Source organism: Nuphar pumila, chromosome 6 (genome assembly GCF_984573655.1).
Source record: "Nuphar pumila chromosome 6, dmNupPumi1.hap1.1, whole genome shotgun sequence".
Lineage (NCBI taxonomy): Eukaryota > Viridiplantae > Streptophyta > Magnoliopsida > Nymphaeales > Nymphaeaceae > Nuphar > Nuphar pumila.
The window spans coordinates 23174211-23312795 of NC_143254.1; the positions used below are offsets into that span (position 1 = coordinate 23174211).

Consider the following 138585-nt stretch of genomic DNA (forward strand, 5'->3'; position numbering starts at 1 on the left):
ATTCTTAAAAAAAGTCAAAACCCTAATTACTACCAATATTATAAATTATGCAATTATGCTAATTGATGAAAAATTTCTATTATTCTAACCAAAATCACATGATGAATATTTATGGAGTAATATCTAATGATAATTGAAAAAATATTAAAAACCTTAAAATCATAAACTAAACATTAATGTCATTCTAAACAAATAAAGAAAAATTATAATTCAAACACCATAAATTATGCATTTATGGTTAACTAATAAAACCCTTAGTATTCTAACCAAAATCAAATCACATAATATTTATATGGAGTCATGCCCAATGGTAATTAAAAAAACAAAAAAAAAACTAAACATTTATGTCATCCTAAAAAACCAAATAAAAACCTTAAATCCTAACAGTGATTATTTATATATAAGCCAACTAATTAAATATTTACATCATTTGAAAAATCAAAACAAAACATATAAATCATAGCAAAAATTAAAGATTTAAGGGTTTGATGACCAAAATTAAACATTTAATTGCCTATTTATGTCATTTGAAAAAAGTTCAAATCAATACCCAAAAATGCTAAAATAAATCATAGATTTATGCTAAATAAAAAAGAAAAAATAAATGCCCCAAAATCAAGCATTCATGATTCATACCTAATGCTAATTAAAAAGAAAAAAACTTAAAAACTTAATTAAACATTCATGCTATTTGAAAAAGTAGCTAAATAAAAAAGCAAAACTCGAACAATACATTATGCTACGTAAAGAAAGCTCAACCCACACAAACACACAATTGCACAGGATTTAATCTAATTCGATCCAAGAAGAATCTACGTCCACGATAAATATATTTCTCTCTCTATCTCTCTTTTTTCACACACAAGAGATGAGAGGTTCCATTAAATATTTATAGATTTACAAAGTACACGGTTTTAGGAGAACCCTACTCTTCCCTTGATTTTCCTTGAACCTATCACAACAATCTTCAACAAAAACTTCATTGTTGTAGGACATTTTACATTTTCCAGCTTCTTAATTTACATTCAACTTATCTAGAGATCTTATCAACAACCTTATCCAACAAAAAAAACCACTTGTTGCATCTCTAGGTGGACTCTCTCTCTCTCTCCTTGTTTGGTCCCATGAGTTTACAAAAAAAAAAAAAAAAGGAAGATTATTGTGGCGGGTATGGTTGTTTTCAGTATGGTGAGTGATATGGACTGAAAGAAACAATATCTTTTTCAGGTGCATCAAATTCAATTTCGGAAGGCTACGTCAGCGGGTTATGTTTGATGTGTATCTGACTCTTAAATTATATAGCAGAGACGGGGTTTGGATCTACTTTTGAACTGTGCACAGTCACCAAGTGCACAGTCACCATCTAGATGGTGGCTGTCTTACTCTTATGTTCCTCTCTCATCTAATATTAGGTTTGATGTGTTTGATGTATTTTGGTAATGTTGAATGATAAATGCTCTCTCTCTCTCTCTCTCTCTCTCTCTCTCTCTCTCTCTGCAGTTGGCGTGTTCTCTCTAATTTGTTGGGCTATTCATAAGATGGCTGACATGTCCACTCCAGGTACGAGTTTTTGAGAATGAGCCATCTCATTAGGTTTAGCAGGACTCTCCTTAACATGCTAATTGAAAAAAAATTTTAAAGTAAAACCCTTAAAATCAAGCATTAAAAAAATATATATTAAAAAGAAGTGTAAAGAGACCCAACAAAGTTGAGAGAGAGAGCTCAGGGTTAAGGGGGAGGGGCATGGGTCGGGTTTGAGTGTGTCCACCCTGACCCGACCTAACAAAGGCGAGGGTGGGCACCCTGACCCGGCCTCATATAACCGAACAACCCCTTCCCTCATTGGAAAAATTTTCGGGTTAGGTGGGAATGTGCCCACCCTGGCCTGAACGTGGCTCTGCTGGTGACTGGGGATCTAAAACTTGAAGCTCAATGAGCGTTTTTTTCGCAAATTTGACCTTGCAGATATGCTGGGCATGGTTGATTTGCTATCGGCCCTACCTGTGGACAACGATCATGGTCACTTAATTCACGCCAAACCACCCAATGAAGGCTCCACTCACTTTCGTGATTAAATTGATTAGTCTTGAGCAAGTAGAGACGTAACGCCACAAGCATTATTGAATCCTACGCAACCCGATCCAAGTGTAACTGGATTCGAGTTTGGATTAAAAAAGTTAATCACCAAAATTTGAAGCTAACCAGATATGCTTTTTTACATGTATCCATATCTTGATGTTAGTCGGCTTCAGCTGTAAAACTGTAAGTTCAAATTCGATTCGTTTTAATAATTGGATCTGAAACGCTCTACTAGATCCGACTAAATGGTAATCGTTTGTTTAGGATATTCAAAATAAACCTGATCCATTGATGTGGCCCTGTCCAACTCAGCTTACAGGTTCCGCTTGCCAGCATGGATGACGATGATTGAAAATGACATGTGTCAGCCTAAGATACTCCCAGGTTCACACTGGGGTCAGCCTGACTCGGATACATGGGTCCATTTGGTTTATAGCCATGTGGGGTCATCCCAGATAGCGTGGAAGCTCCTACTTGGTTAGGGAGGTTGCATCTAGTGGCCGCAGATCTGTGATCCTGCTGGGCACTCTTAGGCCCCACCCACCCAAACCAGATATCCGACCCGACCCAACCTAGAGCGTCTTACAGCTTCAATTGTATGGGCTGGGTTTGGATTTTCATTTTCATGACCCAACACAACTCGGACCTGAACTTGACTGCCTGTTATAGTGTTTATACGGACGCCTTCGGGCGTGGTCATGATTAGAGATGCACACGAGTCGGGCTCGAGCCGAGCTTGGCATGTACAAGCTCGGCTCGCCCAACCAATTCTATGTACAGGCTTGGCTCAAGCTTGGCCTAAGCCTGAACAACTGGTGTGAGCACAACCAATTCACCGAGCTGACTCGGGCTTAGTCTGAGCTCAACACACACAGAGGTGAAAAAAAATGCAGATTATTGACATACAATATTTCGAACAGAAACCCAGTTTTTAGAAGATGAGGTGGGTACATTACATATGAGAAGGGGGAAAAGAAAACAACCAAAATCACCCAAAATGCCAAAAAAATTGCAACAACAATTCAGAGTTTTACAAGAAAGATGAGAAAAAAAAATCTTGGGTACCTGCTTCTACTTCTTTTGGCACCTTCCATCGGCCATCTGTATGATGCATTTGATCGAGAATATGTTTGTAAGCTTCTCGCCATACCTGTTTCTACCGTCAGTCATCCTCATTGATTATATCATCGTAGTTGCTAGTAATCAGGAGGAGACCAAATATCATCTTCTTTGATGGATTTTTCGATAAGAACAAGTGGGAAAAGGAATTATCGTACTGCCTTCAAACCGTGACAGAATAAAAGCGAGAGTGGTGATTTGGAAGTTGGAACCACGAATCTCTTCGGCCTACGAAAAAACCCCAAGTTCAAACCCTGCACGTACAATTTCAATAGGAAAGAATGAACTGATGAAGATAGAAAAAGAAGGAAAAAAACTGGAGAACAAGTTTTTTTTTTTTTTCATGAGATAGAAAAAGAACTGTGGTCAATTGCCTGGAGGCATAAGTGGTGGTGGGGACTGCTTGTTCTAAATTTATCTTAATTTGCTCCACTTAGGATCAAGTCGTCGGTGCAACAAGTACTTGTGCAATTATGCTCTTATATATGATACAATCGAGCTTTCGCCTACTTGCAAAAATTTGGTACACATCTAAAACTGGGTGAGACCCATAACCTCGATACAAATCACCTTGAAAAGCCTCTTGACTAGGATAAGAAGATCTATTTTTGAATTGGATATGGATCTTATGTTTGAATATGAGTATGGATCTAAATTGTAAGTGGGTATGAATCCAAACAACAAATAAATGAAGATCTTAGTAATAAATCCAAATATCAATTGGATATGAATAGCAGATAGACCTAGATCTAAATAGCAACGGGATTTAGATCCAAACAGGATTCGGATTTGAACAAGATCTAGATCTGAATTGAATCGAAATCAAAATTGAATCTGGATCTGGATCTGAACATCTGAATCTAGATTCAAACTAAATTTAAATCTAAATTGAATCTAGATCTAAATAGTAACTACATCTGGATCTTAAATAAGGATCAAAACAACCAGTGAATAAGAATCTAAATAAGAACTATAGGTTCAATAATCATATATATAAATATTGACAAGCTTCTGACAAAGAATGACCTCCATGTCATGTTAAAACTGTATACGGATTCTTGAATTGACATAATATTCATCAAAGGAGATATTGTATGAAAATAGTTTTTTTTTATTCACATCTCAAATCAATTAAAAGGTTTTGAATAACAAAAAAATAGCCAAATCAAATATTTACGATAGGCAAGCCTAGAAATGAAAGCATAAAAAAATCTTCAAACACTAAAACTAAAAAGACGGAAACACTATGCCCATCCCAAGCCAAATTTTCAAAAGCACCATATATCTCCTCCGTCACTGCAAGAGATAACACTAATGAAAGGCACCTCATGTTCATTATTTCATATTCAAAGAGAGAATCGCGAAAACAAAATTCATAAACAAAGAACGATGATATGCATAAAAATCTAAAAATTCTCAAAAGCTACTTAAAAAATCCCTAAAATCTAAGCTTATTCAAAACAAAGATAACTAATCTAGCATGTATTCACTCAAAAAATGCAAAAACAAGGTTTAAGATACAAAATCTCTAAAATCTAAGTATGAAAAAGCAAGGTTTAAGATACAAAATTTCTAAAATCTATTGGATTTAACATGTATTCACTAAATAAATTGTAAAAATAGTATTTAAAAAGCAAAAACCCCTCACATTGTAAAAAAAAAAAAAGTTGGATAGAACAAACCTTAACCCAAAAATTGGGTTAGAGTTAATTTTATCTATGAAAAATAAAGAGAGAGGAAAGGAAAGCACCCTAATCCTAAAAAAATAGCGTTTAAAAGGAAAAAAACCTTAATAATACAACAAAAAAATGAATTGAACAAACCCCAACCCTGAAATCAGATAAAGGTTAATTTTATTCATGAGAGAGAGAGAGAGAGGGGAAGGGAAAGCACCTAAAACAATAGAGAGAACATGAGAAATACATATGTTGAATTACTTTGTAACAATGTTGGAGGAATGTCACTCCGTTGGAAGGATGTTCACGAAAGCACGGAAAGAGTGGGGAGGAAAGGGGTCGGGGGATGAGTGAGAGAGAGATAGAGAGAGAAAAGGGGGTCATTCACTTCTTTTTTTAATTGATTCCTTCTATCTTTGTTTTTTTTTTTAAACAAGAGGTGTAACCAAAATAACACCTAAAAACAAATGCAGTGGATGCCATTCCGTGCGTTTGCCGCATCTGTCGACCGCACTGTCCCATTTCGAGCAGGGGGGGATGGTGCATCAAACATACCCCTAAGATGGCCTGGACTAACGAAGATCTAAAAGTGATTCAGACCCAGTTGAATCCAATATCGTTTAAAGCCCAAGGTAACATGGTAGCCGAGCCTAGACTCAGGCCGTCATCAGACATCACCCCTACAGTATGTATATAATATATATATAGAAAGTAATGTGTCCGTGCTAAAACCATGTGCTAAATGGGTTTTTGAGCTTCTTTTATGCTTTTTGTGTATGGTCAATTTATTAAGAATCTACACGTGGATCATGTGTTTTGATGAAAAAAATGACTTTTGGAGCCTTAAAAAATTTACAAAGATTTTTGGAACTTTATAAAATCCCAACAATATGTTGGAATCAAGTGCTTAAGAGCTGATCCTTATAAAATCAACCAATCACACCTGTACGGTCAGAACTTTAAAAATAAATAAAATAAAATAAAATAAAACCTATCCTATTTAACAGTCGGTTTACCACCAAATGGGTTAGGAACCAACCCATCACTCACGCAGCGGTCGCCATTAACGAATAAGCGGAGAAACCCGACTCCCGTGGATACCACAAGCGATTCGGATTGAGATAATTCCGATTCCCGGAGGAGAACTCTTGCTAAGATTGTGCTTCCTTCTGAGAACCGGATATGGTTGGTGGAGCTATTTCTTCCCCATTTCCGTCTCTGCTCTCTCACCCAGAGCTCCCGATCTAGCAATTTATCCTTCTTCTGCTCTCTTTCTCGCTCGGCATCATCATGAATGTGGAGAAGTCTCAAGTGTGGCAGCCCTGCAAGAAGAAGAGATCGTGACGGGATTTTGTGAGGGTGGCAGAGAGATCGAGGGGATTGCGCGTCGATCCTAGGAGGAGGAGGAGGAGAAGATGAGATCGCAAGACAGGGTGCGAGTCGGGAAGTACGAGCTTGGGAGGACACTCGGGGAAGGGACGTTCGCGAAGGTGAAGTTCGCGAGGAACATCGAGACGGGGCAGAACGTCGCGATCAAGATATTCGATAAGCACAAGGTGCACAGGCACAAGATGATCAGCCAGGTGCGTTGAACGACAGGCGGTTCTGGTGTTGATTATCAATTCTTCTTCTTCTTTTTCTTCTTCTACTGGTGTTGCTGCTCTTTCTTTTGGCTTTTTTTAGAGGAAAATATTAAAACTAATAGATGTAACAAGAGGCTGAGTCTTAGTGGATCGTGGCAGCAAGGCCACTCTGCCAATTATCGCATATTTAAGTCATCTGCAAAGATTTCTCTGGGCTTAATGAGTCAAAAGCGTTTTTTATCACTGATAAAATTGTCAGGATAATGTTTTTTCTCAATTTTTTTTTTATTGTTGTTGTTTCGAGTGTACGTCCACGAGAAATATCGTTTATGCGAGTCATTTTTCTTATATATTGCTTGGCTATATTTGAAATTTTAAGATTTTCTATTGCTTATGAGTTAAAAACTAAAAAGAAAACCTTTTCTATTGCTTACAATATTTCAAGTAATTCAAAATCACGGGTCGTCTATTTCTTTGTGATTTTTCTTAGATTTGTACTGTTGATCGGTAAGATGTGCAAAGCTTTTGTTGATTTTAAGGTGATTTATTTTTCCTCATTTCTTCCGTCGGTCTGTTTTAGGACCGGAACTTTTTAATATATTTTTGCGAACATTTTTGTGATGGAACTGACGCAGGGTGATCGATATGAATTGCCTTCTGTTTGTTGCTTTTCATTTTTGTCATTTAATGATAAACGAAGGTCAATTTTGGTTATTTCTTTGTCCGCTTAATTGGTCTCCTTCTCTCTTTTTCTTTCTCCTTCACCTTTTCCCTCCCCTTTTTGTGATTTCCTTTTGTTGGCCAATTACAGCTAACCCTCCCCACAAGCAAATCAAGAAATCACTGTTGAATCTTATTGGGTTGGAAGATAAACGCATTATTTTTGCGCCACGTCCGTCTCTAAATTCTTATCTTTGTTTTAAAAGATGCGATATTGATTGATGATCATCACTTTACCTGTTAATTGTGCGATTTGAATGCCAGACCTGGCTGTATAGCTTTAACTATCTTCAACAAATTGAAGAATACCAACGTGATATCCTATCCTTTGGATGAAAATTGTAAACTTTAGAATCTCAACAAGTTGCTTATAGGGGGGAGTGTTTGTTTCTTGCTAAATATCACGAGAACCTCGATACCACCCTTTTCATTGTTCCTGCAGTCAATGGGACGGCACACTATTCAATTAATAATATAAAGTGAAGCAGGTGATTTTTACTGACAGGTTTCTTCTTCCTGATTGTAGATTAAGCGAGAAATCTCAACCATGAAGTTAATTAGACACCCAAATGTGATACGGATGTATGAGGTAAGATGTGACCTTTATTATCTTTGAAGGTGCTTAGAAAGTTGTCTTTTTTATCCTTGGAGGTGCCTAGAACATTGCATCTTTGATGTAGGTGATGGCTAGCAAGACAAAGATTTACATCGTTTTGCAATTTGTTACTGGTGGGGAACTGTTTGATAAAATTGTAAGATTTAATGATTGATATTTTTAACAGTTTCATTTCGTAATTAAAAGAAAAATCATGGCTGGCTTGGGTGATCTTGGCCAACTCTGTTAAATGGAGCTGGGCCTTCAGAATTGCTGGTTTGGACAATTAAAATCTTTTCTTTCTCTCGTGTCAGGTAAACCATGGGAGGATGAAGGAGGATGAGACAAGGAAGTATTTTCAACAACTCATCAATGCTGTCGATTACTGCCATAGTAGAGGCGTATGCCATCGGGACTTGAAGGTCAGACTGAATTTAATGCAATTCCCGTCTGTTCTGTTCTTGGTTGTGTTTCTTTGTATTTTCTAAACGGATTTAGTAGATTCTCTGTCGCTTAATTGACCTACTTGTTGCAGCCAGAAAACCTGCTATTGGATTCGGACGGTGTGCTTAAAGTTTCAGATTTTGGGTTAAGCGCTCTGCCTCAGCAAGTTCGAGTGAGTGATTCAGTTTCCTCTGAAGTTATTACATATTAAAATAGTAAGATTAAAAATAGTAGCATTTTTCCCCAGGGAAAACAGAACAATGATGTGCAGAAATTCACGTTTTACCTTGTCAGGCATTATCTGCAAGTACTCTGTTTTCCTTTGTTCCTTGAAGTTGGTATTGTTCAGAAGAAAGTATAAAAAGAAAAGGAAAGAAATAGTTAGAACATGACTCCTTTTGTGAAATGAGTTGCAAATTAGGTCAACAGTAAAAAATCAGAGAATGTGTACCAGTGTCAGCGCTGGAAGTGAAACATTTTGCAGAATACATTTGAACAGTTTCTCACATCATCCGATGTAGCCATTTTGTCATCATCACAATTCATGCATTATAGATGGCAATATTTGTCAATTAACAATGAACACAATAAGTATAAAATGACATTAATCAATGCACTTGATTGCTTGTTCTTGCTTGCCTCGATTGTTCTTGCCTTTTGTCTTTTTTTTTTTTTGCAAATATTAAATCGAATAACTGTTCAAATATGGATTGTTTCTTTTCGTTCTGACATCTCAATCTGGGAGATTCTTAATTCAGGAAGATGGATTGCTTCATACTACTTGTGGAACGCCTAATTATATTGCTCCTGAGGTACAATGAACTGAATATGGATTCTATCTGCATGCCAACAAGGGAGGAAAATAACGCTTCTCATGTTTCACTTTCTAATTTTCATTTTGGATTATATGTCAGGTAATAAATGACAAAGGATATGACGGATCAAAGGCAGATCTGTGGTCATGCGGAGTGATTCTTTATGTTCTTATGGCAGGTTACCTACCTTTTGATGACTCTAATTTGCTGCAGCTGTACAAAAAGGCAAGCTAAGTTTTTCAACAGATTTTGCATTAAGCAAGGCCCTACAGCATTCTAGCACATCTAGAATTTAGTTTTAAACTTCCAGTTACATTTTTGCAGATTTTAAAAGCGGATTTTACCTGTCCTCCATGGTTTTCCTCAAGTGCGAAGAAACTCATCAAAAGGATCCTGGATCCCAATCCAAAAACCGTATGTCTTAACCATGTTTCTGTGCTCTGTTTTTCAGCCTTGTTATATTGATCCTTGCCATGATGCTGTCATTGCTTTTGATCTTTTTGTTGGTTGAATACAAATTTGAGTTATGTGGCCGACTGTAGAAGAAACTATTTCTCAATGATTCTTCTGTTTTCCTTTCAACATTTTACGTGGGACAGCGCATTACAATTGCAGAGGTTATACAGAATGAATGGTTTAAGAAAGGTTACAAGCCACCCAACTTTGAAGACGTGGATGTCAGTCTTGATGATGTACATGCTGTTTTTGATGAATCAGGGGTAATGTTTCCTGTTTCTTGAAAGGTGTTTTATTGTATAAAAGAAACACCAAGACTTATAAGGATGCTTTGCTATTCTAAAACTGCAGGACCCTGGAAATCTTGTTGTCGAGAGGAGAGGAGAAAGACCAGTGTTAATGAATGCATTTGAACTTATTTCGACTTCTCAGGGCTTAAACCTCAGCAGCTTATTCGAAAAACATATGGTATGCTATTAAACTTGCCCTTACTGCTATTACGTATATCTTCCACCTATTCATTTGATGAAGGGGATGTGGTGGATTTGCTTGTTTTCTGAAAATATCAGCACTTGGGTATATAGGATCAGGGATGCTTTATTTCCGAGCCATTGGTTTTTTGGTCAGATTAGGAAAATGGGTTTTGTGTCGGTTTCCCTGGACAATGAGATGAATATTATCAATCATGTTAGTTGTGCAAATTTAAGTACATGGATAATGCTTTATTCCGTTTCCCATGTTCAAAAAACGTGGTGATAAAACCAAAAGAATTTAGGCTCTATTTGGGAGTCCCACGTTGAGATGGAAATACCATTTCCATGTGTTGCCAAAAAAATACTTTTGCCAAAATCTGGTGGAGGATGGCGTTGCCAAAAACATCCTCTTGTGAATGGTGTTGGGACTGGCAACTGCATTCTCAATGTAGTGTTTTGACAACACCACTGCTCCCAAATAGCAGAGAGCATTGGGAGAAACAGTTATAGTTGGTTTTCATTCAAATTTGGAAACACAAATGGGTGTGAATTTATTTTTATTCTTCTTCTTTTTTTTGTGGATTGACCACCTTTGAAAATTTTGCTTGGCACAGAATTGGGTTCGTTGAGCACAAAGTTTTTGGTGAATATTCGACTTAGAAATTTATAGTCTATTTCTTTCATGCATTAACTACCGGAAGTACAAAATTCTTAGACACGCAAGGAGCTCTAATTATCAGTAGTTATTCGCTGTCCTATTCAAAACTTCGTAAAAATACCTTTGGTACTCCTATAGGCTGGTTGAGAAATGTGTTGCAGAAAATTCACAATTTTCATGTTTTTTTTTTCCTTAAACCAGGGTGTTGTTAAGAGACAGGCGAGATTTACATCAAAATTCCCTGCTCCAGAGATAATTTCAAAAATTGAAGAAGCTGTGACTCCTATGGGCTTTGATGTAACGAAGAACGACTACAAGGTGGTAGCAAAGATCATTCATTCATTGTGGTAGCAAACACAGATGGTGCACACGTTTATTTTTTTTTTCAAAAGCTGTCCACACTGTCCTGTCCTCCATGTTCTAGAGGGGAGGGCGGAACAGTGTGGGACAGCAAAATGTGTCCCTTTGGGACATGCAGGATGCAGTGTCCCGCTCGTCCCCGCATCCCATGTTTGCGTGGGCATGCAGGTGTGCATGGACCCCACACGGCAGGTGTCCCGCTGATTGGATCCTGTTGATAATTATAATGCTGCATCACATAGTTGATGTGAAACTATGACAGCAGGAGCACTTTTACATTATAGGGCACCAAGTGGATCTGATGATTTGTGACTTAGACTTACAAAATTGAAAATCAACATATTACCATATTAATGCAATTTTTTCTCACTACCGTTTATATTTTGCCAATTCTGACTGTTTGTATTTATAATACAGATGAAGTTGCAAGGCTCAAAAACTGGAAGGAAAGGTCATCTTTCCATTGCTACAGAGGTAGTTCCGTCCTTTGTATTGTTGATAAGAGTCTTTTCTCAATAAAAAAAATTGTCTTGACATATGCATATCAATCATCTGCTTTATGCTAATATGCTTGTCAAAAAATTGAACGTTAGTGAGTAACCTGTATTAGCTGGAAGCAAGCTAAATTTTAACAGGGACTGAGGGGGGAGAATATCAAGATATACTTCATATTGAAACTGAGAAAGAACACTAGGATTGATTAGTCAGCTGAAGAAAAACGGTTGTTAGAATAACATTTGAAAGTAAAAACTTGGACAACTTGCTAGACTGGACCGTCTATTTGATTTGTTGTTCAAGCTTGTTATTTACTTGTGCTACTATGTCAAATGACTTGATACTTGTGTTGGTTTGGTTTCCCTAAGGAATTGACCTGTTTTGTCTAGTCCAATGCTACAGCCTACAGTCGGCTCTTCCCAGCTACTTGGTTTGCAATATTGACTGAATTTTGTTAATTTGCTCATCTGAATCTGGCAGATTTTTGAGGTGGGCCCTTCTATGTACATTGTGGAACTCCGCAAGTCTAAGGGAGACACGCTAGAATTTCACAAGGTATTTAAAGTTTAAACCATATAGTGAGGTGTGTGTGCGCACGCTTCAATCAGTCGTACACACCATCTAGTGGGGATTTATGCTGCAATTCACTTACATAATCTAACCTCATAGATGTGTTCAACATGGTTGACTTAGCGGGGGCAGACCCTTCAATCATCTCTTCTTTTCATTGAAAAAACATGTTTTTTTAAGTAAAAAAAAAATTGGTGCATTTATAGCCCATCTTTGCAGCATCAGAAAAACCTATACACATGTCAACTGGAAATCCAAAAGTTAATTCCTACCAAATTGAGCACTTAGGTCGCATCTATGATGTTAGATTTATCAAAAAAACAAAAAAAATTAAAACACTATATATATATAGGGTAACTAAAATATGCTTACCGGTATGAACCAAGATTTTCATAGGTTTTTTTTATTTTTTCCAAAAATTTCACCGTACGAATGTGATCTAGATGCTTGGTTTTATAAAAATAGACTCTTGGATCATCTAATTCCGACGAATAAGAAGGACCTTTTAAGGGTTGAAAATCAACTGACTTAGAATTTTCATAAATATTTAAGCATAAAAATCACATTTCTTGATCCAATTACGATGATCCAACAATCGATTCTTAGCAAATGGACCACGCCGAATGCATGCAGAGTTAGATTTGCAAAAAAACCTATGAAAATCTCAATTCATACCAGCAAACATATTTGGTTGGTAAACATATTTCAGTTTCCCTATATATATATATATATATATATATATATATATATATATATATATATATATATATATATATATATATATAGAGAGAGAGAGAGAGAGAGAGAGAGAGAGAGAAGGGCATAGCTGCCTATGCCCTTAGGTGCCTACATGAGTCTTCACACGTGCGATGGACATTGCATGCCTTTTTCTGTTGTTAAAATGACATTTAGCGGCAGTTAGCGCCGGCAGCTAAAGCATAGTTTTGCATGCATGCAGCGCACAATGCACTTCGGGCAACCCTGATGGGCGACCCTGGTAAGTTGTAGGGATGGCAGTGGGGTGGGGTGGGGCGGGGCGGGGCGGGGGACAAGGTCTCCACCCCCCGCTCCGCCTCAAGATTAGAACCTCCATCCCCGGTTCAAACGGGGAAAAGTGGCAGGGACGGGGATGAAGCGGGATTGTGGCGAGGACGGGGAAAAGGGTACGTCCATCCCCGCCTCCATCCCCAAACGGGGATGAATTTTAACCTTCGTCCCCGCCTTCATCCCCGTTTCATACCCTTCATCCCCGGTCCAAACGGGACGGGGGCCCGCTTTCTCCCAGTCCACTGCCATCCCTAGTAAGTTGGTTAGTGTATGCACCTAAGGTGGTAGGCAGCTACCCACTTCTATATGTATATATTGAAAATGTTAGCTACCCATGTGGGTTCCAAACCCACGAGTGGAAAACAATGTTGGTAGGATTGTTGTTATTGTTAATTTTTTGGCAGGTACAACTTTGATTTAGTAGAAAGTAACCCTTTAATCATGTTTTTCTGACGTGATTTTTAGGGGTTGAAAAAATCAATGTACCAAATTTTCTTCCCTCGAGAAGTATTTTTTACGTTGAAAAAATATGATCCAGAGGTCGATTTCTACTATTTTTTACCGTGCTAAACCCATGGGTCAGATTTGGTCAACACGACCTGCGAGTTTCAATTAAGGGGTTCGGAGCGACAAGTGTATCCAATATTTTCATATATATAATCGATTGTGTCTTATACACTATGATCATGATCTGCGTACATGCTTCCATTTTCCAGTTTTACAAGAACCTCTCGACCAGCCTCAAAGATGTCGTGTGGAGAACGGACGAAAGCATGGATAAAGCGGAGAATGGGCAGCCACAGGCTGAGTGTTAGAGAGTAACAACAGGAAGCTCCAAAACTTGTACATCAGGGGGACATCTTTCAGTTTGTAAGTCTCTTTAAAAGATATTGCTGGATTGCTGCTTTGAGTGACGTCCCTATAAAGTAACATTAGGCGATGAAATGAGTGACGTTGTAGAACTTGAGCGCAATTAGCACTTTATATCTGTATGTCTTAACAAATTCTATAAGCTGGTGAAGAGAACGGTACTTATATCTCTTGAATCTAGTAAAGTATCTTAGTGATATATTTGTTTTCAAACACTTTATTTGGTCAAGCAGACCTACCAAGGCTCCTTTTTGTAGAGTTAGCAACTAGGGAACATACTTTTGACTGGATGCAGGATGTCCTGTGTCTTTAGTTTTGCAAGATCCAGAAGAAAGTTTCTGGTTGGTTGGTTCAAGCTACAAAACGGAAGCAGATGGATAGGGATGGTGGGGAGGTAGATCCACTCTGCTGGTTCTGCATTAAGTGCAACTTGATTCCGAGCCCTTGGTGCTTAATCTGTACTTGTGTAAATTACGAGGCATGTTCGGGTGCTTGGGCCGATTACTTAAGAAAGTACTCGTTCCGCATAAAACACAGAAAATCGTGTACGCTATACAATGGATGTGCATCATGTGCTGCAATTTTCTCCTCTTTTCTCTGTATTTGTGTGGGCTGAGTGCTGGATCTGCTCCCGGAAATTCTGGGTGCTGGTTTGAGCAAATTGTGGAACAATAATTTAGAAATATCCAAAAAAATGGTATGGTTATAACTTTGGATGCAGTTCCAATGGCTTTTACTGCTTTTTTATTTTGTAGTTGAATGAGGCTTGATGATGATACTTTTAGCATTATTCAGGTCAGAAATCCAAATATGCATGTGGTCATAGAAGATGTCTGGTTCAACTGAATTTTGGTTTTGCCTAATATGGATATGGTTTTGGTGAGTAGGTTGAATTGAAACCCAGTTGAAGAGTTGGTGTTTGGCCAGCTGCTCTTCATCACCGACCGCACATTGGCAACCCCTCGGTTAGTAAAACCCTTGAGGTCTCACTTCCGTCCACCAGGGAGTACACCCAGCTTCAATCTTGAGGTAATGGACATCTTTCATGGATTTTGAACTTATGACATCCTGTGAACTTGGTGCCCCTACCAGATGAGTGGAGCCCTTGTGGGCTTCATCAGTTGTTTGTGAAAACATTGATAAAGAGTTAAAAAGTGGCATCTTACTGAATGGACTTGGGGCACGATTGCTTGGCCCCCTGTGAGAATCATTGTCTAACACCCATTTTAACACATCATTGCAAACGTGAGAAAAATGAGTCCTCTTTCCACTTAGATTTACCCTCCATTCCCCTAGATCTAAGCCTATTTCTCCCTCCCCTCCTACATCTCCACCTAATTCAAAATCCCTAAAAATGAGCCATGAGAGTTGGTGTATCTGTAGTATCTTAGTTTTTCCAAAATGCTGGAGAGGGAAAATATTGCAGTCAGCCCTAACCTTCTGGTTGTTTTGCAAGAGATGGCTCCTCTGAGGATTTAAACAAATGAGATTTTTTGTGTGCCAAAAGACGCCCTTTGGCTGAGCCTTAGCATCAGCAGGACCTGTTTCATATCCAAACAAAATTAGATCCCTCTTGCCCAGTGTTGTGAAAAGTGTTGAGGCGTAGCGAGACACTCCACCAAAAACCGAGGCGAGGCGTAAAGCGTAAGTTTCAATTTTTTTTTGAAAATTTTAAAAATTTATAAAAAAAAAAATCTAAAAATACAAATAAATAAAAAAATGCTTTATTGATGAAGTAACAACCAATAAAAATAGAAAATCTGAAATAATTACTAAAAAATATGAGATTAACATATAAAAGTAACTAAGAAACTGATTACATAACCAGAAAACTAATTATATAATTGAAAATTATAATGTCCTATAAAGCAACAACCAATAAGCAATAGAAAATCTCAAATAAGTACTAAAAAATATGAGATTAACCTATAAAAGTTAAAATATATGAGATTAACATATAAAAAGTAAAGAAAATAATTAAATATAGCATATAAAAGTAACTAAGAAACGAAAAATTCCAACTGAAATGAAACTGATTACGGAGAACTTCTTCATATTCTTCTTCTTCTTCCTTTTTTTTTGGGCCTCAGGCTGGCGCCTTGAGGCACAGAGGGTCGCTCCTTAAGGCGAGACACGTTTTTTATAACACTGCTCCTGCCTTTGTTGGTGCTTAGACCAACTAACCAAGCTCTAGGAAAATGTTTCTTAAAGATAAAGTCTCTCATCACACAGCTTTACTTTGCTCTAAAGGTTTTGAGCTCGTTCCGCTTTGTGAATGCTTTAGGCTTTTTGCCAATGAAAAAAAAATCATCTAATTGAAAAGGAACACTATATGAAGGTTTCTACTCGTTAGATCAAGTACCAGATCCAGTGTGGCCATCGGGTCTCACAAGAAGAGGTTCGACCCCTGGTGCTCACAAGTTGCCTCCGAATACCCAAACGGTTATGTACCACAGTCTAAGGAACATCCAGTTCATAGAAATGATTGATCAGTCAAGATTTCCTCAGTGTCATCTAAAGGAGTCTGTTCTGCGGGTCCATGGTGAGGTTAGGCAACTGGTCCAAGCTCAATCATGGAACCCTTCCAAAGCAAAACAAGCTAGTATGGAACCAGTCAAGCAAATTCTCAACGAAGGCAGTTTGAGAGTCCATCCGGAAGAAGGCACAGCAGAACCTGCTGTTCAACTTGATTTGGGTCAAGGAGGCCTTCCCAAGAGCAGCAGTTCACTCAGATGGGCGGTAGAGGGTAGACTGTTATCACAAGAAAGATTACACAAAATGGGTTTTCAATTCCCAAGTAGATATGAGATGTGTGGTAAAGAAGTAGAGGGTGAGGTCCATCTTTTCTTCATGTGCCCAATTGTGAATTATCTCTGAAGGTGTCCGCTCACCTCTATGGGTGCGTTTGATCGTGCCACAAAAATCAAACATTGGATGTGGCTGATGCACGTCCGTCACCTCCATGGAGTGGTGATTCACCCTCCCCCCTGTTATGCTGAGAACAGGATGGGGAGAACACTAAAAAAAATCGGCCCCCCAACGCTCTCATTCCCCTCTCTACCCTAAACCCCTTCCCTCCCATTTCTCTCTCTTTGTGAGACCCCTGACATTGGAGCCTCCCTCCAGTGTAAATCCGACGATAGGTATATCTTTCTTTCTCTGACTCAGGCCAAAACACAACTTACGTGTGCAGTCGAAACAAATGTTGACGGAGTACAATTGTTACAGAACAGAGAGAGTGTTCTGTTTGTTCTATCCAATCTTGTAAAAGCCATCAAACACACGCTAAGGAAACATATTTTATGACTTGGTCTCCTAGTCTGCAATTGAGTTTAAAGATAAAAAAAAGTCAGATAGAGCTGAGAAGCCACCTTTCAAACAATTATTTGGAAAGTATGGACTATGAGGAACCAACAAGTTTTTGATGGCAGTGGGAAGAGTATAATCCAACTGAGGAAAGGTCTGCATGCAATCAGAGAGCAAGTTCTCTTAAGCGAACGACGCTTCACAGGTAAAGATCGAAACTAACATATTGGCCTTCCGCGAATATGTTATTTACTTCCCAATTCATGCTATTTCTCACTACCTACTTGGTTTTCCGTTTTCCCCTTGTCCTCATCTCTAATAATCACACCTTTCTGGGCAATACAAATTTGACAAAACAACTTCAAAATATGAAACCATCCCTGCAGAGCAAATCGGTGAGCTCGAAGAAAAACCTAAAAGCAAGCAAAGAAATTGAAGTTGTGAAGAAACTGCTCACCAGTCCATGATCCCAAATTGGTCTTCATACAAGCCTAGACACGAATTGCTGGATAAGAGGAAGATGGAGAACGTGGTGAAGAAGAAAACCCAGATTGAGTTTGTCATTCTTTGTTGGTGCTTTTGCTCTCTGCAATAAGTAGACTACAAGTGGTGATGGATCTAAAATTTCTGCAAAAACAGCAACAAAAAAAGATTTGGGGAGGGTCCAAAACCATCTAGTACCCTACCAACAACGTCTCAGAGGGTACAGAGCCAACCCATCGTCCTCCCAACGAATCATAGAACCCTCAACGTCCCTGAGATGGGTGCTCGTAAAGGCAACCCTAGCAAAGGCGCTGGAATCGAATCGGGTGTATTTCGGGAACAAAAAAGAAGGAAAGAAAGAAAAGGGGGAAGAGAGAAAGAGAACCGTAGCAGGTCGCCGGTAGGAGGGAGAGAGGAAAATGACAAAGTCGGTGGACCCCTACTTTTTTTGTTTTTAGTAATACCCTGTTCCCCACGTCCACGTTCTAAACGTAACAGGAGTGTTACGAAAATAACAGATTTTTTGACGCAGCCGACGCGTTCCGCACGTCCGCTGCATCCATTGATTAATCCCCTATTCCCAGCAGGATTTCAGTCTGAAATCCAGCCGAGACGGGATCAAACGTGCCCATAGGGATCACCTTGGACACATTATGAAAGATGGTTGCTTCTCCAAAGATGAAAGCCAGGTAAGAGGGGAATGGAGTGGATGGTCTGATATTATGCTCCTCATTAACCCGAACTCTAATGTCACCATTGAAAGTGGAAGATCCGGCCAAGTGTCTGAGCTCAGGCGCGCATTAGAAGGAAGGGGGAGTGAGCACAACATTCCTCATGACTTGAGGGTGATTTTGTATAGTTTTTACAGTGATACAAAAATCCATTTTTAACTCTGATTTTTTGGACAGTCGTGGGGATGATTAAGTCATGGAAAGACCATCCCATGGTTTGGCACCCTTCAAAAGAGGAGAGATAATTGTACATTCCCTTTTCATCAATGAATCTTGTAGGGCTCCCCCCTAACCTCAGCTTGCCTTAAAAAAAAAAGGGTCTGGCAACAACCCCAAGACCACGAGATGGTGAGCCAATTAAAGTGAAATTTATGTAGCCTATGGAGGATTCAACTCCTATTTAATATTAGAGTTAATATTAAGTGGTTGCATGACATGCATGTATTATGGTCATGGAGGGGATTAATGGAGCATTAATCTCTAAGTTACGAAGAGTTAATCCAATCATCTAATTGGTTGTCTATATAAAGTTCATGGCCATGTCAAGGCATATACATCAAGTGTATGAACACACCAAGAGTTGGGGAGGATTGTGAAACTCCATGCTTGCAGCAAGGGCTGGAATAACTCAACTAGGCAAAGCATGTGGCAGATTGGAGGTTCAACTCCTCCTTTGACCCACATGCCACATGATCCAATGGCCTCCATCAAATCGGATTTAAGAATTTATAGGTTTCAACATTGATCAAAGGAAAAAAAATAGATTGGTCATGCACAGCTTTGTTACGACAAGTTCTTTCGAAGGAGAAAAGTAATTGCCATTATTTCAAAGCAAAATTTTCATTCAAGGGTCAACCTTTGCCCTTAATTCCAAAAACAAACCACACTTTCTTTGAAATTTCATAAAAAAAACATCTTGTTAGCATTAGTCATCCTAAAAAAAACATGATTCTTTTTTTATTTCCTGCATTGTGTTTTGAAATTAAAAAGTACTCATTCATCCTCATAAAAAAGTAAAAGGTAAATATTTTGAACATTTGATTATGAAGGTTATTATTGTAATTTGACTTATGATTTAATACACAATAATAAAGTCAGGCCTTTGTGAAGTATGTAGGAAAATGAAGACCCATAGTGTGAGGCCAATTTTTAGAATTAGGGGCAAAAGGTTGCCCATTGAATGGAATTTTCCCTATTAAAAAAAAAAGAAAAACATCTTGGAAGAGAAATGTGGGCAAAGGCAGGAGAGTAAAGTGACATTATCTAATGAGTGAAAATACAAAAGATGAAATATAATTTGGATTTTAAGGTCTTGCTGTCCACCCATAAATTGGTCCAGCTTGCCCTGGTTTTGCGTTGCAGCAAATTATGGATTTGGACCTTTAGATCCAAACCACTAGGATGTAAAAGTGTCTGACTTGATTAGGATCTAGGACTTACCATATCTGACCTAATAGGCTCCTGCCAACTTGGATCCAGACTCAAACTAGGAGTATGTAGGAAAAGGTAATACCAAACCTGGATCTGATTAGAAAATCGGACGCGTTTTATATGTAACAGACCAGATTAGCCATCAAATTCAAATTCAGTTCGGACTCGGATGCAAAATTGCATACCAAACCCAGTTCTGATTATTAATCGGATGCTATTTCATTTACTGAACCCTATTGATTCAGGTCACATATCAGATCCATACCCGATTCCTTGACATCCCTAATTAATTTGGTTTGGTTGCACAGTAAATATGGCAGATCCAGGTGAATCCAAATCCACATCCAAACATTTATAGAACTTAACGATTCCAGATTGGATCTATGAAGTGAATTGGATCTGTGATTCGTGCAGCTTGCGAATCACCACTTTTTCAAACTAAAAGCAGTGAAAAAACCCATTTTCAAGCAATTTTGGATCTGGGTAGAGGTTTTGTACGCATTACCCTGACCAGGGCCTATATCTGATTTTAGCCGAATATATCCACCACAATTTACACTCAGATACAAAAAGATCTGAAATATTATTTAAAAGAAATTAAGGACCAGATCCAAGCTGGTCACAGTGTCAGGTTGAATGCTGATCATATCCGTTATACTTTAGTGGGTTTAAAACCAGAGTCATAAATATCACCAAATATTTCAAATTTATCATGATTTTATTGCGAGTTCATAAAATGATGAAAAACTTGGCATGCATTTTCAATATATCACAACTTTATCACCATTTTAAGAGGCTTTAATTTAACTGTTTTGCAAGGATATGATTTCAAAATATTGCCCATTTTCAATATATCACAATTTCAGTTTATTTTTATTGCACATTGATTACATACTATTGATTTCTATAAACTTTTAAATTCAGATACACCAAGATTTTCCTATGTTTTCCTTGGAAACAAATTCTTTAATTTATCGCAATATTTTTTTCTTGCCGAGAAAATCTCCAATTCTCAAATTTGCCACCATTATCTAAAACTATGTCCAAGCAACACAAACATCAAAAGATTAGCTGACAAAAGTACCTTATTGCCACTACATTCTCCAAAAAACAAAGCAAATACATCCATTTATGGTGTGTTTGGATTCGTGGAATTAGGCTGAATTAAAAATCCAATTCCATCAACCTTCTCTCCTGTATTTGTTAGAATTTTTTTGAAAGAATTGGATTCCAAATCCATCCAACTCCATAAATCCGAACATGGTTTTAGAGTCAACAAGTGGGTAGCATGAAAGATTTTAGCCCACCTATTGTTTGCCGACTCATAAACCATGCACCACAGAAGGAGAAATGACATGAGAAAGGATGAGTTAAGGGATCCCGGTTAAGGATGCAAATGGATCAGATCCGGATAAACTAAATAAGTCAGATTGGGATCAGGTTGGAAAAAGCCAAAAAACATAAAAAGTGGCATACTGGATCTAATCCATTTGCATCCCTAATCCAGCTGATTCACAAAACCCCAGGTTTTTCTTTTTCATGTAGAACTAAGAAACCACCACCGGAATCAAAGACCATGTCGTGCTGACACTACAAGAAATCAAATCTTTACTACCACTAAATTAGTGTAAGCAAAAGTCTGCCTAATGTGGCGCTAATTTTGCACCAGTAGTTTTGTCGATAAAAGTCTCGCCAGTTCTTATGGATTTAGGATCGAGGTGTGCTCAGGGAAAACTCGAGGAGAAGAGAATTGTGAAGTTGATTAACGCCCTGAGGGGGGATCCTTGAAACTCTTCGGTATTTTCTGTAGAGGCAGGGGCTGAAGAATTCAACCTTCCCTGGGTAGCCGTTATGCGGCCTGACTGTCCCATTAGATCCCCAAACATGCTGGGAATCAAATGTGTAATGGGCTCTACCATTATCCTGGTGGTGCATATCTCAATGACCCACTAATTGGATCATTGAATTTCATGTGAGACCCATTTGGCCACACTCGATCCATACTAGGATCCAACATCTCTCACTTGGCCATATGGGGCGAACACCCATATTTATCATAACCAGTGCATTATGTATTGCAGTCATTACATTATGAGGTTTACATACGCTAGTTAGATTTTTCTTTCATAATATATCCCTATCATAAGGTTATTTACAAACTATATTATTTTTTCATCATGTCATAAATTTTAAGTATTCATCATTCACTGCATATTAAGTCATGCAGTCCATGAATACATCATAATGTAGGTCTCACATAGTCAAGGGGTTCTTTGGCTTTTCCATGACCTTATCATAGGCATGCACACTAGTGGAGTACTATAAAAATTTATTAATTCATAAATATGTGATTTGTCAAACATAGCAAATATTGTCACTTTTTAAATCTTATACTCTCACTTGCCAAACATATTACATGTTGATCACTACCTAATCATTTTAGATCAGTATATCCGGATCCAATAGTCATAAGCGTGACTGACCAACACCATTTAGCATTTTATGCATGAAAATAAAATATATCTTCATTTATACAAACATTGTAAGACCCGAGATTTTTCTGAGAAAATGCAATGTATATGTGATTGCGAGGTGTATACTTTCGTATGTTTACAAGGTTGTTGCACGCATAATTTGATATAATTTGATACATGCTTTGATTTTTGACTTATAATTAGTGAAGTCCGAAATCGCGTAAATGAAATGTACGAAGCGATATGAGTATAATTCTAGACGAGTTAACTTCTAAAAATTTAAGGGTAAATTCATAATATATGTATTTAGTTTATCCCCGAATTTGAGACCCAAACAAAGAAAAAACACCGTCAGTGCATATGAATTACTGAAAAATGCATATAAATGGTATATGGGTCGTAACGAGAGCATTTCTCGACAACGAAGGAAAATTCTTCAAAGGAGCTTTGAAAATTAATGGTAATTAGGAAATTTAAAATGAAAGGATGTCATGCTAATTTTAATTTCTATTTAAAGAATTAAATAAGCATTTTTATTTAATATTTACTCATCATTTTGGAATTGAGTCCGACCAGAGGCGACACAAACCCATGGGGCGACCTTTTGTTGGACGTTTTTGGTCTTGGTGGACTAGCTGGTCAAGGGTTGACCAGCTAGGCGGTGGCATGGGTGTAAAAACCCATCATCCCTTTTAAATGCTTGTCACGGATTGGCCAAGTGGGCGGCAGCCCATGGCAATCTTGTGAGAAACTCAAGTGCAGCTTAAATGGCGCATTTTCATTAGTTAAAAGGGGTGGCAGCCTTGAGGCTCCCCTTGTAATTTTTCAAAAGCTTTAATGGCATTTAGAAACCCTTTTGAGTGGCATTTTTTAAAGAGCTTTTAAAATTTTTGAAATAAGAGAAACGAATGGTGGAGTGGGCGGCTATGGGGGGGCATGAAGCACCCTAGCCCTCCTTCCATTCCGGATTAATCTGAGCCCTATGTTCTAAAACCCTAAGTATTTATGCTTTTTAAAGAAAGGAGGAGAGAGAAGGTTGGGCGAATTTGGCTCCTTCTCTTTCTCCTCTCTTGCTCTCCCCTCTCTCCTCATTCCCCCAAACTGTGGGGCTCTTCCTCCATCCCCATTGTCGAGCTCTTCTACTCCTCCTTGCTAGTGTGTAGGGTTAGGTACTACGTGGACTCCACCCTACACGCCCAAGCAAGAGGAGGCCCTCTTTGACGTTTTGAAGCCTTCAGAGGTGAGGTTTTGACCATCTTCCACTTTTCATGTTTTTGCTTTTTCTTCCAAAAGATGTATATGGTTGTACCTTCTTTTTTTCTTAAAGGCATAAAACTGAATCCTTAATGTGCATTTTACGATATGCATGAAGGTTTCTTGGTGGATTAGACATTGCATGCTTGTTTTTCGATTTGGTAATGCTTTCGCATACCTACTTTCATCGTTTCTTTTTTGGTATGGGAGTGTTAATGGTTTAATAAAGCTTGAGCACTGGAACCACCTCCCTCCATTTTGTGGCGTGCATGGGGGTTCTTGGTTGCTCCATAGTAGGTTCCGGTTCAGCATCTCCATGAAAGAATAGCTTGTTGTTTCCTTCTATATTTGGGTTTTTCTCAATGCTACATTTTTTGGAACTCTTGTTCTTCGTTTTTCTTTGAGGTTTTGGCATCGTGAGTGTGGCCTGCCGTGTTGCAGCTACCACACATGGTGGAAGGGTTGACTGTCATCCTGCCCTTTTCCCTTCTATGAGCTCATATGTCGGTTCGGGCTAGCACCTAGCCCAAACCCGACGTCTCTCTTTCTCTCTCTCGGCCTATCGCAGTCTGAACCGAGTGTGATTCAGACTGGACTGTGGGCAACCCCAGTCTGAGCTTAGAGCTCAAGCAGAGGGGGAGGTGTCTTAGTCGTTCCATGTCCAGCACCGATTGTTGGACATGCTTTCGGGTGGCCAGGTGTGTTGGTGCTCTTGTGGCAGGCGCTGCCCTACAACGCCCAGCCCCTCTTTCGTGTGGTGTGGCATGCACCTTCACTGGTTTGGACATCCCAGTCCAGACCAGTGCTCAGGACCCGAGCAAGGGCTCAGGTCTGTACCAGGCGTTGCAACACATGAATCGAGCCCGGTTCAGGTGGTGCATTGCGGACACCAGTGTGCGGGCAAGTCTGGACCAAATGTCCAGACTTGCAGCCGAATTTTTGGGGACCATTTGGTCCAGCTAAGTGGGTATGGCCTTCTGTCCAGACCAGCAGGTTGCGGGACCCGCGGGTCAGCAGTACCCTACCTGGGACCCTTGGTAGGTGAAAACAATTTATAGTGTTGCTGCAGTAGCTGGAGGCAGCATGCTGCCGGCCTCCATCATTGCTATATTTCGAATTCCTCATGTCGTGGCCCCAATGGTCGTTTGGAGAGTTTTTCGCAAGACAAAGCGTGACCACCTTTGCCGCGTCACATTTTGGCACATGTTTTCCCTTGTTACCATGCAAATGTAAAATAAATATTTCCCATACGTATGATAACTCTCCACTTGCACTTTATGTCACCAACATGCATTATTGTCAGCTTATTACGCTATGGTATGGCTTATAAAATACTTGTACCAAATTAATATGCGATGTTACGATACAAAGAACAGTAAGGAAGCCACTTGCTTAATGTTTTCACACTTCTAGAACATCAAAGATCTTGGGAATTGATGTCTTGTAAAAAGGGAAATATTGTATCATCTTGTAAACTGTGATAATAAGATGTTTCTTGTTGTTGCTTCTCTCTGTGATTCGCCCAGAGTCTTCCACTTGTTTTTCCTTTCTAGTTTTCCGCTTTGCGCAATGTATTTCAAAAAAAAATTAACCCTAAAAATCTAAATAATTTTTTTTCAAGCTGGGATTCTGGGGGTGTTACAAACATACTATAGGGAGCATTATTATTTATCATTATATACACATAAATACTTTCACATGCATGTGTAAAATTATAATTTTGCTCCTATTTTTCCAATGCATTGCATTTAAGTAATATTTGCATTAAGTTATGATATCATGTGGTTTTACATACACTAGTTAGATTTTTTCTTCATGATATATCTCTATCATGAGGTTATTCGCAAACTAGGTTGTTTTTTCATCATGAAGTAAGCATAAATCTCATACTTAAATCCAATTATATATGCACCAGATCCATTATATCATTTAGATATGCCAAATATGATAAGTCAATTCTAAGGCTTTAATCAAACCACAAGTTTAAACATTTAAGTTTAAATTCATTACCGAATACACACACACACACACACACACACACACATATATATATATATGGATCAATTCTAGATCCATACTTATTCAGATCCATCACAAAACTGGATCAAACTAGATTCATATCCCATATCCGTGCATAACACTCATCCGGATCCAATCATAAAAATTAATCAAACTAGATCCATATTCCATATTCGGGCATAACACTTATCCGGATCCAATCATAAAAATGGATCAAACTAGATCCATATTTCATATAGTAATAGATTTATCCGGATCAATCATAAACTTGGATCCCCTATGGTAATTATACATGTCCAAATATAATACTAGATCTGCTCAAATTTAACAAGATCCAATAATATTGTTTGGATCTAAAACTAATATAACTAGCACTATACTCAATTAATTTGCACTATTCAGATTCGTATATGTTCAACCAAATCTAATATAATTTATTGGATCAATTAGGTCTATATACATGTCCAAGTATATGTCACCTTACTAGATCCAAACATCTGATCTAATACCGATCATATTTAATCTTTACCTAAACAACCAATGTAATGGATCATATTCTAATTAAACTTGATCCATATAAAAACTAAATCTATACTAAGTTATACCATATCCAGATTCATATAAATTAGGACCCAAAAAATTGGATCGATGCCAGATCCAAAACATGAATCATAATATTAAGCATAAGAACAATGCAATAACTTTAAAAATTTCAGGATCCAAAAGTTTAACTAGATACAACCAGGTCTTTTACGAAAATACTTGTACCAACTCGATCCAAACCTGTCAGGATGACGCTCTGGGAGGTATTTCACTTACCAAAAGTATTTTTCTGCAAAATCAGAAAAGTTAGAAATAGTTTTGGGTAAAATAAATAAACCAAAACATTAAAACATAATATTCAGAAATCTCTAAGTTAAACAAAAAACTTTGGGTGATTTTCTGTAATTTTACAAAAAATACGGCTATTCTAGAAAAATTGGACATTGTAACCCTGTCTCGAATAATATCCAAAGAACAACCTATTTTTGAAATTACCCAGAAAGCAGAGCCCTTGTTTTAAAAAATAGAGAGATAAAGCCATGATTAAAAAATGAGGGGTAGTATCTGTAAAATTACTCAAAAGATAAGTCTGTGTAAAAGTAAGCCCCTTTAGGGTTTCTCTTTTTACCATAGAAAAGAGGGGTGGTAGTTTTTTTTTTTAAGTCCCCCCTTTTACGTAAAAGGAAAGCTCTTTAGGGTTTCCCTATTTTACGAAAGGGAAAACAGAGTGATAAAAGAGGGACAGGGGCGACGATCGTCGGCCTCACCGAAAGATTTGGCAACTGTCCAGTCGACGCAACCACCCCACGAAATAGGGTTTCTCCACCATCGCTCGACGGAGAATCCGACTCGTACGGACGGTCGTTGGTGGTTCTAGCACCACCGGCGTTGGCTCGACCGACAACAAAGCCTCCTTCCTTTTGATGAAATCCATCCTTCTCCTGGTCGATGATTGTCAGAGGAGGAGGTGCAAAGAACCTTGGCCCTCTGATTGCTCCTATAACTCCTCCATCGGCCTCAACATCACTCGAGAACGTCAAGGTGCTCAATGAGACGATGAGTTGCTCGCTGGTTGAGCAGAGACATTCTCATGAGAGGGAGGATGCACTAAAGATGATAACCAGGAAGGAGATACAAATCGACCTTCAGAGTGCGTACCCAGTGATCTCGTTGTTGTTGCCTCGGTGGCCTCACTCTGGCAAGGGGAGTTTAAATGATCGAGCACGCCGAGAGCAAGAAGTATGACTACAACCAGACCGGATTTGAGAATTGGGGGCACAATGGGTGCATTGGATTTGAGTCGGCCAGATGACTATGACAGATCCTTCAAATCAGATCTAAGGTCGTTCGCCTCCACATACGGCTTTGAATTCACTCTGCCATGATCGTCGCCACCAGCAGGCAAACTACTCAACAATGATGTGATCTAGAGAGTGTCACCCAAGGTCGAGGTTGCTACACACCCTCCTTCTCATCTCTGACCTATGCCTGTGAATCGCTCAGATCACCACGAAGACCCCGATGGTTGCCTCGCTAAAGGGGCCATGACATCCTCCCACGTTGGTCTTTGATGCATCAGTAGAACATACAAAAACTCATCTTGGGACCATCGCGCACATTTGGTGGAGGTGTCATCACCTCCTTCTCAGGCATAGTTGCTCGTCTACGCTCCGTCGATTGGTTGTCCTCTGATTAGAGCACAACCATCGTTGTGATTTTTTTCACAGGTTTCTCTGCAGCTAGCACCGCGGTTGAGGTTTCGGTGAGCGTACCTCTCTTTTGCAGCACCTCAGGTAAAGTTGTCTCGTCAAAGATAGCAACGAAACCCTACAATAAATAACCAGACCACCGGGAATCGATTTGAGGCACTAATTGAAAGCATTGAAGCAGCTGGACCTATAGAGAACTTGAACCACCAGGAAGAACATAGTGATGCTTCCAGCAAATCTCAGCATCTCGTTATCCCATAAAGGATGTTAGAGCCATATGAGGCGCAACGATGAGGCTAAACAAGCTCCAATCAGGGTTGTTCAGGCCAACGAAATCCATGGGCCAGTGGAGGACTCCTTATCAATGGTCTTGGGTGATGCCAGAGGTCTTAGAACATAAACAGACTCTGATACCACTAATGGATTTAGGATCGGGGTGTGCTTAAGGAAAACTTGAGGATTATGAAGTTGATTAACGCCCTACATCAAGGGGGATCATGAACCTCTTCAGTGTTTTCTGCAGAGGTAGGAGCTAGAGAATTTAACCTTCCTTGGGTAGCTGTTATCCAGCCTAACTGTCCCATTGAATTCCCAAATATGTTGGAAATCAAATGTGTAATGAGCCCCACCATTAATATGGCGGTGCATATCTCAATGGCTCACTAATTGGATCATTGGATTCCATGTGAGACCCATTTGGCCATACTCTATCCATACCAAGATCCAACAAATTCATGAATCTTGCTTGTCATACTTATGGTAGCTATCTTTAGGGTGAAAAACTGTGATGCCTCCTTTAACACATAGGGAGCCTTTTGCTTAATTAATTTATGGAGGAGAGTGCTCATACCAAGACTCGAACATGGAGTAGGGGGATATTTCCATGTTCACGAGCCCAAGGGCATGTTGGCAACCCCTGGGGCTCTCACAAACCCTATGTTAGAAACTTCATAATCTTCATATTTTTTTAAAGATGCATAGTTAGGCTAACCACCGTAACCCATCTTATGGTTTATCTAACACCGCCAGTTTTGTAGGATCGAATGTAGGTGTGCAAAAGGGTGAACTCAGGGTTTTGAGTGTGCGCTGTTATGTAGAAAATTGCCACAGACAGTTTACTTTAAATCACAACCTCTTTATCTTTCCCGTTTTTATTTTTCAAGAAATTTGTAACATTGCTTTATCTTGTATATTACAATTTGCTTTAAATCGCAACCTCTTGACCTTTCTGATTTCTGTATTTTAAGAAATTTGTAACACTACTTTCTCTTGTGTATTCTTTTATTGTGTATTCGTGAATCTAGTCCCAAGGGCCATATAAGCACTTTAAAAGTGGGTTTGATCGAGAATATGTCCAATGGAAATGTGTCCCTTCAACCCCAAGGGTCACAACCCTTGAATCATACATGTTTGGGTGCTTTCTATAATTTAATCATCTTGATTCTTAAGGAAGAATTATGTTTGTGTTTAGTTAACCGTATATGTATGTTGGCTCAACAATTGAGAGGGTACAACTGTTGGGGTGAACCTCCCAATGATTGTCTTATGGCCACTATATGTCCTACATCTTCCACTTGACCATAAGGAACAACTTTAGTTACCGAGCTTATTTATAACAAGAACTATGCATTGGCACACACTCTTGAGTAGTATTTTATTTACACAATTTAGGTGGACCTATACACTCACCACTTAGGCATACCTGAGTCTCATCTGACTCACATGTCTAGTGAAAACTTCCTTAGTGACGGTTGTAGTTAATTAATTTACTATCATGTCACTTGAAAGAACATAATTAACTGTTATTTCATTCTTCATAAGCATTTCATTAATATATTGATATTTAACTTTAATATGCTTACTCTTAGAGTTATATGCTCATGTATGAATGAATTATATAGCAACTTTGTTATCACAATAAATTTGAATTGGATCACTTGAAATATCCAATTTCAAGTCATTTAGGAAGTGATTTTTTCAGACATCAAAGGTAACTGCTATATTACAAGCTATATGTTCAGCTTCCTGGATATGTTGTGTTACACACCTTTTCTTATTGCATGACGATGCAATTGCTCTACCTCCTAAGATAAATACATAAACAGATGTCAATTTTGTTTCAACTCTATCACTAGCCTATATGCATGATAACACAGCTTGAGTTCTTTGGTTCCTCTTAGATACTATAATATTCTTTTCTCTGCTTTCCAATAAAGGATCTCATGATTGCTCTGATATCTACTTACTTGACATACAATAAAACTTAAATCAATTCTAATATATAACATAGCATACATCAGGCTTTCAATTGCCTGAGCATAAGGAACATTAAACATTTTTCAACCATCTTTTAGACAATCAATATTGCTTAGTCTTAGGCCTTTAACCATAATACCTGACCTTGCCTTGGTACTTTTCATTCTAATGTTTCTTAGAATGTGTTCAAGATACTTCCCTTGACTTAGGTATAACAATATTGATTTTCTATCGCTATGGATTTTAATTCTAAAGATATATGAGGCTTCACCCATGTTTATTTCAAATCAAGAATTGAGCCAAAACTTAATCTCATTTATTATTTCAAAGTCATTTCCTACAATTAATATGTCATCAACATAGAGGGACAAAATAGTAAACGTACTCTCACTTTTCATAGCATATACACAGTAGTTTAAATTATTTGCTTTATAACCCATCTTGGTTATAGCCTTATAAAATGTCAAGTACTATTATCTAGGTGATTGCTTAAGCTTATATAAAGATTTATTCAACTTCTATATTTTATCCTCTTAAGCTTCAATTTCAAAGTCTTCTGGTTGTTGCACAAATATAGTTTTTTATTCATTATTCAAGAAAGTTGTTTTCACATTCATCTGATACTAGTTAATATCAAAATAAGTTACTAATGTCAAAATAATACAAATAGAAGTCAATTTTGTTATAAGAAAATAATTTTCTTTATAATTTATATCCTCACGTTGAGAATATTTTTTTATAACTAATCTTACCTTGAACTTATTAATAGTTTCATCGGCCTTGAGTTTCTTTTTGAGAACTCACTACCAATTGCCTTGCAACTCTCAGATAATATAGTTAGTTTTCAAACTTCAATTTTTTTGATGGAGTTTAACTCATCTCTCATTGCCTTTATCCAATGCTCAGATTCATTTGAGGCAATTGCATTATTAAAACTTAGGTTATTAATATTTTCATCCAAATCCATGGAATAACATAACTCTTCGCTCAAGAAAAGTTAATAATCATCTAAATAAGAAGGATGAGCTCTCAACCTTTTTTGCCCAATCATAGGTTTTAAGGATTGTTGGTCATTCACAATTAGGTCAAAATACTCAAACTCTTGATTAGATACCTCTGAATCATTTATAATATCAAGAGAGACCATCTTCTTCTCACCCAGCATACTAGAAGGATTCATTTATTTTTGCCTCTCAAGCTATGCAAGTATTTTATATTAAAGAGCCCACAAACAACAAAATGCATATAACACAAAAAATAATACCAAGAATTTTGTATGAGTAACTCATCTATACCTAAAGGTTTGCAATTAGCTTGAACAATTTCCAGATTTCTTTGGTTATTTAAAATCTTTGCAAGTGTTACACGTTGTTGAAGACCCGAATTTTCTCCTGGAGCTATCTTTAAGAGCCTTTGAGGAACTCTGTGTAGATTTTATTGGTGACTTTTTTCAATTAAAAGAACTTACCTTGTGTGGCTTGCCTAGGCTTCAGTCTCTTCTTCTGCTTCCCTCTTTTCTTGTTACCATCGATCGCAAAAATTGTACTGCTTTGTGCAAAATATCAAACATGTCAAACTTGAAGCATTTAAAGGCATTGAGACTCACAGGATGCAAGGATCTCACTAACATTCCAGGCAATGAATAGATTGTCACAAGTAGGTACCTTCTTGCTTCATGGTATGTAGACTACGTTACAACTGTTTCTTTTTTTAGACATATTATTGATTGGGTTAGCATATCTCATCTCAAAGATTTAGTAGAGTGATTGGTATAGCACATTTCGTGATATGCATTTGGATTGATTAACGCCAACAATGTCTTAGACAATCATCATGTCTTATATTGGTATTGTGTGTCTATGTACTATGTGGGCAAAGCTTTTCTAATACCCATAATGGTAACTAGTGTGAGCACATTATATTAATGCTAGACCTCTAGTACGTCTTTCGCTGTTATACTAGTAACTATGTATATATTAAGTCAAAATTATAATTTGCCAAATAAAATTTTTGTAAATATTGTTTTTGAGATATGTTTATAATTATTGTATTTATTACTTTTGTTTTTTGTATCCTTGAAATCTCAAATGAGAGATGGTATTGTCAATTAAGAAAGTGTGGTTGAAGGTTGGCATCCACTGAGACTCTTTGTTTTAATGGGAGATTGAAGTCCCAATACTCTATAAATAATGGATTTTATCCTAGGGAGGAGAAATAAGAAAATCCTTCTGGATAGCCTTATGCTATGTAGCTAAGAGGCAAGCCTAGGCCCTTTTCATTCGGTGTGCTCTTAACCTAGGGTGGATACAAAAGCTTGATCCTTATTCTCTTTTGATGTTAGTTAAAGTTGGTTTATTTAACCTTGTGCCTTATTTTGTTATCTTTTTTTTAATCAACATATATTTTAAAGTTTTGACTAGTGAAAGATGCATTTTTCTCACTTTATTTCTTGATATTGTTATTAATTTATGTATATTATTTATTTCAATTCATGTTTAAATCTTATACATATATTTGGGTCAAATCATACCCAAAATTGGATATCACTTGACTTAGTCAGCTTGTAGAAGCCATAACTTTCCAACCGTATATCATAATTTAGTGTTTTTATGTATTAAAATGTTTCTTTAATTTTCCAAAATTTGTATTTTTTAGCCAAAAGTAAATTCCTCTTCTTTCATGTTTGAAATTGCATGACAATTAAACAATTTCTATTTTGGTAGATTCAGTTGTTTATTTAAGCAAGCTTTATCTTATTTCTAATCTTAACTAAAATTATATTTATGATAGTTGGTCATAATTATAGGTTTGTATCTAATTGCAAGTGTTTATTATTTGAAATTTGATTCATGTAAATCAACTTAAATATTTTAATTGATTATTTATGATCATATATACTAATTTAGAATATTGATTTGATTATAAAGATTTTATTTGCAACATGCTAACTATTTTATTTTATTCATATTCACATGCCCTAACCATAAATGTCATAAATATGCATCCAAAATCATTTCACAATCAGTATAATTAAAAATAGTCATTGCATTAATTTTTGAAGAAGTTACATTAAGGTAAAAGAGACCATGGTCTACAACATAGTGACCCATGAGCTTCACTTTCATATGTTTGACAAATGTGACCTTATCCCCATGGAAATAGACTTCGAAGCTCTTCTTGATAAAGTCTGCTACAGATAAAAGATTTTTACTTATGTAAGATACATACAATACATTAATTAATAACAGACTTGTCTCGTCTAACTAAATCTTATAGGTCGCTATCCTTACCACATCATTGTAGGTGTTATTTTTCATGCATACTATGCGGTCACCTGGCTTCAACTCCTCAATTTTATAGATCCTTCTTTCATCTTTGAAATATGTTGTGTCACTACTCCTGAGTCAATCCACCAACCTGGGAGGTCGCCATCTGTAATTAGTGACTCAGACATCGTGCAAATCACTTTACACTTTTCTGTCTTCGACTTTCTTGGATTTTTCTTTGTTGATCTATTTGGGCAATCCTTGAAATGCCCAGGTTTTTCACAGGAAAAACAAAAACCCTTAATTACAGTTCGCATATTCTTATTTTGCACATGATGCCCCTTAAAAAAAATCTTGAATTTCTTGAAAATGGGCCTTTAGTCTTGAACCCACGCGAAAGTTATGAGAACAAGGCTTGTGTGTTCATGAATTCTCTCCTTTTTATTTTTATTCATGTGCGCTTGTTCAAGAGCAACTGTAGAGGGAGCTCGGTTAGGGTGAGGCTTGTCTAATTTAACCTCATGGCTACTGCCACCATTTTTCATAATGGAGGGAGGATATTTAATATGGTAGAGATCTGCATCTTTTCTGAATTTTTATTTTCAACTACGACCAAATCCTTGGCCATCACCATCATGTGAACTCCTTTATTTTGCATTAATTGTACTATTTCAAGAAAAGTTTGATACAAGAAAAGTTTGATATGAGTCTCTGAAGTCATATCGTATTTCACCTTAATCACCTTTATCATCTTCTTGGCAGTGTTAAAATCTTTAAATACCCATATAAAGTCATCTTGCATGAATGTGAGAAGAGCGGTTAGAATGAGTTAGTCATTCTCAATGAATTTGTGATATACTTTCTTTTCTTCTTCAATAGATTTATTAGTTAGTAAAGGTTTTGTTTTGTTTTAGTACATGAAAGGTTTTATTATGTGTCAACAGATATTTCATTTTTCTCCTTTACATTCCAAAATTTATCCCATTTAATTTCTCAATTTTGGATAGTTCAGTCATGATAATTATGTTTGTCATATGCCTAAACATAGAAAAGTACTATGATTAATAATATTTTCTTCAAATAGTAATTCTCAAAATATATTTTAAAAAATAACTAAACAAATATTTTGTATCTCTATTCTAGTTTAGACATGCAACAAGAATTCCTAATGTGTCAAGATATACATAAAATGCTAAATTTCATGCAATTTTTATCAAAATAATGCACTAGGGAAATTCAACAAATCAAAAACCCTTTTCTATAATTTCAAACAAACAGAAGATCGTTCTTTGTAAAAAATAACAAGATAACCTTTAAACAATAATTTTGTAATTTTTTGAGTTAAACAAAAAAGCCTAGACATTTTTCTATAATAACAAAAAAGTCTAGAGGGATGTTTATGGAAATCCAACAGACAGTAACCTTATTTTCGTAATTTTTTTAGCAAACCGTCCTGTATCTGAAATTAGGCATAATCACAATCCTACTCAGAATAAACAAAGGACCTTTACAGTAATTATCAGATATTATATGGACTAAAAGAAGATATGCAATAAACAATATTAAAGCATGCTTTAAATGGAAAAAACGACCCTTCTTCTCAATCGAAACCTTAAACCCCTTGTGCCCCTTTTTCGATGACTGATTTCTCCTCCAGAAAATCCTGACCAAGTAGCGATTTACTTTCCAATGGTGAGGATGATCCTCACCCGCAATAGGAAAATGGCGATTCAGCCCTTTCTCAGCATTAGGGTTAAGTTCTTTGGATTTTCTGTGAGAGAGATTCTCCGACTGTTTTGTCGGACAACAGGTTCCGTCGAGGGATTTGATCAACCTTGACTTGCCGAAGGTGGCTGTGTGCTCGCCGGAGGCAGCTCTGTGCCTGTCCCTCTTTTCGACCTTTCTCTGTCTATGTGAAGGGTTTTTTCCTCTTCTCTTATCCCTTGAGACAACGGGTTTTCACACCAAATCGTTGGTGTTTGTGTCCCTTGCTTGTTGTTCTTATGGAGTTTGCCTGTCTGAACTTTTCTGATGTTCGACAGCTTTTGACGACCCAAAAGAAACAAATTTTTTTCTTTGTTTTGATCTTATTCCTGTGATCTTTTGTATGTTTTTCTTTTTACAAAAATCTGGACAAGGTGGGTTCTGCGTCGCTGGTCATGACTCCAACAATTTTCGATGACAGACTTGGATGGTCACCCGTCTCTGAAAAACCCGGGTACATAAAATTTTTTTCTACCCTAAGAAAAAACAAATCAGGGTTTTTCCATAAACAGGAATCGTTGGTTCACTGTCCAATTGAAAAGTCTCTCTATTTTATATATCCATTGGTTCAACCGTTGAGAGGGTACAACTGTTGGGGGTTGTCTTATGACCACTGTATTCTCGTTATCAATATTGGTGTGTTGATTCCCGCAACGCGACTCAACAAAGTAGCAATCCACCACCTCCCTCTCCCTCTTCCCCCTGCCTTATTCATGTGCATAAAATGTTTACACCATTCATGAAAACTCCCCATGTTACGCATTTTCTTATTAGGATAGGGTCGTTCCCAATCGCGAAGTCCACTTGCAGCTTCCTCGCTAAAAAATAAATGGGCCACCCTTCCTTCTCTCTCTTAGAGAACTGCACCACTTTCCCCCACCTGCAACAGATCCACGCCCACCTCATCAGAACCCACTTGATCTTTGATACTTTTGCTGCCAGCCGCGTCGTCAAGTCCCTTCTGAACGTCTCTCTCGCTTACGCTCGAACCGTGTTTTGGCAGATCGAGCTCCCTGACGTTTTCACTTGGAACACCATGATCAAGGCGTATGCTCAGTCCCCAACTCCGAAGGAGGCCATCACCCTCTACCACCAAATGCTCCTTACTGGAACACCACCAAACAGTTACACATTTCCACTGGTTTCCAAAGCATGTGCACACGCCCAAAATGCTCCGGAGGGCCGGAAGGCTCACGGCCAGGCTGTCAAGCATGGGCTGGATGAGAATCTCTATGTTCAGAACTCATTGATCCATATGTATGCTACTTGTGATGTATTAGAGTCTGCTCGGAAACTGTTCGACAGAAGTTCGCAACCAAGACTCTCGAGAGACGAGGTGACATGGAGTGTAATGATCACTGGATACGTTCAAGGTAACCGTTTTGTTGAAGGACTAGCGCTGTTTAGGGAGATGATGGTGGCAAAAACGAGGCCGAACGGCGCAACCATGGTGAGTGCGCTGTCGGCGTGCGCGCACTTGGGTGCGTTGGATCAAGGGCGGTGGATTCACGCTTACATGGATAAGAAGAGAGTCGAGGTCGATGTGGTGCTGGGGAGCGCCTTGATCGATATGTACGCGAAATGCGGGTGCGTGGAAGAAGCGAAGAGCGTGTTCCGCGTGATGCCGGAGAGGAACTCGGTCTCGTGGAGTGCAATGATCAATGGGCTTGCTGCGAATGGCTTCGGCAGGGAGGCAATTGAGCTGTTTCAGGAGATGGAGAAGGAAGGAGTGCAGCCCAATGACATCACGTTTGTAGGGGTCTTATCTGCATGTGCCCATGTAGGATTGTTGGATCTAGCATGGCATTACTTTAAGAAGATGGAGGCGGTGTACCAAATTGAGAGAAAGAATGAGCACTACAGTTGCATGGTGCGCCTGTTGGGCCGCTTAGGGAGGCTAAAAGAGGCAAAGGAACTGATCCACAGCCTGCCAATCAAGGCTGAGGCTTCTACTTGGGGTGCACTGCTGGGAGCTTGCCGGATTGCAGGTGACGTTGAGACCAGCAAAAGGATCGGTGAGCGGCTGATAGAGCTAGAACCGGAAGACGGGGGAAGGTACGTGTTGCTCTCAAACATATATGCAGCAGCTGAGCAGTGGGGTGAAGTTTTGGAACTGAGGGAGATGATGAACCGAAGAGGAGTGAAGAGGAAAGCAGGCAGCAGCTCAATAACCTTAGGGGGAGCTGTGCATGAGTTTGTTGTGGGGGACAGATCACATTCCCAAACAAACAAGATTTATGAAATGTTGGATGAGATCATGAAGCGACTGAAGGCAGAAGGCTACATTCCAGATACGAAAGAAGTGCTGCATGACATGGGTGAGGAAGAGAAAGAAACAATGCTTATTGTTCATAGTGAGAAATTGGCAATAGCCTTTGGATTTATCAACACTCGACCCGGGACGACAATCCGCATCGTTAAGAATTTACGGGTTTGCAGTGATTGCCATGCTGCAACAAAGATGATATCCAGGGTCTACAATAGAGATATAGTGGTCAGGGATCGGAACCGCTTCCATCATTTTAGGGGAGGATCCTGTTCTTGCAAGGACTATTGGTGAAACTAACTTAAGTCCTCGTTTCTGCAAGATGTTCTATTACTGTTATCATTATTACTAACATGGATGTTGTATGAAAAAACTGTGAAGAACATAGAATAATACAAATGGTTATATATTTCCTATAATCGATTCTACATAATCTCTTGTCGAAGCCACCATGTGTTGTCATATTTGGAATGTTGTTATAGTTCAAGCTTAACAGTTATTGATTTATGTAGTTTATTTAGGAAAAAATGGTGTTTTAGATCATTTGATCTTAATGTCTAAACAAGTTTTTGAAAAACTTTAAAAAATAAAAATAAACTTCCCATACTGCATGAAAATTTCATGAATCAAAAATTAAAAATTTACATGGAAACAACACAATCCTTAGCATGTTTCCTAACAAACAATGTTGAACACAACTATGGCTGTCACAAAATTATGCGTACAACGATACTGACCTGTGATTTCCTACTAAATAGTATGGTGCAACTGTAATATGACTACCTAAACTCAACATAAATTATGGCATTTATCTAACCAGTGTAACCTCTAAATAATCACTTGACTTACTGAAAGTGCAGTAATAGTTCATCTGAGACATTGATTTGATTAGGATTTCTGTTTCATAGCCTAGTCTGACCAAGCCTTGTAGCAAGTTGACCCAATTCATGCTTCTCTTCAGTCCCTAGTTGAACTATTGCAGTACTTAGTTTTCCTACTGATCTAAAATGATCTAAGAAAGACTGTGAAATCTCAAAAGAGTTTGCCAGGACTGAGTAGACAAGTAGGATAGTCATCGTACTGCAAAATAGCTAGCCAAATGAAGCAAAACCACAAAGATATTAAGAAGAGAAATAGAGAGAGAAGAAGAGTGAAAGAAAAAATGGGATTCATGTGGGTCAGCCATTGGCCTTGATTCACAGACGGAGCAGCAAGAAATCTACTAGAACAATAGAGAATACAACTCTGTAGAAAGAAATCTAAAAGAAACTCTAAAGCCCCAATACACTCCAAACACTCCTTGGCATCTTTAAAAGGAGGCAGCTCTCTTAAAGAAAAGAAAACGCCTTAACTGAATTATGAAAAAAAAATTACAAGTTTGTGATGAGCTCGGGGGCTTGGGCCTATTGGCCAAACCCTCCACCACCACTATTAAGGGCGTGTTTGAAAACGGGGGAGAAGTTCCACTTGGGGAACAGCAGCAAACGCACACTAAATGGCATTGAAAATTCCCTTCAAAAGTTTCTCCATTTTTTTTTCAGATGCACAATAATTTCGACTCGGCCATCTAAACTCACTTGGGGCCCGACAGACAACCGGTTCTTCGGGCTTTTTGTTTATTATGCATTTACATAGGTCATAAGGGCCCAGATTTCAAGTTCCACATAACACATCCTTATGACATCAATGACTTTTCCATTAGGTGATACGATTCTCAAGCATTAGGCTCATAAAAAAATGGAATATGTGAAGGTAAATGTTTTGTGTGGCAACTTATGGATGTGTTAAACACAGTTTGTTTGCTAGGAAACATACTTCGACTCTAATTCTGCAGATGGAAATATTTTTGCAGTAAATTTGTGTCTAAATTTTTCAGAATTTAAATGCAAAGTTTTATCCCTTGTTTTTAATGTTTCAAAAACGCTTCTGCCATCTTTTACACAATTGACAAAATGTTTTATTTTTTTCAAAAGTACCAATATTCAAAACTTATGGAAATACCTTGAAATATTGCTAAATTGAGAAATCGCTCCAGATATCAGTGACTCTGCGCATGACTAAAAGGAATTATGTGCCTTTTCGGCATTTGAATTCGTTAGCTTTTTGTTTCATCATCATATTCTCCCATAAACAGAGAACTGTGAGAGAAGATGACCATGAATAGCTGCACTGAGTTGAACCATCTGCTTAGACAAAGAAACCAGCGAGATTGAAACTCTTTTTTTTTTATTACACAAGAAATCAGCTTTGAATTGGAATTTCTGCATGATATCTAAAGACAGCTAGAGATATGGCGATAATTTATGGTGAGTGCAACTGCTGCAAATACCAATATGCTAGAGCTTGAAACAATTAGGGAAATACCTTGATGGTCTGAAATTTTCTCGAGTGTGCTTGCAATTGAAAACTTAACTGAAAATAATCGTGATTATTTATAAGACAATCTTAGAGCAAAAGTTGTCATCTGGCATCATAAATGGAACTCGTCAACTAATCTTTCTAACAGTTACAATGTGGTAGTCACTGAACTTTACGACATCCAAATAAAATGAAGAAACCATTTTTACAATGCTGATACCCGAGAATTATATACATCAGCATACAACCTGGCACATAGCTCGGAAGCAGAGTGGACTTGAGAGATCAAAATGCAAAACACCTCCAAAACCGGAAAAGAATTTCTGCATGTTCATCAGCCAGTGATGAAGCAGCATGTATGAAATGAATTTAGCTTATAGCGGATAAGTATTCTTTTAGAGCTTAAAAATCTATTCCTGCACCAGCCAATGCAGCCGCAACAGAAGCTGATGCCTCTTCGAGGGTTCGCTGCTTCTGCACTGTGCTGAAAGCCTCAATTACATCATCAACCACCCAATCATCGAAATCTTCTACACCAATACCACATTCTAAGCCAGCATTAACCTGTCCGAATAGAAGAAAATGAGAAATCTCCAACAAACTTACGGCATACGCGAGGAAGCAAGAAACAGACAAAAATTATGATGGTCAAAGCATTTCCAATGCTTGCACTGATCTGACTTTGTATTGGATTACATGCACATATTGAAGAAACAAAGACAAATGTCAACCAAGAAAACCATCTAACATTGTAATGGAATCAGAGGAACCATGGAAATTCCTGGTTAACCATAATTCTGCAAGTAGGAAGGCTGACACAAGCAAATTATAAATGACAGATCAAACATAACATAATTTACATAAACGATGGATGGACATGAAATCATACCTCTTTGACCAGTTCCTTCACTCTCCTCAAAGAATCAAGAACACCAGTATAGACGGTTTTCCCTTTTCGAACAACACGGACACCACAACCCTTCACTACTTTTCCTTCCATGATCATACATCCAGCAACCCGCCCACTACCACTGCTAAATACGGCCCTCACATTGGCAGATCCCATTGGTATTTTATCCTATCAAACCAATACAGATCAGCAATAGCATTTTGAACATAATCTTAGCATTACTAAAGAACAGACTTGCAAACTTTTTACTTGGTTTACCTCAACAGACTCCAGAAGTCCTTCCATTGCATTCCGCATGTCATCAATAAGTTCATAGATGATTTTATACAATCGCACTTCAATACCTTTGCTTTCTGCATATTTCTTCACGGAACCTGAGACTCCAACATTGAATCCTACTATAATTGCTTTGCTAGCAAGGGCAAGATCAACATCACTAGTGTTCACATCCCCAGCTGCCTGCAATAGGAACTTTAAGGTGATGTTATCCTGCGGAAGCACTTGAAGAGCTTGCCTGATGGCCTCGATAGATCCCTGTAACAGTGAAAAACATTAGTTAGAAATTAGAAGGTTTACATTTGTTTACTGTAGAAGAGGACTACAAAGTTTGGTAGGTAATTTCAATTCGATTGTCATAAAAAAGTCAATCTCCCAGCACAATAACTGTCGCAATCATATTGTCAAAAACAGTATGCATTATGCCATTGGAAATTCTAAGTACATACCTGCACATCAACTTTCATGATTATGTTCAATTGGTGCATATCTAGCCCAGCTTGCTTGCCAGCTGATACTGCAGAGGCAAGCGAAGAAAGAGTGACTTTTCCCTCCCCAGCCTTCGAAGATATTCTTTCATTCCGTAGTGACTCAGCACATGCTTCTGCTCTTTCACGTGCAATATCAAGGGAATCAACAACCTCAAATTCATCACCAGCAATTGGAACATTGTTCAATCCAATAACCTGTGGTAGCAAGCAAAACTCATTAGGCGAATTTAACAAACATATTCAGCTTGTATTCACAACTAAATTCTCTCCAAGATTATTCCATTCATTTTAGTGTGGACTCGACCCCAGATTTACCATTAGCAATTGGAGATACTACTGCTATATGTTTTCATGGATACATTTTTAATTGTTTGGTCAGCTGCTAAGCAAAGAGGCCGTATAGCAATTTTCTGCGGAGTGATTGCTGGGTTGAACATGTTTGCATATCCACTATGCACATGAATATGTCTGTGGATATGGGATACTGCCATTTTCATGAAGTTTTCCAACATAACTAATATATAAAGGGGAAACAGTAAGGAGGTCAAAATGGAGTATCCATGTGGCATAGTGTATTCGGGATTCTAATGCTCACTGATGTCAAAACTATGAATATAAACGACAACGATGATGATAACGCTAGCTGTAATACAAATAACCCAAATTAAAACTAGCCAACTGTAGAAAAAACTACATGGCCAGTAATCATGCTTCTGTTGTATACATCTAAAAGCAGTTCAAATTAAGAAGTGTTCTGTTTTCGAAAAATCACTACAGGAACCGTTTCTTGCTTCAGAGAAACAAAGGAACAGTTAAAACATGGTGGACTAAACAGGAGAGCAAAAAGCAGAATACTGTGCCTGAAAGGCAAGACTAATCCAGCCTCACTCCCACAAGATCAAAGGCCACTAGGCCATTCTAAAATTAATGTCAAGGTACTTGCATTTGCCATTAGGCATTAGCAGAAATCCTTAATATAATTCAGAAGTAGCAATTTAGAGCTCCTAACTTGAAAAATCAATAAACATGTTGGCATTCTTCAAAAAAAAAAAAGAGGAAGAAATACACCACATTAACAGGGAAAACAAGAACCTGCACAGCCATAGATGGCCCAGCTTCATCGACACGACTTCCAGTGTCATCAAATAATGCTCTTACCTGCCAATAGTTTATAAGGAGACAACCATTTCCAACAAGCATTTCATTAATGAATCTAATATCCAACCATCAGAATAGAGTGGAAGAAGAACAAGTCTTAGAGCTTCCATGACAAACCTTTCCAAAGGATTCACCACACACTACGACATCTCCCCTTTTAAGGGTACCATTCTGGACAATAAATGTTGCCACAGGTCCTTTTGATTTATGCAAGCCTGCTTCAACGACAGTGCCTTTTGCATTTCTATGAGGGTTGGCCCTCAACTCTTGCAACTTAAAAATTGTAATAGAAAAGTATATAGCATAATAAGGATTACATAAGAATAAATGTCAAGAAAATTTAAAAGAGACAGTACATTGAAAGTCAAATATAGTTAAGAATTCATTTTAAACAATCATAATGCTCATAATCTGCAATGCATCTAAGGAAATTTTGGTAATTCCACATACCTCTGCAATAAGCATGACAGTTTCCAATAATTCATCAATGTTAAGACCTTTGAAGGCACTGATCTGAGTGTGAAAAATGAAATATATATGCATAAGCTTCACATAAAACATTAGTCACGACACTAATATGCAGGAAAGCTATCATGGTGAAGAAAAAACAACCAGTTCCAAAAACCATATTTCCGTTGTTTGTCACAATCCAGTCAAGAAATTTCTGTTTTCTGTCACCATGCACTCAAGAATTAACATACTTACCATCCAACAAAAATGAATTCAATATAGTTTCTTAAGAAATATACCATTAACTATAAAATGATTCCAATTTTTTGCTACTATAATGACTGAAAAACATTTGGCCATGCCAAAAAATTTCCTGTTTTAAATCGCCCAGTGACTGTATTACAAGAGAAATAGTGTTTCACAATTATTAACAAGCTAAAAGAGACAAGTTGGTTCTCTTTCATTTCACTTGGATACAATGTATAACAGCATGTCAGGTAGAGAATGAGACAGATCTTCCTAAAATCAACTCTGGATCATATACCACCTGATTGATATCTATAGATGCAGATGCAGATGCAGATGCAGACACCAATGAACTCTTAACTTTGTCTCTCCTTATACAACTGGGTTAAATCTATGCATGTATAATGGATTGCAGCAGAGGTAAAATTTTCAAGTAGATAAACTCATAGCTGACCTGAACCATTGGGGTATCACCACCCCAGTCCTCTGGCATTAAACCAACTGATGAAAGTTCTTGCATGACTTTGTCTGGATTTGCTCCCTCCTTATCAATCTGAAAGCCGAAAAGAGTTGGATACCACAGATGCAATTAATGGTCACAGGTAGAATAAACACTGAACAAGGATTGTACCTTATTTATTGCTACAACAATAGGAACTCCTGCAGCTTTAGCATGAGCTATAGCCTCATTTGTTTGAGGACGAACTCCATCATCAGCAGCCACCACAATAATAGCAATGTCAGTTACCCTTGCTCCACGTGCCCTCATTGCACTGAATGCCTATGTTTCACAATGAAGATACAACTGATGGAAAAGAATGGATACTTTCAAACAATAACTTGATAGGAAAAACTTCAGCCAAAGGGTGCTTGGGCTTTAAGAGCCAAGAAAAGTAGATTTTTAGATCAGCTTTCTCTTGTTTAAATAATCACCTTTTTTACAGTTGTGTTGGGGGGAGGAGGAGGGATAAGGACAATTTTTTAATGGATACTTTTGCAAAGGGAGATAGAACAATGATAAGTCAAAAAATAAAAAGAACCACATGATGAAATACTGCAAAAGGATAGACTAAAAATTACCTCATGCCCTGGTGTATCAAGAACAACACAAGACTGAGGCTTTCCATCCACTGGAACAAGGACTTTATAGGCTCCAATTCCTTGAGTAATTCCACCTGCTTCAGATGCAGTCACCTGTACAAGTTTTTAGAATTCAGTCTCTACATCATAGATTGCAAATAGGACTTCCCAAAACATATATTGCAGGTATTAGTAAATGAAAAACCAAATAACTGAGTAGCAAAACATGCACTACTCACCCGGCTTTTGCGAATGTAGTCCAATAGAGTTGTCTGTGAGTGGAGGGCACAAAAAGCATAAAATCCATTAGAATGTGAATAAAACCACAGCTAACAATCAACAAACGTATTCATGTATAAAGTTGACATATAAATACTGTCTTTTGATTCATATGTGTTTGTTTGTGCATGTGTACATGTGGGAATATGCACGCATTTGTCAAAAGTGGCACGAAAGAAAATGCAATAATATGATTGCATGTAATAATATAGCTAGCAATATGACCCAAAAGATTAAAAAAAATGAGCAACTTTACCTTTCCATGATCTACATGTCCCATAATAGTCAGCACTGGCGGTCGAACTTCAAGATTCTCCAAATCTTCTTCATCAAGCATTTCCTTCTTCCTAGCCATATCTTCCAGTTTAACAGGATCGGCCTCTATAACTTCTACATCGTACTCCTTGCAGATCATCTTAACCATATCCTTGTCTAGTGTGTGCATCACTGGAATCTTGATCCCTTTTGAGAACAGATACCCAAGAATCTCCGCTTCGCTAACTGCGAACTTGTAAGCTAAATCCTCCGTTACCATCCCTTCTTCTCCAACCTCAAGAATGTCGACCTTGACAGGAGCTGCTGCTTTTGCAGCCTGCAGGCGGGCTGCCTTCCGACTTGCCTTACTCCATTTCCTCCCTTTCCTCGCTGCTGGTGCTCCAGGGATTGAAACATTAATCTCATTTGTTTCATCGTCCACTATATCCTCATTATTGCCATCAAAGACCATTCGCCTCCTCAAACCGCCAGCTTCATTGGACTTCTTCCTTCGCTCATCCTTTGCCTTTGATTGAGCTGGACCTCTGGCCGGCTTTGGAGGTGGTAAAACAACTTGTGAAATGAGAGGATCAGCACCCGGTTTCTTAGCAAACTTGTCAACCAAAATCGGCTTTCGGTCTTTAGCTTTCATAGAACTTCCGGTTTCCTCCCTAGTGGCAGGTCTTCGGATGGCACCAACATCCTTGAGAACTACTGGCCGCTTAATTGCAGGAACTGGATTAATAGATGGTTTAGACAGTAAGTTAGGCTGAACTTTTGGAGCAATATTACTGCTCTTCTTCTCAACAACGTCCACCTTAGAGTTGTCCTCGCTAACATCACCTTTCTTTTGCCCCTGCTCAACCTTGGGCCTCGGAAAATCGGTAACCACATTTTGAACGCTCGCAACCGGATTCCCCTTCCGCCACACGCTCTTCAGCGTCTTTGATTTCCACATAGATGTAGAGTTCGATGCCTTAGCTTCTATAGAATTACTAGAACCCAACGATCTGCTCCCATTCCTCGTATTTTTACTCATATTTGATTTACTCGCACTCTCTAGCCGCTCAGCCTTCTCCAAAACCTCATCAAGCGACTCAATAACCTTGTTCTTATCATCTAATTCTCCAGACTTCCCGTTAGGGAGTTCATCTACATCGATTTTTGTGGGCAATGGTATTGAATTCCTAGGCTTTGGATTCATGACAGGCTCGATCTTGGGCCGAACCTTCAAAACGGGTTTCGGTGAGGGTTTTAGGACAAGATCAGCATCATCCTCCTTGCTACTCCTAAAGTTGGGTTCATGAGTCACGGAATTCCCTTGTTCGGTGATAAAATCGGTAGTAACCGCACATTTACACCAAGGGAGGTAAGACCACCTTTGAGACTTAGGATTTAAGGAAATACTTCTGACAAGGGGAATCCTCAATGGGGGAGAAGACTCGAAATTGGTTGAAGAATTGACTCTTGCACTCCCCAATGAGGCTAGGGATGCAAGAGAAGCCATGATTTGAAGTACCAACAAAAGTTAAGGCATAACCAAAGAATACCAACATGAAAAATCAATACACCATCGCAAAATTACTATCAACAAACCTCGACTCCTGAAAAAAAGACGACCTTTTTTTCTGTTTTTTGCTGCTTTGAGCTATTTAGAGAACACCAACCAAGCGAATGAGAGTATATAAGAACCGTACCTCGAAATCCTATCGTGGGCACTCGTGTTCGTGAGTTTAGTTGCGTAGACGATGGATGACACCCATGAAAAATGAGGGCTTTTCCCGTATATTTTTTGAAGGGGGAGATGTTTTCCAACGTGAAATTTTGAACATGGTGTGTAGAGGTTGATTCTCTCTTGGTTTCGAGTGTTGTTTCTGGGCTTTTATGAGTTATCGACGCATCATCTTAGTACGTGTGTGGCTGCCCCTTCACTCGTCGACATACGTGATAAGGTTTTCGGATCTTCCCTTCTCGCTCTACCGTTTTCATCTCACTTTCTCTCTCTACAAATCTCTCTTCAGGATGTGATTACACCCTTCTCTTTTTTATTTTCATTGTCCTTTTTTTGTGGCAACAAGTTGAGGCCAAGTGGATCCAAAACATGGATCCCACCATTTGTACAGGCAGCCAGACCTGCATGATGGAGCTGGCTGAGTCCTGAAATTCAGATCTGGATACAGGTCTAAACTTCTCAAAGTGGATTGGGACTTGGGAGTCAAGATTGTATCTCGTCCTAATTTTTGTCAATTTTGCTTGCACGTTAGAAACAAGCAAGATCATGGAGAGTTTGGATTTAGATCCAATCTGAATATGTTTGACTCACAAATCCAACCAAAACTGAGGTTGGATCCATTTTGTAGGCCCTTGATCCAACCTTCTTCAGTAATTGGAGTCAGATGCATACTCCAATGATCCAAATTCCGTTAGTCAAGACATTTAAATTCTAATTTTGGATTATCCAAAAAAAGCGACATCTAAATTCTAATACATCAATAACTTTGCAGACATATCTTTAACCTAGATAGCTTCACTTGAAGTTACTAGAATAAGAAGTGGGTGTGAGAAATGATTCACAAAGCGGAGATTGAAAGGTGATTTGCCTTCATGTTTGAAGTATAGGCACTTTGTTCATTTAACTAGATCGCTTTAATATTATAAGATTTTAAGAAAAAAGGCAAAAATGGAAAAAATTGTCACGTTTTCAAGATCATATCAGCTTCCGAAAGTTTAAGGTTGATATTTCTTGCTAGACATCTAGTTAACTCATAACCCACTAAACTTAGGATTATCTGATAGCTCTCACTAAACTTAGGATTATCTGATAGCTCTCTTCATCACAATTAAATAATGGAAAGATACGAAGTTCACCTTGAAACTTGAAATTTTTAGTTACTAAAAGTGTATTGTGTCACATGAATACTCACCTCAACAACTCACATTGTCTCTTGTTAAGTACTATTGGAACGAGACAAGTAATGAAACTTCGAAAAATTCTGTTACTTTTGATAATTGTTTTTTTTTAAGGGTGTTACTTTTGGTAACTGTTATAAAATTAGATTTTCTTTTCAACAAATTTCTTCTTGCTAGTCTTATATGAATTTTTATAGTTAACCATCTTCCTTGACCAAGGTTGTGAATGTATGGAAGACTGATTATGTAGAAAAGCTAGTTGCTGCATGATTATATGTGCTTATGCTCCCTTTGCATGAATGGCATATGCATATTCCAAGAAATCAAACTTAATGCAAAAGTGGTGTTTTATTAATAAAGTGCATCTTATGCATTTTGTTGAACTTTAGAGAGTTATGTTTTCCTTATTCTCATTCTTTAAAGAACACTACAAGAACATTGGCCCGTGATCATCAACATCACAAAGGCACCATAGATAAGACTCTAGAAACTTCCAAATGAGCAAGGCTCCTTGGCCATTCAGGCCATAAAATAAGAGTTAGCTTCAATTGCATAAAAGTATGGGACTTTTCATTCAAATGCACTTTAATCTCCTCACTCCAAAGTATGCATCAAACTTGAATATTTTCAAGCAGTCAATCATTTTTCAAAGACTTTGAAAGAATCAATAGGACATGAGTTATTAAACTTTAGAGAATGAAGTAAATGATAATAACAATGGATGGGATGGTACCATGACATTTAAGGTAGCGGATGGTAAAGCTTCTTTGCCATCCTATAGCAAATGACAAAACCTCTTTGCAAACTCTAAAGAAAATGGAAAATTTGTCATGTTTGGGATAATTTTTGAATTTTTCTAGGATTCTAAGGGTCATGCTTGGGTTTTTTTCTAATCTAAGGTAGGAAATGACTAGGTTTTTAGGGCTTTCGCCTGGATAAATTATTTTTCAAAACATTTAACGCTTGGGGCATCGTAAAAAATTAGGTGTCTATAGTATATTAGATTTAATCTCTCAATTGATGAAGTTTGTAAGTTAGAGTATGCATATATCAGGACAATCACATAATTACTTAATCTTCAAAATGTTGATGTTTGTGTATTAGAGTTAATATCTCAACTGATAAGGTTCACAAGTTAGAGTGTGCAAACAATCACACAATTACTTAACCTCCAAAATGTTGATGTTTACATATTAAACTTAACATCTCAACTAATGAAGTTCACATGTTAGAGTGTGCGGACATCAAGACAATCACATATTTATTTAATCTCTTATAATGATGTTAACATTTTAGAGTTAATTTATAAACTGATGAAGTTTGCATGCTAGAGTGTGCGGATATCATAACAATCACATAGTTATTTAACCTCCCAAATGATGATGTTTACATATTAGAGTTAACCTCCCAACTGATGAAGCTCACATGTTAAAGTGTGCGGGTATCAGGACAATCACACAATTACTTATCTTAAATGATGATGTTCACATATTAGAGTTAACCTCCCAACTGATGAAGTTCGCATGTTAGAGTGTGAAGACATAAAAATAATCACACAATTACTCATCCTCCCAAATAATGATATTCATATAATAGAGTTAATGGTGTTCGTATGTTAGAGTATACCAACATTAGAACATTCACACAGTTACTTAACATCCCAAGTGATGAGATACTAACCTCAAAAGATTGACTATTAATATGTGTGTAAATGTCCTAAAGTCCAGATACTTCAAATATGCAAACCTTCTCAGTTTTTACTCATATATTAAGCCAAAATCACCTTACAAAAATTTCTTGTTGATACAATTATTCAAGATATATTTTATCTACATTTAAACACATATTCATTTACACATTTATTAATCATTTTTGCATATCACATCGTGCTCATGCACACATTGAACCCTATATATAATCACATGCACATTCATTTATCAAAGACATATGGTCTTAAGTTCAAAATTAGTTACTAACATGAAGAAAATTGTTAACACATGAGATTTAACCCATACATTGGGTCAAATATCATCATACACGTGTTAAAGTACATGATAATTCATATCAAGTGTCTTTCCATATTTTTTCAACATTTATCATACACCTTCGACTCTACCTTATTAGTTGTCTATGTTATTGACATGGTTGCCTCAGTACCTTTATTGGCCTTTTCTTCCTTTGCCTTATTTTTCTTCACATCCTTGTAGTATTTGATCATCAACATCTTTATATATGTTACATATGTCTTAAAAATTTATTAACAAACAACTAATTATTTTATATACATTAGCACAAATAAAACTATACATGACAGTGTACCTGCATGAAACTGAGTTGCTTTCCTTTGCCCAAGTACCTCATATATATTAACACAAATATACAACAATCACACCTGTAACAATCGAATTATAAAAAATATATATGTATATATTGAGTTAAAAATCATGTGTGAAAATAATGAATCATTATCTTGTTCAGAAATCCTTTTCATGAGTTAGATTTGTCATATAGTATAAACATCATAGATGAACTGCTCTATAAAATAATATACTTGAAACCCAATATTAATCATACCTAATATGAGCATGTGTTGAGCAAAGTAGATATGTGACGTCCTTATCTGCATTCATCGTAGCTTTAGTGAAATTGTACAGTCTAATCTCTTTTATATGCATGTTCATCTCCCAAGGAACTTAGTGATGATTACTCTAGTTGAAAGAAATTAAAATTTGTAACATAAATCGGGTTGAAAATATAAACACACATCATATTTAACATAAATATAAATGTAAGTATGCACTATGATAAAGACTCAATATATTATGGCAGATACCTTGTAACTTTTCATAAAAAGATACAAGTTATAATTCGCCAAGAAAGTATGATCCCCACTTTCCTCATCGGGTTTACTAATCATTTATTGTGAATAATAATATTAAGTAATTAGTTTCTATGAGATAAGAGAAAAATAGGATTATCACATTTGGGATTCACCGAGAACCATGTGTGAAGGTAAATGGTTTTTAGTAACTCCTTTCTTGTTGATCGTTCTTGCTCATGGATGCATTGAATTTTGGTTTTAAACCTTTATGTATGATATATAAGCAACATTTGTGATACATTCATGTAACATTCAGATCAATTTATAGAAACAAACAAACATGCAAACATAACACTTACATTACTGGTCAACATTGTCTCTGTGCCAAATGCATAGTCATGCTCTAATTATTTTGGTTGTTTTGTTAGCTAGTTTTCACCTAGCACTTTCTTCATATACTCCGATCCATGCCATGCTTCTTTGTAACTAATCCCCACACCTTCCTAAAAGAATATGATGTCATTAATGATTTATCTTGAAGTTATGTTAGGGTTATCATATAAGTGATTGAGAATAACATATGAAATTTATGTTGAAGGCATTTTTCACTCAAAGGTTGCCCCATAAACCACCAAATATATGTTCTTTTTTGTGTGTTTTCACTTTAAAGAATATTGTTCTGCACACTTTTATGCAATAAATTTTTCATGGGAAATCAACCATAGTTTGTGGGTTCTTTTATATGCAACTCTTCAAGAATTTTGTTGTACAATTATGCATGACCACATGATCTTTCAAAAATTCATGATAATGTTTTATATCATTAAACCTTTGACTAACAAAGCATCTCTAACATTTGAGTTTGTTGTTAGCCACTGAAAATATTTTCGATCATTAAGTTTTTCGTTTAGTAACTCGTGACATTTTAGAAGTCATTGCCTCAATGATTTTCAATTGCCCTTTATTGTATGAGTAACAACTAAACGAAAACCTATTCAACTATATCTCATTAGTAGAAAAAAATAATTTTATTTCTCAATAAATGTTCATATAGCTTACACAATATACCAGGGGTTTTGCTCTTCAATTGTCATTTTTGCATCATTTCCATTCGCCATTAATTGTCTCATGTCATTTGTGCATTGGTCATCTCCTATCATTTGATAGTCACCCTCATTTGATACGTTATAGTCATTATCATTTTCATGCTCTCGATTGTTTAGATAATCGCAACTACCACTAATTGGTTGTGTGGATGCACAAACTAAATCTCAAAGCATCATATTTATTTCTTCATTTTCTTTCATGGATGCAACATTCATGTTTTCTAAATTTTATAACTCACAAACAAAAATAATATCTAAATCTCAAATAAAGATTTTACAGTCTAACAAATTATACCTCGTTATTGACTGCCTTCGATGGTTGGATGTTATATGCATAATTGCACTGAATATCAATAACATTGGTTTGTTGATACAACTTTAATTGTTTGTGCAAGTTAAGCATTGTCCACACTTACATCTATATCCCCAATTGTTTGGGAAAACTGTATATCCTCCGCGTGTATGTTATGAATATTCATATTGCCAATTTTTTTTTATAGTTGGACGCTCGTTGCATGATTGCCTTCAAGTGATACATTGCAAATTGCCTGAGATAAATGCACATTCTCCACACAAATCCCATCATCGTTTGAAGTAATGTTTATTCAGTGGCTATTTTTTTCATCAATTGCTTCTTAAAAATCACTTTTAATTGCTTTTTGTCTAACTTTGTTATGTAATATGATAAAAACAATTAAGTAAATATCGCCACTATATAACATAAAATGTACATCATCATTATAAAAAAATAGTATTAATCTTTTATGGCTTTCTATGTCTTCAAAATAACTATATCAGAAGCTCAAATACTCTTTGACATTTTCAATTTTACAAGACATAAAAGACATAAATTTCATAAAGTTACTATTTTTTAACACCATTATAGATCTTCAATGAAGGTCATCATTAAGATGGTTGTGTACTTTAACCCTTTTTTAGCACATCATAAATTGCCTACACCAACCATACAACATATCTTGCATTAAAAGAAAATAGCATGTTGTCTAACACTGAAAATCAATAAATTCAACCCTAACCCCATTACCCTAATTAAGTGTTTGTGCACAGTCAATCCCAACCTCATTACCCTGAAAAAAAATCAACCATAAACATACAATCTGGTGTTAAATATTAAATAAAACATAAGCAAACAAACACAAATCATCCATGATAACAACCAAATACAAATACTATAAGGGCAATACACACACATATATATAGTGAGAGAGAGATTCACTAGAATATGATAACTAATGAGTGAACCATGATTTTCATGATTTTTTTGTTCTTTTCTCTTGAATCTAACCGTACAAATGTGATCTACATACTTGGTTTTATAATAACTAGCTATTGAATCATCCGATTTGATGTATAAACAAGATTTTTTAAGGCTTTAAGATCAATGATTCAAAATCTTCATAAATATTTAAGCATTAAAAAATCAAATTTTTTCATCGAAAATACATAATTCAATGGTTGCTTCCTAGCAAATTAACCATGCCAAGTACATCCACATGGTTGGATTTGCAAAAAAAGTGTTGAAAATGCCCATATTTCTTGTTCTCATATTTCAGTTATCATATTATAGTCACTAATATATATATATATATATATATATATATATATATATATATATATATATATATATATTAAAACCTTACAAATGCAAGATAACATATGGAACTCACTTTAGATCCTAAGTTTTGGGGGGTGAAATATGAGGAAGGTTGATCAAAATTTATCACAACAACCTCGTTTAAATGTTGAAAGATAAAATGCCCAAGAATCACAACATGGCAAGAGGAAAGAGGGTTAGGGTTCTAAAGGAAAAAATGTTAAGCTTATAAAGAGAAAAAAAAATGAAAAAAGAACCGCCAAAATAGAATGACTTTATATGATTAAGAAAACATGTGAAGGCAAAGACATTTACAAAATGAGATTTGTAAATTATGACATTCACATGTTAAAATAGATTGATGTTGCATTAATAGGAGGTTCACATACAATATTTGCCAAAGTCATGCCATACATTCATGAACATCTTAACTTTATACAAATTTCCGTCAAAGAAAGTTTGCATGGTATCTATGCAGAGGTTAAGACGTCCACAAATGCATGGTGCAAATCTGTCGAGCTTGAACTTTTAAATTATAAAAGGTTTACACCAAGCTTGTGAATATCAGAAGATTCACACATTTCAAAGGCAGATCTCCTGTGTTGAGATTCAAGATAGCTATATTCATAAATTTTGTATACGAATGTTGTCAAGTTCGTAAATCTAATAGTTATTAAGATGTTCCTATATTCAGATGACTAACATATCTATCGCATGAACATTAACAGGTTCGCTTATGCAAAGAGTAAAAAAATGTTCTAAAAAAGTCAATAATCGACAATATTTGACATGGAGAGGATTTTGGCAAATTAAAAGACATTTCTAAAAATGCACCAGTTTAGAAGGAGAATAATATCATAACGTCTATACCTTTTTCCCCCTACACCTTTGATGCTTGTTCGAGCTCTCAAATGCTAGCATGATATAAGGCAACATGGCAACATAAGATTCTTGTTCATTAGCTAATAGTAAGATATTTGTGCATGTATCATTAACTAAACTGCCCTATTGGTATTTAATATGGATTTAAAAAAAACTTCTTGACAACCTTGCCAAGCTTCTCATAAAAAAAGGAATAATATAGCTGAATAGGTTCATTTGAATAAACATTAAGGTCAACTAGGTCAGCTAGACTCATGAGCAAAGGGAGATGAATGGTTGCTCCTCGTGATGTCTAGTTTTATTGCCAAACCACACTCGACCTTTGACAAGGATCGCCAAGATAGCCAAGAAAGGCATTGTTCTTGGCAAGAGGAGGGGTGAAGCCAAGACTCTAAACTAGGATGAAAAGAAAATTATAACTACTAGTAAACTATACTAACAATATATTTCCAAAAAACATCAAATAGTTATTCTAAAGCATACCCTTTACGATTGATGTTGTTGATGTTTCATATTTTGAAACCCCTAATGTAACACCCCAAATATTTGTCACAAATCCCTTAAAACCAACATGTATACTTCATGCAGGGATATTATTGTATACATCCATGTATGTATGTTACCCTATCGCCTCTATGTGCATATGTTTCCTTCATTGGTCTATTTGGTATTACTCGCATACTTTGCATGAACTACTCACCAGTATTATGCGGTCGATCTCACCATTTAAGGCAGATTGACACACATAATAGTATGCATTCCAACCTAGTCTTAGATGCTGGCCATTTTTTTTCACATACCCAACCCCACATATAACATATGTCAGCCATGGCTAAGACACATGGTTGTAGTTTCATACATGTTTGCAGATGGTGTATAACATATGTGTACTCCATAGCACCATATACACTCATAGATCTATTATGCCCTTACCATTTGATGAATCGAATCTTTGAACACGATCGCGCTATGGCTGGGTTGATAGGTTGTCATCCTCCTCGTAGTTGCACGTTGTCTAGTACCTCCAAATTGGGTAAAAACAAACAAACAAAGAGGAAAAGAAAAGAGCTAGAAGAGAAGAAGAGAGAGATGAGAGGTATAAGAGATAAGAAAAATGAGGTATAGAAAGAGAGGGATGGGGTGTGCACGTGATACTCCTCTCAATTGGGCCTCTTACTAATTTGGGAAGGAGAGAGAGAGAGATGAAAGGAATAAGAAGAACAAGGAAAGTCAAAGAAGAGTAGGGCATGAATGAGAGGGTATATTTTTCATCCTTATTTTCTTCTTGTAATACCCTCTCAAATAGGTAAAATTTCTCCTTATATGAGCCACTTTCCAAAACGTGTGAATTATTCCACTTACCAACTCTTCTTTTCATATCCCATAATTTGCAAATCCTTTTTTAATCTTTTTCCTAAAATTGTGAGTAGGTTTGACCTTCTCACCTTACCTTACCATGTATATGATTTCCTTCCTATCCCTTCAAAATGATAAAAACGTGATTGTGGTAGGACTTTCTCCTATTTTTTTTCACTATAGCACTTTTAAACACTACATAAAATGGGTAGGCTATTTCAACATACCATATTTATTGCTTAATTGCATCCTTTTTATTTTTTTTCAGCTATACACAAGGAAATCAAGAAAATCGTGAATGTCAAAGAAGGGATAAATAACTTTTTAATTTAGACTTTCAACCTTCCCATTCTTCTTAATTCTATCATAAAGCCTATAGAGGAAAACATGTGCTAAGTGAAGAATTTTTTTTTTATATTTTTAAAGTTGAGTTTTTAAATGTTAGAAACTCTAATTGTGTTTCTAAATTTGAGATTTTCAACTAGTCTAAAATTTGCATAAATAAAACATGTAAACTTATTATTAAATTTCAAGTTTTTTTGTTATAAGCCCTTTCCTATTTGCTATAGTGATGGATGAGCTTACGAGATCAATTCAAGAAAATGTGCCATGGTGTATGTTGTTTGCTGATGATATTGTTTTGATTGATGAGTCTAGAGTTGGAGTTAATGCTAAGTTAGAATTATGGAGACAAACATTGGAAGCAAGATGTTTTAAGTTGAGTAAGAGTAAGACAAAATACATGGAATGACGGTTTAGTAAGGAACGAAGTAGTGATGGGAGTGTAGTGAAGCTTGGTGAGCAAGAAATATTGGTGGATGATTGTTTCAAATATTTGGGATCTATCATTTAAAAGCATGGAGAAATTGATGGAGATGTAAATCATAGGATAAATGTTGGGTGGATGAAATGAAAAAGTGCAACTGGAGTGTTGTGTGATCGTAGAATGCCATTGCGGTTGAAGGGAAAGTTTTATAGGACGACTATTAGGCCCACTTTACTATATGGTACATAATGTTGGGCTGCCAAAAGACATCATATTCAAAAAATGAGCGTATGCTGAGATGGATGTGAGGAAATGCAATAAAAGATAAGATTCAGAACGAGGAGATACGTAAGAAGGTAGGCATTGCACCCATTGAAAATAAGATGAGAGAGAATCATTTACGGTGGTTTGGACATATTTGGCGAAGGCCTAGTGATGCTCCAGTTAAAAGGATGGAGAAATGGGAAAATATATTAGTTAAAAGAGGTCGAGGTAGGCCTAGGAAGACATGGATGGAGGTGATAGGAAAGAATATGAATGCTTTGAACCTCACCGAGGACATGACATTGGATAGAAATGATTGGATGATAAGGATTCATGTGGAAGACCCAAAATGATTTTCTTTTTTGGTTCATATCGTCAACCCCAATTGTTTTGGGATGAAGACGTAGTTGTTGTTGTATGTTTTTTTGTCATAGTGTACAAAAATAAAAATCCATGTGTGGGGAGATTTGAACTTAGGTCACTCCTAAAAAAGGCAACAACCCTCTCCACAACACTATTGTTCTTTTTATTGTAAATTAAGTCTACGTTAATTTATTTATATACATATACGAGTTATAGCATTATAACATTTTTGTCAGAAAAAAAATGTAGTGCCTTCTTATCAAAACCATGTGTGTGAGGTGGGATTTGAATTCATGTCACCTTATAAAGAGACAACAAACCTTACCACAACAGTACTTCACATTTTGTTGCAAAATTTTTCTACATTAATTTATTTATATACATATAGGTTTTATAACGAATCTTGGATTCGGGTTGGATCTTCATAATACTTTGGATCTTCTGAAACTCCCCAATTGAATTTCGAATTTTGGTTGTGTCACACAATATTTTGGATCTATTAAAATTTCATTCAAACCCCAATTGGGTTTCAGATCCATCCAAGATCCAAAACCACTTGCTATATCCAAATCCACATATTGGATTCAATATGACCCTATTCGGATACAAGATTCATTTGAATCTAATTCATTTAAAAAAATCATATTATCCCATCCATTCTGAAGAAAAATTCCCTTTTATTTATTTCTGTAATTTTTAAATTTTTTTAGGTTTTACACCTAAAATTAAAAAAGAAAACAAACCTGAAAATTCTAACCAAAATCAAGCATGCAATTCATAAAATCATGTTTAATGTTGATAAAAAATTACATAAAAAACCTAGAATGCCTAATTAAATATTGATGTCATTTAAATATTGTTGACTCCAACCTGAGCTTTCTGTGATATATTCAAAGTACATGCATTGTAGTCACAAATGTCTTTTTTTGGTAGATTTATCATATTCTTAAATTCCACAAAAATCTAAAACATATCCTAAATTTTAAAAATCCAAAAATAAAAATATATTGATACTTTTTAGGGAAAATATTATTTAAAAATCTAAAAATTTGCATTTTAGTTTTTTTTTTAATTTTAAATTTTCATTTTACTTAAAAAACCTTATTGAAAACATAAAGAAAAACTACTTGCCTTTAATTTCTTGAGAAAAACTCTTTTTAATATTGTTGTGAAACCCATAGTTGCAAGTGTTCCATGCATTAACATTTTATCTTTTCTTTAACTTTTTGGTTAGCTTTATACTAGTTTGTAAACGAGTTGGCAAATGTGGTAGCAAACTTTCATTCACTATGTGCAAGAATTGATTCAGTTGTTTTGGATTTTTTTGGAGTACTTCATGCTAATTGATTGTCTAATAATAATCTACAAGAACTATACTTGGTGCATGATAAAAACTCTTCATAGAACAAAGTTTCAGTATATATACATTAACCTATTTGGATTTAACATTAGATGGATTCAACCTTATTAAAAAACTAAAATATCTTTAAAATAATAATATTTTAAAATGCAAGTTTTTTTTTTTTGTAAAAAATGTAACTTTGATAGCTTCATAGAGTTGTTTTTTTTCCAAAAAGTGTTTATTTTCAATTCTCTTCAAGTTTAAAAGACCTTCATGCTAAAAAGGTAACCATGTATTTTAAAAATACTATTATTTTAAAGGTATTTTAGTTATTTTAAAAATGTTAATTCTATTTAATGTTAAACACAAGTAGTTAAATGTTAGATTAACCCATATATATATAGTAACTTGTAATAGTAGATGTGCAAATCAGGTTGGGTGCACATTGAGCCAAAAAAAAGATTTTCGTCCACCGCTAATGCCTCCCCAGGTCTTTAGTGGTGGTCAAGCGTTGTTCAGTGATTGTTACAGGCAATATATATATATATATATATATATATATATATATATAGAGAGAGAGAGAGAGAGAGAGAGGGTGGGGCTTTTGCACGACTTGGGTTAGGGTGGGAACTATGTAGCTCCGCCCTAGGGCAAGAGCTGGTAAAGCCTAGGAATGTCAAGCCAAAAAACGTTCATTAGTAAGGAAAAAATTCATATTGATAAATTGCCAATTGAGTGCTTTGGAGATACAACTAAGGATGCAGATAATATTCTAAAATTACAAGCAAGGTCAAAGGCCTTTACACATGTTGAGATAATGCACAGTCGCCTTACAAAAATGAAACACCAACACACTTGCTTCTAAGAGAACAAAATCACAACCCAATGGTCACAAACACCTACTAAAAACCTTTTTAAAGTCTGCTTCAATCTCAAACACCCCATATGAAAAAACTTTGAATTTGAGTTACAAAAAAGAAACAACTTTTTTTCACCAATGCGGGCGGAGGAGGGGGGGGGGGTGGAGGCTTTGCTTGTCTGGAAGGAATAATTAGTGCATGTCAGCATGTATTGGGATGTTGCAAGTTTGAATCCCAATGGTACATGGTTGTATAACTGGTAAGGGTATGTCTAACCCCATTTATTTCTCTAGAAAAAAGGAAACAACACCTTTGAGGTTTTAAAAAAGCTTCAGGCAGTTGCGAACACTCTTGCCATTTGTTACAACTTGATTTTCAAGAAATGCCACGGGATCCATTCTTTAAATCTCAAATGCTACCTCATGCCATAAGGGGGTGGTTTCAACTTGCATGTGAGGTCCGTTATGCATCTTGTGTCGCTGAATATAGTGTGAGAAAAGTCAATGGACACATGTTTATATCGGAATAAAGGAAAGTCTGACATATGTTCACATTAGAACCGGTCTTAGCCTTACGGATTAGGTAGAATGCATAACTAGACCTAAACACACTTTCTTATACTGCTTGGGAATCTCTGGATTAGATCCTTTCAGATTTAGATCAAAATTTCTACCTAAACCGCTTATCAGACCCAAATTGTTCCTATCTAGCTAGACAATTAATCTAGTATGATGTCCCAATATCTCCCAACCCGTAATCACGTGACACCTTAGACCACTTTATCAGCATACCAATCATGGTTTATAACCCTAGACACGTCATCCCCAAGCCCAAAAGCTGTAGGTACGATCCACACATTTTTCATCAGATTCCAACTGCAATCCAGCCTGGGGCTTCCTACCGGCCCAAACTCCGAACCTTCCACATTAAACAATTCCAAGGGTGTAACACCATTGAACTAGGTCGGTCCAGGCTCAGGCGTCAATACGGGTCGGGCCCTAATCAGGCCTGCCCAGCCGGATATTCACCCCTATTCAGGTTCGGTATCCGGTACAAACCCGACCCATTGACAACCCTATCCACGAACGGGCTCTCACACCCAAGGTATATGAGGGCCTAACCCACGTAACCGCATCTCGCAACGTTGGTGCGGGAGTTTCACTTCGTCCATGAGACCGTTCCCCCAAACATAAAAAGGGGGAAAGCGTTGCGAGCGAAGGAAAACTCTCTCTCTTTCTCTCTCCATTCCATTTTATAGGGTTTCGGCGATGAGGTAGAGAGCGACTCCATGAGAGACGAGGCAAGCACGGGCGCAATGGACCCTCTCCTTCTCCAGATATCCTCCTCCCCTCCCCCGACTCCCGTTGCCAGGTACCCCCTGAAAGATTTCCCTGGCTTTTCTTAACTTTTCTCTTGGTGCCGTCGTCTCTACAATCAGTTAGCTTTTGTTGATTCTGAGAGCATAATGCGCCAGAATTTCGTCCGGTTTTCGATTTCGGAGCTGTGCCACGTCTCTTTTCCTTGCAATCGCGGGTTGTTTTTAGGATTTTTGGGGAATTGGTTTTGTTGTGTTTCGTTTCCGATCTTTTTGGCTTCCTTGGAGGTGCTTTGGATGAGGCTTTGCGGGTTTGGGGACGTTTGGGCTATGCTGTTTGAAGCGAGTGAACTGATCTTTTTTTGGGATTTTCGAGTAATTTGGCATGAATGGTTTGGTAGCGAGCTCGCCTTGGGGCGAGTTAAGCATGGATCTTTGAAGGAAAACGTGGTATTTTATCATCAGACAGACAGGCGTGAGTTGGTCTGAGATTTTGGAGCTAGGGCTAAGTTTCTGTTAGTTATTTGGGCCCAATTGTATTGTAGGATTGTGTTACGGAAACTGTGGAATCTTTATCCCCTTCTAAAAGCCGTGTTTTTGAAGCTTAGTATGTCAAGGACTGAATTTTAGTGCATGATTCTTAAATTTTCTCCCGAAGAAGATTTAACCCATGAAAGAGATTTTGAGGATGGACGGTGAAGATCAGTTTCTGTGGGAATCATCTCTCATGCGACACAAAATTTCAGTTTTTTTCCCATGGAAAGAATTCTGGGATTTGAAAAATTTTGAACTTTCATATGAAACAATTCTTGCTGAAGTTTTTCACAGGCACTGCAAACATGCCCTTAAGTTATTGGTGTTAGCCGACCGACATTGTTGGGGGGAAAAGGTATTTGGTTTGCAAATCCCGATTCAGGTTCTGGCCGAGCACTATAATGGCAGCTGGACGACCATCCATGTTGTGTGGAGCCTCAACCATGGATCATGTCTTCAGCTGGTAGCAATATGCAAGGGGTTTATTGGATCTGGCAAAATTTCTCCTATTCTCTCAATGTGATTTAAATTGGAAGGCCTGGATGTTTGCATGCACATCCCGGTAATCATTCTGTTGTACATTGATCCACTTCAGTGCTTGAACATGTGCATCTTCATAGACCATGCCAAAAATAGAGAATGATCTCTGCTGCATTAATTTTTACCAAATCTTGGTCCTCTATGCTTTCTTATGCTTCTTATATAGAAACTAGAAACATGCATTAGGGTTTGGGCATTTCAAATGGGACACAAAGGGAAAGAAGAAAGGGAAGCACAACTTCACAATGTTCACATTCATTAAGAAAAGAAGAGTTGCTTTTAAGGGTCAACTCTCAATGAGAATGTTACAAGGCAAAATAAAAAATAAAAAATAAGACTATACTATCCCTAACAATGAAATAATATACAAGACATTACTTATGTAGAGGGGGTAACACAATGATAGTAACATTGTTTTACATAAGTCTCAACACTCCCTTTCAAACATGGAATGATGTAATGAGATCCTTACGAGTTTGGAAAGGAAAGAGTTGAAATGAGAGGGAGCAAGACTTTTATTTAATACATCTGCAATTTGATTCTTACGCCCACATGTTCCAAAGCAATAGGTCCATCTTCATAAGCCCTCATTGTATAATGACAATCTATTTTAATGTGTTTGGTTCGCTCATGAAACTCTTGATTCTTTGCAATATGAATAACACTCATATTGTCACAATATAATTGAGTCTTATCCACAATGAAGTTTCCCAACTCACCCAATAACCATCATATCCAAATAATCTCGGCAGTTACTTGAGCCATAACTCTATATTTTGCTTATGCTGTGGATAAAGCAACCCTTTGTTGTTTCTTGCTTTTCCATGAGATCAGAGAATTTTCAAGAAAAATACAAAAACTGGTAGTAGAGAACTGATTCCGAGTAGAGCCGCCAAAATCAGCATCACAAAAGACTCTAAGCACTGTGGTAGATGGTGACAAGAAGAACATACCATAGTGTATAATGTCTCTCACATATCAGATAATCTTGAGTACAACTGCTAAGTGAACTGTCCCGGGAGCACTCATAAACTGATTGACTACATGAACTGCATAGGTAATATCTATCATGGATATGGTCAAGTATATGAAACTTCCAACTAGTTGCCTGTATATTACATGATTCTCTAACTCTATACCATCTGTAGTTCTCATCTTCAAATTTGCTTCCACGTGAGAGTTGAGTCTTCTTGAGTCATCTGCTAGCCTTGTCTTCACCACGAAATCTGTCTCATACTTATGCTGAGACAAGTATAATCTCCTCGATGATTATGCTATCTCCAGACCAAGAAAATATAAAAAATGCCCCAAGTCTTTCATCTTAAACATACTGACCAACTTCTTCTTGGTCTCCTCAACATATCATCTACATAGAGAAGTAATATATATTTTCAAGCACAGAGGAAGACACAAACAAAGCAGGATCATGATGACTCTGCTCAAATCTAAGAAATTTTAGTATTGCACTAAATTTCTCAAACTAGGCTTGTGGTGCCTCTTTGAGTTCATATAGCATTTTGAGAAGTCTACAAACCCTAATTTCTGGATGTGAATATCCTTGTGGCAGTTCCATGTACACTTTCTCTTTCAAATCTCTATTGAAAAAGACATTCTTGACATCCAACTGCCATAAATGCTACCTGTGCACTACAACTATAACGATCAATGCACGAATAGTTGTCATATGAGCTACAAGAGCGAAGGTTTCAAAAAGTCAATTCCAAACCACTAACTATTTGTTACTAATCTTGCCTTATATCTTTCAACTGACCCATCTTCCTTGGTCTTTATCTTATAAACCCACTTGCTCCCAACAATATTCTTCATTGACGGAGGTTTTACCAATTTTTCTCAAGTGCACTCATTTCTTCAGCATAGCTCTTTGCCACTCATCTTTTTCTGCTGCCTTTACATATGACTTAGGCTCAATCAATGCTAAAAATGCACGATATTGAGGCGAGAAAGACTCATAGGATATAAAACGAGAAAGAAAAATCAAAGTTCTAAACCTTTTACGTACCTGCAGAGGATTAAGGAAAGAAGATGACAACTCAGATAAAGATTGAATTTTGGTGGTTGAGTTCAGTTGTCGAGGGAATAGGATAAGAATTGGCCTCTTCTATTCTCTTTAGCTCTGCTTCCACTTGTTTCAAGAAAGGGATTTTAACAACATTTTCATGTCTTCTTGAGTAGGTTTGTCCAAACCCACTATCTCTAGACTGAACTTGCTCCCCTTGAATCTCCATCCTTTCATCCACGAAACCAAAAAGGACAAGCCAAACTTTATTGTCTTTTCTCCACGCTGGCTAAAATATAGCCTATCCTCATGAAAGACATGTCGGGCTACTCACACCTTCTCTCCAATATGTTCAATATTTGTAGCCCTTTTGACCAATAGCAAACCCAATAAAACAACACTTTCAGAGATAACTCATCTCTATATCTATCAGAAATTAGAACAAAATTTATACATCCAAATACTCTAGTCACATCATAATTTGGAGATTGTCTATACAATTTTTGAAATGGGGATATACCCTTAATCCCACTTGAGGGCATACGATTTATTTGATAGATACTCAATTGAACTACATTCACTCAAAACACTTTAGGCACTTCACCTCAAAAAAGAAGAGCTCTTGCTCTCTCCAATTTATACCTTTCTATCAGCCACTCCATTTTTCTCAGGAGTGTAGAGACATGATCTTTGATGAATTATACTTTTTTTCCTGCATGAACTTTTCAAATAAACAACTGACATATTCACTACCAAAGTCTGTTCTAAGTGTCTTAATCTTAGCTGCAAACTGATTCTCAATCATAACACAAAAGCTCTTAAAGATTTCAAAAAGTTCACTTATATTTCTTATGAAGTATAACTAGGTAAACCTTGTATAATCATTTATAAAAGTAACAAAATATGATAATCCTCGTTGTGACAAAACCGACGAAGGACCCCATACATTAGAATGCACAAGATCAAAAGAATTTTCAGACTCTCTATCGTTAGACAATCTTTAACATGATTGGAAACAACTAATTTAGACCCACTAAAACTTCTTGAAGACACTAAGTTTTGCAACCTAGAGTTATAAATACGACTCAGTCTCTGGTGCCTGGTGCCACAAAACATATTCATTCATGACTAAGTTCATAATCTGATCACAGGCTTCTTCTGCTCACTCATGTCAATTCAATCTAAGTAGTATAAATCTCCTCTTCTATGATCAATCCTAATCTTCTTCCCTGTTAACTGATCCTGCATCGCACAGTCAAAAGGAGAAAAGATAACATTACAATTAGTCTTGGTATTTTGATCAACAAAGATAATATTCATAGCAAAGAATGAAACATGATAAACTTTAAAAAGATTAATCTTACTAACGAGATAAAAATCAAAAGTAATGAAACCGACTTTTGAAACAGACATAGAAGAACCATCTGCAGTGCAAAAAGTGCCATTGCAGGGTTGACAGTTAGTTAAAATAAGCTCATGGGCTGTCATATGGCAAGAAACCCCTAAGTCTATTAACCAACCAGAGGAGCAACTCAAGATACCTCAGTACCAGAGGAAGAGACAAGGGTAACAGAGGGAGATGCTACAACTGATTGGGCAAAAAGTTGCAATTGTTGAATCTGTTGTTTCATATGCTGCTGTATCTTCTTCAACAACTGAAGCTGCCCACCACCTAACGATTCTGAAGCTCTTGGAACAAACAAACCAATAGACTGAGCGCCAATATCAGTTTGATCATCCTAGGCCTTCGTGCCCTCATCTTCAGAAGATGCTGCATAATCTCCACCTTTAATTTTCTTGAGCATTGGGCATGCATTTTTTATATGACCAACGTTCTTATAATAGTGACATTGAATAGAGCTCAAGTCGCCTCTTTCTCCCGCTCTTCCACCACCTCTGCCACCTAGTTGCTGAGAAGCTGCCATGACATTGTCACTAGATGAATTGGGTTCCAAGAGACTTTATCTTGGTCTTTTCTGCAATCAATTCAACTATGACCATGGTGACAGAGGGTATCTCTGAACAATGCAGAATGACACTCCTCACTCCATCAAACTCTAGTTTGAGCGCCATAAGAAATTGAATAACCTTATCTATTTTCTTATGCTGGTCAAGAATCCCCAAAGAGATTTGGCATGAAATATGCATCATACTTCACACATTTTTCACATTTTTGTTTGACTCTCCATGAGTGCAAGAGCATCTTAAGTTCTTTGCATACCCGAATAAAATTCTTCGATTCACTTATTTTCTAGGTACATACTCCTAAATTCTTGAGTGAGCAGATATTGCCTTGCCCAATTCTCTTGCTTATAGACTTGTTTGAGATACACCAAATCTTCTTTGATCTCTTGAAATTTGGAGAGATTCATAGCTATTCTTTGTTCTGCTGAACCTAGTATCCAAGCTTTGACCCTTACATTATTCACAACCCATTCCTCTGTTGCTTTGTCAGAACCAACGTCAGTGTACTTGGGTTTCACCTTTGAACCATCCAAGTATCCTGCAAGCCCTTTTCCTACTATTACAACAGTCATAAAAGCAGCCCAATATGCGTAGTATGTCCCATCTAGCTTCACTGGGACAATATGAATTCCTTCTTTCTCGATACCTCACACAAACTCTCAAATTACAATGTCAAGTGCTGCACCAAGACAACAAGTACAACAAAACAAGAGCCAAATAGAAGGAGAGTATGCACAAACTTAACTACTGGTTCTCACACCGGTCACTTAAAATAGAAAGCTATGCAGCCACAATCGAAATGAGTATCAGCTCCAGTTACCAAGCACAAATACCAATCCCACACAAGCAGCTAAATGTATAATCAGTCAAAAGTCTCATGTCAATGAGTGAAATATCATTCTGAAGGAAAAACTTGCAAAATATCACTACTAGATATTAAAACACTCCAAAAAACAGGCCAAAACTGCGTATCGCAACTGATAAACACCTCAAAACTTGACAAGAACCACCTTCCAATCCATATCATCTTAGATACAAAAACGACCTGAGTTGATGCAAACCAAGCACTCTGAAACGAAAAATCAGATCAGATTTTCAAGATTTGTGAAATTTGGTGTGAAAATCATGTTACACAAAAAAATGCTTGAAACATTTAACGAAAACCACCTTAAAATCCAAAATCTCAGCCAAACAACTATACCAGATGTTCTTAGATCCAAAAACAACCTGATTTAATGCAAACCAAGCACTCCAAACGAGAAATCAGATCAGATTTCCAAGATTTGTGAAATCTGGACTGAAAATCACGTTACACAGAAAAATGCTTGAAAAATATGAAACAAATCTGATACTCCACCAAATTCAATGAGGTTTGATTTTAAAATCACCTAAAATCAAACCTTAATGACCCCCCCCCCCCCACACACACACACACACACACACACACACTCAGATCAACAAAGGCTGAGGTAACCATACAACTCGCCTCTCCAAAAAGTGATGTCAGTTCAGCAGCTAACCCACGAACAACAATGACTCCAGCTCTTCCTTAATGCCTCCTTTTTGAGTCGATTTTCAGACTTTGATACCATATAGAAACAGGAAACATGCGTTAGGGTTAGGACATTTCAAATGGGGCACAAAGGGGAAGAAGAAAGGGAAGCATGACTTCACACTCATTAAGAAAAGAAGAGTCACTTTTAAGGGTCGACTCTCAATGAGAATGTTACAAGGCAAAAAAAGACTATACTACCCCTAACAATGAAATGATTTACAAGACACTAAAGTAGAGGGGCTAACACAAGAATCGTAATACATTGTTTTACATAAGCCTCAACATCTTACATACCCATTTACGACCCCACTAGTGAGCATGCTTTCATCACTACATATATTTGTGCTGACTGATTCATTAGGTTTCTGAAGGTCCTTTTTGTTCCACTTGCTTAAACTTGCTTCAAGTAAGGTGCTAGCATAATTTAAGACTCCCTTGTCTAAGATAATCTTAATCTTTGTCTTTCTCAATGATTCTCCAATCCCTATGACACGATCCTTTAAATTTTATATTAACCATGTCCATTTTCATATTTTTCAAAATACTTTTCCTTTATAATCCTAAACTCATGCATAAAACTCTTAACTTCTGTGTTGTCTTTGCAGTCTGCGAATGCATTGTGGTCTCCTTGACGTTCCTACAGGTTCAGGCCTTTGGAAAGAAGTCTTCCTCTTGCAAGTGCTACTCAAAGAACTCCAACAACTAAGGGATCAGCAAGCAAAATACCCTTCATCAATAGATTAGTCAAGTACAAAATATCCTGCTAAGCATCTCCTTCTTGTGTGGAGCTGGATATTCTGAGAGATAAGCTATGATTGGTACTAACCAACTGGTACTGTGATACTTCTCAGGACGGCTATGTTTCCAAACCAAAGGGTTGATTCTTGCTGAATGAAAAAATGTTATTGCTGGTTACCCATTCTTACTCTTCATTTGTACGTTGTCATCCCCCCTAAGTGGTTGTTTTGTTTGTCTGAGTGCTCCATGGTCTTCTTTCCTTAGGTTTCTTCTCCATTTAAAGTTTTAAACCCCTTTGAAAGGCAATCAACAATTAGTTCTTATATGAGATTCATCTCTTAACTATATAATTGAGGTTAAGTAGGCAGCTAAATTAGAGTGTGTCCTTTGTGGGGCAGTTTAGTAGCCAAAGGTCCTTGCAAAATCTAATTGTTGTGCCATTACCTCATTTCAGTCTAGAGCTTCAAGGTGACTATTCACGCAAACCCCTACAAACACTAGACCTCTGTTTCTTACATTTTCTCTTTCAAAAGCCGTGGTTGTTTAAGAATGCCAAATTGTCTTCAAAATTTTCCCCTTCTCGAATGGCATCAAAATCTATATTCATTTGACTCTCTCTCTATATGTATAAATATTAGTGGGGAGTAGGTGTCTATCAAAGTTAGGAGTCTACCGCTAGTGAACGAGGGTTTTCTGGGTGTTTTTCGCAAATTTGACCCTTTGTCATGGTCTATTTGCTAGAAAATGACAATTGGATGGAGTTTTTCGATGAAAAACCGTGATTTTCAGCTTGAATATTTATGAAAATTATAGACCGTCAAATTTCAAGCATTATAAAAATCTACTCACATGTCATAATCGGATCATCCAAGAGTCCATCTATAAAATCAAGCATGTAGAACACATTTGTACCGTGTGATTTGAGAAAAACATGAAAAAAAGTTAAAACCCTTCAGAAGCCTGATAGGCTGACGGTAGACACAGATAAGAGCAGGCAACTATCTCATACTATATATATATAACCCTCCAACACCTCCAAAATCTCCAACCTAATGTGGACTGTCCGATTGTTCACAATCACATGATCCAGATAGGTTCCATAATCTCTTCTCTCTCACTCTCTCAATGCTCCAGCACTCACTCGATGCTTCCCCACCCTTCACCTGCAATCCCTCCCACTCCATTCCCCTCCCTTCTCCCCACTGCATCACTCCCAACCCACCACCGATTTCTACGGAGTAGCCATCAGACAATTATCGTCCAACCATTGAACAAGTTGGCCAGCCTCTCTCTCTCTCTCCGTCTCTCTTCCCCCCATCAAGGATTCCAGGTCACTGTTGTAAGTTTCGTAGTGTATCGGACACTACACTATGATAGGTATCATATCTATTGGGTGTCTTGATATGATACATACCCATATCTTGATACGGGTGTATATCATACTTGTATCATATGTATCTTGCAATACACCCGTTATGGGCATATCTTTTAATACACAATAACTACAATTTAGGTTTCTCTTCAATTTTTTTCCTAAACATACAAGGACCCTTGTGGCTAGTTCTTACGTGTTCCTAAAAAGCTTAACACTTAAGAGTGATTTGGGGGAGATTTCTTGCAAAGAAAAGAAAATGATGATGATCTATGTCACATAGGTGTGGGTACGGATGCGGCCATGCGGCACTTTAATTTTTTTTTGGTGTGGGAGGGTATATATCTATGTTACATAGGTGCGGGTGTGGGTGCGGCGATGTGGCACTTTAAAAAAACTTGGGTTCAGGGGTGCAGGAAGGTATATATCTATGTCACATAGGTGCATGTACGATGATGCGACACTTTAAAAAACCTTGGGTGCAGGGGGAGGGGTGCAGAAGGGTATATATATATATATATATATATATATATATATATATATATATATATATCTCGGAGAGACCTGACTGTGTATACCCAGACTAATTCAAACCTGGGTTTACTTTGACTCAGGTCTGAATCCGGCTGAGTCAAAGCAAACCCAACAGACCCAGGTCCAATTCAGACCTAGGTCTGCTTTGACGCAAGACTGAGTCTGACTTGTGTCTGAATAGGTCAATGTCCAATTCAGATCTGGGTTTCTTTGACCCAAGTCTGAATCAGACTTGGGTCTAAACAGATCCAGGTACCTGGATCAGACCTGAGTCTGACCCAATTAACACCTGGCTGCTTGCTTGCGCCTGGTGTTGTAAAACTATAAAAAAATAGGAAAAGTGGAAAATGAGAGAGAGAGAGAGAGAGAGAGAGAGAGAGCACACAGGAGGAGAGGGTTACATACTTGAAGGTGCAATGGAGTTATGGAGGTGGGGCTGACCCCTGCCCTTCTTTTCTTTGTCTTCTTTTCTTTTTTTTCTTTTTAACTTAAAAGTCTGAAATTGGACTCGGTCAATGCTGATCGAGTCCAGTTTTGGACAGTTTTGAGTTTGGGTGCGGTTGACCATGCACCCAAAAAGTTTGACCGCAGCCGGTGTGGCGAATCCTACGTCACACCGCATCGGGTGCCGCACCTGCTTCGCCTCGCGTTGAGTCGACGCGGGTGCGAGGGGTTCTTAGACGAGTCTGTGGCATAGATGATGATGCTAATCATGATTGACATTATTTAGTTCATTTTTGTTTGAATTTTGAAAAACTTGTTTATGCACAATTTTTGTTGAAAACACTTTATGCACACTATTATGAATCTTGTGACCTATGTAGTCAAAAGCGCTAGTCGGTGGACCCCTAAAAAGACTAGTCGAGGACTTGTCAGTACCCCCAATTAAATTATAAAAAATATAAAAATATACATAAAAATATGTTTAATTATTTTAGTAATAAGATGTTTTCATTACACAAGTACGAAAGTACTCATGCTTTCACAAAATATATTAATATGCATAATACATAACCAGAATATATATATATATATATATATATATATATATATATATATATATATACACACACACACACACACACAGAGACACGTGCACACGCTCACGTATATTCAATTATTCATAACATATTAAGTATAATCAACAAAATATGCTTCAGTATTTCACTGAAGCACAGTAACACATACATATATAAATAACATATTATATAATCCATAATACCAAACATGCTTTCAGGCTTTTATAGAAAAAATTTGTCAGAAACAACGTAACACACACACACACACACACACACACACACATATATATATATATATATATATATATATATATATATATATATATATATATATATAAAGCATAATCAATTAAAATTGTGCGTGCTTTCAATGTTTCACCGAAAAAATCCCAAAACAAAAGCTCGACCTTCAACTTCGGAATATTATAATCCAAGACCAGAATTCGTTTTGTTGGATGGACAACACACACATACAATATATAAATAAATAAATATATATATACACACAATTACCTAAGCATGTTTTCATCATTTCACATAACAAATCGCACAAACACACACACATATATAATTATATATATAAAAATAACAGAATATATAATAATAAATGACTGAACTGCCCTCAGCCTGGGGCGGGGTAGCTTAGTTGTTGACTAGGTGCCCTAGTCGGTGCCTAGTTGGCACAATTGGTACCTTTTAAGGTACTCACTTGGAATTGCAAAGCCTACGCGTTTCACTTATGCCTAGACCGACTAGGCGGACTAGTCAGGCCTAGTCGGCGCTTTTGACTACATAGCTTGTGACTTCTTAGTTTAGTTTTGTTGTTCATTATTGCATACCATTGCATAGTTTGCATTTTTCTTGTGAGATATGCATGCCATTATTATCTTGATTATTGAATGTTTGATGTCTTGTGCGTGCCATTCATAGCATACAATTGTTTTAATATGTGATATTACAGTTTTATCTTATGCAATTCATGATTGTTTCGTGTATTATGATTTTTTAGCATTTCCCTTTTTTTCCGGATTTGTGGATTTTTGATTTCAAACATACAAATTTTTACGATACGATACATATCTTATTTTGGGTCTGCCTATATGGGTTACTATATGTTTTTACAACCTTCTCCAAGTAAGTTGATGGGCAATACAGAATAGACTGAGATTTCTGAATTAACATGCTCTAATATGGGTAAAATGGTCCTTTTTAGTATTTATTTAGCTTGAGTATGCTTCATGTTTGGGAGGAAATGCAGGTATTTGAATTGCGAAGGATTGGATTAAAATGTTAATGCAATATAGATTAACACTGAACAATATGTTGGACGGAAAACACTAAAGTTTTCTAATTAACCACGACAATTCTTAGGTGTGCTTTTAAACTCTTGAAAAAAATAGGTGTTTTTTTCGTTATTGCCTAAAACTTAAGTGCTGTTTTGAAAATTACCGATTTCTTTTCCCCCAAACCTTGTATTTCAATGTTTTTTTTCTTCTCTTGAATAAAAGGCAAGCAAATTTCCATTTTTGTTTATGCAGTTCTGTAGGTGCATCATCACCCTCTGTACCAGCAAATCTTGGCAGTATTGACGGGTCTGGTCATGGACGCTGTTATAAGGCAGGATCCCTGTCAGGGGCTGGCTCACAGCGGCCACGGCCTTCTTTCAGCACTAGTGCTGGTAATTCTACTCTTGGAGCATCCCATCCTTCATGTAGACCATGGGAGCGGAGTGATTTGCTTAGGAGGTTGGCATCATTCAAGCCATCTAATTGGTCTGGAAAACCAAAGGTTTGCTACTAACCTTGTAAACATTTTAATACCAAGGGTATTGAGCAACCATTTGTGTCCTGTAATGAAAATTTTCCATTCAAAAGACATACCATTTATGTCTGTTTATATGAAACTTGTTCCTCATGTTTGCTAAAGTATGTTAATTTATTATCTTTTGGCATAAGCATGGGTCATGGTTCATTTGACATGATTAATATATGCTTCAACCTATATAGAGGACGTTAAGGAGCAGCCTGCGAAGTCATAGATGCAACTATTATCGATCCACAAACTGCTTACTGGTCTTTGAATGCAGTCTGTGCTAGGTTGGTGATACATGCTGGCGTGTCTTTGTGTGCCAAATGGTTAGAATTTCCTAAACCTTTGGAAATGACATAATCTGTTTTCTTTAGTCAATCCATTGGGTACAATATCTAGATCCTACATGTTGGTCTTATTTATTATTTATTTACTGTGAAGCATTAGCTTGGCTTCTGGAGGAATTGCACTGAAATGTGTCGTCTATGGATATAGATTGAGTTCTGCATGTTTTGTTTATCATCTATTGGCAGCTATATCAAGTCCTCGTCGCCTGTCAGTTCTTGGAATGTGGGCTTGGCTGCACTTTTTTCTTTCCTTTTTGAAGGTCTAATAAGATGGTCATGTCTGGTTTATTTGCTGAGCCATTTTGGGTTTCTTGACAGGGTCTTTTGGTTCTTTTAATATATTGTTCACAATTTTCTTTATGGGGCTTACTGTTTGAAATGTAAAAATGAACTCTTCTAATCATCCTTTGCATCTAGATCCTCAGATCTCCCTTTCTTCCTTTTGCATTCTCAAAAAATGTAAGGCTTGAAATTTGAAATTCTTCTGGAGCTATGGCATCCCATGTCAATGACAAGGGATATTATCCGTGTTCTGTACATCAGTAAGAATTGCATGTGTTTGGCTGACTTTATATATATATTGCTGATAAGCCCAGGAATATGATTTATTACTGACGAGAAACTTAAGTTTATGTTGGCCAATTAATGGACAAAATCTGGCGGTTGTTTATCAGTTAGTGGCAAGCTGTTTGAGTGAATGTAGCTCGCTATTCTGGTGTACAGATTGAAATTGAACATAGTGAATATGATAAGACTGTTAGGATAAAAGTTTAACCAGAAAGCTAGATATACTGAGTGATGGTGTAGTAAGGATTTCACTGAAATTGTTCCAAGTTCCGACATCTATGAAAGCCATGATTTGACTATGATGGCCCCTGTGAGTTTATGGCTATAACATGAAGTATGAATCTCTAAGAAATTAAAGAAGACTGAGGCGTGCTGTTTTAAAGCATGACATAATTTCATGTCACAGCAAAATGGGACATCTTCACCAAACTTAGGGAATATGCAAGAAGCTGTGAAAGTTTTGACAAGTTAAGCCTATGCATGATTTTATGATGACTGAACTAGATCACCGGCGGAGGCAGCTGATCCATCACAATGCACAGGAACAGGATATATCAACAAATTCGAAAGTGTCAGATATTAACTTTTTTACCTTTTGATCTTAGGAAAAAGAAAAAAGCTGACCCTTGATGCTTTTGAGTTTGTTGGGATATTCTGAAATAGATAACTCTTCCTATTTACAATGTCAGAGATTGGACTAAAGTGGAAGAAGGCATGCTACATATACACGGGAGTGTAATTGATAGAGAGAAACTTTTATTTCCTGGGCTATAGTTCTGGACCTAGATTAGAAAATAAATGATGCTGTCATCGGGAACTGATCAACCTAATTTTACTGAATGAATAGATAATACCTGAAAGATCAAATACTTGGACAAAAGAAAAGGATTCCATACTCCAGCTTTAGGTTTGGATATAAATGTGGAAATTGATACTGATTCATAGTCAACAGGCTGCAGGTAGCGGGTTGCCATTGTCTAAAGACTCCAGTATGTTGTGGTGGGATCATTTGAACTGAAAGGAATCCAGTACACTCGGATTGCTGTGGTCTGTGTGTCGTGTGTTGCTCTGCAAAGTAGAGAACACAGTAAACCTTGTATTAATGATTTCAACCCTGTTTCTCAGCCTATGGCATCTGAAATTCCATTTTCTTGTGAAGTTAACTATTTTGATCATGGCTGTCAGAGTTTATTACAAATTATAAGACTTTTTGAATGTTATCATTGGACCATTGTTTGGTATTTCCAAATAGTGAGAACTCTTCTTCTTTTCTTCCATTTTTGGAAGATAAAAATTTAGTAGTTTTGTTTTCAATTTTGATGCAGCTTGGGGATCAGCTTCTTGACGCACATGGGTGCCGGAAATGGAACACGACTCCCACGATCGTGCGATGAGCAGAAGGACGAAATACACAAGTGCAGTAATGAACAGAACTTGAATTTATTTCATAGGCATAATCAAAGAACACATAAAAGTTTTATAACTGAAGGAAAAAAAAACAATAGGAAACAAGATAATAACAGAATAAAAAAACTGCAGGCAAAAGAATGTCGGAGAAAGGCTTGGCTGAAAATTCAATCACATCTCCCCACGCAACCCTAAAACAGGGTATTTATAGTTTGCAAGTGGATCTGGGTCTCGGGTCCAACCCCTGGACCCGAGACAACTTCAATCTGTTGATGGATCTGGGACACCTCAGACCTTCACTCGCTTGGAGTAGGTGCGTAGGGCCACGTCCCTGCATCGAGGTACCTTGCTTGCGATCTGATCCAACTCCTGGGTCCGATCGTCCATCCCATTTGGGTCAGGTTCTCTGGCCGTGCCTGGGTCACGCTATATAGGCCCGATCCAGTCCTGCTTTGCATCATTCTCCCCTGGTTGGGAAGAAGTCGGTTTTGACGACTTGTTGCCACCACAATAAGCATATAGATCAGACACATTGAAAATAGGTGAAATGTGCCAATCTTCGGACAGTTCAAGGAGGTAGGCATTCAGACCCAATTGCCGGAGGATCTTGAAAGGGCCATATTTCTTAGGAATCAACTTGCCATAAGTACCCATTGGGAAACGCTCAGGACGCAGGTAAACCATACTAACTGACCAACGTGAAACTGGACATCTCGACGACCTTGGTCTACGAAAGCTTTGTAACTTTCAACAAGTTTGGCTCAGACTTGTCTGTGAATATCACACATGTATTCAACGACATCAAATGCGTTTGGAGCTGGGTCTGGGAGACTAGACACAAGTGCTAGATCTACTATATGGGTCGGTGAACGGCCATAAACCACTTGAAAATGAGACTTGCCCGTGGACCCGTTGATGGAACTGGTATATGCGAACTCGGCTTGCGGCAAGACTAGGTCCCATGTTTTGACATTCTCCCCAACTAGACTCCTTAGTAGGTTTCCTAAGGTGCGGTTCACGACTTCGGTTTGGCCATCAGTTTGTGGGTGGTATGTACTGCTGAACTGAAGCTTGGTTTTCAATAAGGTCCATAATGATTTCCAAAAATGGCTCATAAAGCGAGTGTCACGATCTGAGGTGATCGTGTGAGGCAATCCATGAAAGCGGGCCACGTCCTTGAAGTAGTACGAGGCTACTAACGAGGCGTCCGTGGTTCGCTTACACGGGACAAAGATGACCATTTTGGAAAATCAGTCAACCACAATTAAGATGAAATCAAAACGACGCGAGGTTTTGGGAAGACCCACAATAAAATCCATGAAGACGTGTTCCCAAGGCCGCTCAGGGATGGGCAAAGGAGTATACAAACCACTATTCTGACATCGACCCTTGGACACTTGACATACTCGACAGCTTTGGACAAGCTTGACAACATCTTTGCACATTTTGGGCCAAAAGTATCGTTCATCTAACAGTGCGAACGTCTTATCATGTCCAAAATGCCCAGCTAGTCCCTCTTCATGTAACTCAGAAATCAATTATAGCTTAAGAGAGAATGCTAGCACACATAACTTATTACCTCGAAAGAGGTAACCGTTATGTATAACGAACCGTGAGTCTATCATGCTAGAAGAGGAGAGACACCCTTCCCAGACCTGTTGAAAATCAGGGTCTGTCGGGTACAATCCTTGTATTGCTCAAACCCAATAACCTGCACGAACATAGTCATAAAAAGACTATTCTTCCTGCTAAGTGCATCAACTACCTTGTTCAGAGTACCAGATTGATGGCGAATCATGAAAGTGTACTCTTGCAAGAAATTGACCCACTTGGCATGCCTAACACTCAACTTCTTTTGGCTATTTAAATACTTTAACGCCTCATGATCCGTGTACAAGACGAACTCCTTATAAATGAGATAATGCCTCCAATAACTAAGGGCTTGCACAACGACATAGAACTCGACATCATAAGTGGAGTACTGACACCTCGCCTGAGTCAACTTTTCACTAAAGAAAGCAATGAGCTTGCGGTTCTGACTCAAGACGACACCAATTCCCACTTTAGAGGTGTCACACTTAACCTCAAAGACTGCGCTAAAATCAGGCAGGGCTAGGATGGAGGGATTAGTCATTTTCTCTTTGATGAGCGTGAAAGCTTTGCCCTCGGCCGAAGTCCAATGAAAACTAGTACCCTTTAGGCATTCCGTGATAGGGGCCATGAGGGCGCTAAAGTTTCTCACAAAACGACGATAGAAAGTGGCTAGCCTGTGGAAACTACGGATCTCTCCTATAGTCCTTGCGGTAGGCCATTCTACAATCGCACGGACTTTGGCGGGATCCACCCTAACTCCATTCGACGACACAATAAAACCCAAGAGTACCACACTTGACATCATAAACTCACTTTTTGGCATTGACATACAGTTTCTCCATCCTTAAAATCTCTAGGACTTGACGCAAATGACTCAAATGATCAGATAACGAAAAACTATAAACCAAAATCTCATCAAAATATACAACGACGAACTTCTCTATACAAGGACGCAACACTTGGGTCATCATGTTTATGAAAGTACTCGGGGCATTTGATAACCCAAATGGCATGACTAACTACTCATACAATCCATCACGTGTCTTGAATGCCGTTTTTCACTCATCCTCTTGAATACGGATTTTGTGGTACCCACTTTTTAAATTGATTTTGGAGAAAATAGAGGCACCAACCAACATATCAAACATGTTATCCAACTGGGGAATGAGAAAACGGTATTTGACAGTAATGCGATTGATCGCTCTACTGTCGACACACATGCACATGGACCCATCTTTCTTAGGAGTGAGCAGGGCAGGCACTGCGCAAGGGCTCACACTCTCATGAATAAAACCCTTTTGCAGTAACTCTTGAACCTGTCTCAACAGCTCAACATGCTCAGATGGATTCATGCGATACGCGGGGAGGTTAGGTAGACTCGATCCCAGAACAAAATCAATGGCATGCTGCACCACCCTCATCGAAGGCGGACTGTCAGGAAGGTCATCTGACATAATGTCGCGAAACTCCTCAACAAGGGGCACGATGTCTGCGGGAACGGGCAACGACATAATCATAGACGGCTTAGCCACCGGAGCATAAAAATAACCGTCCTCCCTACAATGGCTCAAGAAAGTCTGGTATGATAGGCCCGTGAGCTGGGGAACTCGCTCAGGCTTATCCACAGTGGGAAAATCAGTCTCCTTGATAGGGAAAATGATTATTTTATGACCCTTAAAAATAAATGAGTACGTGTTCCTACGGCCATCGTGAATGGTCTTGCGATCAAACTGTCAAGGATGTTCCAAAAGAACATGACACGCACTCATAGCGGCTGCTACATCACACCACACCTCATCGTGGTAATGCTCCCCCATGGAGAATCGAACTAGACAACGCTGGGTAATGGGAACCTCGTTTCCTCTTTTGAACCACGCCATCTTGTATGGTTGGGACAATTTTTCCATTTTCAGATTCAGGGTGGACACAACACTTTCGAAAACCATGTTCTCACAAGCCCCAGTGACCCTCACAGTTGCACCGGGTCCTAAAAATGTTGTTCCGCAACCATCTTGCAGGGGTCGACTCTTGGGGTGCGGTCAAAATATGACGGATGGACAACAAATTTTTGACGTTACCGTCGAACTATACAACATCCCTCTTATTCTCTCCCTCAACCGACGACTCACCCTCACTATCGGATGTTGACTCAACAATACCCTCGATGAAATGGGCGTTCTTGTTCACGGTGGGACACTTGAACACCACATGTCCTAACTCCTGACACCTAAAACAACGGATGGTAGACTCACTAGGCTTGGCCTTGGATTTGGTATGGTATGTTGGGCCGGACTGGTCAGGCTTGCTAGAGTCTACTCTTCAGGTGAACTTTGAGTCTTCCTTCCTAGGAGAGCTCACTCCCCTAGTTGGGAAACTCGACTTAGGTCGACTGGACTGGTCACTCCGGGAGACTCTATACTCTTGCCTCCTTTTCAAATTTTCCTCTACATTCATTGCATAACTGCTGGCCTGATCCAATGACTCGACTGTGACACAACCAAAATCATCAGAAATAGCAGGACGAAGACAAAAAATATACCTCGTGACCTGCCGGTGGGCGGCCTCCTCGATCTGCACTCGCAGAGATAGACGATGGAACTCAATAGTGTATTCCGCCACGGTACAGGTGCCTTAACGCAGGGTCAGGTATTCCTTGTAGGCTCTCAGCGTAGTCTGAAGGCACAAACTTGGACTGCATCAATCTCTGCATCTCCTCTCATGTCTGCAGGCGCTCTTGTCCCTGCCATTCCCTCGACTTTTGTAGCTCAACCCACCACGTCCGTGCTAGGCCCCTCAGCCGTGTGGACGCTAGAGAGACACGACGGTGCTCAGCTACAGTGTGGTAGTCGAATAAAAACTGTACTGCATATGCCAAATCGAAGAACTGCTCTGCGTCGAATCGTCCTGCAAACTCTGGAAGGTCGAGCTTCACCCCGTAGGTAGATGGGTGCTCTGGCGCTTTCTGCTGACGAGTTTCCACCATTCCTGTAGGATACTCGTTCCAGAAAGCGTCATCATCCAACACTACATCATCACCTTCATCACGGTACTACTCGCCTGGAGGCTGGTGCAGACGGACTCCAATGACATGTGGTCGGCGCTCAGGTCGCGCCGGTCCCTGCTAAATCTGTCTCGGTCTGGCCCGCCCGTGGGTGGGAGCCATCTGCGGCCGTCGTTGAGGCACCAATATAATAGGAGGTACTACTAAAGATGGAAGGGCTGGTTGATTCACGGGTTCTAGGTTGGTGAGAATGGGATAATATGGGTTTGGATTATGGGTTGGGCTAGGGTAGAGGTAGTGTGTCGGGTAGGGTACCGGGTTCTGGATCGGGGACGGGTTAACGGATTGGATTTGCTATGGGTATTGGGTTTGGTTGGTGTAGTACTGGGATGATTCATCCGATTGGATCTGGATTGGGTCAAGACCTAAGCTATTTGTCGGACCCAGAATGAGATATGTATGATCATGGATCTAGTTGTGGTGGGGACAAGTCTGGTTAGAACTCGATTCTTGATCTGTAACAAGTTGGGTCTGGTTTTGACCCGACTCAAATTCAAACTGGAGTTCCGTCCGGGTCCGATGTAAGCTTGGGTCGTTAATGAATCTGAATTGGGGTTCAAAATTAATTGGTTGGATTTGGTTCGGGGCGACCCGCGAACCGGACCCAACTGGGTAGGTCGGGTAATGGGGTTCGAGATCCGGGTTTGGGCCCCGCTACCAAAGGTTCTGGTCCGGTCCCTCTCGGTTTCGAACCGATCCACATGGGTCCACCTACACTTGCTCGCTGGTGTGTTGCAACAGGGCCTCCATGCGCAAGTTCAAGAGGGAAGGTGAGGTCCTTCCCGGGTCGGGCTGACGAGCCCACGCCTGCAGCAGGGCCCAGCGTGACGCTGGGGTCCTGCAGGCCAGGCCCGATCTGCGACACAACCACTGTGGCTTGAGGCCAGGTCTGTAGCGCACCCGAGTTGACATGGGAGGGGGGGTCCAATCGTGACCCCTTGGTTCGGCTGGAAAGCACAGGCTGTTTGATTCATAGCCTCTACCGAATCTGGGTGGAGAGAAGGTACCATGTGCGAGAAGTTGATGCGTCCTGCATCCTTGTGCAATGCCATCTCAACGCCCTCATGTCGCATGACAGACTGATAATTCAGTTGGTCTGGGTCGATTGCTGCAGCATCGGCGAGATTGACAGCACCGTCGCCCACTCTCGTACCCAATTTTTGTGTTGATGTCATGCGCGGCTCCACTGGCGACTCAAGAACGAAGATCCGACCTTCGACACCATCTAAGCGCTTTGACGTGCCAGCTACATCCTTGCATACGCATAACAAAATTTCTTGGATCTTTATCATCATGCCGATCATCCACATCATGGGGTCTTCGTTGACGGTACTCTATCCCTCACGCTCCTTCCTGTTCGTAGGATCGTCCCTCGCTTCTTGCGCCATGCCGCCGACCAAGGGGGAGGGGCTGTGCTCTGATACCGCTTTGATGCAGCGTGGGGATCAGCTTCTTGACGCACGCGGGTGCCGGAAATGGAACACGACTCCCACGATCGTGCGATGAGCAGAAGGACTAAATACACCAATGCAGTAATGAACAGAACTTGAATTTATTTCATAGGCATAATCAAAGAACACTTAAAAGTTTTATAACTGAAGGAAAAAAACAATAAGAAACAAGAGAATAACAAAATAAAAAAACTGCAGGCAGAAGAATGTTAGAGAAAGGCTTGGCTGAAAATTCAATCACATCTCCCCACTCAACCCTAAAACAGGGTATTTATAGATTGCAAGTGGATCTGGGTCTCGGGTCCGGTCCCTGGACCCAAGTTGACTTCAATCTGCTGATGGATCTGGGACACCTCAGACCTTCGCTCACTTGGAGTAGGTGCGCAGTTCCACGTCCCTGCATCGAGGTACCTTGCTTGCGATCGGATCCAACTTCTGGGTCTGATCGTCCATCCCATTTGGGTCGGGTTCCCTGGCCGTGCCTGGGTCACGCTGTACAGGCCCGATCCGGTCCTGCTCTGCATCAAATTTGATCTCTAAAATGGAAGTATTTCTATAGTGGATATCCACTGCATAGTACAATATTGAGCCAGGCATGAATTTAAAGATGAGATGGAAACACAAAATATGGTTCTGGATATGTACTGGTTTTGTTTGTAATCTATGGTTTTCTAGTGTTGACCAGTGGTTCCTTTCATTATTTTGCTCCTGAATTGTTTCTATTCTTCAACTATATCTTGTTTTAATGGAGATGCATGCAGGTTGCTAGTTCGCTCACTTGTGCACTGAGAGGCTGGATGAGTGTTGATGTTGATAAAATTGCATGTGAATCCTGTGTAGTACACCTGACTTTCACTTTGTCAGCAAATTGGACACCTAGAGAAGGTGAACTTCTGTTACTGTGTGTGCATAAAATGGATTTTGCTGTCATAAATCATCATGCTCATGGTGTTCTTCCTCTTTACCCGCTTTAAGGTTTATTGTCTTTTAATTTGTTGTGTTTTCCAGAAAATAGTCTGTTGAGAGTCCTACAGCATATAAAAGGTCTCACGGAGCCACTTATGTTCTGTTAGTTCTCTTATAGGATGTTAATGCCTGGTGCATGCATAAAGAAGTGTGTCAATCTCAACACATAGCTCACTTAAAATTTGAGCTACTAGTCTTGATGAATGAAGTACCTGAGATATAGAATGCTCTCTTTGCATGACTTTGTTAAAATATTATGTCTCTTTTAACTGTAAACTGAAATACCCATCAGGGGCATTTCAGTCCTTTTACTCAATAGGTGTCAGCCACCCTAATGAGCTAACATTTGTACTTTTTCTTTTTATATTTACTTTTGCTTTTTACACTTTTTTTTTCTTTTTGACTGTTGTGAAAGGGACAGCTCCATATAGCTGTTGGAGCTGCCCCCAACAGTCACAAATGTGACCGCTGGGTGCAGCTCCAACAGTCATATTGAGCTGCACCTGTGGCTTCTTTTTGCATTATAAATAGGCCATAGTGGCCCTTGTAAACATATTCTTTTTTGTGAGTGCATATGCAATATTGTAAAGCCCCTCTTGGGAACTTATGAATTGAAGTTCATTTTGTTTCATGTTATTGTGCATGTGTATCCGTGCCTTCGTGCACTTGTGAGTGTTCTCCTTTGTGCCTTTGTGCACTCTTTGTATTTCTTGTATTGTGGTGTTACACACAATCTCTTTTTGTAGAGATTTTCACATGGTATAAGAGCAAGGTTGTTTGGAGAAAGAAATTGGTGTGATTCTTCTCAATATCAAGTGCCTCGAAAAACGTGCCTTGATTGGAGTGAAGGCTCTTCTTCATTCAATATTTTAGAAGATTACTACAACAAGAAATATTTAAAATCTTATTGTGGTACGTATTCTTTTCTTTCTTCTTTCCTCTCTAATGGGTGAGAAAGACTCTCATATTTCTCTTGGTTTCAAGCTAAATGGCTCAAATTATCATCTGTGGGCCGGAAATATGAAAGCTCACATCAAAGAGAAAGGGCTTTGGGGTTACATTCAAGGCTCGATTCCGGAACCCGAGCCTAAAATTACTTTGGTTAAAGAAGGAGAAATCAAAATCCTTGAGGGAGATGAAAGAACTAATGCTCTTGAGGAATATAGTAGGAAACATGAGAAATGAAGAATTTTAAGATCTTGTCTTGGATTTTCTCTTCCGTTGAGACAAGGATTAATGCCAACATTATAAAGTTTAAAAAGGCTTCTCAAGCGTGGGAGTATCTTGAGAAAATGTATACTTCTAGGGACTTGTCCCATAAGTATTATCTTCAAAAGAGAGCGTTAACACTTGTTCAAGGTGATATGTTTATAAGAGAGTATTTTGCGGAACTCTCTTCAATTTGGGATGAGCTTGCCATGCTTGAACCCAAGTGGAGTGGAGAAGCCATAGAGCTTCGTCATAAGCAATTAGAAGAAGACCGATTCTTCAATTTTTTGAATGGGCTAAGGCCCGAGTTTGAGCAAATAAGATCTTCTCTCCTATCCTCTTTTACCTCTCCTTCTCTTGAAGATGTCCTAACTAAATTAAGTGGAGAGGAAACCCATATGGGCATTAGCAAGCAAAATCCTAGTGTGCTTGCAATGTCCACAAATCAAGAAGAATGTGATGGTCTTAATGCCGTTTCTAGACCCAGTAACAATTTAAGAACATATAGACCTCCTCATTTTAAGAATCAAAATCAAGGAGGAAGAAGTGATTATAGCAAAATCTCGTGTCACTTTTGCAAAGAACCGGGTCATATCAAACCGGTTTGCCCAAAATGGAAGAAACTTCTAGCAATGGCCACTACATCTCAACCATCCAAAGAGGAATCTTCAAAAGAAGCTCTATCTCTCAATCAAATTGTGGAGGCTCTTCAACCTCTTCTAAAGGGAGCTATTTCCGGTGCCGCTGTATCCACCTCTTCTCCTCCAGGTAAAACTTCTTGGCTCTTAGATTCGGGTGCATCCTTTCATATGACCCCAAACATTTCATCTCTTTCCGAGTATTCTAAAAATGTGTCACCTTCTTTTGTTTCGACCGCGGATGGTACTTCTCTAGAAATTAAGGGAATTGGAAATTTTAAAACCCAAAACTTCTTTATTCCAAAAATTAGACTTATACCAAAATTAAATTTAAACTTGCTTTCCGTTTCTCAACTCACGGACCTTGGGTGTAACATTCAATTCTCATCTAATAAATGTTTAATACAGGATCACCGGTCCAGGAGATTGATTGGGGAAGGCTCTAGGAAAGGAGACTTGTACTATGTGGACTTTCTTCAAATTCCTAAAAACACCTTTTATAATGTAGCCCAACATAAAGACATAAATGTTTGACACAAGAGACTTGGTCATCCCAACATTACCAAGTTATCCTATCTATATTTTGTTAAAGATCTTTGTAAAAATACTTTATCTTGTAATGATTGTATTCTTGGAAAAATGAGAAGTATACCTTTTGAACCAAGAACTATGTTTAGTACTAAACCTTTTGAAATTATTCACTCGGATGTTTGGGGACCGGCACCTGTCATATCCAAAGGTGGTTTTGCTTACTATGTGATTTTTGTAGATGATTTCTCACGATATTGTTGGATACATTTTCTCAAACATAAGCACGAAGTTTTTTCATGTTTTAAAACATATCATATGATGATTAAAAATCAATTTAATAGTAATTTAAAGATATTTAGGACCGATTCCGGAGGTGAATATCTCTCTAATGAGTTTAAGAAATATCTTGAGGATTGTGGCATTGTCCATCAAAGATCGTGTCCTAAGACCCCACAACAAAATGGTTTGGCCGAAAGAAAGCATAGACATATCATTGAAACCACTAGAACCCTTTTCATTTCCCAAAATATTCCTAAAATTTTTTGGGCCGAAGCGGCTCTTGCTTCCGTCTATCTTATCAACCGACTTCCATCCAAAAATTTAGATAAAATTTCTCCCTTTGAGATTCTATATGAAAAAGAACCTGATTATAATAGGTTGAGAGTTTTTGGTTGTAAGTGCTTTGTTCTTACCGATAAAAATGATAAACTCTCACCAAAAGCCATTCCTTGTGCTTTCCTTGGCTATTCGGAAACTCAAAAAGGATTTCGATGTTATGACTCTAAGAATGATAAATTATATGTTTCAAGGAATGTAACTTTTTTGGAAAATGATAGTGGTTTTGAAAAAAATGAATCTCATTTAGAAAATGCCGATTACTCCTTTCTTTTTGACCTTTTATCTAAGGATGATGATATCTCTAGTGATGATGAATCAACATATAATAGTGAAAATGAAATGGTTGTGATCAACAATAACTCTAACCCTTCTACCCCTCAAGAAGAAAATGTATCTAGAGAACCCATCACTTATTCGCATAAAGATAGAAGCACCTTTAGGAGTGCTATTGAACTATATAGTGAACCTAGTGAGACTATTTCCACTCATGATTCTCATCCTAGGAGAACTGAAAGAACTAGAAGGACTCCCTCTAGATCCGTATCTTTTGATTCTTTCTCTCCTAAATATCGAGCTTGTTTGAGTGCCATTCACTCTTATTTTGAACCAATTTTTTTTGGAGAAGCCAAACAATGTACTGAATGGAGAGAAGCCATGGAGAGTGAACTCAAAGCTCTTAAGAAAGCTAACACTTGGGAATTTCAATCTCTTCCCAATGGCAAGAAAACTATAGGATGTCGATGGGTGTTCAAGGTCAAGACTAAGAGTGATGGTTCTCTTGAAAGGTATAAGGCTCGTCTTGTAGCTAAAGGGTACAGTCAAGAATATGAGATTGACTATGAATAGACATTTGCTCCGGTAGCTCGTATGGTTACTGTCAGATGTCTTATCACCATTGCTTCAATTCGAAAATGGAATATTTACCAAATGGATGTCAAAAATGCCTTTTTAAATGGAGATCTTAATGAAGAAGTTTACATGGATGCACCACCTGGTATGGAAATCCCTAAAAATAAAGTTCTTCGTCTTCGTAAAGCTCTTTATGGACTGAAACAAGCACTCAAGGCTTGACACGATAGGTTTAACAATGTAATGACTGAAAATGGTTTCACTTCATGCTATACTGACACTGCATTGTTTGTTAAGAAATCTGATGCAGGGATTGTTATATTATTGTTATATGTTGATGATATGTTAATAACAGGTGATGATATCAAAGGAATCAAGAACATTAAATCTATTTTGACTTCAAAATTTGAAATGTCAGACTTAGGATTTCTGACATATTTTTTGAGAATTGAGGTTGCCTATTCTCAGAGAGGCTATTTTTTGTCTCAAATTAAATTTGCTTGTGAGATTCTTGATAGATCAGGAATCACAGATGACAAGGTCTGCGAAACTCCTGAAATAGTAGGTTCGAAGATGAAGATTGATGATGGGATTCTCTTAAAAGATCCCACACCTTACCGACAACTGGTTGGATCCCTAACGTATCTCAGCATTACCAGGCCTGATATTTCTCATGCAGTACATGTTGCTAGTCAATTTCAACATGCACCTACTACAGTCCATATGAGCGTCATCCTTCGCATAATCAGATACATAAAGGGTACAGTAAACAATGGAGTATTTCTATCTTCTACGTCTGAATTAAGTTTAATTGCTTATACTGACTCTGATTGGGGAGGTGAGACAAATAACCGTCACTCCACCACTGGTTTCTGTATTTTTTTAGGTGAATCATTAATCTCTTGGAGATGCAAGAAGCAACAAAAAGTATCGCTTTCATCCACCGAAGCTGAGTATAGAGCAATGGCATCTACTACCATGGAGATTGTTTGGATTCACAACTTGTTGGAAGATATGAATATTCAAGTTCAAGGGCCCACAAAATTATGTTGTGATAATAAAAGTGCAATCTACATTGCCAAAAATCACACATTTCATGAGCGCACGAAGCATATCGAGATGGACTGCTACTATGTTCGTGAAGAATATTTAAGAAAAACCATTGACCTTCCTTATGTTACATCAGAATATCAACTGGCAGACTTCTTCACTAAGGCGTTGTGTTCTCCAAGATTTAACTTCCTTCTTGGCAAACTTTCGGTCGTGACACCCTAAGTTTGAGGGGGAGTGTTAAAATATTATGTCTCTTTTAACTGTAAACTGAAATACCCATCAGGGGCATTTCAGTCCTTTTACTCAATAGGTGTCAGCCACCCTAATGAGCTAACATTTGTACTTTTTCTTTTTTTATTTACTTTTGCTTTTTACACTTTTTTTTTTCTTTTTGACTTGTGAAAGGGACAGCTCCATATAGCTGTTGGAGCTGCCCCAACAGTCACAAATGTGACCGTTGGGTGCAGCTCCAACAGTCATATTGAGCTGCACCTGTGGCTTCTTTTTGCATTATAAATAGGCCTTAGTGGTCCTTGTAAACATATTCTTTTTTGTGAGTGCATATGCAATATTGTAAAGCCCCTCTTGGGAACTTATGAATTGAAGTTCATTTTGTTTCATGTTGTTGTGCATTGTGTATCCGTGCCTTCGTGCACTTGTGAGTGTTCTCCTTTGTGCCTTTGTGCACTCTTTGTATTTCTTATATTGTGGTGTTACACACAATCTCTTTTTGTAGAGATTTTCACAGACTTCCCATCTGTTCTGTGGCAAATATTTGGAGTATTGTGCATTTTTTGTTAAGTAATTGTTGTTAAGATAATCTCATTACTCTCTTTTTGAGTAAATGTTTACATTGAACTGTTATTTATATGTTTGTCCACTTTTACGCATATGATGAGCAATGAAGTTCACAGTGCCATTCTGGGTGCTAAAATTTGTTTTCATTTTTTGTGCCTGGTTGAAGTTGATAGTGCTGGTGAAGCCTTTGCAAAGCAGCTTGATGCAAGTCACAAGGGGTCATGTCCATGGAGAGGAAATAGCTGTGCAGAGAGCTTAGCACAATTTCCTCCAACTCCTCCATCAGCACTTATTGGTGGCTACAAGGACCGGTGTGATGCACTGCTTCAGTTTCTCTCTCTTCCTGTTATAGCATCTTCTGCGATAGAGCACATGAGGCTTTCTAGGAGCCCACAAATTGATCGTCTTCTTTCTCACTCCCACAACTCTGCAGCCGGGGAAGTAAATGGCAGGACAGACAGCATACCTGGAGCAGAGACCTCTCAAGATGAGACAATGTATTTTTATGTACGTTAATTATGCCTACTTTTGATGCATTTGCTTGTCCAAGAGTTCAAAGTTTTGCTGTAGTTACTGCATTCTGGATGTTCCTTCTTATTTATGCTGAGCAAAGATGCAATGAATATTAACAATTCACATTCTTTTTGTTGATAGGCTCAGAAGCTTATAAGTTTGTGTGGATGGGAGCCCCGATGGCTTCCTAATGTTGTAGACTATGAAGAAAATTCTACCCAGTCTGCTAGAAATGCGTGTTCTGTTGGCCCAAGCCAAGATCTTTTTTGCCATTCACAGGATCCTGGACCCAGCAAGAATGCCATTTCTGCTTCAGCCAAAAAAGACACTGGAAAGAAAAAGATATCAGTTCCAGAGTCTGGATGTGACTCTAGGCTAGCCCTGTTGGATTGTAGCCTGTGCGGTGCCACAGTTAAATTCTGGGATTTTCTCTCAGTACCTCGTCCAACTCGTATTGCTCCCAACATAATTGGCATCCCTGAAACAAGCAAAAAGTTAGTACTGACGCATGGAGTCAGTGCAGCTAGTGGGATAAATGGGTGGGTTGCAGCTGATGGAATGGAAAAAGAACAGACTGGGGGTCGTGATGAAGTAGCCACCACAGATGTGGGTAGATCAGCAACAAGCGTTGGTTTAGATTTAAATCTGACTATAGCGGGGGGACTATCTTCTGTGCTGTGTGGAATGCCTTCCACATCTAAATGTCTTCATGACGTAGTGCAAGGACAGGATCTTGTGGTTGCTCAACCTGCTGGGAGTGAGGTTGGGGATCGTGCTGCTTCTTATGAGTCAAGAGGTCCACGTACTAGAAAACGGAGCTTGGACGAAGGTGGAAGTACTGTTGACAGGCCTCATGGAAGGATGCATCATGCAGACAGTGTAGAGGGAACTGTCATTGATCGTGATGGTGATGAAGTGGATGATGGTAGGCAGTGTTCTGATGGTCCCTCCAAGCGTATTCATGATTCAGATGCCTTTTATGCATACCCCACATCATATACAGGTGCTGGTCCAAGCAATTTTTTGGGCTTTGATTTAGATGTGGAAGTAAACAAAGTTGATCACTTCAGACAAGAAGGAAGTGATCAGATGGTTGCCCCACCTTCTGCAAGGGATTCAGCTCATGCTTCTTCTGTTATTGCTATGGATACTGTTTGTCACAATGCGGAAGAGGATTCCATGGAAAGCGTTGAAAACTATCCTGCAGATGTTGATGATATTCATTTTACCCCACAAAATATGGACAGAAACCTTGAGATGAATGATGTTTCAGAACTGAACATTAGCCTCCAGGCACAACAAAGTACTTGTCTCCAACCAGAGTTTGAGGGGGTTGTGAGAGAGGCAAGGGTGAGCAGCACAGATGAAGGTGAGGAAACATTGAACGCTGAAAATGTCACTGGTCTTGGTAGGGACAGATTCAGTTTCGGGATCAGTGGAGGAAGTGTTGGTATGGTTGCAAGTCATGAAGCTGAAATCCATGGGAATGATTTTTCTGTGCACAGAACAGAAAGCATTGTTGGTGATGCAGAACCAGTAGCTGAAGTCACTGAAAACTTGGGGCAGACTGGAGAATCTATTCCTGATCCTGGATTGATGGATGAGTTTGTTCCTGAAACAGAGGGAGAGGATGCACATGGTGATAGTCATGATATGATGTCTCATTCCGTAGGCAGGGCTGACAGTGGCTCTAAAATTGACTGTTCAACCAAAGCAGAGTCAATGGAAAGTGGTGAGAAAGCTAGTCACATGCTTTCCCGCCAGAATAGTGGTCACAATTCCCTTACCTACAATGCCATCATTTCTTCTGGCTATGAGGTTTCCAAGGATGAAGTCACTCAAGCTGAAAAGACGTCTCATACAGGTGACTGTCTGTTCCCATGATTAGAATCTTTTAGTGCAATGTAATATGTAGTTTTTGTCAAGTTTATCATATTGTATATTTAGTTTAAACTTTGAGTTCATGTCGTTATGCTTCATTTTGAAAGAGAAACAGGGTCAAACTCCATGATAGAGTAGAAGACCATAAAATTGGAACGTGCTAATTGGATTTTCAGCAAAAAGAATACTAATTGTAATGCTTCTGTTTGTGTTCTAAGGTCACTTTAGGTTCATGGGTATCTGGAGAGAAATTTCTTAAACAAGTATTTTGCATTTTTGATTACTTTGTGTTCCAGATCCAAGTCAATTTGTTTGAATTTAAGCACTTTTATTGCAAATATCTTGTTCATTCCCAAGTGGTTAATGTGTTCTTGTGTGGTCCAATTATTTATTTGCACATGCATCATTTCAGCTGCAGCACAGCCATTTTCCCTATAGGAGTTATTGATATTTACCATAGTTTCTCGCTTGTTTAGATTAGAAGACTGCAAGCCGGTTTTTATTTATTTAGATCATTATACTTTTCATTGCTTGTTGAAATACATGTCTTGTTGTGTCAGTGGTAAAATTTTGCAATCTTCTTTCATGTATTATCATCCATCGAAGAATTTCCAGCTTTTCTCAAATATGTTCACGGCATTCTTTTGTCCTCAATGAATATGTATTTCAAAATTCAATGGTGGATTTATGTATTACTTGTCATCACTGGTGATATTTAAGTCTTTTGAGGCCCAAGAGGACATTTATTAGTTGTGTTCAAAATGTTAGACCTCCTTTATTGTGCTTTCTCCTATGAAGCGCTAGGCGTGCCTAGTCGGTAGACCCCTAAAAAGACTAGTTGGAGACTAGGCGGACTAGTACCTTTATTAAAAATAAAAAATAAAAAATATGCAAATGAACTGCTAAAATTAGTAACAAACATTTATGCAACATAAAATCGATCAACAATAAGCAATATAAAAAAAACATGTTCAACATTATAAAACCTGCCCAAATATTAAAAACAACTTAATAAGCAAAGCAAACAACTATCAACAAATGCCAAATAATTTAAAAATAATGTAAATTCTTAAAATAAAGTGCTAAAACTAATGGCAAACATGTATCCAACATAAAGTTAATCAACAATAAATGCACGGAGTATAAGATAATTGCTATAGTCAAGCATAGGAAACATGTTATATTACAAAACCTGTTCAAATATTATTAGGACTAACACCAGGTATGTATCTAACATAAAATTAATCAACAAATGCACAAAGTACCGTGAAACATATTAAACCTGTTATATTACAAAACCCTTAGTTATCATAGGCGCTAGGTGGAGCCTAGTCGGTGAGTCCCTAAAAAGGCCTAGGCAGGGCCTAGGTGGTACCCCAAATAAAAAAATATAAAAAACATAATAAGAAACATGTGTACAACATAAAATCAATCAACAATAAGCAATAGACAAATAATATGTTGTTGAACACTCTAAATCAATTATATTACATAACCTTAACTTGCTCAAACAAATTAAGAATATATTAACAATTGAATAAACAAACAATACAACTAACAATGTGAAGAACAATACACGAAAAATAAAATCATGTATACAAAAAATTAACAACAATAGACATAATACAAGCATTTGACAAAGCCCCCTTAAATGAGTTGTCAATATGAACCGCCTTTGACAACTCAAGCAAAGGCACTCTCCCTCAAACTTACGGTGTGATATACCAAAAGTTTGAAAACACCAAAAGAATCAACGAGAAGTATCAAAGTCTTCAAGTATCTTCGTTGGAAGTCTTCATCTTTATGTTGCATCAAAGAATTTTGCAAATACAAGTCTCCGAATGTCTTCATTGGTGATCGTCCCCAAATGCCTTCATTGGCTATCTCCACCTTCATGATATGATGTATAAAAAATATACCATTCTCAATCCATCACATCTTTAAGAATCCACAGATACAACAAAACAAAGGTTCCAACTAAAAAAATATCTCAACCCAATAGTTATAAAGTTTTTAAAACAAATATATTTTTGAAGAAGAGAAACATTAGATAATCATTAAGAAAGATAAGATGAGCATACCTAAATGATAAATTTTTATGAAATTAAATCATAAACCCAAAATCAACTTATTTTTTTCAAGAAAAACATAAATATTGATATAATAGAATTTCATCACTAAAGGATATATAAATCATCAAGAAGAGATAAACAATTATGCACAAATAATATTCCAAGGATTGTTAGAAAAACATTTAAAATTAAATAACAAATCATCACCGACAACATGCATATAAAATATAACAATTTAAAAGAGCCTCAAGAAAAGAGAAGATACTTAAATTCATGCATACAACAATGCGAACAAGATAATTAATATGAAACACATATATATCCAACATGCAATTAAAGCATATTTAATGCACGTAATAATGAAATAGAGTAATCTCACAAGTCACAACCCATTAGGATGCATTCACACAACCTAGAATAGACTTAAGCACAAAGGACCAAACATCAATCTTTATATATATATATATATATATATATATATATATATATATATATATATATATATATATATTACTGAAATGCATATAAGATGCATAAATTTTTTTCAATAAACATTTTTCCATACAAGTAGAAAAAGTTCAGAAAATTTTTGGATAGATTTTAAAAATCTCACACAACAAAAGGAATGATATTTGCAAATCTCAACAATAGTTCTACTACCACAAGTAATCACCTCATTAGACCTCCATACCTCAAAAATCAAGTGAATAATGAGAACAAGAGCATACTCACGATGCCACTAATAGGTTAAAAACACAAAAAAATGTGAATAATCAACATCTCTTGTCTACATAAAATGACACTTAAACAAGTGTATCAGCTACTAGAACAAGAGCATAATCACCACTAATGGGCTAAAAAACACACAAAAAGTGTGAATAACCAACATCTCTTGTCTATATAAAATGACACTTAAATAAGTGTATCAACTACTAGAACAAAAGCATAATCACAATGCCACATTTGGGCAAAACAGACACACAAAAAATGTGAATAATCAATGGGTACACATAACTCACCACATTTGAAAAATACCTCTTGTCAAAATAAAATGACACTTAAATAAGAGTCATAATATGAGGAAACACATGAGGTAAGAGAGCTTGTAATGAAAACAAACTAATGTCATCAAGAAGGTAAGGAAAGTATTTACAAATAAAAGTAGAAATGTTAAATTTCATAATCTTTTGAAACACCATGGTTTAAAAAATAAATAGCCATCACAAATAAACATAATTATAAGCATCCATAATACAAATGACCAAATATCCAAATGAGTGATACAATACACTCACAGAACTAGAGATCAAACAAATGTCAATTAAAGCCAAACTATAAGCCGCCAATCTAAACTTACAAAACCGAGGTACACACAACTCACCCCAACAATCAACTCTGGTTCAACAAAAGCAACAATGCCAAAAATAAAAGATGCATCATATAAAATATTTGTGATAGACAAAACAAATGCTATAAGAAGACAATAAATACTTGCAGAAATCAATTTCCAAATAAGTGAGTTCATATATAAGAACCAATTTAAAAAAAACAAAGTTTCAAATCAGATCAAATAACGGTAGATGGAAACTTAGAATGAATATGGTGCAATCATATGTACAACAAGATGTCAATTGATCCAATCATATGCAATGCAATCTGTCACCTGAGCATGGGTACGGTTGCGGGTACAGGTACGAAGGGTACGACACAACAATTCTCAAAAATGTGGATATGGAGACACGACTAAATATATACTAAAAAAATATATTATATATCTAAAATATATCTTATATATCTAAAATGTATATCTAAAATATATATTATAAAATAATATAATATAGGACACAACATTTGCCATGTCTAGGTACCAGTACATGTGTCGACACGGGTACGACACCCTAAGTGCCGTGTCCCGGTTACATAGAATGCAATCATATGCATAGTCAATATAAGCAAGTTATATAGAGAGATAACTCAATCTAGATTAAAAGTCTATTACGAGACAACAATGACATATAACATTAAAGATGACCAAAACATATAATAACTTAGAACCACATATCTTATACAAAAGCTACGGAGAATCACATAAGATATGCATAGGAACACATTTAAACATATATGCAAGTGATAGATTAAGGCACTAAGGGTCTATGCCACATGGGTGTGGGTAAGGGTGCGACACGGGTGCAGAGCAATTTCAAAATTTTTGGACACGGGGACACGACTATATATATATATGTATATATATTTTTAAAAAACTATATATAACAATAATAAGACTCGGTCAAAGTTGTGCCCATTAGGGGACACAGCTATATATATAACAATAATAAGACTCAGCTATATATATATATATATTAAAAATATAGAAAATCAAATTTTTTAGTTTTTATACGTTATTTGCCCTAAAAAATGGACAAAAATAGACCCGGTCAAAGTTGACCGAGTCCAAAATGTGGACGGACTAAGCCTCAGTGCATTGACCGAGTTTGACACTTGGTTGACCGTGTCCACCCTAAGTGCCGTGTCCCGGTTACATAGAATGCAATCATATGCATAGTCAATATAAGCAAGTTATATAGAGAGATAACTCAATCTAGATTAAAAGTCTATTACGAGACAACAATGACATATAACATTAAAGATGACCAAAACATATAATAACTTAGAACCACATATCTTATACAAAAGCTACGGAGAATCACATAAGATATGCATAGGAACACATTTAAACATATATGCAAGTGATAGATTAAGGCACTAAGGGTCTATGCCACATGGGTGTGGGTAAGGGTGCGACACGGGTGCGGAGCAATTTCAAAATTTTTGGACACGGGGACACGACTATATATATATATATATGTATATATATTTTTTAAAAACTATATATAACAATAATAAGACTCGGTCAAAGTTGTGCCCATTAGGGGACACAGCTATATATATAACAATAATAAGACTCAGCTATATATATATATATATATTAAAAATATAGAAAATCAAATTTTTTAGTTTTTATACGTTATTTGCCCTAAAAAATGGACAAAAATAGACCCGGTCAAAGTTGACCGAGTCCAAAATGTGGACGGACTCAGCCTCAGTGCATTGACCGAGTCTGACACTTGGTTGACCGTGTCCACCCCGTGTTCGAAGCCGCACTCGTGTCCGGTACGGGCGACACGGGTGCGTCGACCTTTTAGCCGAGTTCGTGTGACTTAGCTAAGGGTATATACCAAAGAGGCCACAATATAAAAAATAATATTTTATAAATAACAAGTATGCAATGAATCAATAGTTTTTAATAAAAAACACACGTCCACCAAAGATCTAAGTGGACAAAGCACACCCATTAATAATGAACAAATACTAAAGTGAATCATGAGGAAACCACTTATAACCAAGGTTGTAAGTATCGTATCGTTACCCGTATCGGTCGGGCCGAAAGTAACACCGTATTGTATCATAATTTTTTAATAAAAAAATTAAAAAATAAAAAAATTTCAAAAAAAATCTAGAAAATCAGAAAAATTTAGCATAAATTACAAAAAAATTATATCACATAAAACAATAATGAATTGCTCAAAACACAACCATAAATTCACATATGAAGGCAACTACATAATTTAAATTAATAACAAACCATGCAATTGGTAGCAGACAATGTAAATAAAACACAACTACATAATTTAAATTTTAAGCACAATTAAAGCCTTACATTTAACCAATAAGAGTTCGTGATAACTAAAAACAATACATTTAACCAACGTCTTACATGCAAATCTTCATCTCTAAAGTTTTAAACTATAAAGATCCTAAAACTAAACTATCTTCTAGAGCCTTTTTGTTAAATATCAAGATAGTATTTCCTCAGTTCTGCATCCAACTATCGCTCGATGATCTTTTTATGTTGAGCCATTTTTTGGCAAGTGGGTCATCATCATCTTCAGAATCAGGAACAATTGGAAGTCCTTCAACTTTGCATTTTTTGCAAAATTCTTTTTCGAATTTCTTCTAGTTCAGCTATAACATCAACATGAAAAGTAGCAGGAATAGATGAAAAATCACAACGATGTACAATTTGATATTGACCTGCAACATGTTGCTTAAATCTATGCAGCCCACATCTAATAATAACACCATAAAACAAACATTTTAAATTAAGTGGTAACCCTAGTCATGGTACATCATCAATGCTTATGCAGTATTGCCATGCAAGATCATCTCTAATATGACATGAACGTGAAGACGACATCAAAGGATCTAAAATAAAGCAAAACCAATTAAAAACTCAATAAGAAACAAAAAATAAGAAGCACCAAACACACATTTTCCCAAAAACACTCAATAAGAAGCAAATAATAAGGATTTTGTACATTAACCAACTTCTTTGAGTGAAAAAAATGGTGAAAATGCACTCTTCATAAAATCGCAAAAGCCCTCTTTCTTGCACACGAATCGGCCCCCAAATCGATCTCAGAGAACCTGGGGGGCATGAGTTCCCTTCTAAGAGACTCTAGATTTATTGTGAACTCGACCCTCAAGAGGCCTTTTAAATACAAAAATGAAGAAAGACAACTTTCAGCCTTTTTTAAGTGCGCTGACACTGTATCATACAAGCAGTACGATGCATGGGTGTATCATATGATACACGTACGATACACATGTGTATCGTATGATACACCCGATACAGATACGATACAATACGAGTGTGTATCGTATCGCAAAAACAAAAGTAACAATACATATCATATGATAGGGTACAATAAGTACAACCATGCTTATAACACTCACAAAGGGCAAACACAAAAGTTTCTCATAATTCTTAACTTGATATTTTATTAAAAAACTAAGTATGCAATAAGAAATAATATTCAAATCCCATGCAAAACATATAAGATAATTTTCATTAAAGATCCATGAGACTAAGAAAATAACACAATCATAAGGACCACAAAATGACCAACGAGAGAAACACCCAATAACATAACTATTGTCTCGCAAAAACACCACAAAGGCATTTATTAAAGTGAATGACTCATAAGAAATCATGATTAATACCTTATGCACAAATAAACAATCTCATTCATCCTGTAAGGCAATCACAAGGATTAAATATCAATATAAAAATTATTTATTCATCAGCTAGATCATAAATTTTAATACTTCATAAGCTACTTTAAGTTTCACATAAGAATACACCAAGAGTAAAGAGAGAAAAATTAAACACAAGTTAATCAAAATTTCATAAGATCATACTTGTGAAAGACGCACAACACCGTTTCAAATTATTTGAAAATATATGATAATTTTACAAAAAAATACAAAGCAAAGTTCAATAATAAATACGAATATGATTTGACATTTATAACCATGAATTGTTCAAATAAAGCATCTAAATGTCAACAATACATGCTCAAGAATACTAGATCATATACATGCATATCAAATAAAGCAAGTTTTGAGAAACTAAGATTCAAACTAAATCTCATAAATGCATACACATATAATTTCACAAGATCAAACAAATATTATAAACCATATAAAATATTGAATAAAAATAAATCTAAGGATAATTTTTTTAAACATTTAAAGATTTTAGTTTTTTTTTCTAATAATAACAAATAATTTTTCAAAGATAAGAAACTTGAGTGCTTTTCCATGCAATAGATAACACAAGTAACACTTAAAGATATAAGATACATACCGGGTCAAGATTTTCCTTGAATCCAAGCCACACATCGATCACGAATCCTTCATGAAGCATGAAATCAAACCAAAGAATCCTAAGACCCAAAAGAGGCAAAATACCAAGAAGGATTTCTTGACTATGATACCATGTAATGAAATATGCAAAAATACAAATTGAGGGCCTCTAAGGGCTTACAAGATCATAATCACAAAGTGCACATGCACGTACATAAGTCTAACTAAGGGACACTATGAGAGAACAAAAGCACAACAACAACACTAAGTGCATTCAAGATATTAAAGAACTAAAGAGAAGAACACAAAACGTAAAAAATATTCATCTTCTTGAGCATGGATGCTTAGGGAATCATTAAGAAATGAAAGGAGATAAAAGCCCCTATTTATACACATACAACATAGAGGGAGACCTCAATAGAGCTGTTGGATTTGTTCCAACAGCTCTATTTGCTAGTAAAAAAAAAAAATCCCAGCAGCTCTATTTGGTATTTGACCAAATAGTCCCTATAAAAACAGAAAATGACAAAAAGAAAAGAATAAAGTAAAAGTACTAATGTGCCCCTATTGGGCACAACTTATTACAAAGATTGAAATGACCAAAATGCCCCTAATGGGTATTTACCTATTACATCATTATAAATAACACACACACACACACACTTATCAGCTATATCTAGAGTCTTTTTATAGAAGAAGAAGAAGAGGCAAAGAAAGGGGGAAAGAGAAAGAGAGAGAGAGAGAGAGAGAGAGAGAGAGAGAGAGAGAGAGAGAGAGAGAGAGAGAGAGAGAGAGCAAATTAAGCATAAAATAACCCCCTCTTCCGTTATCATAAAAAAAAAACTTAACTGCCCCCGTGCCTAGGCGAGGGCAGGTTAAGTGCTGACTAGGTGCCTAGTCGGGAAAATTGGTACTCCCTATTTGGGTAAAACTAGGAATCATACTGATTCCTAGTTTTATTTTCGACTAGCCTGACTAGGTGCCTAATCGGTGCCTTTGACTACATAGGCTTTCTCAATAAATTCACTAAAAAATTGAAAATGCTCTCAATGGTGATAATTAATGCATGGGACTGCTGTGACACTGTGAATTCATAAGTGGCAGGAAATTTGGTGAGCTATTATATCCTTGGCTTGTGTGTGTGTGCTCATACAGGCACTAGCATTAGGCTTATAATAGGATGAGCTCATGATAAAAAGCATTGATGAAGAACATTTCCAGAAATATGTAAGCATTTCAGAAATAATTGTCAAAATTTTCTTGCTTGTAGTTGAATAATTTTCTCTGCTAACTTAATCTCCTTGGATTAGAAAAATGATGCTCAATGTATGATGTATGATGTAAATGCAACCCATATATTAGCAGCCACAACAACATCAGACATCCATGATAACAAAGTAGAACTGGTAACAAGTCCTTATACTAGATGTAGTCACGATTGTTGTGTGGATTGCATTTCTTTTGTTTCCACAGTCATACACAGAGGTCTATTTTCCTAATCCAAGGAGCTTACTTTATCAATGCATGAAACCGAGAAAATTCTTATTCTATAAGAAGGATTTGGCAATTATCTTTGGAATGCTCATGGAATTTGGATATGGCTTTCATTAATGTCGTTTTCAGAAAATTCATCCTAGAACAAGCTTAACAGTAGTATTGTTATGGCATGGAGTAATTTAAGTCAGTGTTGTATCATAGCGTATACATATTATCTATGGGTTTTTTCGATACAATACACACCCATATCTCGATATGTGTATGTATCTTACGATACACTCCAATACGGGGTGAATCTTAAGATACGCTATAAATGCAGTTTGTGCACTTATTTCAATTTTTTTTCAAAAACATATAAGACCCTCTAGGGCTAGTTCATATTCATCTCTAAAGAACTTAAGCAGGATTTTTTGTAAAAAAAGGAAGAGAATGATGATAATGGTACTCATGATTGGCGTTATCTAATCCATTTTTGTTTGAATATTGAAAAAAACACGTTATGACATTTTTTTGTTTATGTAAACACATTATTATGAATATCGTGACATTAGCTTGAATTCATTATTTAATATGCATGTTATTTCATAGTTTACATCTTTCTTGTTAGATATGCATGCCATATATATATATATAAATATATAATATTATTTTGATTATTGAATCTTCAATGACTTATGCATGTCATTCATTGCACATAATTGTTTTGATATGTGATATTGTAGTTTTGTCTTATGCTATTCATCATTGTTTCTTGTGTTATGAATTATTTTTAGATTTTCCTGTTTTTTTTTTTAAATTTTTATTTAAAAGATACAATTTTTAACGATACACTACGATATGTATCTTATTTTGGGCCCATCCGATACTGGTTACAATACTCTTTCTACAACCTTGATTTAAGTGATTCATGTTATTGATGGATATGAATTTTGTTGTGATGCTGAAGAAGAATTCTACATTTTCACAGGGCAAACAAATGGAGAAAGTAATTATGATGAATCTGGGGAATTTGATCCTATACAGCATCACCATCATTTTTGTCCGTGGGTTAATGGAAATGTTGCAGCTGCAGGCTGCAGTAGTGGCGCAGTTACCAGCACTGATGCCCCTGCTATCTGTGGGTGGCAATTAACATTGGATGCTTTAGATGCTTTCCAGTTGCTAGAACATGTCCCTGTTCAAACAGTGGAATCTGAATCAGCGGCATCATTGTATAAGGTCTGCACAATTTTCCTTTCCTTTTGGATTTCTATTTTAAGAAAAATCATGGCTTATCATGTATTGTGCTTATGTATGATACTGACTAAACTCCTCAAATTTGATCAAATGCCTCGTCGTGTATTCTTCATGCATCACAGTGCTGTTTAGGATTAGTCTTTGAAGTTATGTATCCGTGCTCACTCTTCAAGTGAAATGGCAGACTCTTGAGCATAGCATCTTGATCATGTTTCCTGACGGATATGTGAACTTAGCGGACAAAGAGATAAAATTCTTCTTTCATTATTTCTTCTTTTGGTTTGCCATAGAAACATGCAACTGAAGTAGAGAAAAATGTTGGAGGTTTGTTTGCGTTGCTTGTGGAAAAGTTGGAAGCTTTCATTTCTAGTAACTGAAAACTCTGAAACATCTAGATCTTTTGCTAGATTGAATATCAAGGAGTTAAAACCTCAAATTACCAACTCTGGTCAGACCTGTATAATGACTGGAGGTTGTGGGTCTTGCCAAAGTCTAGTGAGTTTACTTGTGATGGCAAAAAATGGAATATGCCCTGTTCATAGAACAAAAAAGGGAAAATTCTTGACTTGCATCCTCCCATAAAACCCAACCATGGTGATTTATATATGCTTTTTGATCTCTTTGTTTTTATATATAAAATCTGTTAAATTGTACGTATATAGGTGTATAATATGGTTGCATATGCATATATAATACCCATTAGGGGTATTATTGTCTTTTTACACTGAAAACTCTGAAACATCTAGATCTTTTGCTAGATTGAATATCAAGGAGTTAAGACCTCAAATTACCAACTCTGGTCAGACCTGTATAATGACTGGAGGTTGTGGGTCTTGCCAAAGTCTAGTGAGTTTACTTGTGATGGCAAAAAATGGAATATGCCCTGTTCATAGAACAAAAAAGGGAAAATTCTTGACTTGCATCCTCCCATAAAACCCAACCATGGTGATTTATATATGCTTTTTGATCTCTTTGTTTTTATATATAAAATCTGTTAAATTGTACGTATATAGGTGTATAATATGGTTGCATATGCATATATAATACCCATTAGGGGTATTATTGTCTTTTTACATTGTGTAATAGGTTGTGCCCATTAGGGGCATTTTAGTATTTTCGCTTTTTACTTTTTTTCTTTTTATTTTTTATTTATTTCTAGCTAAGGACATAATGGTCCTTAGCCATTAGAGCTGTTGGGATCTCCCCAACAACTATATTTATAGTTGTTGGGACCTCCTCAACAACTATATTTATAGCTTTTAGGACCTCCCCAACAATATAGCTGTTGGGATGTGGTTCCCAAGGACTCTATATGGCCTCTCTTCTCTATATAAGGGGGAGTAATCTCCTTGTTCTATGCTTGTTTCAAGCTCTCTTTGGAATACAAAAACATATTGTTTATGCTCGTGTTGCTCATTAGTGGCATTATGAGATAGAGGGAAAGATGGAGAAAGGGGTTCTCGAGAATCCCCTTTCACCAAAATGGAAAAAGAAGATGGGTAAAAATCAAGGCACAAGGGGGTCTTCTTAAAGGCATGTACCCCTCCCCCTTTCTAGGGTTTTGGAATGTGGTAGAAGGATTCCCTTTTTACTTAATAGGGTTTGGGAAGTGGGGAAAAAGGAGAAGAGATTGGGGTGAAGTGGGCCCCACATCCAACATGGCTCCAAAAAGGAGCCATGCATGAAACCCTAGGTGGTTTCTCCTTTTGTGGGTCAAACCCAACCCATTTCTCAATGGGTTGGTTCATTTGGCCCATGATCCAAAGAGAGGTCCAAATAGACTCCTTCCAAAGTGGACCCGGATCCAAAAATCTAATTTGTGTGGGTTGACTATTTTGGGTTCCAACTGAGGTCCAAATCCCAAAAATCATTTTAGATTTTTGGTTCTTATGGATATTTAATTAAATTTATTATTTAATTAGATTAAAAAGAATTTTTAATGCTAATTAACCATAGTTTGTGAATTAATTACTAAATAAGTAAATAGCAATTAATTTCTAAATAGTTAAATTTCAAAATATGGGCTAAAATAGGTAGAGTCCATTGAATTTCCTTTAAATATTCTTCGAAATTTGCGAATACTACAGTTAGTGTCCAAGTCCCACACCGAGCAAGAGAAGAACCATGCCGCATAAGTCGTGGTGCATTTGGGCCATCAAAGTGGGGTCACACCAACTGGTATCAGAGCTTGGGAGCCCTCTCCATCTCAACAAGCTATGTAACTCCCCAAAATTTTAACCTGAATAGCACAAGATTTTTTTTTTATTGTTTGAAAATCACAATGAAAATCATTTATGAACAAAATCGATAAAAAGATTGGGCAGCTTGAAGATCTATCAAACCATTCATCGTATTAAATTGAATTTAACATTCACATAATTAATTTAATTCAATCCCATAGTTTGAAAATAACATCGGAGTCATAAATGTTCAAATGACAAATAAATGTCCAATTTCAAAACTCTGCAGGAATGGAAAGACTTGGCTCTGGTCCCGTCACAACGTCTCGCCATTGCAAGTGTTCTCTACTCTGTACCTGTATGATATATTGGGGTCAGATTCACCGAGTCTTCAGGAGAAAACACTATTCAACACAGGTAAATCAAAACCAGTCTGCATGAACATATTATGCTAAATTCACACAATTATTCAGGAAATTATCTATTTTAAGCATGCATAACATCGCAGTGCATAACAAGAATTTCATTTATAAAAAATTATCATCTTATGCATGAGCAGTTAAATAATGTATGCACTTACCGATGTTAAACATATAACCTTTTTTCATGCATGAGTGATTTATAATTGCTTTTATTCAATTTTCTTTTTAAATGATGCATGCTATGCTTAACTATATGCACAAACAATTATGATTTTCACTTCTTAGCCCTGTGGGCACTACATAGGCTTAACTTGGATCAGGAGCATGACTCAAGAGGATAATTTTAAACAATTTATGGCTTAACCTTGACCAGACCCCTTTCACCAGTACCGGGTGAGAAACAACTTAGTCGAGAGAGAGCTCTCAAAACCACCATCTTGATACATCAGACTTTATTCATGAGTTTTTAACCTACCACTCTGCGGCTAATGTAGAGGTTTCTCCTATCTTCGTGGTTGGGGAGAAACAATCTTCCGTACTTAAAAACTTATCCTACGAAGCCTGAATTATCACTTACCCTCTCATTGTAAGCCCAATAAAATTAATGTTCACATGATTACTCTTTTAATACGTTAATTCTATCACTGCACATACACAATGAATCTAATCTAAGATCCGGGCCTCCTATTTGGGCTCATAGATGCAAGATTCAATGCCAATGATGCTATCATGCCATATATGCAATTGGTAAGACGTTAAATTCATTTATGCATTCATTCATAGTAATTGCTTATGATTAACTACATGCATCCATACATAAAGTTTGATAGTAGTGTTCATTTAATCATAAGCATGCAGTAATAATAACTTTTTGATGTCATACTCATTAGCATATACACATCACACGTCACATCTGCATTCTAATTTAACATTTAAAATCATAGATTCACATCAGACATTCATCTTATGCATTGATTAACCGATCCCTAACCGGTTTGGGACCCGTTTAGGCTTACATCTGTTTTGACAGTCATTGCTTTCACTACAAGAAAAATGTGGATTAGCGATAGACACTATCCGCCGCTAATTCGTCGTTAAACTGTTTATCGACGAATTTGCGACGGATTAGCGATGGATAGCGTTCGTCGTAATTTTCTGGTCGCTAATTAGCGACAGAATTGATCTGTCGCTACTTTCGTCGCTAATTTGCGACGGATTAGCGAATGCCATGTTTCGTCGCGAGTCCGTCGTTAAATTTGGTTTTGCGACAAATAAATATCCATCCCTAATTCGTCGCTAAATTGGTGACGAATATTAGCGACAGATATTATCCGTCGCTAATCCGTCGCAAAATTAAAAAAATAAAAATTAAAAAAATTTCCTTGCTCTTTTCCTTCTCCGTTTCAGTAAAATCTCGAATCTAATCGGGATCTTGGTCTTCTTCTTGTTCACCGCAAGAACTAAAGGCAGATCCACAATAGGAATCACGTCCTCCAAATCCCAATTGTAGAGTCCCTTCCATGTACTCCCTTAGCAAACAGTAATAGAAGCCATCTATCTAGATACCATATTTACATTTAAACGGATCATAGAAAAATCTGCCATTTCTATAGACCAAAACTCTCTCTGATCAAAACAATAATTACAAACTTAGAAGGAAAAGAAAAAAAAATAAAAAAATCGATTGCTACAAAGCATGCATCCAATGGGGGTTTGAAAGAGGGGACACACTATCGGAGAAACACCGGGCTAGAATCTTCCCGTTTCAAGCGTCAACACTAAATTCCGACGAGTAGGTGCTGGGGCGATTGGAGCTGGCCGGAGAGTTGGGGGTGGAGCTTCCGGCGACGGCTGAGACGACCTTAGATGCTTCCACAAAGTTGGGGGTGGAGCTTCCTTTCTGCAATAGAGAGAGAGAGAGAGAGGTGTGGGCTTCCACAAAGGCAAAAGAGAGCAGAACTCCTCAGTCAGAGCTCACCGCCCGCCGCCTCCTCCATCTCCTCCTCCACCCCGAGCTTCAACGCCAGAAACCCACCGCCCTCCGCCTCCTCCATCTCCTCTTCAGCCAGAACTCGCCGCCGCTTCTCCGCCTCGCCCTTACCCTCATCCGAAGATGGCAATGTACTTATAACGCTGCCACACACGGATTGCCAACGTGGCAACCAATATGAATTTTCGACTACAAATTAGCGACAAAATTTGTCCGTCGCTAATCCATCGCTAATTAGCGATATATTTTGAGACAGACAAATTCCATCGCTAATCCGTCGCTAATTAGCGACGGATGTTGAGATAGAACTTTTCTGTCGCTAATTCCGCAACTAATTCTAATTTTAGCGACGGCTAGTTTTTCCTAGCTAATCCGTCGCAAATTTGTGACGGAAATAATCCGTCATAAATTTTCGTCTCTAATTAACATTTTTCTTGTAGTGTTTGTGCAAAGACTAAGAACTGAACTCAAACTTCTACAGAACGTGCACAATTTCATTAGCTTTCATACGCCGCAAACCGTTCATAAAAACTCCCCCGGACGAGAGAGATACAAAGGTTTTATCTGGTAAATGTCTGATTTTATATCCATACACGGAAATATAAAAAACATGTAAGATTTAGCTAACACATGTAATATATTATTTTATTTTTCGGTTAACAATTAAGAACATGGTGGATATCACGAACTCACAATATAACTAAATCACAAGTAAACCACTTTTAACAATTTAAGTAAGACATTGAAAAGGGTAGATTCATACATGAATACAATGATGACAAAATAATGCCATTTTACCGTTAAATTCATTAACTAAAAGATGAATATGATTTTTAGGAAATAACCTATGTTAGAGGGACTCGACCAACTAGGTGCCGCACCCGTGTGCAGTCAACCTCAACGCACTCAGGGTCGTTTATGTCTAACTTTTGGACTATATATATATATATATATATAATTTTTTTTATATTTTTGCTGCACCCCCATACCCAAGTTTTTTGAAAGTGCCGAACACCCGCACCCGCACCCGCACCCATGTGACTTAGGAAATAACTCAGTTTTTTTTTTTAAAATCAAACTAAACGTCTAACACTTTTTACTAACTACGATAAAACCTTTATATACGCAAGGCCGTGCCGGATCCTGTTTTACAAATTGGGAAGAACCATACTTAAACAAAGTGTATGTTAAGTCACATGCAATACTACCATCATTTTTATTATATTTTTCATCTACTTGCTTATATTTATTTTTTTCCAACAGATGTTCATTAAACATGGAGCAGACTTATTAAAACTTAAAACACAGGTCTAATCCGAGTCACTGAGATCGATCAGTCCCAGTCCTAAACGGGACCGATCGAAGTCTCTGACGATTCGGCCAACACTGATCCACTTGTAGTGCTTGCACATGGCTGAGCGGCCCAACTCCAAGTCAGGACCTGCTGTCCATAGGCGTACAGACCCACTCTTCACCATATATATATATATATATATATATATATATATATATATATATATATATATATGGTTGTGTTCTTATAAAGCATCATCGGTCAGTAAATAATAATAATAATATTATCTTTTTTCCAAAACTGAGCTCTTCAAAAACGTTTCTGAACTTGCTTGATGTTTATGTTTTATGCCATATCCAGATTTACACACACACACATTTTGTTTTTCAAAAGAAACTGATCATCTGTATGTAATTTTATAGATGGCATAATCAATTCTTACATCACATCAGTTAGGAGGAGACAACATGCTCTCCTAAAACGTTTTCTCCAAAAATATTTTTGGGACCTCTCTTAATTTTTCAAGTCCTTATACAAGCCATGATCAGGTCAATAGATGAATATATGTATTCTTTTACATATATTAAAATCATACAAGTATTCATGTGCATCTTGGCACCATGCATACACATAATGTTATCATGCCCCTATACACGCACATGCACACACATACGTGTGCTTAAAAGAATATTTGAAAGTCATTTTCCTTTGTTTATGCAAAAACTGATCGCCTATATATATATATATCCTATTAAATATTTTATATTTTAAGGCATGATCGATCAATCAGTCCCGGCTCTGATCCGTATTCATCTTCAAAACCCTAACACTTTCATGACTGATCCACGTTTGGATCAGTCATTGAATTCGGGTATCTTTCTCATCTTGAGAACAACTCTATTCATAATGGGTCCAAATCGACACTTGTATCGATTTAAACTCATCAGCACTCCGATTATCCTCGTGTATACGATTCTTAAATTACGAGCATCAAATATAACCCCTACCTGAAAACCGTTGGAAATGTCGGACGTCTCGAATATGATGCTATACTATAAATAGGTTACGCAGTCCAGGAAGAGCTGAGCTTGTTCTCCTTCCCACAAAGGCCGCTCCAACAATGGAGCTTCTTCCTTATGAAAAGAAGAAGAAGAAAGGAGGAGAGGAAAGAGAGATAGATAGAAAGTGAGAGAGAGATGAAGGGTCGTGTGAGGGGGTCTTTGTATAGACCAGTGTTTTGAAAAGCGTTGAGGCGTAGCGAGGAGCTCCACCAAAAACTGAGGCGAGGCATAAGCCTCAAGCCGTAAAGCGTAAGCCTCAATTTTTTTTGAAAACTTAAAAAATTTAAGAAATATAAATAAATAAAAATTTCTTTATTGATGAAGCAACAACCAATAAGAAATAGAAAATCTTAAATAAGTACTAAAAAATATGAGATAAACATATAAAAGTAACTAAGAAACTGATTACATAACTGGAAAACTAATTATATAATTGAAAAATATAGTGTCCTATAAAGCAACAACCAATAAGCAATAAAAAATCTCAAATAAGTACTAAAAAATATGAGATTAACCTATAAAAGTTAAAATATGTGAGATTAACATATAAAAAGTAAAGAAACTAATTAATAACTAATTAAATATAACATATAAAAGTAACTAAGAAACTGATTACATAACTGGGAAAATTCTAACTGATTACATAATTGGAAAATGATTACATAACTGGAAAATTCTAACTGAAACTGATTACTGAAAATTCTAATTGGGAAACTTCTTCCTTCTGTTTTTGGTTTCTATAATTAAAGAGGGGGAGGTGGGGACGTCCCACCCTCCTCATAGTTTCTTATTACCTAAATTAATTATGTTACTTAATTTGATTAAATTACCACCTAGGCAATTGTACTCAAGTGGGCCCACATAGGTGGCGTCCCACTCTATGGTCCGATCCAATAAGATTGGATAAAAAAATATTATGGGGGTGTCCAATCCAATTGGGTTGGATCCATTTAACCGTAATTAGATACGGGTCCAAACCCATTAATTAATCCAAGATCTATATTGGACCAAAATACTCTATTTATTATATCGAGACCTAATTACACATTAAATGAAATATAAGCACAGATTAATTTAATCATAAAAATACTTATTTATTCAATTAAAAATTAGAGTAGAATCGCAAATGTTACAAACTAAGGAGCCTAGCACATATGAGTTGGAGACAAGGGTCCCAGTTGAGGAGGGTCAATCTCAAATGATGGAGAAGACTGAAGGCTTAAGCTCCACTCTCAAGGCATGCAACAAGCTATGCAGCAAATGATGAGAAAATGAGTGAAAAGGTTACACCTAGACACTCAAATGAAGTGGAGCAAAACACTCCAAGGACTAGGAGGCATGAGGATGAGACGATACTTGGAGAGTCACTTCACCAGATTGACATGAATGATTACGGCCATGTGGCCATGTTTGGCTGCAAGGTGAGATTCAAGTTACCCACTTCTCCAGGGAAAATCTAAGGGATTGGTTGTACAAGGCACATCACTACTTCACTTGTCACAATGTTACATGAAGGTGGATGAAGCCGTGACACAATTGGAGAGACATGCTTTGAGATGGTGCCATTGGGTACAACTTATGAGAGGCAAGCCACATTCATGAATGGTCTACTTGGAAGATTCAGTCCTACATTCCTAATCAATTATGATGTTGCTCTAAAGCAACTCAAGCAAAAAGGGACCCTTGATGATTACTAATCGGAGTTTGAAGAACTATGTGCTCTACTTCTCCATGTGAACCAACAAACTCTATTCGGCTCATACATTGGAGGTTTGAGAGATGAGTTGCGCATAGAGGTCCTTTCCTCTAATGTGAGGACAACCGAAGAAGTCTATAGGGTGGCCAAGATCTATGAAGAGAAGCAAAAAGCCAAATGGTCCATTCAAAAGAGTAAACAGCCAAGCACATTCAAAAGAGGGTCTAAGCATTATATGGGTAGATCCAAATCTACCAAATCAAGTGCTTTAAAGCCAATGGTTCTGTACACTACTCAAACCCAAATTGAGGAAAGAAGGAAAAATGCGAGAATGCTTCAAGTGTGGGGACAAATGGGTACCGGGTCACAAATGCAAATCTTTGAAGATCATCGAAGTGGTTGATAGTGACTTTGAGATAGAAGACAATGAAGACTCACAAGAGTAGTTAAACTCAAGAGGACAACCTTGAGGTTGAGTATCATGCCTTATCTGGGGTGTCCGGTGTTAAAAATAAAATTATATTCAAATACCCGACAAGGGCATTTTTGTCTTTTATCATATAGTACAGTTCACTAGGGACTGAAATGTAATTTAACATTGTAATAAATAACTTGCCCAACAGTCATATTATGACTGTTGGAAGGCAGTCCAAAGAGCTGGACTGCCTCCCATGTGCTGTAGTGAGACTCTATAAATAGAGCCACTCTTGTTATTCCTCTGAGGGTTTTCTCTAAAGTTTTTCCCCATCTTATAGGCTTGTATGCCTCTTGTGTTATTTGATATTTTTATCTCTTTTGAGATTGTATTTGGTCCATTAGTGACCAACCTTAACTGAGTTTATTAAAGCCCTTTATTGGCATTGTGTTTGTTTCACTATTGTTTCATTACATGGTATCGGAGCAAGGCTCTTGAAAGAAGAAAAATCTCGTGAAGGAAGCATTCTTCGATCATTGACCATTCCCTATCTCCTCTATTCTAAACTCAAGTATTCATTATGGGAGAAAGAGAGTCCACCGTCATCACCTACAAACTCAATGAAAACAACTACTTGATGTGGGCGACGGCTGTGGAGAATCATATCAAAAGAAAAAAATTGTGGGGTTTTGTTAGTGGTTCTACTAGTGAACCACAACTCAAATTGACTAGAAGAGAAGAAGATCAAGTCAAAGCCTTGTCCAAAGAAGAAAAAAAAAAGCCTTGGAAGAATACCAAAATAAATTGAAAGATTGGGAGGCAAGCAATGCACAAATACTCTCATGGTTTATGAATACCATGGAGTTCAAGATCGCCACCAATATCATCAAATTTAATAAGTTATGTGACGCATGGAGCTTTCTAAGAAGTACCGCTAGACTTTATTATCTCAAAGACAAGGTACGTAATTCAAAATAAGGAGATAAAAGTGTAAGAGATTTTTACGGTACCTATTTGGGATGAATTAGCCATGTTGGAACCAAAATGGTAAGGTTCGGTTATTGATGTGAGAAGGACCCAAATCGAAAGAGAAAATCTTTTCTCCTTTCTTTATGGCCTTCGACTGAAATTTGAGCAAGTAAGATCTTCCTTACTTCATAGGACCATTTCTCCTTCTATAAGTGAGGCCCTTGCTCAAATTTGTCAAGAAGAGAAAAGACTTGGAATGCACAAGTCTAATGATGAGGTCCTTGCCATGGCAAGACCCAAAATTTTTGTGAAAATATATAAACCACCTCACTTTGAGAAGAAGTTCAATGGGGAAGGACACAATGGAGGAGGATACAAAGGTAAAATTATTTGTCATCATTGTAAGGAACCCGGGCATATAAGACCGAAATGTCCCAAATTTAAAAAGGTGGCCGCCTTAAGTGAAGAACCTCAAGAATCAAGAAAAGGGGGCAACTTCAATGAATTAAATCTTGCTTAAATAGCAAAAGGCGTCTCACAACTTCTAAAGGTTACACCTTCTACATCCGGGGCTGCCATCTCTTCCTCGTCTCCTCCAGGTAAGACCTCTTGGATTCTAGACTCGGGTGCTTCTTTCCACATGACTCATAATTAGTCTATATTATTCGATTGCACTAAATCATATTTCTCATGTGTGTCAACTATCGATGGTACCTCTTTAAAAGTCAAAAGCTTAGGAAACCTTGATGATATTTTAAAAAAATTCTTTGTTCCAAAAGTGAGTCATTCCCAAACTGGATTTAAATCTTTATGCGGTCTCTCAAATTGCTGACTATGGTTGTAAAATATTCTTCTCATCTAAGGCGTGTTGGGTGCAGGATCTCCAGTCAGAGAAGCTGATTGGGCAAGGCCATAGACGATGAGACCTTTACTACATGGATTTTCTGTGTTTACCAAAATACTCGTTTTGTAATCATGTCAAAGACATTAATATAGATCTTTGGCATAAAAGATTAGGACACCCGAGTATATCCAAATTATCTCTTTTTCTATTTTTGAAATTTTTTTGTAAAGCTAAAATTTTTGTATGTGAAGATTGTATACTTGAAAAAATGCAAATGATACTTTTTGGGTCTAGAACCTCTGTGACACATAAAATTTTTGAGTTAGTGCATTCGGATGTGGGGTCTCGCTCCTGTTATGTCAAAAGATGGTTATTTGTACTATGTTATATTTATAGATGATTTTATTAGACATACTTGGATTTACTTTCTAAAATTCAAATCCGAAGTTTTTTAATGTTTTAAAAGCTTTCATAATCTAGTTAAAAATCAATTTAAAACAAACATTAAAGTCTTTCGCTCCGACTCTGGGGGAAAGTTTCTTTCAAATGAATTTCAATTATATCTAAAAAATCATGAAATTGTGCATCAAAAATCATGCCCTAGGATACCTCAACAAAATGAGATTTTTGAAAGAAAACATCGTCACATCATTGAAACTACTAGAACCCTACTTATTTCAAAAGAAATTCAAAAGCAATTTTGGGCTGAAGCTGCCCTAATCGCAGTCTATCTAATAAATAGAATGCCTTCTCAAACTTTGGAAAACAAGTCTCCTATTGAAAAACTCTTTAAAATTTCTCCTGATTTAAAAAGGCTAAGGGTATTTGGTTGTAAATGCTTCGTGCTTCTTGAAAAATATAGCAAACCCTCTCCTAAAGCCATAAAATGTGTCTTTCTTGGTTATGTTGATGATAAAAAAGGATATTGATGTTATGATAAAACAAATGATAAACTCTATGTTTCTAGAAATGTTACCTTTCTAAAAAATGACAATGGATTTGAATTTGAAGTTCCTAAGAAAGAATCCGAGTATGCTTTTTTATTTGATTTGTTACCCAATAAAGGTATTAGTAATGATATTGAAGCCTTCAAGTCTATTAATGACTCAAGTAGCGAACCATCTCAAGATCTTCTTCAATACTCTATATGAAATACTGGGGAGCATCCATGTGCCCTTGACAGATATAATCAACTAACAAATACTGAAGAAACTAGTGTTAGAAGGTCAGAACGAACACATAGCCCTCCAAGTATGTTTGTCTCATACGAATCCTTCTTATCAAACTAGAGGGCATGTCTTCTAGCCATTCATTCCTATCATGAACCATCCGACTATAACGATGCCAAAAATATAAACGAAAGGGTTGAAGCTATGCAAATTGGATTAGATGCATTCCACAAGGCTCACACTTGGGCAATTCAACCTCTTCCTATCGGAAAGAAGACAATAGGGTATATATGGGTGTTTAAAATTAAACAAAAAAGTGACGGGTCTCTTGAGAGATATAAAGCAAGACTTGTTGCAAAAGGATATTCTCAAGAATATGGTATAGATTATGAAGAGTCCTTTGCCCCAATAGCTCGTATGACTGCAGTTAGAACTCTAGTTGCTATAGCATCCATTCGAAAATGACCGATATATCAGTTAGATGTTAAAAATGCATTCTTGAATGAAAACTTAAATGAAGAAGTATACATGGATCTTCCCCCTGCTTTGTTTATTGAAAAAGATATGGTCTTTCGTCTTCAAAAAGCCTTATACGGGCTTAAAAAAGCCCCTAAAGCATGTTATGATTGGTTCAGTGGCACGATATTAAAACTTGGATTTAAATCTTGTTACATTGACATTGCTCTTTTTGTGAGATCTACAGGTACCTCATACCTCATTGATCATTCTTCTTTTGTATGCTAATGATATGATCATCACAGGGAATGATCAAAAGGAAATTGAAGATATTAAAATTTTGCTTAAAAAATCCTTTGATATGACTGATCTTGGTTTTTTTGAGATACTTTTTAGGAATTGAAGTAGCCTACTCACCAAGAGGATGCATTTTATCTCAAATCAAGTTTGCAGCTGATATTGTTGAGCGTTCAGGAATCGCCGACACAAAATATGCTGATACTCTTGAAGTAATAAATGCAAAAATGCGAGCTGAAGATGGAGTATTATTAGATGATCCAACCCCTTATTGACAACTTATTAGATCGTTGATGTACCTGTCCATTACAAGGCCAGATATTGCACATGTGGCACATTCTGCAAGTCAATTTCAACATGCACCCACAACCATCCACATGAGTGCAGTATTAAGAATAGTTCGATACATCAAGAAAACTATATCTCAAAGACTATTCTTCCTCTTCCTCATCCTTAAGTCTTATTTCTTACACTGATTCTGACTGGGGAGGAGATACCAATAACCGTTACTTAACTACTGGCTTTTGTGTGTTTTTAAGTGATTCTCTCATTTCTTGGCGATGCAAAAACAACAGAAAGTGTCTTTATTCTTTACGGAAGCTGAGTACATGGCACTGACTACCACAACCACTGAAGTTGTGTGGATGAGAACACTACTTTCCGATATGGGTGTTGATGTCTCATAACCTTCAAAGCTATGCTGTGATAATAAAAGTGCCATCTATATAGCCAACAATCACGCATTTCACGAGCAAACAAAACACATTGAGATGGATTGTCACTATGTTCGCGAAGAATATTTGATGAGGACTATTACATTGCCATATGTCCTGTCTGAATTTCAGATTGCAGACTTCTTCACCAAAGCTCTTCCACTGCCTCAATTTTTGTATCTTCCTAGCAAACTTTCGGTGATTTCCCCATAAGTTTGAGGAGTGTTAAAAATAACATTATATTCAAATACCCGACAGGGGTATTTCTATCTTTTATCATATAGTACAGTCCACTAGGGACTGAAATGTAATTTAACATTGTAATAAATAACCTGCCCAACAACTATATTATGACTGTTGGGCACAACAATCAAAATATGATTGGACTGCCACCCAACAGTCATAATAATGACTGTTGGAAGACAGTCCAAAGAGCTGGACTGCCTCCCATGTGCTGGAGTGAGGCCCTCACTCCCTTGTTATTCCTTAATGCTCTTAGAAGCATTTGAGGGTTTTCTCTAGAGTTTTTTCCCATCTTATAGGCTTGTATGCCTCTTGTGTTTGATATTTTTATCTCTTTTGTGATTGTATTTGGTCCATTAGTGACCAACCTTAAGTGAGTTTATTAAAGCCCTTTGTTGGCATTGTATTTGTTTAACTATTGTTTCATTACATCCGGCCCCAATTCCATGAGAAAAGTGGGTTTTCTAAACCGTCACCAAGTGAGTGTGCAAAGCTGAAATGGGATGGCCATATCAACTTGGAAGGGCACATTTTGGAGCTTTAAGCCCCATCTCCAAATGACAACATCGAATATGGGATGCTCCTTGATCTTGCATCCAGTCTTGCATGTGGTCTCATCTTTCTTGTATGGTTTGTGTGAAAAGCTGAAATTCACGTGTCAGGGAAAATTACAATTAATTGAGACTTTTGGGCTGTATTTGGCAAATGCCCGTAAGGGATCTTATTTTATATAATTTCAGTTGAATTTATGAAAGAGAGAATGTTCTGTGATTGCTTTGCTTCTTTATGGCCTTATAGAAGTATGGAATCATAACTTGAAAGCCTTCTAATCTTTTATATTGATAGTTCATTCTCAAACATAAAATATTGTGAGGCTCTATTTTTTTCTCCTAAAAAATAAGATTTAACTTTGAGTAGCAGCTATAGTGGTAACCTTATTATCTGTTTTTAGGGTGATCTATCTTGCATGCTTTTTGTGAGTAATTTGTTAAATATTCAGCAGCTAGTAGAACAATTCTACTGTTTGGTTAAGTGGTTGAAATTTTTTTCTTTATGATTTGATGTGGTTTCTGTTACGTCCTAAATCCGCTTTTCTTGAATCCTACCATGTACCTGGATCTCAATTTTTCTCATGGTATAACTATAACCTTAAGAGGTCTAATTGCTGGGCCAACTTAAGCTGGTCCTGCTCGCAGAATATTAATATAAATCAGCAGGATCTCTTTAGATGCTTGAACCTACCCTAATCAAATAGCTTGTTGAACTTCAAAACAGGATTTCTTTTCATGTTGCTAGTTTGGGTTGTCAACTTTGACTCTTGATTCAGTTAACATACTTGTTCAGTGGTATCTAGAAACTTGGCAGCCTCTGTTTTGCAACTCACTACCTTTGGTCTAATAGTGTGGGCACGTGAATTGCTTTCTGATGCTAAGAAAAAGGGAGATGATGTAGCACATTTACTGACTCATAAGGCATGCAGGAGCTTGGAGTCGTCTTCTTGGATCTTGTCTAAATTAAAATGCTATGCCTACTAGATTCTCTGTCTGGCTGGGCGATTCCTCATAATTTGAAGCACTGATAGTAGAGTTTGCTTTAACATGCTTAAGGTTTTCTAAAATTCCATTCTGTGGAAGTTTGCATTTGTTATCTAATTCCCTTTTCTTCTACATCATACGAATATGTTATTTATGTCGTCTGGGCCACTTACTGCAGGTTGATTGTATCAATCCTGTTCAGAAACTATTGGGACGTCGCTCTGTAAGCAAAGGGCATCATTGATATTTTCTCTGTACAGGTACATGAGTCCAACCAGAGTTAATTCTTCAAAACTAAAAAAAGTGGCAAGGTTGTGTTTTCTGATCCAAAGTTTCAGGGACCACCATGCAAAAAAGCCTAGATAATTCTTAAAACAGAGAATAATATTGGAACAAATAGGGAAGATATTTCTTACATAAAAAGAAATAGAAATCCTCTGTGATCCATGTGCTTGTTGATGCTCTTAGGATTGTCAAATGCTTTTACTGATAATACTTTGTTGATTTTTGTGTTCCTTTCTGCATACAGGTTTTCAGACTTACCAGCAACTGGATGAATATGTGATCACATTGCTTAATCGGTCTTGTTTTAGATTTGTTGCTTAATTTTATTGTTTCGTCATATTCCTAAAGGTTATATTCATCTTGAAATGCTTTTCTGATTGTCAACTTGCGCTCCTTTGCATGCATGCTCAAGAATGCCAAATTTTCCATGGGTGAGCTGGAGTCTCAGTGCTCGTTCCAGCAGTGCAAAGGCAGCAACCGTACATCAGTAGGCTATGTATTTTACCTTTGACTCAAAAGTAAGAAATAATGTAACTGGTGTTGAACTGACCTGGCGTTGCCCTTGAGGTTAAATTATGGATTCAAGGACACAACACGAACTTGAGACTAATTATTTGCATTATTTATGGTTATGACTTGTATGGTTTAACTGGGTCCTACTAACATATTTTTGTACCTTGGCACCTAGAAGAAGTTGAAGGAACATCCATGTTTGGATCAGATATGGGCTAAAGATCAGCTGTCGTGGAGTTCAAGCACCTTGATATGGAAAACTAACGTTTTAAAAGATTACTGATAGATTCCAGGTTCTTCCATCTTTTGGATTTGATAAGCTTGAATTTGATTCGAGTTGGAGTTGGGTGCAGGATGTTGGGAAGACATTGGAAGTATTAAGGAGGCAAATCAAGTTTTTTTTTTACACTCCAAAATGTCCATCTGATATTTGCCAATCTCAAACTCTCAAGGGTTTTCATTTTTTAAAATTCTTCCTGCATTTTGGCAAGTGTGACTAATGTTTGGTTGAGTCATGAGATTTGGGTTCATGCAAATGAGAATGAATCTCATTGGAATTGGCTAAATAAACATGTGAGAAACGGACCCTCATTTGCCTTTAGAGTTGCTTTCACCACAAGGAGCCTCATGTGATATTGATTTATATGATTCCAAATCACATTTGATTTGGAATCATGTGTCCAGCAAACAAAACTTATGGAATCTAGGATGAAGAATTATTATATTCTGTGATTGGTCATCTTGGCAATTGCTCTGAGTGCCCAAGTTTTGATCATGGATTACATATATAATGCTCTACAGCAGTGGAATTCGAATAACTTTCGTTGTATAATGTTTGGATACTGATTCACGCATCCAATTATGAGGATCACACTCGGTGTCTTCTGCTTCCAAAATAGTGGAAGTGTGGATATTACCTGTTAATCCAATGCCTAGTGGTTCAGCTGGGTGACTACTCTCTGGATCGTTGAACAGAGGAGGGAACTCCAGCGAGCCGATGGGACTTTGAGGGGCCTGATTGCAATAAGGTTTGTTTGTGTGGAATGTGTGTTCTTCCATGGGTTGGTTGGCTTGACATCAATCCGTTATAGGGGGTGGCGACTCTGCTCTAGTTTCCCTTGATGTGTCTCAACCTTTGTAATCCTTCTTTTTGGGTTTACCTCCTCCTTGTTCAGGTATGGAACGGAGTCTGCTTGTTGGGAGGACGCTCCTACATTATCATGGTCAAGGATGCCAGCGATAAAATATGGTGATTTTGTCATGATATTTAAAAAAAAAATGATAAAATCATACAATAATATTATGATAATGCTGAAATGTAATCATTTCAAAGTATTGTGACCATATTATGATCTCAAATTTTTTTTATATTTTATATTTCAAACATGCTAATTACTTGTTAAAACTCACATTTTTTAACTGAAAACGATTGTACTGCATGGAAAAAATGACATGTTTTTCAAAATGTCATACAATTTTTGAAATCTGCCTTGTGTCCAAAATAAAAAATATTTTACTTTTTTCACCTTTTTACCCTTTGCAGAGCAATCCTCTTGAAGTTTGCACAATATATAAGTACACTCTATGGGTATAGTAAACTCTCACTAAAAGGTTAGATTAACCTGTATTTTTTGCGGACCTGATGAGGTTTGCATGACCAAATTTGTAAACTTAATTAAAACATTTTGTAACATCTTTAAATATTTTACTAAATTTGCATATCGATAATATTAAGTTTGAATGACCAAATTGTGAGATGTATTTAGCTGAAACATGTGATATCACAAATATCTTTACTATATTCACATATATAGTACAAAGTTTACATAACTAAAATCACAAACTTTTTGTAACTGAAATATATCATAATATCATAAATATTTCACTAAATTCAAATATATAGTACAAAGTTTTATGTAACTAAATTCGTGAAATTCTTATAACTGAAACATTACAAATATTTTACTAAATTCACATTTATAGTACGAAGTTCACATAACTAAATTCACAAACTTTTTGTAATTGAAATCTGCAGTAACATTACAAATATTTTACTAAATTTGTATATACAGTATGAAGTTCATGTAACTTAATTTACGAACTAAAATAATATCATACGAAGTTTGCATAACATCATACGAAGTCGTAACATCATAAATATTTTACTAAATTCACCTATATAATACGAAGTTTGCATAACTAAAATAACAAACTTTCTTTAACTGAAACTTGTCGTAACATCACAAATATTTTAATAATCTCATATATATAGTACGAAGTTTGCATAACTAAATTCACAATCTTTCTGTAATTGAAACCTATCGTAACAACAACAACAACTACGCCTTCATCCCAAAACAATTGGGGTCGGCGATATGAACCAACAAAGAAAATCATTCTGGGTCTTCCACATGAATCCTTCTCCTCCATTCATTTCTATCCAATGCCATGTCCTCGGTGAGGTTCAAAGCATTCATATCCTTTCCTATCACCTCCATCCATGTCTTCCTAGGCATACCCCGACCTCTTTTAACTAATATATTTTCCCATTTCTCCATCCTTCTAACTGGAGCATCATTAGGCCTTCGTCGAATATGTCCAAACCACCGTAAACGATTCTCTCTCATCTTATTTTCAATGGGTGCAACGCCTACCTTCTTACGTATCTCTCCGTTCTGAATCTTATCTTTTATTGTATTTCCACACATCCATCTCAGCATACGCATCTCAGCTACACTCATTTTTTGAATATGATGTCTCTTGGCAGCCCAACATTCCGTACCATATAGTAAAGCGGGCCTAATAGTCGTCCTATAAAACTTTCCCTTCAACCGCAATGGCATTCTACGATCGCACAACACTCCAGTTGCACTCTTCCATTTCATCCACCCAACCTTTATCCTATGATTTACATCTCCATCAATTTCTCCATACTTTTGAATGATAGATCCCAAATATTTGAAAGAATCATCCACCGGTATTTCTTGCTCACCAAGCTTCACTACACTCCCATCTCTATTTCGTTGCTTACTAAATCGACATTCCATGTATTCTGTCTTACTCTTACTCAACTTAAAACCTCTTGCTTTCAATGTCTGTCTCCATAATTCTAACTTAGCATTAACCCCAGCTCTAGACTCATCAATCAAAACAATATCATCAGCAAACAACATACACCACAACACATTTTCTTGAATTGATCTCGTAAGCTCATCCATCACTATAGCAAATAGGAAAGGGCTTAAAGCAGATCCTTGATGTAACCCAACCGTTATAGGAAAATTGGTTGTCACCCCTCCACAAGTGCGGACATTGGTTACTACTCCTTCATACATATCTTTAATTATACTAATATACTTGAGAGAAACACCTTTCTTCATCATTGTCCACCAGAGAACGTCCCTAGGTACTCTATCGTAAGCCTTCTCCAAATCAATAAAAACCATATGCAAATCTTTGTTCCTCTCTCTATTTCTCTCAATAAGTTGTCTAAGAAGATATATAGCTTCCATAGTAGATCTTCCAAGCATAAAACCAAATTGATTTTCCGATATCATGACAACCTTCCTCAACCTAGACTCAATCACCCTCTCCCAAAGTTTCATAGTATGACTCATGAGTTTTATACCACGATAGTTTGTGCAATCTTGTATATCACCCTTATTCTTATATAGAGGCACCAAAGTACTCTTCCTCCACTCATTAGGCATCTTATTTGTCCGCCAAATCTTGTTAAAAAGATTTGTCAACCATTCTAAACCTTTCTCTCCCAAGCATTTCCAAGCCTCGATAGGTATACCATCTGGGCCAATTGAAACCTATTGTAACATCATAAATATTTTACTAAATTCGCATATATAGTACAAAGTTTGAATAACTAAATTCAATTTCTTTTTTGTAATTGAAACTTATCGTAATATCACAAATATTTCACTAATTTTGCATATATAGTACAAAGTTCGCATAACTAAACTTGTGAACTTTCTGTAACTGAAATATGTCACAACATTGCAAATATTTCACTAAATTCACATATACAGTATGAAGTTTGCATAATTAAATTCACAAACTTCCTGTAACGGTAACCAGTCGCAACATTACAAATATTTAACTAAATTCACACATATGATATAAAGTTCGCATAACTAAATTAGTGAACTTTCTGCAACAGAAATATGCCATAACATCATAAATATTTTATTGAATTTACATATATAGTATGAAGTTTGCGTAACTAAATTCATGAACTTTTTATAACTGAAACTTGTCGTAACATCATAAACATTTCACTAAATTCACATATATAGTACGAAGTTTGCACAACTAAATCCGTGAACTTTCTGTAACTGAAACCTATCATTACATCACAAATATTTTACTATATTCATATATATAGCACGAAGTTTACATAACTAAATTCATAAACTTTCTGTAATTGAAACCTATCATAACATTGCAATTTCACTAAATTTGCATATATAATACGGCGTTCGCATAACCAAAATTATGAACTTTTAGTAACTAAAACCTGTTGTAACCACAAATATTTAACTATATTCGTATATCGTATGAAATTCACATAACTAAATTTGCGAACTTAACGTAATAGAAACCTATCATAACATCATAAATATTTCACTAAATTCGCATACATAGTAGAAAGTTCACATTATAATCAATTTTGCAAACTGTTTATAACTGAAATTGTAACATCACAAATATTCCATTAAATTCACATATATTATATGTGTTTCATATTTGGATTGTGATTGTGCTCTTCATATGACGAATTGCTGACTAATTTGCGGGCTTTGCAAAATTTTGCAAATGTTAGAAGCAAGGACTTTGCAAAATTCCCTTTCTTATGCAAAATTTTGCATGGCCATTAAATGTGATGCTTCTTTTTTAAACCCCTTCTCCGCAGCCAAGGACCATTTAAGCATAAACTGGGGTTTTGTTGTGGTTACCAATATTTCTCCTTGACAAAATTTTCGGCTTCTATTTTTGGCAAATCATCGACATTACTTCACTGACGACACTTCATCACTGCCAATGAGTTTTTTCAGTAAACACAACTTTAATGACTGCATTAGTTATTTTTTAAAACATCATGAATTAGTTATTTTTTTGAAACATTGGCATGAGCAAGTTACTTTGCATGCTTTTCCAGTTATCTGCATGTTCAATATCATCATCCATTTTCTTTATTTAAAACATTTGCTTATGAGTATCTATTTGTTGCTTTGTTTCCTTAACGATTGGTATGCCTCTATCCTCGAATTTGGTTGTTTATTTATTTCGTATCTTATATTATAAACATGAGTAAAAAACACTTGCATTATTTTTGAGTTTTTTTTATATTGTCAACGACTTTCTATTTATTTTTTGTATTGCTTTTCAATGTCTCTATTTGCCATATGTTTACCTATATATGCTTTTATCCTCAAATTTGATTATTTATTTATTGCATATCTCGTATTATAAACATGAGTATGCAAAACTTGTATCATTTTTTAGTTTTTTTTTTGCATAGTCAATAGCTTATTATGTTTGTTTTGTGTAATATTTTTTCAGTAGCCTATTCCCCATCGTTGTTGCTTGCTTGTTTACCTCTATTATCCATCTATTAGCGGTAAACAATTAATGTTTACTTGTTAATTTCTATTAGTTGGTAGAAAAAATTTAGAAACATCACTTTCGAGACTCACAAAGAAATACGAGGTAATGTAAATAGTCTTTGTTTGTTCCGCTCCTGTTGCCATGTCCTAGTTGTGGGACATTTGGAGGTTTTTTATGAATCTTGTTAGATGCTATATAATCAAAGTATATATGTTGCATTCATTTTAGATTTAAATGAGTGTACACACAAATGTAACAAAGAAACAAACATACGAACGTGCAAACCTAACATTTACTTAACTTGCCAACAAAGTTTCTTTATAAAATTCATGCTTATTCAACACTTTTGGCTAGGGTATTTTTTATTTTGTCTCATTAACTTGTTCTCATCACCAATTGAAATTGAATATAATCACCAATTGAAATTCTATACACATAAATCGGACATTCATTATACCTTAGGCACCATAACTGAGTCCTTGCTTGGGGGTGGGGGTTTAGCTCTTTTTTTCCTGCCATATTTTTTCTTACGTGCAATAGACGACATCACAAAATATTTAAGATATTCATAGAAGACATAAGACATTGGAAAATCTTATTAGAAAACATTAGATAAATACAAAAAAATAATTCATTAAACAACTCTTAATAAATACACATATATGAGGAGATCATACGTACTAAAACGTATTGTTAGTCGTGTTTTCGCTTGTTGTGGCTAACCTCATGACATACACTGCACTTATGACACAACATCCTTGTATTTTGTTCTTCGTGTCTACACCTTACTTTGCCTTGCTCTACGAGCAACTTTTGGTGGATAGAAATAAATAAGAGTCTATGGCGCATTGTGTGAAACATTACCTATCATCAGAAAGAATAGATATACATTATATGCACATCAATATGATTCAACTGTAAAAAACTTATCACAATAATCTTCTGGTAGCTTGCCCTCATACAAAGTGCATGCAATCACATGTTCACATGAAATTTCGCTAGCCTACCACTCTTCATAAGAGCATTCTTGCTGATCAATTGTGGGCTTGATAGTAATGTCGGTGGCGATGCATTACTTGTGCACATACTTGTGCCTTTATCTTCAGTTCCTATATCTTTTATTTTACTTTAGGCACTACAATACTTGTCATTTGCTCCTCAAATTTTTTTTTTCAAAAAGTTTCATCAATATGAGATGAAGTCTCTCAATAAGAAGAATTAGGAGCTTGTCATGTATGACGAAAATCCATATATTGATGCTCTTTGCTATATTAGACGTTAAGCAACCATATCTTTTAATAGAAAGTGACTGTTAGCTCAATGTTTTAAATTTATATTAGTAGCAATATAATGGTATGCAACTTTATCTTATGCTTGGACTTTTTAAAGAAAATAATTGCATTATCTCATGGCTGCTTGTGTTGCGCTCTACTAAAGTGTACTGAGTGATGAACAAAATTTCTTAAAAAAGTTATTCGTAAAGTACTTCATGCAATATCCAACATGACATGTAGGCCATGTGTGGAGGACAACATGCTTTAGCCCTTCATATCTATCTAAGATAACTATAATTTATAATCTCTATTTATATTTATCGAAGATAGTGAACTTTTCCTTCACATGCTCCAAAAATCATGACCATAAATCCTTCAACACGTTATTTATAACTAAAAATGCTACTAAAAAAATTTCACATAAGGATCAATACTATAAGCTGGCAATAATATCCTTATGTATCTTTCCTTTAGGAATGTGCCATATACCATAAGAACTGGAGGGCATCCTTTCAAAAACCCATTGATGCATGGAGGAAAGAATAAAAATATATACTTAAATCGATGTCGCCTATCAGTTTCAATGTAACCTAGAGATCCTTGGTTAGCCTTCATCAAATGATCCAAATAAACAAAAAATATCCTGAATCACTCTTCGAATGAACTATATGACACCTCTTTCATCCATTCCCTTTGACACCATGCTTGTTTGTAAGTAACCTCTACACTTTCTTCACGACTGATGTCATTCATGATATCTCTTAGAGTCATCTTCAAATTATTATGTATTCATTTATGGAAAAACTTGAAATCCACTTGAAAGACATTTTTTTATTATAAGGTTGCCAAATGATCCACCACATGTATGCTCACTTTTATACTTCTTCACTTAAGAACGCTACTCCACGTACCTTGTGCAATGGATATTCTAGGGGCAATCAACCATAATCTGTGGATGCTTTTTTGTGCATACGACAATGATTCCTGTTATTGTATTTCTTTATAAATTTTGCTTTATAGTTATTCTTGATCACATGATCTTTAAAAAACTCATGACAATGCTGAAAATCATTAAACCTTTTGCCAAAAATAATTTATCGATCATTTGAGCTTATTGTTAGCCACTGAAAATGTTTGCAATCATTTAGTTTTTTGTTACAAAACTTCTTATACAACCTAAATGCCTATGCTTCAATGATTTCAATTGATTTTCATTATATGAGAATCTATTGAACGAGAAAGTATTCAACCATGTCTCATTAGTGTATATACATAAAACGGTTCTACTACCCAACAAATGCTCATATAGTTTATACAACATACAAAGTATTCGACTTTTCAATTGCCATTTGTGCATCATTTTTACCTGCCATTATTTATCCAATGCCATAAGTGTTTTGTTCCCCTCCTATCATTTCTGAGTCTGGCTCAACAAACATGGTATAATCATCATTATTGATACCATCCAATTATCCACTATCTAAGTCATTGCTGCTATCACTAATTGGCTGCTCCTCAGCATAAACTAAATTGAAATATATTGTATCTATCACTTTCTTTTATTTCAAGCATGCAATATTCATGCATTTTTAACTTTCAAGATTAACTATAAAAATATTATATCCATCATCACACCTATATATCAAGCATAAATTATAAAGTCCAACTTGTACCTAGCTTTGTCATCTTTCCTGAAAGGATGGATGTCTTCTACATTACTACTAGTTTGCCCATAAGGTTCCACATTCTCTACAGTAATCATCTGATCATGTACAACATCAATTGTTCATGAAAGTTCTCCATTACTTGCATGTCGAACATCTACATCCCTAATCGGTTTGGGCAACTACATGCCCTCCATATACTTGAGCTTAATGTTTGGGACATCAATATTATTTACTGTTTGAGATAATTGGATGCTCATCAAAGGACTGAACCAAATAGATGGTGCTTGAGATAAATGCATATTCTCTATAGGATTTCTATCATTTTTATTTATTAACTGTTTCTTGTACATCATTTTCAACTGCTTTTTGTTTAACTTTGCAAGCAACAATTTCTTCTTTAGCTTTGTGAGCAACTAAGTAAGCGTCACTACTAAATATCATTGATTCAACATCATAATCTTCCAACACACCTATCCATATATGTTGGATATTTACGTTCAGAGAACAACTATAATGGTGGACCATTGACTCTTACGTATATCCAATTTTACGAGATATCAGTGCTACAATATTATATTTTAATTCTTTCAGAAGCCATTATTAATTGCCTACATCAATCACACAATATATCATTCATTTAATAAAAATAATAAGTGAGAAATGACTATCCATATACACTTCATACATTTAATTAATGTAACTACCTACAATAACCCCTAACCCCTATTTAATACTTGTGCACAATATACCCTAACCTCATTACACCAACAAAAAATATCAAGCATTAACTAAAAAAATAAAACAAATATAAAATATCTAAAACATGAAAAATATATATCTATGAAAAAACCCTAAAAATAGTAAACCCTAAATGGTAAATCTAAATGCAAATACTAAATAAAATATAGAGAAACATGCAAAAAATATTGACAACAACAACCAAACACAAATACACATGAGACTATTAAATGTTTATATCTACAAAAAAAGGAAAAGTTAAGAATGAAATAAAATACTATGCACATATAATTTTATTTTTATGAAACTCAGCTTTTGACTATCACAACCTCATCGTAATACAACAAAGAATTTCACAAGAATCATCGCAATGAGAGAGAAAAACTGTTAAGGGTTCTAGAGGAAAAAGTGTTAGGATTTTTAAAAAAATAAAATGCATAAAAATGACTTTATATATGATTCAACAAGCATGCAAATAACATAAAATTTGCATGTCAAACACTTATAAAGATCACCCTATATTTGCAAATCTCTTTGAGGATCATTTATTAAAGGAGATCCACACAATATTATGAAAACTTAGTACTATATATGCAAATTTAGTGAAATATTTGTGAAGTTACAATATATTTTAGTTACAAAAAGTTTGCGAATTTAGTTATGCAAACTTAGTCCATGTATGTAAATTTAGTAAAATATTTGCGATGTTATAACAAGTTATAACTATAGAAAGGTCACGAATTTAGTTATGCAAACATCATACTATATATGCAAATTTAGTGAAATATTTGTGATGTTACGATAGGTTTCAATTACAAGAATTTTACAATATGGTCATGCAAACTTAGTACTATCGGTGTGCGAATTTAGAGAAATATTTGCACAAAAGGTTTCAGTTACAAAAACTTCACAAATTTAGTCATGCAAGCATCAGGTTCGCAAAAAAAAATATGCGAATATACTTTTTAGTAAGAATTTGTGCTACCCAAAGAGTCTACCGATATATCATGCAAACTTCAAGAGGATCACTCATGCAAAATGTAAAAGGGTCATAAAGAAGTCGAACATTTGCGATTTTAGACATGAGATAAATTTAAAAAATTGCAAGGCATTTAGGAAAACTTGCCATTTTGCCGTATAGTACGATCGCATTTTTTATTTTTAATTTATTACAACACCAAGAATTGTGACCATGTTCGTTTGTCCTTGCTGAACTTGTGGGAATTCACAAATTAAGACTCCCGCGGATTGTGGTGTATTGACAAACATAGAGAGAAAATGGAGGCTGCCACAATTAACATAGCATAATTTCTGTTTGGAAACTGGCAGTTTGAGGGAGTTTGTGTATTTGGAACTGCCAATTCCTGGATTTGGTGCCTGCCACTTTCTAGAGGTTTCAGCTACCAAATCCACTCTTTAGCCCAAATATAAATAGGATACGGGCTCACTTCCTTTTCCTAATGCATAAACTCCCGTCCCATACCCACAACCAATGTAGTTTGACCATGCACCTACCAAATGTATAAACTCTCATCCCAGCTGCCAGTTTCCAAACAAAGCAAACTAGTGATAACTGCATTGCATGATTCGGATTGTGACTTTGAGAAAAAAGTCTCAAAGTATTTATTGCCACGTAGAAGGCTGTGGCCCGGAGAAACCAGCAGCCCTCTTCTTTTCTGTCAATTCCCTCAATGCCCATAATACATGGCAGGAAGGCCGAGGGTTTTCTTGATTTGTTTGTGTTTCTCTTTGTACTGCTGGGAGTGAAACGTCTTTGTGCGATAGTTCTGATGCTGCCTGACCAATCTGGAGATCCTCCCATCCACCAATCAGCCTTTGTTCTTTGCCACGTGTCAACCGGAGAAACGGATAAGAAAATCTCTCTCTGTGAGAAAAGAAAAAAGAACCGTCCTCTTCCCGACCTGTACAACGAACTCTTTACTGCAACACAGTTACAGCCATGCCAGCAACTCTCCAATTTCTGCCCTTCACCCCCAAAGCATTACTCAGCAAGAACCTCAGCCTCTCATCAAAGACCGCCCTTCTCCACTGCCCCCAACTGCAGGAGGTCCCCCTTCAGTTCAAGGAGAAAGTCCTGTGCTTAGAACTCATGGGTGTGGATGCAGGCAGGGCCCTATCTGTCAACCCGTCACTGCACTCTGCCACCCTTGATTCCATCCACTCCATCATCTCCTTCCTCCACAAAAAGGGCATCCAACAGAAAGACCTGGGCAGAATCTTTGGGATGTGCCCCAAGATCTTGACATCTGACATCCAGAGTGATATGAGCCCAGTCTTTCAGTTCCTGTCTGAAGACCTCAAGGTCCCAGAGAGAAACTTCAGAAGGGTCATCAACAAGTGTCCTAGACTGCTGGTATCTAGTGTGAGAGACCAACTTAAGCCTGCCTTGATCTACCTGCAGAGGTTGGGCATCAACAACATTGAAGCATTGGCCTACCAAGATCCAGTTCTTCTTGTTTCTAGTGTGGAGAAGACCTTCATCCCAAAGATTCATTTCTTGATGAGTTTGGGGTTCTCTTATGAGGATGTTGTGGGGATGGTGGTTAGGAGCCCTGGGCTCTTCATCTTCAATGTTGAGAACAATTTCAAGCCCAAGTTTGAGTACTATGTGGGGAAGATGAGGGGGAGTCTGGAAGAATTGAAGGGGTTTCCCCAGTATTTTGCATTTAGCCTGGAGAAGAAGATAAAACCTAGACATGAGGATATGGAGGAAAGTGGGGTTAAGCTCCCTCTATCAGTTATGCTAAAAACTAGTGAGGAAGAGTTCAGGGAATTGCTAAACAAGGGAATGTCCAATGTGAGCACTTCTTGTGATTCCTTGGTATCTTCTAGTGCATGAAATGTTATTAGGATGGAATTGAAGTTTACTCTGCCTTTCTGTTTGATGTGAAGTTCAAGGATTCATTGCATGACGGGTAAGGAGGAAATGACCCAAAGTCATTGGGAATTTAACAGCACATGTGACTTAGGGTGACCCATTCAAGGGCTCTTGGTGGCCAGAACTGGTGTGCCACTCAAATCTTGATAAGTGCCTATGTAGATGTCTCAACTCATGCTTTGTACATTGCCCACTTGGATTAATGATTAAAATTGTGAAATTCTAGCGATTTGGGTACTGTTATTCTTGTGTGTTGACATTACTGAAGTTCTTTTGTTTTCCCTTCTGGTTGGATAGTATAAGATCTAATTAGTATCTTTCATTTTCTAATGTAGCACTCTATAGATCATGTTTGAACCGGCCTGAAGATTTGATGTCCCAACGATAAGGTTTGTGAAAAGCACGATTTTACCTAAAGCTGTTTCTTTATGTAATAAATTAAAAAACAGAGTGATAATGAAAATAGTGATACAAAAAAAAAGCATGAATTCCATTCATTTTCAAACATTAACCACTATGGCAAAATTCCATAACTACTAGCAAAACTTCATTTGCCACACTACAACAACAAATAACAGTAGATTATTCCTGAAAGTTATACAAAAAAAGTAAAACAATAAAAAAAAAGGTTCACCCCAAAACAACCATTCATTTTCAAACTTGAAAAAAATATGATAGAACACCATATAACCAGTGAAACTCCATTTTTCACAAAATAACAAAAAACAATATTACACTATCGATACAGAAAAAGAGTAAAACAGTAAACAGAAAGAATCACTCCAAAACACCCACTCATTTTCAATCTTAACAACAACGGCGAAACTCTATGTATTTTAGCGAAACTCGAAACAATAATAACTGAATAGACCATTCCCAAAAGTAATATAGAAAAGAGTAAAATTGTAAATAGAAAGGTTCACCCCAAAACAATCATTCATTTTTAAACTTAAATACTATGACGAAATTCGATGTCACCAGCGAAACTCCGTTTCCCACGAAGCAACAATAAATAACAGTAGACCATTCTCCAAGTTAATACAGAAAAGAGTAAAAACAATAAATAGAAATGTTTACCAAAAAAAAAAAACACAATAACAAAACTCCATCACCCTTTTTACTGTGAAACTCCACTTCGGGCAAAAAACTTCAAAAAAAATCACCCAAACACATTATGCGAATCTCTATTTCTCACAAAACCATTATGGTGAAACTTCATTACCCAGGTTAATAGCGAAACACCACACTACCCACGAAAAAAAACACGAATCACCCAAACACAGTGAATAATAAGAGGAAAGGGAATACATATGCAAAAACGTCTTGGTGCCACTTTACCAGAATTTCTTGGTGCCACTTTACCAGAACGCTTTGTCCCGCTTTATCGGAACTCTTTTATGCGATTGTTGGTGTCGCTTCACCAAAACATTGTCGACCAGTGCCCTTTTGCGAGTACCTTTCGCTTTGTTAAAGACCTGGTTCATCCAAGGGAGCGACCCGAGCCCGATGACGGATCCAGATCCGGATCTGCTCAGGTGGAGGACGTCTCACCCTTTTGGATTTCACTTCTTGGACTCTCTTTCTCTTTTTGGACTTTCTAGTTTTTTTAGGACTCTTGATTCTTTTGACTTTGAGGTTGAACTCTGTGATAGCTTACCTATAGGTCTGTATTTAATCTTTAATGATGTTTACTGAGTAAATATCTTTTCTTCATTCATATTTTATGATTTTCAATCCCTCATTCTCTCTCCATACGCCCTGTTCTAGGATCCGTACCCTAAGCAATTCTTTCGTGCACCCTTACATTAACTGGCCCTCCCTGAGGTCAGGTTCTGACACATTGCGTCGATATGTCTTCAAAGAATTTAAGTGACTTTTGCTTAAACTTATCAACGAAACTCAGTTTTGCGTAAAATCAAAATAACATATAAATAGCGAAACTCGGTTGTGAGAGGAACTAAATTGCAATACAATAGCGAAACTTAGTTAGATAGCAGAAACTCAATGGAGATTTAAAAGCAAAACTATGAACTCATGAATTAAATGCGAAACTCAGAACTCACTTGCGAATTAATAGCAAAACTCTTTTTCATTAGGAGAGAGAAAGCGAAACTCAGTAACTAGTGTCATAAGACTAGTGAAACTCGGTTGAGAGAGAATATTAATTGTAACTGAATAACAAAACTTAGTTAGATAGTGAAACTCAGTTGAAATTTAAATGCAAAACTATGAACTCGTGAATTAAAAGAAAAACTCAGAACTCACTTGTGAATTAATAGCCAGAACTCTTTTTTCATTAGGAGAGAGAAAGCAAAACTTAGGAACTAGTGTGATAAGACTAGTGAAACTTTGTTATGATAGAACTGACCACCCAACAACTGATGGAACTGAGATGCACAATTTGCATGTAATAGCGAAATTAGTCATTACCACATGATATATAATCTTGTACAAAATAGTTGAGTACACATAATCCTATTTAAGAGATTAAGAGTTAATGACTTACAAACCAAATCTAATTGTTCAACACAACAGTCACAACGTAATAGTCCACAAAAGTCAATAGTTTTGAAAGTTTAAGAGTTTAAAGTGGACATAACACAACAATCCATAAACAATAGAAAATAAAACAAAAAAGAAAAAACTTGCTTAGTGTTGCCGCTTTACTATCTCTTTTCTGGTCCTGATTTACTTTACGTGTATCCTAAGTCACACAAACTCGGCTAAAAGGTCGATGCATTAGCGTCGACACGCCCCAACACGGGTGCGGCTTCGGACACGGGACAAACACGGTCAACTCAGTGCCAAACTCGATCAACACATCAAAGTCGAGTTCGTCCACATTTTGGACTCAATCAACTTTGACCGAGTCTATTTTTGTCTATTTATGATTGTTATATATATATATATATTTATTGTTATTATTGTTATATATATTTTGTCAACTTTGAACGGTCAACTTATTGCTTTAAAATTATAATCTTATATATATATATATCCGTATCTCCGTGTCCAAATTTTTTTAAATTACTTCACACCCATGTCATGTTCTTTCTTTACTTTCTTGTTCCATATCTTCATTAAGAGTTTGTTGAGGAAATAATAGTTTCCTGTTATATGTTTAAGAGATAAAAGTTTAACTTACAATCTAACTAATCTAATTTGTATATTTTGAAGGACTCATCCAAAATATCTCATCAAATTCAAGATGATCATTATAGGACTATTGTGCAAATGTTGAGAAGAACATGTAATCATACCTACACTATAGCACTTTCTGTACATATAAATAAGCCAACACATGCACGAGAGAACTCATATCACTTTCTACTATTTTGGGGTTGCTCCAACCGGTCTAAGGTTCCACCCTTTAGTGTTCAATTTGAATACCACCACATAAACTTCAATTATACGGTTAAGAAAAAATGATATATGCACGATAATAATAAACTCAAAACAGATCTGCAGGGGTGGTGGTGGTGAGGTTTTCCACGATCTGCGGGAGGGGGTGAGGCTTATCTTCACCCCCTCACCCTCCGTGAGGGCTATAAAAGCCCTCATGCGGTTTCCTCTACCATCAACCAATTGAGCGGCAGAGGAAGTGGGACGTGAGAAAAAAAAAGAAAGAAGAAAAATGAGGAGTAATTGGGAGCAGGGAGACATACCGAAAATTTGGCCAACGACGAGGTAAGATTCTTCTCCTTGTTGTTTTTTCTGATTGAAAAGAGGGCCAACAACCATAGCTGCCAGTGAGTTACAAAGAAAAAAAAAAAACTGTGAGAGACCGCGAGAGAGAGGGCCAACCTCTCTGTCACAGAGAGGAAAGAGAGAGAGAGAGGGTTGGCTCAGGGGCCGACCCCTCTGCACCTGAGAAGACGGAAGGGGCAAAGCCCTTTTGTGTGTTGTTTTAAAAGGGACAGACCGGCTCGGTCTGGGTGCAACCCAGAGTAAAATAAAAAAAAACAACAACAAAATTCAGACTGAATACCAATTTGAATCGAATCGGCTAAAAATCAAACTGGTTTGAAAAACCTGTTTGGACCAAACCGGTTTAGATTGAATTGGTCCAAACCAAATCGACTTGAACCGACACAGACAGACCAAACCAGTCTGGGCATGAACTGGACCGAGTCGGCTTTGACTGGGTCTCAGTTCTCAGCTCAAATCCGATCTGATCTGGATCAGATCGATTCTAGATCTAGAGAGATCTGGGTCTAGATCCTGTCTAACTGTTCTGGATATAGAACAAAACTAGATCTAGTTCGGACCAGTACTGGATCAAGATCAAAACTAGATCTAGTTCAGATCAGTACTGGATCCATATCAGAACTAGATCTGAATCCAACTGCATGGATCAATTCTAGATTCAGATCAGAACTGTGTCTGAAACTAGTCAGACAGTTCTTGATCCAGATCAGAGTTAGATCCATATCCAATTTGTTGTTGGATGTAACAGTTCTGGATCTAGATAAAAATTGGTCTGGATCCAGTCTGATAGTTTTGGATCCAGACTATAAATAGATATGGATTCAGTTTATGATTTATTTTCAAATTTCGAGAAAAATTATCAAAATAACCAAAGTACTCTTATGTGTACCCAAGATCTATTTTGATAAAATGGGCATAACTTTTCACTTCAAACTCAGAATTGAGTGATGTTTGATAGGCTGGACTCGTATCATAGAGGAAAATCTACTTGTCCTCTGGTTTTGGTTAAATTAGGGACACCAAAAGTAAGGTTTGATGACAAAGTATTTGAGAGAGTTAAAGGGAAAATAATTAAAATATTCAAACTTGCGTGGTGTATCGAAAACTAAACTCAAACTATGGGCTTAGAGCCCACTACAATTGTAAGTTAATTTTTTATTTGCTTATAATTATTTCTTACTGGGTTTTAGACTAACCCGTGTATAATTACAACTGTAGGTTCTAGGCACACTAGCACAGTAATGACGTGATTAGCCACTTCTTCAACAAAGCACTTAGTAGTTTTAATTTTTTTGTCATTGAATATTTATGTATTTGTTATTTCTTATGTTATGAATGATGAACTATATAAGAGAAATTGAGTTATTGAAAAAAGAATGAAAATAATTTTTAGCCATGTTTTCTTTGTATGAACTCTGTATGCTTTCCTTTTAGGAAGTAATACCAATCAGGCTCGAACTCATGAGGTCCTAGATCAAGGTGTTATAAAATGATATTGAAGATAGGTTCACACAAAAATGTTTATTATTCATAACAAGTTCAATGACATAGAATATGGTACAAGTCTCTGTTTGCTAAAAATACGTTAATGATTAGGTTGTTTTGTGATTAAGAATGGATAATGAGAACAATAGTCATGGAGACCCTAGGACGTACTACCCTTCTGAGCCACCGATCGTAGGGAGAGAAGAGTTCATTGTTGTAATGACGATGACTACTAGAGTCATGGTGAACATGACTCAGATAATTAAAGAGTTAACACCACGACTCCTGTCAATTTATATCATAGCCAGAGATAGAGATACATACCGACATGACTACTCTGACACTACTTATAGGCAACAACCACAACCCTACGGGCGAGGGACTCACCAGTCCCACCGTTAGAGAGCTCGGTCAGTGCGCAGGTGAACGACGAGAGATTAGATAGCGGCTCAGAGAGGAATCGCGAGAAGAATATCTCCTAGGGCAGACTTTACATATCAAAGGGTCTAGAATGACTAGTGCACAGAGATGACATATGTCTCGAGTAAGCTAAAACTGCCATGAGTGCAGCCAAGTGAGGAGTTTCGAATTCAGTCAGAGAGTTTCTTGCTAAAAAACCCAGTAGAGCGATAATTCAGGCCATAGAGGCAGCATGGCACGTTGCATAAGCGAATGAAAGTGGTCTAGGGCAAGCACAAAGACGAATAACATCAGAAAGTTTGTGGGAAGGAGGCGAGGATGGAGATCCCACTCTTATGCCTGCCTCACCTACCTACACTCCCTTTTCACCCTCATATAATATGAGTACTCTTCTTGTGCCTGAGGATCTCACTGTTGATCCTGCGTTACCTACCTACACTCCTGCTTCGCCCCCATACAACATGAATGCTCTTCCTATGACTCACCCTTAGCAGAGGCGAAGGGGTTCAGGGAGAAAATCAAGCTTCAGATAGATTGAAGAATAATATGATATCACATTTAGGAAGGCTTAGCTTTATTTAGTGTAGTTCAGTTATCTCTTGTTTTGCTTATTTCCTTCTTGCTTGTTTAGTATTATTTTCTTTATGTGTACTGGAATAATTAATGAAATAAAATAATTTTGACTAAATGAGTATCATAACTGCAAGCAAATGATGAAATTTTGTGTGAATATAACCGACTCAATAATAATAAGTCTCTCACGAGATAATTTCAATGTAGCACATGTGTTGTTTGACTCTGGAGTTGCACATAGTTTTACCACCTCAACCTTTAGAAAATGATTACGAGTTGTACCTTCATGATTGATTGTTTCTTACTTGATAGAAACACCTATAAGCGAGTCCACCGTAGTGAACACTGTGTATAATAATTGTGTGGTAAAAATAGAGAACCATGAGTTGCCTGCAAACTTATTGCAACTCTATTTTAATGATATAGACGTTGTCCTAGGTATAAACTAGTTGTCGGACCACCATGCCACTATTGATTGTAAAAGAAAGTGTGTTAGTTTCTAAACCCCCCAGACTTCAACTTTCGCAAATCAGGAGGTTATGAAACTACCCAGTCCAATAATCATATCATGCCTAAAGGCCAATAAATACATTCAAGAATGATGCATTGGATTTCTAACCTACATGAAGATCGATAGGAGAGAAGACCTCACCATATCAGATGTGAACATAGTTTGAGAATATACTTATATTTTTTCAGAGGAAGTGCCAGGTCTCCTTCCTGACCGAGAGATTGAGTTTCAGATTGATCTTATTTTGAGAACAACACTCATTTAAAAAACCCCTTATAGGATCGAATATGCAAAACTTAAGAAACTCAAGGAGCAACTGCAAGAATTATTGGATAAGGGTTTTATACGTTCGTCAATATCTCCTTCGGATGCTCTAATCATGTTCGTCAAGAAAAATGATAGATCACTATAAATATGTATAGATTAACGACAATTGAACGCAGTGGCCATCAAGAATAAATATATATTATCATACATTGATGACTTGTTCGATCAACTTCAAGAAGATGCATGTTTCTTGAAGTTGGATATGGGATCAGGTTATCATTAGTTGAAGATTAAAGAAGATGTGGCTAAGATGACTTTCAGATCAAGATACAACTATTATGAATAATTGGTCATGCCTTTTGGTTTGACTAATGCACCAACAACATTCATGGATATGATGAACATAGTTTTCATACCATATTTAGATAAGTTCATGGTAGTATTTGTTGATGACATCCTTATTTATTCAACCATGAGAGAACAACACGAGGAACACCTGAGGATAGTTCTGCAGACACTTAAAGAACATCAGCTATGCGCCAAATTTTCAAAGTGTATATTTTGGTTGGAGTAGGTGTCCTTTCTTGGTCATATTGTATCTAAAGAGAGAATTATGGTCGACCCTGCAAAGATTGAAGTAGTCACCAATTGGGCTAGACCCAAGATTCTTATTGAGATTCATAATTTCTTAGGATTGACTAGGTACTATCGATGATTCATGAAAGAATTTTTTATGTTGGTAGCTCCAATGATAAAACTCATTAAGAAAGACATCAAGTTCGAGTGAAATGATAAGTGTTAGCAGAGTTTTCAGGAGATAAAGAAGCGTTTGACCATTGCTCCGGTTTTGGTCTTACCTTCTGGATTTAGAGGATTCACTATTTATAGTGATGATTCTCATAAAAGATTGGGTTGCGTTCTGATGCAGTATGGTAAGGTGATAGTTTATGCATCTTGCCAACTCAAAACATATAAAGTCAACTATCTCACGCATGACTTTGAGTTAGCTGCAATGATATTCACCCTTAAGATATGAAGACACTACCTATACGACAAACATTTGAAGTTTTTACTGACCATCAAAGCCTTAAATACTTGTTTTCACAGAGATACTTGAACTTGAGTCTGAAGAGATGACTTGAAGTTTTAAAAGATTATGACATTGAGCCGAAATAACCAGACTCATAGATTGAGATTTATTTTCTTTATTCGCGCATCAGAAAGCAGAAGCTCGATGCTTACCAGGTCGGTTATTGTTTGTGCAAACCATATTGAGGTCAGAATTATGGGAGCAAATTAAGAAAAAGCAATCCTTAGATTCAGAGTTGGCCTAAATTAGAAAGAGAATTTTGAAAAGTGAGGAGTTAGACTTCAAGGTTGATGATTAGGGACTTCTCAGATTTTATCATAGAGTGTGCATTCCTAAGAACGATCAACTCAGAAATCAACTGTTGGATGAGGCACACCACTCTAGATATGCCATCTACCTTAGTAGTACCAAAATGTATCAAGATTTGAAAGATATATTTTGGTGGAGCAAAATAAAGAGAGACATTGCTGAGTTTGTAAGCAAGTGTCTGGTGTGCTAGCAAGTGAAAATTGAGCATCACCAATCATGTGAACTACTACAACTACTTCCTATACCTGAATAAAAATGGATACAAGTCACTATGAACTTCATTTCAGAACTTTCAGAGACCAAGAATATGATGAATTCAATATGGGTAGTTGTAAACAAACTAACTATGTCAGCTCACTTCTTGGCCTGTAAGACAACTTACTCCTATGACCAGTTGACCCAACTTTTCATCAGAGAGATACTCAGACTTTATGGAGTGCCCGATTCGATTTTTTCAGATAGAGACTCCAAGTTTACGTCACGATTCTGACAGAGTTTTTAAGAGGCAATAGAGACACAGTTAAAAATGAGCACAACATTTCACCCTCAGACAAACAAACAATCATAGCGAACCATTCAGTCTCTAGAAGACATGTTGCAAACATGTACTTTAGAGTATAGTGACTCATGGAATAACATCCTACCTTTGATGGAGTTTGCTTACAATAATAGCTTTCAAGAAAGCATAAGTATGACTCAATTTGAGAAAATATACGATAGACGGTGCCGAACACCCTTGTGTTGGAATGAAGTCGAAGAAAGAAGATTGTTAGGGCTTGATTTGGTGTAGCGTATGACAGACCAAGTGAGATTTATTCGAGAGCGTTAAATGGCAGCGTAAAGTCGATAGAAAAGTTATGCACACCAAAGACATCGCGAGTTAGAATTTGAGAAAGGTGATGATGAACTTTTGAAGATATCTCTCTTTAAGAGAGTGATGTGCTTTGGTCGAAGAGAAAATTTGAGTGCAAGATATATTGAACCCCTTGAGATACTTACAAGAGTTGGTTATACAGTATAGCGATTAGCCTTGCCACCTTCTTTGTCCAGAATTCATAACATAATTCATGTCTATATTGTGAAAATATGTGCTAGATCCCTCCTACATATTGGATGCAATCGAGTCAGTGTTAGAAATCCAAAAAGACTTGATCAAGAGTGAGAAACCCATAAAAATTTTAGATGAAAAAGTACAGAAGCTGAGAAATAAAGAAATATCTCTTGTATTAGTCAGATGGGGTCATCACAACAAAAATGAAGCTACATGGGAGCACGAATATGACATCCACACATAATTTTTGT

General features: G+C 37.0%; 3 protein-coding genes, 1 long non-coding RNA gene and 2 pseudogenes across 11 annotated transcripts; 4 read left to right on the forward strand and 2 right to left on the reverse strand.

Annotated features, from left to right (window-relative positions):
* The first annotated feature begins 6289 nt into the window (after positions 1–6289).
* Positions 6290–15409, forward strand: LOC149834331 (CBL-interacting protein kinase 23-like). The gene is made up of 14 exons (XM_090011342.1): positions 6290–6457; positions 7704–7766; positions 7858–7929; positions 8087–8194; positions 8308–8388; positions 8975–9028; positions 9131–9256; positions 9356–9445; positions 9631–9750; positions 9839–9955; positions 10820–10936; positions 11396–11452; positions 11954–12028; positions 13807–15409. Exons 1-14 carry the CDS (start codon positions 6290–6292, stop codon positions 13903–13905), a joined length of 1347 nt encoding a protein of 448 aa, XP_089867468.1. The 3' UTR covers positions 13906–15409.
* On the reverse strand, positions 13740–18059 carry LOC149834332 (uncharacterized). 4 transcript variants are annotated; one of them, XR_016432763.1, is made up of 3 exons: positions 17953–18059; positions 17724–17852; positions 13740–14009 (listed from the first exon to the last, which is right to left on the reverse strand). It is a non-coding gene; the product is annotated as an uncharacterized LOC149834332 (long non-coding RNA). The 4 variants fall into 4 exon arrangements; XR_016432760.1 differs by having other exon boundaries at positions 17724–17866; XR_016432764.1 differs by having other exon boundaries at positions 17948–18059.
* Positions 18060–35595: 17536 nt separating this feature from the next.
* Positions 35596–37869, forward strand: LOC149834333 (pentatricopeptide repeat-containing protein At4g21065 pseudogene; annotated as a pseudogene). Its single transcript, XR_016432524.1, has 2 exons — positions 35596–35650; positions 36200–37869. The product of XR_016432524.1 is annotated as a pentatricopeptide repeat-containing protein At4g21065 pseudogene (transcript).
* Positions 37870–39927: 2058 nt separating this feature from the next.
* LOC149834334 (translation initiation factor IF-2, chloroplastic-like) lies at positions 39928–47002 on the reverse strand. Its single transcript, XM_090011343.1, has 12 exons — positions 44967–47002; positions 44671–44703; positions 44432–44545; positions 43983–44132; positions 43806–43904; positions 43106–43168; positions 42773–42928; positions 42590–42655; positions 41456–41692; positions 40989–41264; positions 40710–40898; positions 39928–40384 (listed from the first exon to the last, which is right to left on the reverse strand). The coding sequence occupies exons 1-12, from the start codon at positions 46470–46472 to the stop codon at positions 40223–40225; spliced, it is 3051 nt and encodes a 1016-aa protein (XP_089867469.1). The 5' UTR covers positions 46473–47002; the 3' UTR covers positions 39928–40222.
* A 13446-nt stretch (positions 47003–60448) lies between these two features.
* LOC149834335 (uncharacterized) lies at positions 60449–117464 on the forward strand. 3 transcript variants are annotated; one of them, XM_090011345.1, is made up of 8 exons: positions 60449–60621; positions 72378–72627; positions 81836–81959; positions 87903–88243; positions 88391–90113; positions 100373–100623; positions 116104–116185; positions 116455–116856. In XM_090011345.1, the coding sequence occupies exons 1-7, from the start codon at positions 60539–60541 to the stop codon at positions 116167–116169; spliced, it is 2838 nt and encodes a 945-aa protein (XP_089867471.1). In that variant the 5' UTR covers positions 60449–60538; the 3' UTR covers positions 116170–116185; positions 116455–116856. The 3 variants fall into 3 exon arrangements, with proteins under 3 accessions (XP_089867471.1, XP_089867470.1, XP_089867472.1); XM_090011344.1 differs by lacking the exons at positions 116104–116185; positions 116455–116856 and adding an exon at positions 116902–117464 and having other exon boundaries at positions 60481–60621; XM_090011346.1 differs by lacking the exon at positions 116104–116185 and having other exon boundaries at positions 60481–60621.
* Positions 117465–127950: 10486 nt separating this feature from the next.
* Positions 127951–129157, forward strand: LOC149834336 (transcription termination factor MTEF1, chloroplastic pseudogene; annotated as a pseudogene). The gene has a single exon (XR_016432525.1). The product of XR_016432525.1 is annotated as a transcription termination factor MTEF1, chloroplastic pseudogene (transcript).
* Positions 129158–138585: the final 9428 nt, after the last annotated feature.

Bases quoted from the DNA above. Each gene is read 5' to 3' on its own strand.
- LOC149834331 (XM_090011342.1), top strand. From the start codon at position 6,290: ATGAGATCGCAAGACAGGGTGCGAGTCGGGAAGTACGAGCTTGGGAGG. The intron at 11,453-11,953 runs GTAGTTCCGTCC...TGAATCTGGCAG, and splicing joins ATCTTTCCATTGCTACAGAG to ATTTTTGAGGTGGGCCCTTC. The intron at 12,029-13,806 runs GTATTTAAAGTT...TCCATTTTCCAG, and splicing joins ACACGCTAGAATTTCACAAG to TTTTACAAGAACCTCTCGAC.
- LOC149834334 (XM_090011343.1), bottom strand. From the start codon at position 46,472: ATGGCTTCTCTTGCATCCCTAGCCTCATTGGGGAGTGCAAGAGTCAAT. The intron at 44,704-44,966 runs GTAAAGTTGCTC...CTCCACTCACAG, and splicing joins GACATGTAGATCATGGAAAG to ACAACTCTATTGGACTACAT. The intron at 44,546-44,670 runs GTGAGTAGTGCA...AAACTTGTACAG, and splicing joins ACTACATTCGCAAAAGCCGG to GTGACTGCATCTGAAGCAGG.
- LOC149834335 (XM_090011344.1), top strand. From the start codon at position 60,539: ATGAGAGACGAGGCAAGCACGGGCGCAATGGACCCTCTCCTTCTCCAG. The intron at 60,622-72,377 runs GTACCCCCTGAA...TTGTTTATGCAG, and splicing joins CCCCCGACTCCCGTTGCCAG to TTCTGTAGGTGCATCATCAC. The intron at 88,244-88,390 runs GTACGTTAATTA...TTTTGTTGATAG, and splicing joins ATGAGACAATGTATTTTTAT to GCTCAGAAGCTTATAAGTTT.